Genomic DNA, 144,179 nt, shown 5'->3' with positions numbered 1-144,179 from the left:
AACATTAATTTGAGATGCTTACAATATAAGCCCAAATCAAAACTGATCTTGAGAAATGCTGACAAAAATGTATGCCGAAGTGAGAAAGATCATAGTCGCACAATTAAGTCAAGTCACTTACTTGGCGCATTTACTTGGCGTTTGATACATTTTGTACTATTTGCAAAGCCTTGTTATTTATTTTTTTGTTGGAAGAACATGGGGATAGGTTGATTGGCAAACACTAAGTTGGCCCTAGTGTGTGAATGTGAGTGTGAATGTTGTTGGCCCTGTGATGAGTTTGCGACTTGTCTAGGGTGTACCCCGCCTTCCGCCCGAATGCAGCTGAGATAGGCTTCAGCAGTTGCTTTTAGCTGCGGGCATTACACAGGGATGGGAATTTTCCGCAGAATTTCGCCGATTTTGGCGCAGCAAGGGTCATTTCTGTAAATTGTTTAAATCCGGGGAGAAAATTATTGGGGGGGTTAGGTACTCGTCGTTTTTGTCTCTGCGTTGATGTAGTTATCAGTACAAGGCAGAGAAGTCCCGCGAAAAATATAACGCCAATGTGTAAAGGCACCAGATTGGCTAGCTCTACTATCAGCTGACAACATCAACCAATGACATTACCCGTTATAGGCGTCTGCACGCGTCGTTTGCCGACAATATCTAGTCCCTGATCCTCAATTATTGTGAGCGTTTCTGAACTCGTATTCTGTTTATATTGGTTGTGTTTATCAGCGACTAATCTGGAAAGAAAACACAGTAGCTCTCAATTAACACGTTTCTTTATTGACAAAACAGTTTTAGACATGGTGAAGCTTTTTCAAGATAGGAATGCTTCATTAGCGATAGATATCTAAGGGCGTGAGAAACAAGTGGAACTGGGCATGGCTCGATATATCTATCAAACTGAACTTGAAGATTAACAACAATATCGTAGAAGTAGACGAACCGATCGGCGATTTCATTGCAAAGTGCGATGAACCGGGACGTGCTCAGTGCTTATATTGCAAGGACATTATGAACTATGGATCTCGGGGAAAGGTGGCACTCTTTGACCACGCGGAATCGGCAAGGCATCTAAGTAAAGTGAGTTTACGGAGAATTCTGGTTAATCCATTTGTAGGCCTATTTTTGTCTATAATCCAAAAGTGTGCAACAAATTGATATGTGTAAACTTGTATACATAAATTTCATCACATGATACATTTTTATGAAAATATTTGCTAATAAATGTGAAATTTTGGTCAGGAGAATATTGTTAGATTTTGACTCAAAATAGCAGGAAATGCATCCTAAGCTAACATAGATTTCGTGATTACGTGCACTCTGGTGCGGCCTTTCGCAAAGCGGTGTTTTAGGGTAAAAAAAATTTCAGCTGATTTTGTAAATCTTCATTCCCATCCCTGATTATACTACAGGCATTTCTCACTCCTTCTTGTCTCTCCTTCTCTGATCATAAATGGAGGAAGAACAAATAATTCCCCAAAAAACAGCAAGGGGTCCATCATCTGGGGGTGGTTTGGCTTCAAGCGGGAAGATATTCAGCGGACAACAGCAATATGCAAAGTATGCAGCAGAAGTGTTGCTACAAAAGGTAACAGCACTACTAATTTGTTCTTTCATTTAAAAAGTTACCCGTGAGAGAATGAAGAGTATTTAATAAATACAGTTTTGGTAGATTGACTTAGTTGTGATTTCCCTCTCTGCATGAAAAGTTTTAAAGTAGCATACAGTATTTCCTTGAATAGCCGCCGGGCATATGCGCCTGACTTCAATTACTGCCGGGTCAAACACGCTCCCCAAATTAATAAGCACATTCTTACTTTTACCGCCGAGGCAAATTCGTGACGTCACGAGTGACGTTTACCCTGTCGTCTTTTTCAAAATGGCGGAGTTTTTTTTTTTTGCTTTTACTATGTGTAAACCAGGGGTCTTGTTCCACAGCCATACAGATCACACTAATGGTTGTGATATAAACAACTTTAACACTTACTAATATGCGCCACACTTTGTGAACCCACACCAAACACATTTCTGGAGAACATGGGCTCTGTAACACATTATAAACGCAACATAACACTTACACAGAATGCAATGCATTCATGACTTTTGGCTATATTATACACCCGCTAGCACCAAGGGTTAGGAAGGGGCAGGACTTGATCAATATCCTGAAAAGAGCTGGGACCACTGTTTCCATGGTCACTGTTGGTAATACACTAAGACGTCATGGTTTGAAATCATGAATGGCACGGTAGGTTTCTCTGCTTAAACCAGCACATGTTAAGGCCCGTCTTAAGTTGCCAATGACCATCTGGATGATCCAGAGGAGTCATGGGAGAAAGTCTTGTTGACAGATGAGACCAAAATTGACCTTTTTGGTCAGAATTCCACTATGCGTGTTTGGAGGAAGAATAATGCGTACCATCCCAAGAACACCAATCATACTGTGAAGCTTTGGGGGTGTTTTTCTGCTCACGGGACAGGACGACTGTACTAATTGAGGAGAGGATGACTGCAACCATGTATTGTGAGATTTTGGCCAAAAACCTCCTTCCCTCAGTCAGATCATTGAAGATGAGTCGTGGCTGGATCTTCCAACATGACAGTTACCTAAAGCACACAGCCAGGAAAACCAAGAAGTGGCTTCGTAAGAACCATATCAAGGTTTTGGAGTGGCCTAGCCAGTCTCCAGACCTAAATCCAATTAAAAATCTTTTGATGGAGCTGAAAGTCTGTGTTACTCAGCGACAGCCCAGAAACCTGACTATTCTAGAGAAGATCTCTGTGGAGGAGTGGGCGAAAATCCCTCCTGCAGTCTGTGCAAAAAATTGGTGAAGAACTACAGGAAACGTTTGACCTCTGTAATTGCAAACAAAGGCTACCCAACCAAATATTAATGTTAGTGTTCAAATACTTATTTTCAGCTGTATCACACAAATAAATTGTTAAAAAATTATAGATTGTGATTTCTGGGTTTTTCTTTTTAGGTTATCCCTCATACAGTGGACATGCACCTACCGTGAAAATTTCAGACCCCTCCATGATTTCAAAGGGGGAGACCTTGCAAAATAGCAGGGTGTTCAAATACTTATTTTCTTCACTGTATATTGCGATATTGCATAAAAATACCAACATATTAATAATATGCCCTAATTGGCACATACAAAAGTACCGAGAATTAGTACTGTTGAGTACCGGTCTCGATTCCCAGGTTTCCCGGGAATTGGTACTGTGTTGGTTCAAATGTGAATGGTACCCACCACTAATACCGGTACAGTCGTTTATCGCTGTTAATTGGTTCCGGACATGTCTGCGATAGGTGTATTTCCGCAAAGTAGAAATGATTTGTTATAAAACAATTATATTGTTGGCTAGAATTAAAAAAAAAACAGTTTACTACCTTTTTAGAAATACAATTTTCAACACGAGAATCCTCTCGGCATGAAATAACACCGTTAGGCACCTTTACACTGGGGATGAGCGATATGACGTGAAACATATTTTGCAATGTATACTGCATCCCCCTGCATTACATAGCACAATATATTATTTGGTATACAAACGATAATAGAAGCATTTCAAAATGGGTAACAAAATAATGTTGGTTCATGCGACAGCACTTCCTGAAACATGAAATGTTATCTCAAACGAAAGCACCCCAATAAAAAAAAATTTCTGCACAATCATATGAGACTACTTCAACAGAGTTTTGCAAGTTTTGGCCTACTTCACACAGGTCTCAAAATCTTGAAAGAGCAATATTGGACCAAAAAACAAAATCTTGAACGCCTTACAAAAGTGTTATAATGAAGGCAATACATGATGTAAATGTCTATATTAGCCTATCAAAATGACTGTGTCAAAGGCTGACACAAATCTTCATTAACAGAAAATTTTAAATTTAGTATTTATTCTACACATTTTTACTACATTGGAAAAAATTTAAGTTGAGGCTTCTCAGTAAACTCTTGGAAATGACTGGCTAAGAGTGGCCAAATATGGGTCCAGGTTAAAGGAAACTGCAGGCTGTCTTCTTCTAATGGATAATATTACAATCTTTGCAAGCAGGATAATGTTTGCTGTGGTCTGGAACAACATATATACAATCACACACACACACACACACGTATATGATATAAAAATATTCAAATGTCCAAAAATTGAAATAGACTACCGGATAGTGTATGACCTAACTTGTAGTAAACTTAAGTAAAGTTGTAAATAAACAAATATTTAAAACGCCATTGCAATTCTCATACCATTATTGTTTACATCAGCGACTTATATGTTCGTTTATAAAAAAAGTAAAGAAATTGTTGACAGCCACAAATTTAAATAAACATTCACAATACATCACAAACAACTTTGACAGGTCTAGAACTGCTGAGTTTCGAGGGCAAACGATCGACTAATTTAGCACTCCATGAAATTAACCTACCTAAAGAAGTTGTGTAGCTTGCTACATTTTTCCCCCAACAGCCTGTAATTAATCGTTTTGATTTGTTCCTTACTCAGCATTTTGAGAGCTGCTCGACCTAAATTCACCAAACACCTGACATCCTTCCAGACCCTGATGAACTAATGTGAATCTCTCGGAAAATCTCGGAACAACTTTTCTGTTCTCGTTGTTTGTTAACCTTTGATACACGCTTTCGAAAATGGCTAAGCCCATATTGTTTATAACGATGCTTTCATGTCGGGGAATTTTTTAATAATTTATTGTACAAAGCAATTACGTTACAATTGTCCATTATGCCCCAAGTGGAAGAGTTCAAGTACCTCGGAGTCTTGTTCACGAGTGAGGGAAGAGTGGATCGTGGGATCGACAGGTGGATCGGTGCAGCGTCTTCAGTAATGCGGACGCTGTATCGATATGTTGTGGTGAAGGGGACCAGCACGGTAGCGAATCGATAAGCACAACGGGACAAGAAAAGTCTACTTTTACTGTTGTGCTAGCTTGCTATTCTAATGGACAACGAGACTGACTTTGAAAATGAGGAGGTGCCGTTTTAATGGAGAACTTGCCCAGCTGTTCATTTTGGACAAAGAAGATGAGGACTTTGATGGATTCGTGGATGAGGATTGCTCAAAAAAATAATGTGAGTTAGGGCTGGGCTATATATCGATATAGAGAATATATCACGGGTTTGTCTCTGGGCGAGAAAATGACTATCGTGATATTCGAGTATACGTTCTCACGCAGTTGCTTTTAGCCCCTGGCATTACACTACAGGCTTTTCTCGCTCTTTCCTTTCTCTCCTCACAGACAAGCGCACCTTCTTACGTCACATACTGTCACGTCTTACGTCACATACGCATACGCCCTTGCGGAGCAGAGAGGTAGCAGCTTGGGTAACGTTAGCCGTGATGCTAGCAGAGCCGTGCAAGTGGTGATAAGAGAGAGAGAAGGTGCGAATGAAGGAATAATTAATTCCCAAGAAAAACAGCAGGGGGTCCATCGTCTGGCGGTGGTTTGGTTTCAAGTGGGAATATGTCGAACAGACCACTGTAATTTGTCAAATGTGGGCCAAAAGCATTGCTACAAAAAGTAGCATTACTGCTAATACGTAGCATCAATTGAAAAGTCACCTGCCAAAGAATGAAGAGTGCTTACTCCGCATTTCAACATCTTAGTTCAGTGCCACATGCCCACACCATCAAAATGCCAAGGCAAACATTTCCAGATCAACACCGTATGAAAAAATAGCCAACAACAGAATTTAAAAACGTCCGTAGTAATCTACCACATAGCGAAGGACGAACACTATTTGATTTCCTATTATGCAGCTCCTATTTATTTGACACTTAAAATGTGTGACAATCTTGCACTTTCTGTTTTGGAAATGACGTGAACGTTTGTTCCACTGCTTAATAACTGTTAAATAAATACAGTTTTGGTCAATTGACTTAGTTGTGATTTCCTTCTCTGCATGAAAGTTTAAAATGAGTATATATTAATGCAGTATGAACAAGAATGTTTTAATGTAGACACATAGAATCATCATACTGCTGTGATTATATGTATCAAGTGTTAATTCAAAATATCAAGATATATATCATGTATTGCGAAATGGCCTAAAAAATATCGAGATATTAAAAAAAGGCCATATCGCCCAACCCTAATTGTGAGTACATTGATAAATACTTCGATAAAGTAGACCCGAACCCAGCTTTGCTCCTGCTGCCTTTTTAAAACGGCTTCCTTGCATGCTAGCGTATGTTTTAAGCTAGCGTATGTTTAAACATGCCTGCGCCCAAAAATACGCCGCGCCTTATTTATGCGTTAAATCTTGTTTAATCTTGAATGGGATTGTTCTGAAAATTTTAATTTTCCTGAAGGAACTCTCCTGGCGGAATAAATAAAGTACTATCTAATCTAATCTAAAAATGCAGAAATAGCACCCGTAACTGACCCGGCGCCTTTTAATACAGTGCGCCCTATGGTCGCGAAAATACAGTATAGTGGCTTTGATAGCGGGAACCGGTTCTCAAAAAGGGATTTGAATCCATGGAATCAGTTCTTTTCTTATCAAACAATCAGGAGAACCTGTTTCAAACATCCTCCCTAGCGGTCACAGCATGTTCTTGCCATAGATGCTGGTCATTTTTTTAGGGCATTACAGCAAGTGACAAGATAGGTCGCGGCACTTGTTATGGTTAAATTTGAGCCCTGGGTATGTGAACCCTTTGTGATTACTTAGATTTCTGCATAAATTAGGCATACTATATGTTTTTATTCTTCATCTGAGTCACAACAATAGTATAACAGTTTGTTTTAAGGAGCCAAATGTAAGAATCTGGCCAGAAATAGTACTGCAATCACGGTCAAAATTCGGACTCTCCCGGCAAAATCTGAACCGCGTCCTAAAACAGTCACGTGGTACAGGCGGGCAGTTAGGCTGAACCGCTTCCCAAACTTGAAGTGGTCACGTGGCACAACTTGGCAGCAAAGCTTCACGTGTCATTTTTTTGTTCCTCCCTACATGAAGCAAGCCTCGATACGGGCTTTGCAGAAACGGCCCCTCCATTACTCAACGTGGCATGGCCGGAAACCAACATTGAATGACCGTGACCTTAGATTCCTCAGATGGCACTGTATCAAAAACAGACATCAATCTCTGAAGGATATCACCACATGGGCTCAGGAACACTTCAGAAAACCACTGTCACTAGATGCAGTTTGTCGCTACATCTGTAAGTGCAAGTTAAAGCTCTACTATGCAAAGTGAAAGCCATTTATCAACAACATCCAGAAACGCCGGCGGCTTATCTGGGCCCGAGATCATCTAAGATGGACTGATGCAAAGTGGACAAGCGTTCTGTGGTCTGACGAGTACACATTTCAAATTGTTTTTGGAAATATTCGACATCGTGTCATACGGACCAAAGGGAAAGCAAACCATCCAGACTGTTATCGACGCAAAGTTCAAAAGCCAGCATCTTTGATGGTATGGGGGTGCATTAGTCCCCGAGGCATTGGTTACTTACACATCTGTGAAGGCACCATTAATGCTGAAAGGTACATACAGGTTTTGGAACAACATATGCTGCCATCTAAGCGCCGTCTTTTTCATGGACGCCCCTGCTTATTTCAGCAAGACAATGCCAAGCCACATTCAGCACGTGTTACAAACAGTGTGGCTTTGTAAAAAAAGAGTGAGGGTACTTTCCTGGCCCGCCTGCAGTCCAGACCTGTCTCCCATCGAAAATGTGTTGCGCATTATGAAGCATAAAATACGACAGCGGAGACCCCAGAGTTTTGAACGACTAAAGCTCTACATAAAACAAGAATGGGAAAGAATTCCACTTTCAAAGCTTAAACAATTAGTTTCCTCAGTTCCCAAACTTTTTTTGAGTATTGTTAAAAGAAAAGGTGATGTAATACAGTGGTGAACATGCCCTTTCCCTACTACTTTGGCACGTGTTGCAGCCATGAAATTCTAAGTGAATTATTATTTGCAAAAAAAAATAAGGTTTATGAGTTTGAACATCAAAGATATTGTCTTTGTAGTGCATTCAATTGAATTTGGTTTAAAAAGGATTTGCAAATAATTGTATTCCGTTTATATTTACATCTAACATAATTTCCCAACTCGTATGGAAACAGGGTTTGTAATTGAGGTGGGGTCTGAGTGGTGGTGGCAGCCACAAATTAAATAGTTATAATGGATTCTTCAGCATCAGGTGGTAGATAACATGCTTTTCACTGCTCCCTCTGCAGGCCGTGACAGAGAGCGCTTAACGTCCACCCTCGCTAGACAAGAACCTTTTTGATGCTTCTCACTGGAATCTTCAGCATCAAACACCATGACCTGCAGGAAGACACATTTCTCAAAGTTTGATTATCAATATTTGCAAAAAAACAACAACCGCCTGACGTTTGTATCGAGAGTCAAACCAATGTTATTTTGTCAATTTGGGATATTATATATCCCAATAATCAGATTTCAAACAATTAAATTGAGCTGTTTAGTGCTCGTTTATTATAAATGGGATTTTGGTGTGTACATATTTTTTATTTCCAAGTGCAATTAATCAATTGAGGAGTGAATGCCAGGTGTATCAGTATCTGTAAACAAAAAAGGGTAACGTAACACATTACATCACAAAATATTCCCATTTGGAGGTCTTTAAACATGGGTATTGTATAGGGAAGGAATACAAACTGTTGTGCTCTCAGCTTTAATTCATCATGATTTACATTTAGCTGCTCAGCATCCTAAATTCAAACATGTACATTTAGTTTTCTATCCCATGAATCATTGTCTAGTTCATTGTTTTCTGGTGTTTTAATGCAATGTAGCTTTTGTTGCTTTGGTGTCGTGTTCAGTCAGGGTGCACATTGTGATGAAGCCCTCCTGGCTCCTAATCGTGTATTAAATATATTATATATAAATATATATTTAGACCCCATTTCAGAGCGACTATTTTAGGATTTTGGTAGATGATTAGGTGCGTCATTTGGCTGCCGAAAGACATTCCTGCATGTTTGGTCATGTTAGCGTATAGCTGAGGCGTCTAGTAGACATCAACAGTTAATCGGGTCAACGAGTTCCCCTCTAAATTTCCTCTTGTTACATATATATATATATACCACAATCGTTTTGAAAATTATGCCATTGCTTGGTGCTTGTATGTAATTGTGACCATTTTGACTACATTACGTTCAATGAAAAGAAAACAGTTTTTTGATTGAAAAATCTACAGTGAAGCATCTGTAAAACTTTCGCATGTCCAAATTGCGTAAGTGGAATTCAAGTATTGCTATTTTTTTTGCTGTGCAGTCAGTTTTTTTTTTTTTTTTTGTGGGGAGGTGATGTTTTGCTCTTTGTCTCCTGCATTTAGCAACATGCGCCCACTAATGAAATAAAGAAAGGGAGTGGGGGGGGGGGTCATTTGCATAAATGTGACATTTACACCCATAATGCTGTCGTTTGTCAATAGCCGTTCGCATCTGAAGAAAATGACAGCAACATAATTTGCTCTTGAAATGTTGTTGGGTTTCAGTTTATTTGGTTTGTATCATCTTGATCTGCTCGGCTTAGTTTAATATTGTAGTTGCTTGTCCATTTAATAAAAAAATTTATTACAAAATGTTTTTTCCTTGTTTTAATTCCATGGTTTTCATCTATTCAAAAGTAATACAACTTACCCTAGTCCAGTGGTTCTCAACCTTCTTTCAGTGATGTACCCCCTGTGAAATTGTTTTTAATTCAAGTACCCCCTAATCAGAGCAAAGCATTTTTTGTTGAAAAAAAGGGACAAAGAAGTAAAATACAGCACTATGTCATCAGTTTCTGATATATTCAATTGTATAACAGTGCAAAATATTGCTCATTTGTAGTGGTCTTTCTTGAACCATTAGGGGGAAAAAAATGATATAAAAAATAACTAAAAACTTGTTGGAAAAAAAACATGTGATTCAATTATAAATAAAGATTTCTACACATAGAAGTAATCATCAATTTAGAGTGGTGACAGAGATCCATCTGGATTCATGAACTTAATTCTAAACATTTCTTCACAAAAAAAAGAAATCAATATTCATGGAACATGTCCACAAAAAATCTAGCTGTCGACACTGAATATTGCATTGTTGTGCTTTTTTCACAGTTTATGAACTTACATTCATATTTTGTTGAAATATTCAATAAATATATTTGTAAAGGATTTTTGAATTGTTGCTATTTTTAGAATACATACCTTCAAGCACCCCCAGGGGTACACGTACCCCCATTTGAGAACCACTGCCCTAGTCCATAAAAACAGATTTTCCATTGCATATTTTGCGTTGGAATCTTGTTTACTCTCAAGTCAATCAATTTAAGATATTTTGGGTTTCCCGAAAGTTATTTTTCAATATTTTACTGAAGCTGCTGCACCTCCCTCACACCAACAACCACTGTGTTAAAATTGTATGTTTATCGGGTTTATAATCAATTTCATATTTAACATTTATCATCTTATTAGAATGTGTAAAGTAATTCATTCTCTTTCTGTGCCTCATCAATGTGGAATGCACTCCCAACAGGTGTAAAAGTGCTTCTCTACACAGTAAAATCCCCAGTGTTAAATATGCAGTGTTAACATGCATTATATCTATCAGAGTTATTACAAAAACAGCTGGAGTAAAACGCCCCCCAGTGTTGGTGTTGATTTCCATCGTTGAACGAGACAGTGTTAGAGGTACTCTGATTAGCCACGCCCTCCAGCCCCTCCTCGTGTCCACACCCTGAAGAATGTTCTGGAAGCCATTTTCTGAACGTTTAAGTACTGTGGTAAGTTGCTTCTCCTCTCTTACTAAATCAATTATTTATAATTTGTAGCATCATGTCAGAATTTACTTTATATTGTTGCTCAATATGTAATGAAGCTATTTGTGTACGGTTTTGTATCTAAAAAATATGGTATTCTAAGAGGGCTAGTGTCACCCAGTGAATGCTAGCTAAAATGTTAGCCACCTCAGACTTCGTTTTTGTGAGGGATGTGGGAAAATTTCAAACATTATATGAAATAACATATTTAATATGTAAATTGTACATAGTTATGCTCTGGAGATGTGGCGAAAAAAATAGTGAGTAACCCTGGTCTAGGCAGTATTGAGCGTGGGTGGCCAGAGCACAAAATCATGAGGCGTGTGTAAATATTTTTGCTTTTACATTGTTAATGGCGAGGTTACTAAACAATCACCTGTTAGCTTACCAGCGTGAAAATATGCAGATAAGATTACAGGTATCATAAATCATGTTTAATTTTATGTGTTTTTTTTAATTGAGTGTGCAATTTCACATTTGTTGGCCCTTTTTTTTGGTAGCCCTATTTGAAATTATATATAGGAGTATCAAGTCATTAGGTTTTTCTAATGATCATTTTTCTTATATTTGTGTATACAGTATTTGTTTTGACTGGGCCTTTCAACTTTGGCTGTATGTTTTGCTTCAAAATAACTGATTTGAAACTCCTTTAAAACATATATCAAATGACCTGTCAATTTCTGCTTTTTTTCTATTTCCTAGCATTTGCCAAATTCGGTGTCCCAGCTGTAAATGAAGGTGTCAAAGTTGTTGACAGTTCAGGGACTGAGATATATGATTATGTTTTTAAGGAAATTGTGAAGGATCCAGCCACTGGGGTACTAACCATCAAATACAAAACAGGTTTGTTGCCGCTTTAAATTTGTAAGCTATATTAACATTTTTATTCCAATATTGAGAAGAGGTAAATCTTTATTTATAATCAAGCTAAGTAGCTTTTGTTTTTAAAGTAAACCAATATTCTCCATTAGATTAAATAAATGATAAATGGGTTGTACTTGTATAGCGCTTTGACACTACTTCCACATTTACCCATTCACACACACATTCACACACTGATGGAGGGAGCTGCCATGCAAGGCGCCAACCAGCACCCATCAGGAGCAAGGGTGAAGTGTCTTGCTCAGGACACAACGGACGTGACGAGGTTGGTTCTAGGTGGGATTTGAACCAGTGACCCTCGGGTTGCGCACGGCCACACTCACCACTGCGCCACGCCGATTAGGTGTGGTTTTATGAGCAAATTGTGTCCAACATGTCTTATTTCTCCTTTTTGCAATGGTGGTTAGAATCTGTCTCCATGGTAACCTCTCAAAAGTCACAATCATCCGTTTGTTCATCCGACTCAGACACAATCATCCTTGAAGACACGCCTACCAGAAAGCGTCAGAGGCTGGACTCTGAAACTATGCAAGTAAGACTTCATACAGGCACTAATGCTTTCTATTGAACAAGGATTCAAATGGTTCAAACAATGATCATAAATTGCATTGTATGAGGGCTATGTTTAAGTTCTGTCCAGATTTTAACATTGTATTGTACTAAATATAGATTTCTTAAACTGTTTATATTTTGGTTTGATATTTTTATTTCAGCTGGTGAAATCCATTCTTACCAAGAAATCGGGTGGAGAAATATATAATAAATGAATACAACTGAACTAAGTCCTTGACAGAACAGAGCAGAAGAAAATTGGTGAATATACTGGCAGCTGAGATGACAGAGAAGAATGGGTAAGCTGTTTATTGGTTTTGATTGGCACGTGTTCTTATTTAGGTTTCAGAGTAATCTAAAGTAAATAATAAACATTTCACTTCATCTTATAAAACCTGTGTATGACGAATAAACTTGAATGTGATTTTTTTTAAGTACATCTCCGTCAAGACAGGTGAAGGAAATGTATGCACAAGGAATTGTGAACTTGTTCCCCAACCTCAGAGACCCATTTTCCAAGAAAGGCTATGTGGGTTACACACTCTTAATTGTTGTTATTGTCTTTATTTTGAGTTTTCCCAAAGTATGTTGTGACTAATAGTACCTATTTTTGCAATTCTCTTAAAGGAACATTTTTATGGAGAATTAAAACTATTCAGAGATGCAGTGCTAAAGAAAGGCGATCATCATTTGGAGGTAATCCTATATTATTCTTGAAAAATGTATTGAATAGAATAGTCATAGGAGCACTTATTGGTTTTGTTGCATTTGTTGCAATGCTTTTCAGCCAATAGCCAAATATTTTTTCATAAAAGTTGGGTCACATTCAGCTGACAAAGTGTTTTGAACTGTATGTGATTGTCATGAGTCATATGTCCCTATATTGTTTAGCTTTGGCGGAAGGACCATCTGATGAAGACAAGTCGGGAGGACCAATTGTTTGACGAGTTACCCAATTCCATCCAGAGATTGTCCTGTCTTGGAAGCGATGTCACTGATGAAACATTCGGCTGACGTGGACATGGTCATCAAAAAGATAAAGCTGACATTTGCCCATCGGCATAACATGGTCCTGGACCAACAGCAGTCAAGCAACATTCTATCTTATTTTCCTCGTTTTAAAGACCTCAATGGCTTGGTAATTATCTCAACATTTTCTGTATTAATGTTGTACAACTATTGCACATTTTAACTGTCGTTTACTGTGTAATTTTAAAATTGGTAACTAACTTCCCACCACAGGTTGAACAGGATTTAGTTCTAATGTTTGGAGAGGATTAATCGTGCAAGTTTCTGGAGAAGTGGTCATCCACATTCAAAAAGAAGATCTTCCAACAATACAGAAAGCTTCCCTCCATTTTTGAGCTTGAGGAACTCCTGATGGCAGCTGACCCTCCTGAGGATGGGGCTGAAGTGAACGTTGACTTTGGTAAGATGTTTGTAAGGATACATTCATTTAAATGAGAAAGCATGTTCAAAATGCGGACTTACAACCATGATTAGAACAAAAATCCAAAGTTTTTGGCCTCACCAAGAAGATTTTTGGGGAAAAAAGAGCTTCTTCAGGTGTTTTTAAAGTGCCATATATATATATATATATATATATATTAATGAAAATGCCACTGACCTTGCAGTGTATTAAATTAAATTGTTGGTCCACATTTGAAGTAGGCTATCAAACTTTTTCTGTTTCAGGTTGGGACAGCGACCTCTCATAGATTTTGCTGCTCTTACACTTGATCCCACCGACTGCTCTAGGTCGGAAGAGGCCAGGAAAAGTTTCTGCATCCTGGGCTGAGAAGCAGCTTATGGTCTTCAAAAAGGTTTGCATTGTTCTCTAATAAAGGATATTTAGTTTACAATAATTTATGTAATCATTTCTATTATATTACCACAACCGTGTCGATTTTTTTATTCTTCTCTCCATAGACTGGATAAAGCATCTTAGAACATCTTGACACCATTATTACCACCACTCAACCCTATCTCCTGGCTGTTGGAGTGAGGAAGAATACAATCCACGAGTTTTTCATAATTCTTGACAAGAATGCCGTACCTTGCAGGTCACACTCCTCTCTTGGTGCATTTGATGAACTGTTTAAAGCACACTTTGTGTTTGCGACATCATACCACACCATGCTCCACAACATGTACACATTCATGCCTCACTCCAAACCATTTGATGTTCAAATGGCGTATGGAACATCATGTTCCACAATGTATGTTGTCCCATATTGCCATTTCATGCAGACCTAAGTTCACCCTTTATGTATTTTGTCCCTAAAGTTGATTGTCCTGCCTGACAAATAAAGGTTACTAAACGTATGATATTGTATTACTGTGTTTTGCACTCACTTGCTATTTACAAGACAAGGTTGGTGAGACTTAATTTGACACTGCACAAGAGTAAATCAAGTAGAATGAGCACCATTTTTTTTTCCAGAAATAGTGTGAGGTTTAATAAAAACTGCAATGTTTAGCACATTTTTACTGTTTACTAAATAATTTTTTCTTCACTGCAAGGGAGTGAATAATCATCATACTAGTGTATTATCAAACCTTATCAGAGTTTTATTTCAACACCAAAGCAGTGTTAATGAGCAAATACATTTAACTTGGTGTACAATTATCACCACAGAAGAGTAATTTATCAACACTACTCAAGAGTAATAAGTTGAACAACACTCCACAGTGTTACAATTTTGACTCTATTTTGTGTTCATTTAACTCTATAAATTTAACACTATGGAAAGAGTAAATTTAACACCAGCTCAGGTTAGGACCAAATAGACGATTGAGTAGTGTCAAATTTAACTCTTTAAGTGTTGATTTTACACTATAGAATTTACTGTGTATCCTCCTTCAAAACCGCTCTAAAACAACACCTCCAGGCAACTTCAACCCTTTACTAATACCCTCCTCCATTCACATCCCATCTCCCCGGATTGTAAATAATCAAATGTTTTTCTAATTTATATACTTGTTCTTATGCTATCTGAACTCACTATGTTCTCTGCTCGCTGTACATATCCTACTAAGTAAGACCTACACTGTTTCAATGTCCATTTCTCTGTTGATGACTGAAGTACTGATATCAACCAAAGCTCCTCATCCCACTCCCCAGATTATAAATAATGTAAATAATTCAATGTATATACTATGATGATTAACCTGTGTCATAACTGTATTAGCCTGATAGTATATATTTGTACCATGATTTGATTAACGTGGACCCCTACTTAAACAAGTTGAAGAACTTATTTGGGTGTTACCATTTATTGGTCAATTGTACGGAATATGTACTGCACTGTGCAATCTACTAATAAAAGTTTCAATCAATCAAAAAAAAACTTGAAGGTATGCCAAGGGGTAGGTGAGATTTTTTTTAAATATTCTAAAAATAGCAATTCAAAAATCCTTTTATAAATATATTTATTGAATAATACTTCAACAAAATATGAATGTAAGTTCATAAACTGTGAAAAAAAAATACAACAATGCAATATTCAGTGTTGACAGCTAGATCTTTTGTGGATATGTTCCATAAATATTGATGTCAAAGATTTCTTTTTTTGTGAAGAAATGTTTAGAATTAAGTTCATGAATCCAGATGGATCTCTATTACAATCCCCAAAGAGGGTCTTATAAGTTGATGATTACTTCTATGTGTAGAAATCTTTATCCATCCATCCATTTTCTACTGGTTATTCCTTTTGGGATCGCGAGGGCGCTGGTGCCTATCTCATCTACAACCGGGCGGAAGGCGGAGTACAGCCTCGACAAGTCGCTACCTCATCGCAGTAGAAATTTTTATTTATACTTGAATCACTTGTTTATTTTTCAACAAGTTTTTAGTTATTTTTACATCTTTTTTTCCAAATAGTTCAAGAAAGACCACTACAAATGAGCAATATTTTGCACTTTTATAGAATTTAATAAATCAGAACCTGATGACATTGTGCTGTATTTTACTTCTTTATCTCTTTTTTTCAACCCAAAACGCTTTGCTCTGATTAGGGGGTACTTGAATTAAAAAAAAATGTTCACAGGGGGTACATCACTGAAAAAAGGTTTAGAACCACTGCCTTAAGGGGCTGCGTAGAAAACACATTTAGAAATGTGGGACTTTTTGAAACCCCAATACATTAGTTTTAATTTACAGGGATACTGAAAATGCTAACATTGGTTGAGAAAAGTGTGAAATATAGATTTGTATAAAGTTGCCCGTAAAAGGGTGGAGTGCCATCTCCGGGTTGGGGAGGAGACCCAGCCCCAAGTGGAGGAGTTCAAGTACCTAGGAGTCTTGTTCACGAGTGGGGGAAGAGTGGATTGTGAGATCGACAGGCGGATCGGTGCGGCGTCTTCAGTAATAAGGACGTTGTAGCGATCCGTTGTGGTGAAGAAGGAGCTGAGCCGGAAGGCAAAGCTCTCAATTTACCGGTCGATCTACGTTCCCATCCTCACCTATAGTCATGAGCTTTGGGTCATGACTGAAAGGATAAGATCCCGGGTACAAGCGACCGAAATTAGTTTCATCTGCCGGGTGGCGGGGCTCTCCCTTAGAGATAGGGTGAGAAGCTCTGTCATCCGAGAGGAGCTCAAAGTAAAGTTGCTGCTCCTCCATATCGAGAAGAGCCAGATGAGGTGGCTCCGGCATCTGGTCAGGATGCCACCCGAACGCCTCCTTAGGGAGGTGTTTAGGCCACGGGGAAGACCCAGGACACGTTGGGAAGACTATGTCTCCCGGCTGGCCTGGGAACGCCTCGGGATCCCCCAGAAAGAGCTGGATGAAGTGGCCGGGGAGAGGGAAGTCTGGGCTTCCCTGCTTAGGCTGCTGCCCCCGCGACCCGACCTCGGATAAGCGGAAGAAGATGGATAAATGGATGGATGTCCTATTCATTACGAATGACAAAAATGTTTTGGAAATGTGGGATTTTTTGGAAAAAAAAAAATGGTAGCATACCTGTCATGGATGAGCTAAACATTTTCAAAGTGGAATGATTTGATTAGAAGGAAAGTGTGAGAAAACAAGGCGGGTACAAAAAAGCGCGGACTAATAACCGAACTACTGGGCCTACTTTTTCTACCGCGCATGCGTTGATGAGATGTGACCCGACAGTCCGGTAGGTGGCGCTGTAGGTTACTGGTGTTGGTGACGTTCACCCAGTTACATGTGACATTGAGGGACCACAAGAGGGTAAGGCTAAAATGAACACAACTTTTTTTTTTTTCATGGTTTATTCTAATTACTCATCTTAAATGTATTTACAATCATGTCAAACACGACTGAATTTAAAGGGCAACTATGCTACATGAGTGGCAACGTTTACAAATTAGCAAGCTAACGTTAGCTAACCATTGACCTGGAGGCATATGTTTGGCTAGCAGTAGCATACGTTGAATTATTTTCTCCAACTCGCAGCAACCATGAGACTGACGGCGCTCCTGGCATTAGCAGCCCGGGTCGTCGTACCCAAAGATTACCGCTACGGTACGAACAGACCTTGGACGGCGGCTGCCAAGAGGCTCAATCCCCCGAGCAAGAGGAGGAAGAAGGTGTTCGTGGAGCCTATAGCTAACGAGGACTGGTCTGTGTTCCGTGGCGACACCGTGAGTTATACATTATTTTTTAAATCTTCACGATGGTAGAAGGGTTAGTGCGCCTGCCTCACAATACGAAGGTCATGCAGTCTTGGCTTCAATCCCAGGCTCGGGATCTTTCTGTGTGGAGTTTGCATGTCCATCCATCCATTTTCTACCACTTATTTCCTCTGGAGTAACGGGGGGCGCTGGTGCCTATCTCAGCTACAATCGGGCGGAAGGACGGTGTACACCCTGGACAAGTCGCCACCTCATCGCAGGGCCAACACATATAGACAACATTCACACTCACATTCACACACTAGGTCCAATTTTTTAGTGTTGCCAATCCACCTATCCTCCCCGTGACTGCGTGAGTTCCCTCCGGCTTCCTCCCACTTCTAGGGTGACCATTTCCATGACACAAAAAGGAGAACATCATGCGGCATATCAATAAATTACTATGGTGTACATCGGACTCTGGTATACACTTATTTATTGTACAATTTTGAGTGGTTTAAAGATGATGTTTGTGTGGCTGAACACGAAAAAATATTAAAGTCAAGTGTTTGTTAACAGTATTTGTATTTATTCAATACATTGTGGTGTTCAAAAAGTGACCACTCACTGAAATGAATCTTTTCAATTGCAGAGTGCCACAAAGCAGGTGTGGACTTAAATGTAAACAACAATTAACAGGTGACATATATAATAAAAAAAAATGCTTTTAAAAAAAGCCTGAATAACATTTTATATAAACAACAAAGAAGATTGCAACAAACAAACAAACAAGAAAACATTCAACTGCTCAAAAAGCAAAGCATTTCTAAAGTGCTTCAGTCTTTTGGGGACTTGTCTTCAGTGTCTGTGTGTGTGCGCAGCAGACCTGTCTTTAAGCAAACTCCACATTCACCCTCTGTAGCAGCTCAGGATGTCATCATGAAACTTCACAAAAAAAGTCCTCATTGAAGAGGTACCTGCCGCACGTTTATTACTTTTATGTTTATCCGTACCCGCATGCCGTTCAATTACAGCTTTCCCCTGACTACTTACGTCGACATCACATCGACAAAGTGTGCAGAAGCCATGGAATGAGTCTCGACTGCTTTTCGTTATAAATTCGTGCTCTTTTATCCATTCAAAATTAAACAAGGTCTTGCGTTTTGGCATGATGCTAACTTTCTGTCAATGTCATGCCGCAGCAGCACATGGACCCTTGTTTACTTTTTTAACCATTAATAAGCAGATTTGTATCCGACACCGCTCTTAGCCAATCATTTGATATGTCACTGCGTCGGGGGCATTTTTTCTACGGTCTATGATTGGCTATTGCGGTGAAGCCCAGCAAAGATGAAAAACTCCGCTCTTTAAGCCTAGTGCCTCAAAAAGGAAGACAAATACTTGTCCGGCTTGATGTGCGCCGGACGCCGGACAGGGCATTAAAAATCTGGACTGTCCGGCCTAAATCTGGACACCTGGTCACCCTACCCACTTCCAAAAACATGCACCTGGGAATAGGTTGATTGGCAACACTAAAAATTGGCCCTAGTGTGTGAGTGTGAATGTTGTCTGTACATCTGTGTTGGCCCTGCGATGAAGAAGCGACTTGTCCAGGGTGTACTCCGCCCTCCGCCTGATTGTAGCTGAGATAGGCGCCAGCGCCCCCCGCGAGCCCAAAAGGGAATAAGCGGTAGGAAATGGATGGATGGATGGCAAATCAATCATTATAATCTGCACATAGAATACAATAGACTTTATTGTCATTATATTTGCATATAACGAGATTAAAGACTCCAACTTAAAGGCCTACTGAAATGAGATTTTCTTATTTAAACGGGGGTAGCAGGTCCATTCTATGTGTCATACTTGATCATTTCGCGATATTGCCATATTTTTGCTGAAAGGATTTAGTAGAGAACATCCACGATAAAGTTTGCAACTTTCGGTGCTAAGACAAAAGCCCTGCCTCTACCGGAAGTCGCAGACGATGACGTCGCAAGTGTGAGGGCTCTTCACATCCGCACATTGTTTTTAATGGGAGCCTCCAACAAAAAGGGATATTCGGACCGAGAATACGACAATTTCCCCATTCATTTGAGCGAGGATGAATGATTCGTGTTTGAGGATATTGATAGCGACGGACTAGAAAAAAAAACGCGATTGCATTGAGACGGATTCATATGTTTTAAGAGACATTTAGTAGGATAATTCTGGGAAATCCCTTATCTTTCTATTGTGTTGCTAGTGTTTTAGTGAGTTAAATAGTACTTGATAGTCGGAGGGGTGTGTCCACGGATGTCTTGACGCCAATGTCTCAGGGGAGTAGACGGCAGCTTTAAGGAGGGGGCAAGCTCAGCTTTTCTCCGGTAAGAAGTGACTTTTTAACCACAATTTTCTCACCGGAACCTGCTGGTTGGCATTCCGTCGTGTTTCATGTTCGCTTGACCGCGCTTTGATCCATAGTAAAGTTTCACCTCCAGGAATTTTAAACAAGGAATCACCGTGTGTTTGTGTGGCTAAAGGCTAAAGCTTCCCAACTCCATCTTGCTACCTTGACTTATCCAATATTAATTGAACAAATTGCAAAAGATTCAGCAACACAGTTCTCCAAAATACTGTCTAATTATGCCGTTAAGGCAGACGACTTTTAGTTGTGTGTGTGCATAGCGCTCATACTTCCTAAAAACCTGTGACGTCTTGCGTACACGTCATCATTACACGGCGTTTTCAAGACGAAACTCCCGGGAAATTTAAAATTGCAATTTAGTAAACTGAAAAGTCCGTATTGGCATGTGTTGCAATGTTAATAATTCATCATTGATGTATAAATTATCAGACTGCGTGGTGGGTAGGCCTTTAAGGTGCGGTAGTGGGAACAAATATGGGGTGAGATAAAAAACACAAGAGGTAATAAAGGAAAACAAATAACAATTGAAATAAACAGACTACTATCCAATAAAAATAATAAGCAATCCTGTACAATATACAAAACACTATAGAAATACAAAATACTGTACAATATACAGAACAAGACAAGAGTACCGAAGTAATAAAAAACAATCAGTGTCGGACGTATTGCACTCGAAGGGTAGTATTGCACAGTAGGGTATTAGGGCATGATATTGTACAGGGGTGAATTATTATTATTATAAGTTAGAGTTCAACATGGTGACAGCTTTGGGAAAGAAGCTGTCTCTGAGCCTGTTTGTTCTGGCTCTGATGCACCTGTAGCGCCTGCCTGATGGTAGTAAGTCGAATAGGTGGAAGCCAGGGTGTGTGCTGTCCTTGGTAATGTTTTATGCTCTGTTGAGGCAACGGGAGTTGTGTAAATCCTTCAGGGAGGGCAGGGGACAGCCGATGATTTTTTGTGCAGACTTTATGACCCTCTGAATCGCCTGTTTGTCTGCTTCAGTGCAGCTGGCGTACCACACTGTTATGCAGTACGTCAGCAGGCTCTCGACAGCCGAGCGGTAAAAGGTCACCATCAGCTGTCTCTCCAATCTGCTCTTCCTCAGCACCCTCAGGAAGTGGAGTCTCCACTTGGCCTTCCGGATGACCGCAGTTGATGACACATAATGTGCCTTTGCCTAGTGTCTGTGCCGTGTAGAACTCGACAGGGTAACCACGTAATAATGCTATTTGGTAACAGTGGAAGAGAAAGTCAAACACAAATACAAATAGACGGAATAGAAATTGAAAGAGTAAATTAAACCAAATTTCTAGGTGTAATGATTGATGATAAATTGAACAGGAAATCTCATGTAAAAAATATACAACATAAAGTAGGAAGAAACACGTCAATAATGAATAAAGCAAAACATGTTCATCCATCCATCCATCCATCTTCTTCCGCTTATCCGAGGTCCGGTCGTGGAGGCAGCAGCCGAAGCAGGAAAGCCCAGACTCTCCTCTCCCCAGCCACTTCGTCCAGCTTTTTCCGGGGAATCCCGTTCCCAGGTCAGCGGGGAGACATAGTCTTCCCAACGTTTCCTGGGTCTTCCCCATGGCCTCCTACCGGTCGGATGTGCCCGAAACACCTCCCTAGGGAGGTGTTCGGGTGGCATCCTGACCAGATGCCCGTACCACCTCATCTGGCTCCTCTCGAATTCAGAGGAGCAGCGGCTTTACTTTGAGCTCCTCCCGGAAGGCAGAGCTTCTCACCCTATCTCTAAGGGAGAGCCCCGCCACCTGGTGGAGGAAACTCATTTCGGTCATAACCCATAACTCATGACCATAGGTGAGTATGGGAACGTAGATCGACCGTAAATTGAGAGCTTTGCCCTCCGTCTCAGCTCCTTCTTCACCACAACGGATCGATACAGCGTCCGCATTACTGAAGACGGCACACCGATCCGCCTGTCGATCTCACGATCCACTCTTCCCTCACTCGTGAACAAGACTCCGAGATACTTAAACTCCTCCACTTGGGGCAGGATCTCCTCTCCAATCCGTAGATGGCACTACACCTTTTTCCGGGCGAGAACCATGGACTCAGACTTGGAGTTGCTGATTCGTATTCGCAAAACATGTTCTAGACCAAAAATCATTTTATATTCTTTACTGCTCGCTAGTGTTCCCATATCTTAGTTATTGTGTAGAAATATGAGGAAATAATTAGAAAAGTACACTTCATTCACTAACGGTGTTACAAAAAAGATCAGTTAGAATAATACATAATGTTGGATATAGAGAACATACAAATCCTTTATTTATTGTATCAAATACTGAAATTCCACGACATAGTGAATTGCAAACAGCTAAAATTATACACAAAGCAAACTATAACCTGCTACCCAAGAATGTAAACAATTATTCTCAACAAAAGAGGACAAATATCATCTTAGAGAAAAATGTAATTTAAAACATTTGTATGCACGTACAACAAATAAGACCTTCAGTATATCTGTATGTGGATTTAAATGATGGAATGGATTACACAAAGCAATCAAACATTGTACTAATATGATCCCCTTCAAGAAACTCTTCAAACTTAGTGTTTACAAAGTACAAAGAAGAAGAAGCATGATAAACATTCTAATTTATTTCATCCATCCATCAATTCATTCATTCTCAAAATAATCTTACTCATCTCATCATATGAAATATAACTTACTTCACCAATTATGATTTATTTATTTATTTTTATTGAGATTAATTATGGAGTATATTGTGAATAAATTAAGAACAGGAAGTGAACAAACGTTTTAACAACTGTTATGTAAAAGAGAAGGGGTAGGATTAAATAAGCTCTGCTTCTTCCTACTCCTTTTCGAACATGTTGAAAAGAGAAACTGAAAATTGTGATGTATCATGTTGTAAGCTTGCATGTTCGAAATAAACTCAAACTCAACTCAACGTGAAACTCCATATCAGTAGGTGGTAGCAGGTAGTTAATTGCTTTGTAAAAGTCGGAATGTGTCGGGTGAGACTAGGATGTGATCCCAATATGCAGACCACAGTGGGAGGCAGTGTGTGGGGTAAAAAAGGTATGTAATGCTTAAACCATAAATGAAGAAAAAGGAAAGGAAAAGGCAATGGCTATGCAAAACGAAAGTAAAACTGAACTGACTACAAAGTAAACAGAAACAGAATGCTGGACGACAGCAAAAACCTGCGGCGTCCACAAAGTATATCTGTACATGACATGACAATCAACAATTTACACAAAAAGAAGGATAGCAACAACTTAAATGGTCTTGCTTGCTAACACAAAGCAGGTGCGGGGAATAGTGCTCAAAGGCACGACGACCTGGTTGAGTTTAATTTTTTTAAAATTTTCTGCTGGTGGTGTGCCGCCATAATTTTTAATGAAAATAATGTGCCTTGCCTCCAAAAAGGTTGAAAAACACTGAGTCTAGGTAGTTAAAAGTGTTATCTTGGATGTGGGGTCTGAGCCGAGAATGTCGTTGTGGCTTGTGCAGCCCTTTGAGACACTTGTGATTTAGGACTATATAAATAAACTTTGATTGATTGGTTGGACATAAATGTGTCAATCAACATGACAAAGATTGGTAAAATTGTCCAGAAGAGGTCCTTAAAATGCTGAATGGGGCGTCCTAAAGTGACATTCCCGGCGCCTCCCTATGGGTTGTGGTGAAAATGTTTTGGAAGACAACATTTTTTGATAATAGTCAAATGTATTATGCGTTGTAGAGCAGCATATTTTGCGTGAGAAATTTCAACTTATTACTGATTTATTATTGATGGATGTAGAAACTTTATCTGTCTGAAAAGGGAAAGACGTTCTCATTTGACAATTACATCATCAACAAAAAGTGCAGTACATTAAAGGAGGACTTATATTTGATTTTGTTAAGAATTAATATAGCTGAGGCAATAAAGGATTTTTTGTAGATGTTTTTCCGGGCCCATGGGACTTTGTACTAACATCTGCCTGATGGTGGGAACTTTAAAGACCGGTGGAGAGGGTAATAGGAGTCGTACGTGATCAGGGCGGCTCTCCTGACCACAGAGCGGTCACACAGTTCGGAAAAGTTGGTTTGTGGTAACGACACAGGACAGTTTGGTTTTGTGTTTGGAGGTAAGTGAATTGTACCAGGATGAGATGTTAAAGATGAAAAGGGATTCTATTAGTGATTTGTAAACAGAGTTAAAATATGTTTGCTGACATAAAAATTCCTTAGTTTCTTCATCAGGTTTGGTCTCAGCCTGATGTGAGAAACCGAGACGGTTGTCAGTCTCTGGAGGTTTTGGAATTTTTTTAGAGTGCTTTATAGACAAATCCCATTATCTCCATTGTTAGCTGACTCTTGCAGGTGTTTTTTCATATGTTAGAATGCGTAAAAAAAACAAAAACATACCAGTACATGTTCTTGTCTTACATAAAGATTTTCACAATCCTGGTGCACACATTTTAAAAAGAAAGTGCAGTTCCCCTATCAAATGTCTGTTCTCACTGGGATGCTGACTGATAGAATGGTTGTAGTTTTCAGCACTTGTGCTGTCCTTGAGTTGGTAATTTCAGAATAATCCTCACTCCTCAGATAAAAAAATGCTACATAGCGGTGTTGCCCTGGTGTTATAATATGTTCCATTGTTTAATAGCCATATAGTAGCAAGTTGTTAATTGTGGTGGTGTTTCCACAATCTTCTACTACTCAGGTGGAATTAGAGATGTATAATCTAGAATACCCGTTCTTGACTCAAAGACAATACAACAGAAGCAGCTCAAGAGCCTCCTTATTCTTCTTCTGTATTTTATGGCAGGTCGCAACACAAGCTAGTTAGTAGCTGCCTACTCTCTACTGGTCAGCGGAGTAATGTAAGCAAGGCGATGTGTCGCGATGCCAGAAAAGTAGATCCTCGTTGCCAGGTCTTACAATAACAATTTCGCTAAAGTTTGGGTTATATGCAAGTCGTGGCATGTAAAAGGAGCGTTGTTGGCGTTTTTTGGATGTTGTTTTTTTTTTAAGAGTGCTTTATTGGCGGAAAACATGAATCCAAATTAACCGCAGTACTTGCAGTTTTTCACTATTTAATACTCCCATCAAAGGGATATTCATGTGTGTTCTTGTCTCATATAAGGATTGCTACTGATGGGCAAAAATTACAAAAAAAGTGCAGGTTTCCTTCAAAGAGTGACCTAAAAGATGGTGTTTATTTTGTAATGCGTCTCTCAGGTCGAGATTCTGGCTGGGAAGGACAAAGGCAAACAGGGAAAAGTGATCCAAGTCTTACGAAAAAGAAATTGGGTCATACTGGAGTCTCTGAATACAGTAAGATCACTTTTACATACAGTAAACAGTACTTCTACTGTGCCTTTTATGGTGTAAACTAACTGTCGCTTTGAACGGAAGCATTACAGATACATTGGAAAAACTGGAGATTACCGAGGGTCCTACATCGCCAGTGAGGCTCCTATTCTACTGCGGGATATCGCCCTTGTTGAGCCCTTTGACAGGTAGCTTGCTAAAGGGTATATTTACAACTTCTTGAAGAGTCAAACCCGGAGCCACATTTAGTATGACATAATGAAAGATAATGTTGCTCCCTCCCGAGTTACTTAATAATAAGCTACTTTCTCAATGTTATGTAATTTGAACATACCAATGTTTTCCTACTTCCAGGAAGCCTTCTGATGTGGAATGGCGGTTCACCGAGGAGGGAGAACGAGTCAGAGTCTCACTCCGGACCGGTCGCATCATCCCCAAGCCCATCCCAGAGCGGCGAGACGGCATCGTGCCACAACAGTGGAAAGGTGGCGTTAATCTAGTACGCATTATGGTTTTGTGTGGTCGCCGTTTTTTGTATTTCATTTTCATGTTCTTTTCACCTCAGATGGTCCAAAAGATACCAGCCCAGAAGAAACTCTTGAAAAGACCTACACACCATCACTGAAGACCCTGGAGGAAGAGGTTATGGAGAAGATGGGCATCCAGGAGAACAGAAGGCACCGGCCATCTTACTGGTATTGAGTGCAGAGACTCTTGTTTCCCTTTTTTTTTTTTAGATGTCACTTGAACACACCTCCATGAATCTGATCATTCTAAAGGGTTTCTGTATTTAAACTCTACATTGTCATATTACAAATAAATGTCATACTTCCACTTCTACTCTCGATAGACAAAAAAGTGTTCCTTTATATGTATTCTTTCAGTTTGACAATGAGATCCTCTAGGCAGCTGGTGTCGCTTTTGGCTATAGAAAAAAACCTACCAGCAAGAGGCCTTTACAGGCCAAAGACAGGCATACTGTATAATTTAGGGAGTAAAGAGTCAGGAATTTTTGCGGCCCATAAGCGAAAAGATGTTTGGCACAACAGCCCTGGGAAAGTTTATTGTTTAATTATAACTAAAAGGTCGGTTGATGAGGCAGTTATACATCATTATGTTGTCTCTAAAGCAGTTTCTTGCATTGTTAGCTTCGATTTTGGTACTAATGACTAAGTTCTGTCGTTTTATATGCAATAATGTCTAAAATATTGATAGACAATACCCCACATTTTCCACCGCATAAAACAGAGCTTGGTGTTGTATATACAAATAACCGCTACTTTAGCAACGCGATCACTAAAATGCATACTGAGGTACTTTGGTTTTTATACACAGTATTGTATGATTTGGTTTTTGATGCAAATTTGCCAATTCCATGTGCGGTCATTGTCATTGCGCGTAATACACATTTTTTATACCTGTTAATCATGCCCCAGAATTGCGTGCCCAAAATAAAAAATTACGCGCATTGGTGAATGTATATGCTATGATTTTTTAATTTATATTAGAGGTGTGTATTGCTACCTTATATGGTGAGCCGATATGAATCTCGATACATGGGTAACGATACGATTCGCTAGCAATACTTTTGAAAACATGATTCGAAAATTTGATTCAATGCAATTCCATGCGGATATAAGCTTTGCGTGGTGAAAACAAAATTAAACATGTCGTGTATCATGTCAGAACAATGTCATGTTTATATTTTAAATAGAAACACACAAAACAGGCGGTATTAATTATTAGCAAATAGTAGAACTTTCAACTACAAGGCGTTGCAATCCATAAACCTAAAGGAAAAAAAAGATGTACGACTTGAATGTAAATTTTGATTAGAGCTGTAAATTAATGTCTTAAAGTTAAATATAACTACAAACGGTTTATTATCATTTAAGTGAACAAAACACATGTCTCTTTTGTGACTGTTTTTAAACCACAGTTAGTGAAAGTCTCGGCTCTGAAGCAGCAACAAGAGGACATTGATTAAATAGAGGAAGTGAAAAACAGTTCCTGTATAAAAAACAGCAAAAGGGTCATTACCTTTTTCAAAAGAAGCACTACACTTTCAGGGCAAGGCAGTGCGTCCTGTGCCAAGACCCCAGCAGGTATATACTCGCCTGCCTCCCACGGATAATAGTGGTGGATTTCTTGTCTGACAATTTGTCCTTGATAATCGAATTAGACTCCCCCAAATCTATTCTATTTGAAGGCCCCTTAAGTTGTCACGACAGTGTGACGTGCTGTGCCGTAAAGTGCTGTCTAACACCTGCGTGAGATTGTGTCAGTAGTAAATAATGTCAAGCAATGATAAACTTGGCGTCTGTGTGTTCTTGAATGCAACAGGTAAAAAAGGTATGAAACACTTTGACTTCAAGATTGAACAAAAGTGGCATCCACTTGGCTCTTTCCTTCCTCCTTCCTCGCCGCTTATCTCGGTCTTTGCCAACAAGCCTTTAATCACGGTTTATTCTATTATAATAATTATATGTAATAATCTATAAATGTATTTACTCTTGGTATTATTTATTCATAATAATGAATTCCTGGTTTGTATGTATGAATTCATCGTTTGTATGTATTTTTCATTGTTTTTCCTTTTAAAACTACAATTCTCAAAATATGTTTTTTGTGCATCTTAAATGGATGTATTTAATGGTAAAAATTGTATCGGTTTTCATATGATTTGGATTTTGTCAGACATTTTGGATTACAAAGGAGAAACAAGGTACCACTGTACTTAAAATGAGAGGCGTTTAGAAAGTCTTTTGTTGTTTTTCGTATTTCTTTTCAACGCATCATAGCTAAAATAAATAACGTCAGGTGTTCAGTGGCATCGAAGGGGAGGGTTGAATTGGGTTGTTGTACTGGGCTTTTGTAAAGCGTTTTCCTTGTCATTTACATATGCAAGTTTTAATAAACAACATAAATGTTGATGAGATATATATATATATATATATATATATATATATATATATATATATATATATATATATATAAGCGATGAAAGTTCAATAATAAGGTTGCTTAAATCAAATTAAGAATGTCTAACTACCTACACTCCCAATCATAGGACAAAGTTATGTACAAGTGTCACTTTGACATTTCATTGTGTATAACTGGTGCGTTCAAGGCCCCTAATTAAAGTTACAAACAGAGTCAAAGTTTTTAAAGCCAGAAATGACCATGCAGTTATAGTAAAATAATATAAATGATGTATTGTTATGATTTTGTATTATCCACTGGTGATAATCCTACGTGTATGAGATAATCTCTACTTTACACTCTGGAGTAAAGCTATAATTTTATTAAAGTGAATAATGACAGGTTATACGTCACTTATCAAGATTTGTTAATCACATCTTTGAAATAATCAAACACCTTGTGTTTTTTTAAAAAGCTGTTTTTTCATACAAAAAATAGTTTTTTAGAGAATGTAAACATATCTTGTGTGAATGGCGCTGCGATGTGGGGTTTAGGTTGGGATGGTGAGCCCTTTAGGAAGCTTGTGTTGCGCCCATGCATGGGTTTTATTGTAACTGTTCATTTAACTCAGAAAGCAGTCAAAACGTTGAAATATTGACAATGCAAAAATTGATACCAGTGTAGATATTTTTTCGAATCGATTCGCCCATAGCTAGTCTAAAACTGGGAAAAATCTTAAATTTTTAAATTTCATATATTTAATTTAAAAAAAGGTGCATTTTGGTTAGTGTTACTTTTTACTTCCAGCTGTTGAAACCATTGAATGCGTCATCATTACTAGTAATGACGTTGCAGCTCAGTGCAGCTGCTTGGTTTGGCAAAGTGTCGATGTGGGCAGAATTTTTTTTTTGTCTTTCCCTCAAACACCCCTAGCCCATGCAGTTCGCATCCAAGAGGGAATGAAAGTAGCTCGTCAGCGGAAACTAGAGCTTGAGGTTTTGCCTTTTCTAGGAGGAAAATAATTCAAAGGCTGTCTGGGATTACTGTAAGGTGAGTGGAGCATGATGCTCAATGGTGACGTGGAATATGAATATTGTTTTCCACTGATGCATAACCACTTGATATGTCTGCAGAATGTGAGCAGCAAATTTTCAAAAAGCAACCTTTGAATGGTTTTCAACATCTGAAGACAATTTGGGCTTAAATTGGTGAGTTGAGTCACAACGGTGACTTAATGATCTAAACTAGGCAACATAACATTCTAATCATCGTGTTGTTTGATGGCTGTCCTGGAAAATGTAATTTTAACTGGTATATGACTGGGACATAATTTGCATGGATGTCTAACTACTTCTGGATTTTTGTTCCAGTTTGTGTGTGGATGTGACAAGAAGCTGCATACAGTAAGCGAGTACACCCTTCACATTTCAGCAAGTGTTTTATTACTATAGAAATGCCTGTTTGTTGAGTCATTTTCAGTTGATACAGTTGATACTCTTGAGTATAACACCAAAAGTGTTGGAATAACCAGTTTTATAGGATGTTGATTCAGCTGTATATTTCTTTAGGAAAATAGCAGATAGACATTACACAAAACTACTCATTTCAAAACGGCAACATTATGCCTTTACGAAGACGAAATCAAGACAATAAATTATTGTAGTCAGTGACAATTTCCTTTTTAGATGTAACACAATGAAAACATTTCTAGAATCTCTTCAATTGGAGGAAAAAATTATGAATCATTAAAAACAAAAAAACACTACAACACACTACTAATACTTTGTTCCACCACCTCTAGCTTTTATATGAGATTTCAGTCTCTGAGTCATGGACTTAAATATATGTATATACTGTACATATGTGTGTGTATATATATTTATGTATGTGTCTATGTATATATGTATGTGTATGTATAGATGTTTGTGTGTATGTGCGTGTGTGTGTTTGTCTACATATGTATATATTGTATGTATGTGTATATGTTAAGGTATGTATATAATGTGTATGTATGTGTATATATATATATATATACTGTATATGTACAAAACCAGTTAAGTTGGCACGTTGTGTAAATCGTAAGTAAAAACAGAATATAATGATTTGCAAATCTTTCTCAACCTATATTGAATTGAATAGACTGCAAAGACAAGATACTTAAAGGCCTACTGAAATGATATTTTTTTATTCAAACGGGGATAGCAGGTCCATTCTATTTGTCATACTTGATCATTTTGCGATATTGCCATATTTTTGCTGAAAGGATTTAGTAGAGAACATCCACGATAAAGTTCGCAACTTTGGGTCGCTCATAGAAAAGCCTTGCCTGTACCGGAAGTAGCAGACGATGTGCGCGTGACGGCACGGGTTGTGGAGCGCCTCACATCCTCACATTGTTTACAATCATGGCCACCAGCAGCGAGAGCTATTCGGATCGAGAAAGCGACGATTTCCCCATTAATTTGAGCGAGGATGAAAGATTCGTGGATGAGGATAGTGAGAGGGAAGGACTAGAAAAAGAAAAAAACACGAGGGCAGTGGGAGCAATTCAGATGTTATTAGACACATTTACTAGGATAATTCTGGACAATCCCTTATCTGCTTATTGTGTTTCTAGTATTTTAGTGAGATTATATGGTCATACCTGAAAGTCGGAAGGGTGTGGTGACCGCCAGTGTCTCTGAGGGAAGCCACGTTTATCGACGAGGCAAAGCGAAGGCAGCCGTTGGGGCTGGGCTGAGCTTTTTTCCCCCTCCTACACGGTGGAAGCTTCCCACGTTCGGGTGCGGCCGGTCGGAGGAGGCAAGAGAGACCGCAGCTGCCTCTTTGACAGGTGCACGAGGAACGACGCAAGCTCCGCTCATGTCTACAGTAAGAGCCGACTTATTACCACAACTTTGTCACTGAAACCTGCCGGTTGACAAGTGGTAGGGTACCATGTTCGCTTGACCGCTCTGTTCCGTAGTAAAGCTTCACGTCATCTTTCGGGAATGTAAACAATGAAACACCGGCTGTGTTTGTGTTGCTAAAGGCAGCCGCAATACATCGCTTCCCACCCACATCTTTCTTCTTTGACGTCTCAATTATTAATTGAACAAATTGCAAAAGATTCAGCAACAAAGATGTCCAGAATGCTGTGTAATTATGCAATTAAAGCAGACGACTTATAGCTGGGATCGGGCTTGAACAAAATGTCCGCTACAATCTGTGACGTCACGCGTCGTCATACGCGTCATCATACCGCAACGTTTTCAACAAGATACTTCGCGCGAAATTTAAAATTGCAATTTAGTAACTAAAAAGGCCGTATCGGCATGTGTTGCAATGTTAATATTTCATCATTGATATATAAACTATCAGAATGCGTGGTCGGTAGTAGTGGGTTTCAGTAGGCCTTTAATGTTCGAACTGGGAAACTTTGTTATATTTGTAAATATTAGCTCATTTGGAATTTGATGCCTGCAACATGTTTCAAAAAAGCTGGCACAAGTAGCAAAAACGACTGAGAAAGTTGAAGAATGCTCATCAAACACTTATTTGGAACATCCCACAGGTGAACAGGCTAATTGGGAACAGGTGGGTGCCATGATTGGATATAAAAGCAGCTTCCATGAAATGCTCAGTCATTCACAAACAAGGATGGGGCGAGGGTCACCACTTTGTGAACAAATGCTAGAGCAAAACCTGCTTATTTCAGCAAAACAATGCCAATCCACGTGTTACAACATTGTGGCTTCATGGTAAAAATAGTGCGGGTACTAGACTGGCCTGCCTGTAGTCCAGACCTGTCTCCCGTTGAAAATGTGTGGCGCAATATGAAGCCTAAAATACCACAACGGAGACTTTTGAACAACTTAAGCTGCACATCAAGCAAGAATGGGAAAGGATTTCACCTTAAAAGCTTAAAAAATGGTTTCCTCAGTTCCCAAACGTTTACTGAGTGTTGTTAAAAGGAAAGGCCATGTAACACAGTGGTAAAAATACCCCTGTGCCAACTTTTTTGCAATGTGTTGCTGCCATTAAATTTTAAGTTAATAATAAAAAAAAAAAAAGAAATATGTTTCTCAGTTTAAACATTAAATATCTTGTCTTTGCAACATATTTAATTAAATATAAGTTGAAAATGATTTGCAACTCTTTATATTCTGTTTTTATTTACAAATTACACAACGTGCCAACTTCATTGGTTTTGGGTTTTATACATGTATGTTTGATATTTGTGTGTTTATATATATATATATATATATATTTATATATATTAATATAATATAGTAATAGGCACATTCATAAAATGTAATTACTTATGTTGCTAAATTTTAGGCATACAGCGGCATTTAATTTCAGAGACTAATTACAACATTCACTTTCCCTTCAACAACAATATTACTACTCATAGCAGACTTCCTGAGAGACAACAAACACTACTTTGGGACAAACCTTATATTTTTTAGCCTGAAGATAAGGAGGATGAGCTACAAGTTGTAGAAACTATATTCTAAACAAATCCAATTTAAGTGAATCACAAAGCATCATGTCGCAGTATTGCCAGTCACGAAATGCAAACTACGAACATAAAAAACAAAAAACAATCACCTACTGTACAATGTCTGCTCCCCCCAGGATGCTGACTGATGGAATGTTCTTATCTTCCCATTTAGATGGAGAACTAATCATAATCCTCGCAAGTTAAAAACAAAGGTGGCGTACACGAGCGTCTTTTCATGTCTTTCTCGCCAAGTAAGTTGGATGTCAATGTTGACCAACTTCTCGGTTTATGGCCACATGATTTATAACTTAGAATTTACTCTCAACAACATGGAGGCGATCCAGGAGCTCACCGACCTAATTGCTTGTATTCCGTCACGTATAGGAAGTGAAAAACAGTGGTGGTCAACCAAGCCAAGATGTCTGTTGTACAGCAAGCAGCGGCGCACAAACTCTGAGTATGCAAGGGGCCTAGAACGTCCTGCAATAATCCAATATGAGCAAAAAAATCTAACTATGCTTTTGAATAAAACCCTATACTTAATCAAAAAAAGATTTGTCGACTGATATCAAGGTTTGTCCGTCGGTGGAGATCCCAGACATATCGAACTAGCTTGCGCTCCAGACATCATTCTACACGATAAAACAGAGACTTGGAAAAGCATGGAGGTCTACAGCTTTTTTGTTTTTGGTTGGGTCCAAAAAAGTGGTATAAAGACTCTCCAGCATAAATGTGCATCATTTTTGCTCGGGTAAGGTTACATTTCATGATTAAACTTTGCACTTTTGTTGCCTTATTTGTTGCACGCGCCGTTTACAAGTATGCATGTTTTTCCCCGTCTTTATCAAAATATAACAATAGATCTCATCGTTGTGTATGTGCTGAAAGCTTCATTTATGATTGCTGGCTTCGGTAAAAGCTCAACTACTTTAGGTTATGCTCACGTTTGCGTTCTTTATTTAAACTCGCTGAGCGGGTGCTTCACGAAACACCCGTAGAAAAAGTGTGTTCTGAGAAATACAAATAATATCAAGATAATACTTAAATGTATTTACATACTTAAATATATTATCAAACAAATATATTAAATGTATATCAAACAAATCTTGAACAGCGCTCATAATAAAGTGAAGTGAATTATATTTATATAACACTTTTCTATAGTGACTCAAAGCGCTTTACATTGTAAAACCCAATATCTAAATTACATTTAAACCAGTGTGGGTGGCTCTGGGAGCAGGTGGGTAAAGTGTCTTGCCCAAGGACACAACGGCAGTGACTAAGATGGCGGAAGCGGGGATTGAACCTGGAACCCTCAAGTTGCTGGCACGGCTACTCTACCAACAGAGCTATACTGCCCCAAAATAATTACAATATCTCTCATACTTTGTTAAAATTTAGGTCACAACATTTAGATAGAGCATTGTTGGTAGTTTTTGGATGTTTTATAGTGGGCTTAATGAGCACAATAGAGTACTCCCATTCCCTACATTGTTAGCACCTCATGTTTGCAGTATTAAACAAGAATGCGTAAAAATAAAAATAAAAAAGAGTATGTGTTTTTGTTTTGTGAATGATCGGCAAAATTCCAATAAAAGTGCAGTTCCCCTTTAACGAGTGACAAAGATAGCTCTTTATGAATCTTGCACCAACTTGCTCTGATTGTTGTTGTCACATCAGCCTTGCAGGTTAAAATCTTGTCATGGTCCATTTTCTTCTCTTTCAACCATAGATTTTCAATAGGATTGAGATCTGGGCCTTTTGCAGGCCATGGCATTGACCTTATGTCGTTCCTTTCTTCAAGAAAAGTTGTTCCTGTTTTTAGTTTTATTTTTTTTATGGCAGGATGCATTATCATCTTGAAAAATGACATCATCATCCCTGAACATCCTTTCAATTAATGGAATAAGAAAATGTCACTAGGGCTTCACAGTGGCAGAGGGGTTAGTGCGTCTGCCTCACAATACGAAGGTCCCGCAGTCCTGGGTTCAATCCCAGGCTTGGGATCTTTGCATGTTCTCCCCGTGAATGCGTGGGTTCCCTCCGGGTACTCTGGCTTCCTCCCACCTCCAAAGACATGCACCTGGGGATAGGTTGATTGGCAACACTAAATTGGCCCTAGTGTGTGAATGTGACTGTGAATGTTGTCTGTCTATCTGTGTTGGCCCTGCGATGAGGTGGCGACTTGTCCAGGGTGTACACCGCCTTCCGCTCGATTGAAGCTGAGATAGTCGCCAGCGCCCCCCGCGACCCCAAAAAGGGAATAAGCGGTAGAAAATGGATGGATGGATGGAAAATGTCACTGTAAACTTGCGCATTTGCAGCTGTGTCCCCAGTGCCATTATTTGACATGCAGCCCCATATCATCAATGTGAAATAATGTTTTATGTATGTATACATAGATACATCTGTCATCTCTATCTTTTTTTTTTAAATTTATTTTATATTTATTTATTTATTTTATTTATTTTTTTAAATTTATACTACCATATTGTATATGCACCTTAGGAGGAGCTGCTCCAATTTCGTTGTTCTTTGAACCTGTTCATTGCAATAATAAATAAAATAAATGATAAATGGGTTGTACTTGTATAGCGCTTTTCTACCTTTCAAGGTACTCAAAGCGCTTTGACACTACTTCCACATTTACCCTTTCACACACACATTCACAGACTGATGGAGGGAGCTGCCATGCAAGGTGCCAACCAGCACCCATCAGGAGCAAGGGTGAAGTGTCTTGCTCAGGACACAACGGACGTGACAAGGATGGTACTAGGTGGGATTTGAACCAGGGACCCTCGGGCTGCACACGGCCACTCTCCCACTGCGCCACGCCGTCCGACAATAAAACTCTATTCTATTCTATTCTTCTATTCTACTTTGGAAATGTGCATGTTTTCGTCATGCATTCATCTTCATAAAATTCATTGGGACAACACCAAACAAAAATTCCAGCATCATCACCTTGCCCAATGCAGGTTAGCGATTCAACACTGAATATTGTCCAGTATGTAACGGAGGCCAGCTAGTGTGGCTGGGCCATGTGTGCGTTGGTAAACCTCACTCCCTGACAATCTCAAGAGCAGCGCTGGTTACCGGGTTGATAGCCAGGGCTTTTAGGTAGGTAGCTCGCACACTCGTCTCTCTTGCCGGGCGACACAAATTTGAGTCCCGGGGAGAACAGAAAAGGAGAGAATTAACCAGGCGGGTGACACACAGTCCACGATTGCTTTTTCTTATCCTTATTTTTTATGTTAGGTGTTAATGACAGCTTTAGTTTGTTTTTTTGGGATTTAGATCTTATTTCCTTAATAAACTTTCTTACATTCTGGCCAAAGACCCATTGGTTCATTTGTTTTGCTGTGCATTTTCTGCTTTCAAGACTTTTTATTTATTTAATTTTTTTATTTTTTCCCAAGATGGCGCTGCTGTAGTGGCTGCTGTTGGCAGGAGCTCTGTGCTCTTGTGTCATCCTTTTGTGTTTCCCTCTTGTTTTCATGTGTTATTATATTTTTTTGCCTTTTGGTCCGGGACCCTTTGGGACTGTGTGACAAGGGGTGGCACTTTTGTGACCTCTGCGGTGCTTTTTTGTGGACTTCTGGATCTGCCTCCCGGGAGCCTTTTGGCCATGGAGACCAGCTGCTGGGTCTCTGCCACACGGGAGTTGGTTTGGAGGGACTGGAGGAGATGCGGATGAGGGGACAGGGCTGCGGAGCTAGCACTGAGCGCTGGGACGGAGAGGCTTCGCAGTGTCTTGGCTGGGTGAGCAGGTGTCGGACACCTCAGTCACCTTGGACGTATCCTCGCTCATCCATGCGGACTGGACACTGGCCGAGAGTGGAGTCGGCTGTCTTGGTTGCTTTGTTGGGTCTGCTCCTGTCTCTGGCCATGCTCCCTCCATTCCAGCGGACGATGGCGTGGAACACCGCGGAGGCCACCACAGTGGATATGTTTCTTTTACTTTTTATTCATAGCTGTATGTAGAAGTGTCTGGTTGTATCTGCTGCTTTAATGTCTTTAATGTCCTCTGTGTTCTTTGATGTTTGATGTTTCCCTCTTACACACATGGAAGAGGGCTGTGTACTATGGCTATGAGTTGTTTTTTTCCCCTTGGCCTCAGTCTGCACCCCCTCTCCGGGGCCCAGGCTAAGACCGATTTTTTAATTTTATTTTAATCTTCTATTTTTTTCTCCTTTTCCCCCCACCTTGTTTCCCTGTATCTCATCTTTTTTGTAAGGGGCGCTGGAAGCCGGCAGACCCGTCAGCGATCCTGTTCTGTCTCCCTGTAATGTTTGTCTGATCTTGAATGGGATTGTGCTGAAAACTGTAATTTTCCTGAAGGAACTCTCCTGACGGAATAGATAAAGTACTATCTAATCTAATATTGCTTTAGGTTTTCTGTCTGGTGGCTTTGATGTTTACCTTGATCTACCAGAATGCTTGCCTTTTAAAATTTTACCATGTTGTTTGTACTTGGTCCAGATTTTAGACATGGCTAACTCTGAACAATCAACATCTTTTGCAACATTGCGTGGTAAATGACCTTCTTGAAGAAGTGTTTGATAATCTACTCGCTTGTTTCAAATGACATCTCTCATGCTGAGATAGGCTCCAGCGACTCCCCGCGACCATGAAAGGGACAATCAGTAGAAATTGGATGGATGGATGGATGGATGGATGTTGAATCCATGATTCATGTCAATCCACCTGGTGCAACAGCTCTCCGAGGTGTGAGCAATTATTTTTAATTGAAGAATAATGAACAGAATTAAGCTGATGCCGGTGTTCGCTTTAGAAATTAAAATGTACAGAGTGATTCCATCATTCTTTTTACTGCTTGATCTAAAAATGAAACTTGGTGACCACTATAATTTGTCTTTGATTTTTTTCCCCCACGCCCGCCAGAAACTTGCCACTTGACAAATTGTTTTGTTTCATGTCTGTTATTTGCTTATTTTCTTTTCTATAAACCTAAACAGCTGAATGAACATCCTCCAAGTCAGGTGAATCCAAAATTGCCAAGGTTTGTATATTCAAGTTTACTTTCTATGGTGTTAAGCGGCGAGTATGCACGTCAAGCTTCTTTTCTGCTCCGTCAGCCTTGACATTTCCCTCTCAGACGGCTGTGCTGGTGTGCGGGTGCTAGATTCCTCAGGTGTGCACTGACAGCCTCCACCGTTGCACCACAAAGCACCATTCAGCCCAGTTTACAGGTACACACAATTGATGAAAATTGCACCGATTCTTGCTACATAATCTCATAAGGGCACACATGATGACGTTATAATTTGATATGATTTATGAATTATATTCCATTGACAAATCAGTCTTTTTATGTGCAGGTTTTCTGACAGGAAAAACTGAAAAACTACTACTTACACTTAAAGTACACGACTTTTACTAAAAACTATGTAAACCCAACTATTTTAAATTTTTGGAAGTTTTACCACATTTTGCCAGCTGTTGACTTTGCAACTAGGCTCTGCTAGTCCTACGTCGCAAGAGAAAAAAAGCACAGGAAGATTTGACAGGAACATGACTGAATAAATATTCATGCTACCAAAAAACTCTTAAAATATTCAAATATTTTACAGGTGTACTTCTATATTGGAGGCGGATAAGAGTGGATTGGAGTTGAGACGTCTGTACTGTATATTTAGACTAATAAGAATCTGCTATTGGAAAAGTTCATTTACAATTTGCACTTAAATATTTTGAGCTCGCAGGCGCTTCTATATACTGTAGATTAATCACATATTTTGCATATTTTTCTGTCTAGATCAGCCGCCTCAATCAATCAATATAACTATTTGCTATAGCAAGCTGCAACACAAAGTGCTGTATACCAATAAAAATGTATCTATGAAAAGTTTCATATATATATATACATATTTGTATATTTTCAAATATATAAAAATAAAACTAATTATTAATTAAATAAAAATTCAAAGTAATAACAGTAATAATTGCAATTAATTAAAAAAAAGAACAGAATAAATTGTAAGAACCTTCAGATTAGTTCTGTTGCTCCACATTGCAGAAAAAAGACAGAGAGTCAGCTGGAGTAGAGTCACACCCATATTGATAATATAAAAAACAAATTATAAATATGTCAAAAACATTATCAAAATATTTTTTTTAACTTTGACTAAAAACTATACAAACTTAAAACTATAATATATAATTAAATATAATATTTTACCACATGTTGCCAGCTGTTGACTTTGCAACTAGGCTTTGCTGAGAGTCAACGGCAGCATTAATCAATACATTTTCATGCTACCAAAAAATTATTACTCCCATATTTACACAGATGTACTTTTAAGGCACAGGCATGTAACAATACCTATTTACTAGGCTGTTTCTTGCAAGGCAGAAGTATCTATTTTTATTTAAGTCAGCTGCCTCCTTTGCACACCGCTCCACTGCCCCACTTTACAGAAACAAATCTCAGAGAGTGGATATAAGCATCGACATATGTAGTATATATTTACACTACTATATATAAAAAAATCCAAAATGTAATGGAAAAGTTAATTTGCAATTTGCATGTTAGTAGTTCTAGCTAGCAGGTGCTTCTACATAAATACCCTGAATTAATATATATTTTGCAGGTTGTTTTTTTGTGCAGTTTCCAATAATTTTTACAACTCTTATTTTTTGTATTAGAGTGATTGGAGCACATACTTGTTTGTCACAAAAAAATCATGGAGTTTGGTTCTTTTATGAATTTATTATAGGTCTACTGAAAATGTGATCAAATCTGCTGGGTCAAAAGTATACATACAGCAATGTTAATATTTGGTTACATGTTCCTTTCACTGCAATAAGGAGCTTTTGGTAGCCATCCACAAGCTTCTGGCAAGCTTCTGGTAGAATTTTTGACCACTCCTCTTGACAAAATTTGTGCAGAATCAGAATAGTTTCTATTGCCATTGTAAGAGAACGGCTTCACAAAGTAGGATTTTTTTCTTGGTGCAATCGTGCAACATAAAACACATAATACGGAATAGGTAGCACAACAACAACTAAGCTTTTAGTTTGTTATGAAAATTGACAAAAAAAAACAGTGGATTGGACCAACAATCACAATATTTATTAATAGGACTTAACATGTTGTTAGTTTATTGGCACAACCGGGTCTTCATAGTTATATTTAGGCATAGCAACCACAAAAGAATACAAACTATTTCGATCTCTTGTCCTTTTCTTACGTTGAGTTCTGCTCTCAAACACTACTAATGAAGTAGAGAATAAACATGATTACATCACTTCAAATGTTCAAACAAACCTTTTACAAAGCAATCACCGCAGACACCAGCATGGTCCGATTGTTTTCCACAAGATGATTAAAGTGATATTTTTAAGAGCCGTTTCCTTCGACGCACTTCCATTTTTTTAATTACCTTTATGAACCACTTCTTTTGGGACTACACGAAAGATCTATTTGAACGACTGGAACACCCAAGAACAGAACATCAGTACGACATTTTCTGCTCAAACTCTACACTCATTCACTTGTTTTTAGATAAATAGACGGGTAAATAGATAGATAGTACTTTATTGATTCCTTCAGGAGAGTTCCCTCAGGAAAATTTAAATTCCAGCAGCAGTGTACAGAGTTGAGATATCATTTAAAAAAGAATAAATAATGGGGATATATATTATTGTTTTGCATCCCCAAGTCAATTAGTCCTGCACTTGGGATGAAGCAGTCTAGCACTGAACAGGCTCCTCTGGCTACTGATAACAGTATGCAGAGGGTGACTGGCATCATCCAGGATGCTCACTAGTTTTTCCACTGTCCTCTTCTCCGTCACCGTCACCAGTGAGTCCGGTTTTATTCCGATTGGAGAGCCGGCCCGCCTGATCAGTTTCTCCAGTCTGGAGCTGTCCTTCTTAGATGTACTGACCCCCACCACACTACGATATAGAACAGAACACTGGTAGTACATCCACAAGAGTTTTTTTGCAAATGTTGAAGGAGCGCAGCGTACTCAGGAAGTACAGCCTACTCTGTCCTTTCCCTTTATATGTGGTAATATAATTTAATGCTACAGTCAAGGTGATTGACCATCATGTACAAACCCCGTTTCCGTATGAGTTGGGAAATTGTGTTTAATGTAAATCTAAACGGAATTAAATGATTTGCAAATCATTTTCAACCCATATTCAGTTGAAAATGCTACAAAGACAACATATTTGATGTTCAAACTGATAATTTTTTTTTTTGATGTTGCAAATAATCATTAACTTTAGAATTTGATGCCAGCAACACGTGACAAAGAAGTTGGGAAAGGTGGCAATAAATACTGATAAAGTTGAGGAATGCTCATCAAACACTTCCCACAGGTGTGCAGGCTAATTGGGAACAGGTGGGTACCATGATTGGGTATAAAAGCACCTTCCATGAAATGCTAAGTAATTCACAAACAAGGATGGGGTGAGGGTTCACAACTTTGTAAGCAAATTGTCGAACAGTTTTAGAACATTTCTCAACGAGCTATTCCAAGGAATTTAGTGATTTACCATCTACGGTCCGTAAAATCATCAAAAAGTTCAAAGAATCTGGAGAAATCACTGCAGGTAAGCGATGATATTACGGACTTTTGATCCTTTGGACGGTACTGCATCAAAAACCGACATCAGTGTGTAACGGATATCACCACACAGGCTCAGGAACACTTCATAAAACCACTGTCAGTAACTACAGTTGGTCGCTACATCTGTAAGTGCAAGTTAAAACTCTACTATGCAAAAGCCAAACCCATTTATAAACAATAACCTGAAATGCCGCCGGCTTGGCTGGGCCCGAGCTCACCTAAGATATACTGATGCAAAGTGGAAAGATGTTCTGTGGTCTGACGAGCCCACATTTCAAATTATATTTGGAAACAGAGGACGTGGTGTCCTTCAGAACAAAGACAAAAATAACCATTCGGATTGTTATAGGCGCAAAGTTCAACAGCCAGCATCTGTGATGGTATGGGGGTGTATTAGTGGCCAAGGCATGGGTAACTTACACATCTGTGAAGGCACCATTAAAGCTGAAAGGTCCATACAGGTTTTGGAGCAACATATGTTGTAATCTAAGCAACATTATCATGGACGCCCCCGCTTATTTCAGCAAGACAAGTGTTACAACAGTGTGGCTTTGTAAAAAAAGAGTGCGGGTACTTTCCTGGCCCGCCTGCAGTCCAGACCTGTCTCCCATCGAAAATGTGTGGCACATTATGAAGCGTAAAATACGACAGCGGAGACCTCGGACTGTTGAACGACTGAAGCTCTACATAAAACAAGAATGGGAAAGAATTCCACTTTCAAACTTCAACAATTAATTTCCTCTGTTCCCAAACTTTTATTGAGTGTTGTTAGAAGAAAAGGTGATGTAACACAGTGGTGAACATGCCCTTTCCCAACTATTTTGGCACAGCAGCCATGAAATTCTAAGTTAATTGTTTGCAAAAAAAAAAATAAAGTTTATGAGTTTAACATCAAATATCAATCAATGTTTACTTATATAGCCCTAAATCACTAGTGTCTCAAAGGGCTGCACAAACCACAACACAAACCACTACGACATCCTCGGTAGGCCCACATAAGGGCAAGGAAAACCCACACCCAGTGGGACGTCGGCGACAATGATGACCCAGTGGGACGTCGGTGATAATGATGACTATGAGAACCTTGGAGAGGAGGAAAGCAATGGATGTCGAGCGGGTCCAACATGATACCGCGAAAGTCCAATCCACAATGGATCCACACAGTCGCGAGAGTCCAGTCCAAAGCGGATCCGACCCAACAGCGAGAGTCCCGTTCACAGCGGAGCCAGCAGGAAAACATCCCAAGCGGAGGCGGATCAGCAGCGCAAAGATGTCCCCAGCCGATACACAGGCAAGCAGTACATGGCCACCGGATCGGACCGGTCCCCCTCCACAAGGGAGAGTGGGACATAGGAGAAAAAATATCTTGTCTTTGTAGTGCATTCAACGGAATATGGTTTGAAAAGGATTTGCAAATCATTGTATTCCGTTTCTATTTATATCTAACACAATTTCCCAACTCATATGGAAACGGGGTTTGTAAATTAAGCCGTAAAGACCAAAAGTGGATGTGACGTCATATGCAACCCAGCAATATATATAAATATATATATATATATATATATATATATATATATATATTTATATATATATATATATATATATATATATATATATATATATATATATATGTACTGTATATGTATGTATATATGTGCATATGTATATGTGTGTATATGTAATATATGTGTGTATGTATGTATAAATGTGTGTGTATATATCAATCAATCAATCAATGTTATGTGTGTATATGTGTATGTATGCGTACAGTATTTATAGATATGTACAACATATACATTTTAAATATATGAAAATAAAATATGAATACATTTGAACTTAAAAGTTAATAATAGTAGAAATAATAGCAATAGATAAATTGAAAATAACACAATAAAATGTAAGAACCTTCAGTACAGTTCATGCTGTTCATTTGCTCCACATTGCAGAACAAAGGACAGAGAGAGTTGACAGGAGCAGAGTCACACCCATATTCATAATTGAAAAACCAAACTATAAATATGTCAACAACTTTATCCACATATTTAACATTTTGCAATAAATCTACAAGCTTTTTAAGTGCCATCTGATGTATTTGGGGTGGTACTACTGTATATACTCCACTTTTATATTGCAAAGCTTTTTTGTTGCAAGTATCAGGCAATAAAATCAAAGCTGTTGTAAGTGCATGCTTCAACATGTTGTAGTTTTCCTTGCAGGATAAATGTACGTTATAAAAAATACCCCACTCAGAACAGCTCCAGAACTTCACGCCACACACACACACACACACACACACCCACACACACACAATCCCTCTCCACTCCTCATCTGCACCGTGGCTTGACAAGCATGCGCCATGTCCATCCCTAAGGGGGCAGTTCGGAGTTTTGTTCCTTGACTTTCAACTCCTTTCTTCTCTCCCGGACCCGTCGAGTGGGTTAGACACATCAAGAAGCGGCTCCCTCCAGAAGCTGCAGAGCGCTGCAACCAGAGAATCTTTTTGCCCCAAGAGGATCAGTCTCACTGCAGCAAAGAGACAAGTGAACACTTTTCAACAAGATGCTGCTTCAAAGAGTCAGGTAGGCTTTTTTTGGCTATTTTCATTGTTATAATGATTGTGCAGTCTCTGACACTTACTCTAATCATCCAACTTTGCACATGCCGTATTTGGTGGATTTCTTTTCTTGCTTGTAATATTGAGGAACTTTCTCCACTCTTGTGCTTTGCATATTACTTTTCATTAATTTCTGTATGAAAAAGGAGACATTTTTCTTTTAAATTTGTCATTGTAATTAACAGCAAATTGCTCATGAGAAATTGCATCACTTTATCATTCACAGGATTTTACTGTAAGATATAATGGTACTGTGTTTTTACAGTCATTTGTAATGTTGCGGTGAATTTTGATTACCGCTTCTTACTGTGAAAAAAACTCTTAAATGCTGTGAAATCATGGTCATTGTTTGCAGTATGTCCAAAGCGCAGCCATTGAGTGGGCTCTGTGACCTCTGCTAATGGCCATGCAGGTGCAAATACAGCACGTACGGAAAGTATTAAGACCCCTTTAAATTTTTCACTCTTTGTTTCGATGCAGCCATTTGCTAAAATCAAAAAAGTTCATTTCGTTTATCGTTAAAGTACACTTAGATCCCAATCTTGACAGAAAAAAACAGTAATGTATCATTTTTTGCAAATTAATCCAAAATAAACTAAATAAATCACATATACATGAATAGTCAGACCCTTCGCTCAATACTTTGTTGATGCATCTTTGGCAGCAATTACAGTCTCAAGCTCGGCACACCTATCTTCGGGCAGTTTTGCCCATTCTTCTTTGCAGCACCTTTCAAGTGCCATCAGATTGGATGGAAAGTGTTGGTTTTAGTCCAGGATGTCTCTGTACATTGCTACATTCATCTTTTCCACCATCCTGACTAGTCTCTCAGTTCCTGCCGCCGAAAAACAACCCCGCAGCATGATGCTGCCACCACCATACTTCACTATCGGGATGGTAATGTGCATGGTGATGAGCCATTCTTGGTTTCTCGTGGTCTGAGAGTCAAACATTTTGTTAAACTTTTTACTAAAAGATGGCTTCCGTCTGGCCACTCTACCATACAGGCATGATTGGTGGATTGCTGCCGAGATGGTTTTCCTCTCTCCACAGAGCACTGCTTTATAGCTCTGACAGAGTGACCATCGGGTTCTTGGTCACCTTCCTGAATAGAGTAAGATGAATGCAGCAATGTACAGAGACATCCTGGATGAAAACCAACACTTCCCATCCAATTTGATGGAGCTTGAGAGGTGTTGCTAAGGGCAATGGGCAAAACTGCCCAAAGATAGGTGTGTCAAGCTTGTGGCATCGTATTTAAAATATACTTTGTTGCTGCCAAAGGTGCATCAACAAAGTATTGAGCAAAGGGTCTGAGTATGTATGCTTGTGGGTTCTTCCGAGGATGTCGTAGTCGTAATGGTTTGTACAGTCCTCTGAGACATTTGTGATTTAGGGCTTTATAAATAAACATTGATTGATTGATTGATTGATTCGTACTTATGTACATTTGATTTTGAGTTTTTTATTTTTAATAAAATTGCAAAAAAATATACATTCCGGTTTTTTTTCTGTCAAGAAGGGGTGCTGAGTGTACATTAATGAAAAATAAAAATAACTTTTTTGATTTTAGCAAATGGCTTCAATGATACAAAAAGAGAAAAAATTATGTACCCATTGTAAGAAGATGGTGGAGTGGACCACTTTTAAAGCCCCACTGGTGGCCTCAGGTCCGATGTTACGTCAGTGAAGCAAAACAGAAACTGAAAGCATGAATTATGGTTTGTCATGCTTGAATTAGTTTGGATCTTGTACACTTTATATACCCTTTGAGGAGATTTTATTTTAATTAGCTTCAAGTCCAAAGAGGACATAAAAGTCCTTAAGTTTTTTATGGGGGTAAAAACATTTTTGGATTCTGTTTTGTCTTTTCTATTTTATTTTTTTGCTGTGTAAACTTCAGTCAAAAATAAAAATATCAAACATGTAATGTTTATTAAATGATAATTTTTAGACCTTTTAATCAGATAATGTCACAGGTTTATTACATTTATAAAGTAACTGTAATAATGTTATACAAATGTGCTAATTGACAACTGTGATATCATTTGATAAAAAGTCCTTCAAAGGGTTTAAAAAAAAACATTGAGTCATTTTGTTTGTGGATTGAGAGATTTGAGCAAAAGGATGTAGAAAAATATCCAAAATGTTTAATGCTCTTCGAAAAAAATTATTATTTTTTTTTAGGCTTTGGGGTTTTGTCGTGTAACTGCCAGTGTATAGTACACCTCTAAACGTTAAAATTTAACATTTAAAATCACTCATAGGAAAAATCATTCAGAATATAGTAAAACAACAAAACCATCCATCCATCTTCTGGAAGATGGAGACAACAAAACTGATGGGTAAAAATATAGTAAAAATGTATTAAAAGGAGAAAAAAAGTCAGCCCAAAACAACAAAAAAAAGATAATTTAATATTGCAAAGTGGTTTTATGAAGCATAATTATCTTTTTAAAAAAAAAAAAAAAAAATATATATATATATATATATATATATATATATATATATATATAAAAGGAAATGTTAAACGAAAAGATATTGTATAATTTTGTAAAATCATTGCAATAAATAGTAATAATAAATAATTTCAATAGCTCGAAGACCTCTATGAAAAATACAGTCGAAGGACCCAGATTTCGGACATGGGTCACCAGGGCTCCCCTCTGGAGCCAGGCCCGGTGGTGGGGCACGATGGTGAGCAGCTGGTGGCCCCGGCCGGGCACAGCCCATAGGGACATCGTGGGTCCCCCCTTTAATGGGCTCACCACCCATAGCAGGGGCCATAGAGGTTGAGTGCAATGTGAGCTGGGCGGGAGCCGATCGCAGGGCACTTGGCGGTCCGATCCTCGGTAGTCAGAAAAAATATCGTGAGTGTAGCCTAATGTGTTTTACTGAGACGTGGCTGCACGACGATGTTCCGGATAGTAACGTCTCTATAAACGGGTTCGAAATGGTGCACGCTGACCAGGACCGAACCAACGGCAAGCGGACAGGAGGGGGGCTTGCTTTGTCTATTAATAAGAAATATTGTCATCCCGGTCATATTACAATAAAAGAGCGCCACTGTGACCCGAATATAGAGATGTTAGCTGTAGGACTCAGACCATGTTATTTGCCCAGGGAGATTCCGCATGTTATTATGATGGCAGTATACATCCCCCCTCTGCTAACGCTGCAGCCGCCAGTGACGTCATCCACAGCTTCATAGCCAGACTACAAACCCAGCACCCGAAAGCTCTCATCCTCATCTCGATTATAACCATGTTACCATGGACAATTCACTAGCCAACTTCACTCAGTATGTCAGCTGCCACACCAGAGGAAATAAGATCCTGGACCTGCTGTACGCAAACATCAAGGATGCGTATAGCTCCATAGCACTCCCAGAGCTGGGCCGGTCAGACCACAACCTTGTTTACCTCAACCCCTGTTATGTGCCTCTCGTCAAAAGACTGCCTGTGACCAAAAAAAAAACTGTGAGAAGTTGGTCAGAAGGGGTCCAAGAGACACTACAAGGCTGTTTTGAGGTAACTGACTGGCAGGTGCTCGTGGAGCCTCATGGTGAGGACATTGACGGGCTCACAGAGTGCATCACAGACTATATCAACTTCTGTGTTGACTCAAATGTCCCATCAAAGACGGTCACCTGCTACCCAAACAACAAGCCGGTGGTGACCAAAGACATCAAAGCCATACTGAATGAGAAGAAGAGGGCATTCAATGTTGGTAACAGGGAGGAGGTGAAAAGAGTTCAGGTGCTGCTGTAGACCAAACTCAGGGAGGCCAAGGAGAACTACAGGAGTAAGCTGGAAGGGAAACTGAAGGATAACAACATGAAGGCGGTCTGGACAAGTATACAGACCATCACCGGCCTCAAACCAACGGGGGGTCGTGGAATGGACGGAGACAAAGAGAGGGCCAATGAGGTAAACCAGTTCTTTAACAGGTTTGACATGCCAGCCGGACCCCGACAACTTCAGCAAACTAATCCATCCCTGCCTCACAGCCCCACAACACCAATGACTACCTACCCCCACTTAACACCTCACCCTCAGAATGATCCGCCCTCCCCCAACCACCTGAGACCCCCCCAGTGTGTCTGTCTGCAGAACAGGTAGATGCACAGCTAAATAATTTACACACAGGCAAGGCCGCGGGTCCTGACGGTGTGAGCCCCAGGGTGCTCAAAGCCTGCACCCCAGAGCTGTGTGGTGTGCTCCAGCACATTTTCAACATGAGCCTTAGGCTGCAGAAAGTCCCCACACAGCGGAAAACCTCATGCGTGGTCCCCATCCCCAAGTGCATCCGACCCAAGACGTCAAAGGACTACGGGCCGGTGGCTCTAACCTCCCATGTCATGAAGACCATGGAGAGGTTGGTCCTGGAACAACTACGCGCTACAGTCAAGCCCCACCGGGACCCACTCTAATTCGCCTACCAGCCACGCCTGGGAGTGGAGGACGCAGCCATCTACCTGCTGAACCGAGCCCACACCCACCTGGACAAGCCTGCGAGCAGTGGTGTGAGGGTCATGTTTTTTTACTTCTCCAGTGCTTTCGATACTATACGGGCTACTGGGTGTGAAGTTGGAGAAGATGTAGGTGGAGGCCCCCTTGGTGTCCTGGGTTTTAGATTACCTGACTGACAGACCACAGTACGTTCGACTGCAGGACTGTGTGTCCGACAGGCTGGTCAGCAAAACCAGGGCTCCGCAGGGTACAGTCCTCTCCCCCTTCCTCTTCACCATTTACACCACCGATTTCCACTATCAGTCAGAGTCCTGCCACCTTCAGAAGTTTTCTGATGACTCTGCGATAGTGGGGTGTATTGAGGATGGTGATAATGAGGAATACAGGTGGAGGACTTTGTCACATGGTGTGGAAAGAACCACATCCAGCTCAATGTGACGAAGACCAAGGAGCTGGTTGTGGACCTGGGAAGGAGTAAGAGTACTCCAGTGACCCCTGTTTCCATCAGAGGGGTCGATGTGGACATGGTCGAGGATTATAAATACCTCGGAGTACACATCGACAACAAGCTGAATGGGTCAAAACACGCTGAGGCCCTCTACAAGAAGGGCCAGAGGCTAGGATCCTTCAACGTCTGTACAAAGATGTTGAAAATGTTCTACAAGTCGATGGTGGCGGGGGGCCTTCTTGTACGACGTGGCATGCTAGGGCAGCGGGCTGAGAGTGAGGGACACAAACAGACTGGAAAAGATGGTAGAGAAGGCCAGTAACGTAGTGGGAGTGTAGCTAGACTCTCTGGCGGTGGTGTCAGAGAGGAGAAGTCTAGCAAAACTCCTAGCCATTATGGACAACACCTCCCACCCACTACACTCGGACCTTGCAGAGAGAATGAGCACGTTCAGTGGAAGGCTCAGACTCTCAAAATGCAACACGGAACGATACAGGAGGTCCTTCATGCCGAAAGCCATCAGACTTTATAATGCATATGTTCCTTCTTGACTGCACTTAAATGTAGAATATACGTAGAATATATTTATATTATTCATATATTATATATTGGCTTCACAATACGAAGGTCCTGCAGTCCTGGGTTCAATCCCAGGCTCGGTATCTTTCTGTGTGGAGTTTGCATGTTCTCCCCGTGAATCCGTGTGTTCCCTCCGGGTACTCCGGCTTCCTCCCACCTCCAAAGACATGCACCTGGGCATAGGTTGATTGGCAACACTTAATTGGCCCTAGTGTGTGAATGTGAGTGTGAATGCTGTCTGTCTATCTGTGTTGGCCCTACGATGAGATGGCGACTTGTCCAGGGTGTACCCAGCCTTCTGCCCGATTGCAGCTGAGATAGGCACCAGCGCCCCCCGCGACCCCAAAAGGGAATAAGCGGTAGAAAATGGATGGATGGATATAATATTTTATATATATTATATTATTTATTATCTCCTTTGTGGAGGGGGTCCGGTCCGGTGGCCATGGATGAAGTACTGGTTGTCCAGAGTCAAGACCCAGAATGGACCGCTCGTCTGTGTATCGGCTGGGGACATCTCTGCGCTGCTGATCCGCCTCCGCTTGGGATGGTTTCCTGTTGGCTCCACTATGGACGGGACTCTCGCTACTGTGTTGGATCCACTTAGGACTGGATTCTTCCGGTTGTGTTGGATCCACTATGGATTCAACTTTCACAGTATCATGTTAGACCCGCTCGACATCCATTGCTTTCGGTCCCGTAAGAGGGGGGGTGCCCACATATGCGGTCCTCTCCAAGGTTTCTCATAGTCATCATTGTCACTGTCACCGACGTTGCACTGGGGTGAGTTTTCCTTGCCCTTATGTGGGCTCTACCAAGGATGTTGCTGTGGTTTGTGTTGTGGTTTGTGCAGCTCTTTGAGACACTGGTGATTTAGGGCTATATAAATAAACATTGATTGATTAAATGATTGATTATTATCATTGTTTATTGTGAGCTAACTGTGGTGCTGAATTTCCCCCAGGGATCAATAAAGTACTTTCTATTCTATTCTATTCTACTCTATTCTATACATAAGCTAGCTTTTGGGACGTGGAACGTCATCTCGCTTGGGTAGAAGGAGCTTGAGCTAATGCGCGATGTGGAGAACTTCTGGCTAGATATAGTCAGACTCACTTCAACGCACAGCAAGGGCACTGGAACCAGTTCTCTGGAGAGGGGCTGCACTCTCTTCAACTCTGGCGTTGCCAGCAGTTAGAGGCTGCGGTGGAAATTCTTGTTGCCCCCTGGCTCAAAGCCTGCATGTTGGAGTTCAACCCAGTGGATGAGGGGGTAGCTTCCCTCCGCCTTCCGGTGGGGGATGGATCGTGACTGTTGTGTGCGCTAATGCGCCAGGTGGCAGCTCAGGGTACCCACCCTTTTTGGATTCACTCGAGGGAATATTGGAGAACTTTCCTCCGGGTGATTACCTCGTTCTACTGGTGAAAATCAACGCTAATGTTGGCATCGACAGTGAAACCTGGAGAGGCGTGATTGGGAAGAATGGCCATCCGGATCTCAACCCGAGTGGTGGTTTGTTATTGGACATTTGTGCTCGTCACGGATTGTCCATGACGGACACCATGTTCAAACATAAGGTTGTCCATATGTGCACTTGGCACCAGGACACCCTAGGCCGCAGTTCCATGATCGACTTTGTAGTTGTGTCATCGGATTTGCGGTCTCAGGTTATGGACACTCGGGTGAAGAAAGGGCCGGAGATTTCTACCGATCACCACCTTGTGGTGAGTTGGCTGCGATGATGTGGCAGGATGCCGGACAGACCTGGCAGGCTCAAACGCATTGTGAGGGTCTGCTGGGAACGCCTGGCTGAGTCTCCTCTCAGAGAGAGTTTCAATTCCCGCCTCCGGAAGAACTTTGAACATGTCACGAGGGAGGCGCTGGACATTGAGTCTGAGTTGAGCATGTTCCGCACCTCTATAGTTGAGGCGACCGATTGGAGCTGTGGCCGCAAGGTAGTTGGTGCCTGTCGTGGCAGTAATCCTAGAACCCGCTGGTGGACACCAGCAGTAAGGGATCCTGTCAAGCTGAAGAAAGAGTCCAATCGGGTTCTTTTGGCTCATAATACTCCGGAGGCAGCAGACAGGTACCGACAGGCCAAGCAGTGTGCGGCTTCAGCGGTCGCAGAAGCAAAAACTCGGACATGGGAGGAGTTTGGGGAAGCCATGGAAAACGACTTTCAGATGGCTTTGGAGCAATTCTGGACCACCATCCGCCGCCTCAGGAAGGGGAAGCAGTGCAGTGTCAACACTGTGTATGGTGGCTATTGTTTTCTGCTGACCTCGACTGCGGATGTCGTGGATCGGTGGAGGGAATACGTCGAAGACTTCCTCAATCCTACCAACACGTCTTCCTATGAGGAAGCAGTGCCTGGGGAATCTGTGGTGGGCTCACCTATTTCTGGGGCTGAGGTTGTGGAGGTAGTTAAAAAGCTTCTCAGTGGCAAGACCCCGGGGGTGGATGAGATCCGCCCGGAGTTTCTTAAGGTTCTGGATACTGTGGGGCTGTCTTGGTTTACAAGAATCTGCAACATCGCGTGGACATCGGGGGGCGGTTCCTCTGGATTGGCAGACCAGTATGGTGGTTCCTCTCTTTAAGGAGGGGAACCGGAGTGTGTGTTCCAACTATCATTGGATCACACTCCTCAGCCTTCCCGGTAAGGTTTACTCAGGTGTACTGGAGAGGAGGCTACGGCGGATAGTCGAACCTCGGATTCAGGAGGAACAGTGTGGTTTTCATCCTGGTTTTGTATCTGTGGATATGTTCTATACTCTCGGCAGGGTCCTTGAGGGTGCATGGGAGTTTGCCCGGCCAGTCTACATTTGCTTTGTGAACTTGGAGAAGGCATTCGACCGTGTACTCGGGAAATCCTGTGGGGAGTGCTCAGAGAGTATGGGGTCACGGACTGTCTAATTGTGGCGGTCCGCTCCGTGTATGATCAGTATCAGAGCTTGGTCCGCATTGCCGGCAGTAAGTTGGGCGCGTTTCAAGTGAGGGTTGGACTCTGCCAAGGCTGCCCATTGTCACTAATTCTGTTCATAACTTTTATAAACAGAATTTCTTGGCACAGTCAGGGCGTTGAGAGTATCTGGTTTGGTGGCTGCAGGTTTAGGTCTCTGCTTTTTGCAGATGATGTGGTCCTAATGGCTTCATCTGGCCAAGATTTTCAGCTCTCACTGGATTGCTTCGTAGCCGAGTGTGAAGCGACTCGGATAGGAATCAGCACCTCCAAGTCCAAGTCGATGGTTCTCACCCGGAAAAGGGTGGAGTGCCATCTCCGGGTTGGGGAGGAGATCTTGCCCCAAGTTGAGGAGTTCAAGTACCTCAGAGTCTTGTTCACGAGTGAGGGAAGAGTGGATCGACAGTGTCGGTGTCTTCAGTAATGAGGACGCTGTATCGATTTGTTGTGGTGAAGAAGGAGCTGAGCCAGAAGGCAAAGCTCTCAATTTACCGGTTGATCTATGTTCCCATCCTCACCTATGGTCATGAACTTTGGGTTATGACCGAAAAGACAGGATCACGGGTACAAGCAGCCGAAATGAGTTTCCTCTGCGGGGTGGCGGGGCTCTCCCTTAGAGATAGGGTGAGAAGCTCTTTCATCCGAGAGGAGCCAGATGAGATGGTTCGGGCATCTGGTCAGGATGCCGCCCGAACGCCTCCCTAGGGAGGTGTTTCGGGCACGTCCGAAAACCCGGGTCACTTTAGGAAGACTATCTCTCCTGACTGGCCTGGGAACGCCTTGGGATCCCCCGGGAGGAGCTGGACAAGGTGGCTGAGGAGAGGAAAGTCTGGGCTTCCCTGCTTTGGCTGCTTCCCCCGCGACCCGACCTCAGATAAGCGGAAGAAGATGGATGGATGGATGCATTGCAATAAAGTAGTAAAAAAAGAAGTGAAGCTTAAAAATATTGAGTAAAAATATAATTATTTTCTAATATTATTATTTTATTATTAAATATACGTGTAGGCCTGTATATGGGTCAACTATCGCCTACTGAATGTATGGTATATTTTTTTATATTTGTATTATTCAATTCAAATGTAATTATATATATACATTATACATATTAACCATTATGTAAAATGCATTAATTGTATTTATATTAATATTTGATATGCATATGACAAAAACTAAATGTCATAAGGAGGTAAAAGTAATTTTTAATTGTCTATCTGATTCAGCTCAAGTGCTTTTTAACATTTGCCACACCCTCCACTGTCCATTTATTCGTTTTGGGGCACCTCCTTTCTTTAGAGGTACTCTAAGGACAACCTCGTGTGCTGAGAATTTATACTATTACATAACATTACTGCAGCGTGGGATTGGGTTATTTCAGGTGATAAACAGCTGTATAGTTGACCTTAATATTGGGTCCTGCAGCAGAATTGACTTCTAGCCTTAAAGTCTCAATTTTATTGTCCAAAGCTGTAATCAGTCTCCTCCTTCTGTATTTTGCTCTCTTTGGCAAAATACCACTGACAAGCTTGTGGTGCCCCAAAGCGAAACTGATGCAATGAAGACACCACAAGCCTTTCATAATATCTGTAAGCAGAGAAAGAGAGAGCGACTAAAGCCATTCTCTGTGTGGTTTCAAACCAAAAAAGAGCAAGTGAAAAGAAGAAGAGGGGACCAAAAAAAAGCAAGCAAGTTTGCCAGTGTCCGTCCTTTAATACCCCCCACCCCCCGGAGGCTTTCAAGCTTTTTGTACGGGGCAGCACAGTGCGCAGCTGTCCTCCTGGCCCGCTGCTCGCTTTCTTTCTGCTTTTCTTGTGGAGCATACTAATAGTGATAGCAGCTCACAGCCCACCCAGCTGGCCAGGAAACAAGACAGGAATTATTTGGTTTTCAAAGAAGTTCTTTCAGTCCCACACAAGTTATTTAGAGGAGTTGTGTTTGGGCCGTCTCAGAGAAGTCATCAGTGCTTGTAGCGAAGAGCCCACTGCTTATATATATATATATATATATATATATATATATATATATATATATATATATATATATATATATATATGTACAGTACAGGCCAGAAGTTTGGACACACCTTCTCATTCAATGGGTTTTCTTTATTTTCATGACTATTTACATTGTAGATTGTCACTGAAGGCATCATATTATGAATGAACACATGTGGAGTTATGTACTGAACATAAAAAGGTGAAATAACTGAAAACCAGTTTTATATTCTAGTTTCTTCCAAATAGAGACCCTTTACTATGATTACTGCTTTGCACACTCTTGGCATTCTTTTGATGAGCTTCAAGAGGCGGTCACCTGAAATAGTTTTGATGCCTTCAGTGCCAATAGTCATGAAAATAAAGAAAACGCATCGAAATGAGAAGGTGTGTCCAAAGTTTGACCTGTACTGTATGTGAAGATGATCAGTCTCTTGCAAGTGCAATGATTTATTACATACTTCAATAACGTTATTTTAAGCAAATATTTTAGTTTGGAAGTTATGTTTCTATTGTTGCTATGTTTTTCACAATTCATAGTGAGTCATCCACTGTCTTTGTCTCTCACACGCACACACACATAGAGAAGTTCATTATCCCGATTATCCCCAAAATGGAATCAGTTTGAAGTTGAGGCGACCCACTGTCTTTGTCTCTGTGGGTGGAGGCGGGACCACTAGCATACCTGTACACCCACAGACACACAGATTTTTAGCTTGTAACGTAAACGTAAGGTGACATAGTAAAATAGTTGTTGTTCCTTATCCCTTTTTGGACATTTCCTGAAAGTTTACTGAAAATCCCCCCATACCTTTGATGAATTTCGATGCATTAAAAACATTTATATTAACCCCATAACGCGATAGCCAACATTCACCAGGAGATGGCATCAGACAACATAGAATCACTCTATTACAGACGGCGTCGCCATGGCTGTAACTTCCTCGTTCTTCTGCTTTGTCTCCTTGTATGTGCAGTTTTTTATTCAAATCCGCAGATGTTTTTAACGTGATTGGGCAGGCAAGCTGTTTATATATTGGGAAAGCGGACGTGAAAACAGGCTGTCCCCACTCAGGTCCGTAAGGAGCTGGAGGGGGCGTGACCTTCAGCTCCGGCTGAATTTCGGGAGATTTTCGGGAGAAAAATTTCTTCCGGGAGGTTTTCGGGAGAGGCGCTGAATTTCGGGAGTCTCCTGGAAAATCCGGGAGGGTTGGCAAGTATGAGCTGCAGTTTCCATCTTAATGATCTGAAAAAATTATTTGGGAATATCCGGCGGGCCAGATTGAAAAGCTTAACAGGCCGCATGCGGCCCCGGGCCTTAATTTGCCCAGGTCTAGTGTAGTTCATCAGTGTGTAACATAATGAGGGTCATTGGTGTGCATTGGCAGCGTGCTGAGGGTTGCCTGAGGAGATTGTTAGCTGCCTGCTAGCTTAATAACAGGGCCAGACTGGTGCCATGGTTGGAGCCATGGCCGCCTGCCACTGGCCTGAGACGCTGTGTCATTTCGCTGCCGGAGGACGCGGATGGCTTGCGGTCTGGATTGAGGAGCCTCAGTTTTGAGACTTGCAGTTTGCTCTCAGCGTCTTGCTGAGGCTTGAGAGCAACTTTCTTAGCCCAGCAATTCATCAGGTAACTCAATTCGTTAAATGATGTCACATCGTGGTATCATTTCAAGTTCGATCAGCCAAGTACAGGCTGTGCAATAAATCAACCCTCTTTTCCTGACATGGAAGCATATTTATTTTAGCGCTTTGTGTTTTGGTGCTGGTCCAATCTTCCGGGCGAGTCGTTTCCCTCAGAAAGTTTGTCTTCTCTCTGTCACATTTTTTATTTTAGTATTTTTCAAGAATTGTACAAAACCCGTTTCCATATGAGTTGGGAAATTGTGTTAGATGTAAATATAAACGGAATACAATGATTTGCAAATCCTTTTCAACCCATATTCAGTTGAATATACTACAAAGAAAACATATTATATGTTCAAACTGATAAACGTTTTTTTTTGCAAATAATCATTAACTTTACAATTTGATGCCAGCAACACGTGACAAAGAAGTTGGGAAAGGTGGCAATAAATACTGATAAAGTTGAGTAATGCTCATCAAACACTTATATGGAACATCCCACAGGTGTGCAGGCTAATTGGGAACAGTTGGGTGCCATGATTGGGTATAAAAGCAGCATCCATGAAATGCTAAGAAATTCACAAACAAGGATGGGGCGAGGGTCACCACTTTGTAAGCAAATTGTCGAACAGTTTTAGAACAACATTTCTCAACGAGCTATCGCAAGGAATTTAGGGATTTTACCATATACGGTCCGTAAAATCATCAAATAGTTCAGAAAATCTGGAGAAATCACGTAAGCGATGATATTACGGACTTTTGATCTCTCAGGCGATACTGCATCAAAAACCAACATCAGTGTGTAAATGATATCACCACATGGCTCAGGAAAACTTCATAAAACCACTGTCAGTAACTACAGTTGGTCGCTACATCTGAAGGTGCAAGTTAAAACTCTACTATGCATGGCCAAACCCATTCATCAACAATATCCTGAAATGCCGCCGGCTTGGCTGGGCCCAAGCTCACCTAAGATGGACTGATGCAAAGTGGAAAGGTGTTCTGTGGTCTGACTAGTCCACATTTCAGATTATGTTTGGAGACAGAGGACGTGGTGTCCTCCAGAAAAAAGAGGAAAATAACCATCCGGATTGTTATAGGCGCAAAGTTCAAAAGCCAGCATCTGTGATGGTATGGGGGTGTATTAGTGCCCAAGGCATGGGTGACTTACACATCTGTGAAGGCACCATTAATGCTGAAAGGTCCATACAGGTTTTGGAGCAACATATGTTGTCATGCAAGCAACGTTATCATGGACGCACCTGCTTATTTCAGCAAGAAAAGTGTTACAACAGCGTGGCTTCGTGAAAAAAGAGTGCGGGTACTTTCCTGGCCCGTCTGCAGTCCAGACCTGTCTCCCATCGAAAATGTGTGGCGCATTATGAAGCGTAAAATACGACAGCGGAGACCCCGGACTGTTGAACGACTGAAGCTCTACATAAAACAAGAATGGGAAAGAGTTCCACTTTCACAGCCTCAACAATTAGTTTCCTCAGTTCCCAAACGTTTACTGTGATGTACCACAGTGGTGAACATGCCCTTTCCCAACTACTTTGGCACGTGTTGCAGCCATGAAATCCTAAGTTAATTATTTTTTGCAAAAAAAAATAAAGTTTATGAGTTTGAAAATCAAATATGTTGTCTTTGTAGCATATTCAATTGAATATGGGTTGAAAAGGATTTGCAAATCATTGTATTCTGTTTATATTTACATCTAACACAATTTCCCAACTCATATGGAAACGGGGTTTGTAAATGAGTGTCAGAGGTGGCACCAGAGTGTATTATTGTGTGTTGTTTAAATCTTAGGGTACATTAAACTTATGTTTCTTATTGCCAGTTTGTCATTAAATAAAATAGTGAACATACTAGACAACTTGTTTGAACTGGAAATTGAAGCCTGCAACATGTTGCAAAAAAGCTGGCATAAGTGGCAAAAAAGACTGAGAAAGTAGAGGAATGCTCATCAAACACTTATTTGGAACATCCCACAGGTGAACAGGCTAATTGGGAACTGGTGTGTGCCATGATTGGGTATAAAAGCAGCTTCCATGAAATGCTCAGTCATTCACAAACAAGGATGGGGCGAGGGGTTGCCACTTTGTGAACCAATGCGTGAGTAAATTGTCGAAAAGTTTACAAACAACATTTCTCAATCAGCTATTGCAAGGAATTTAGGGATTTCATCATATATGGTCCCTAATACTATCAAAAGGTTCAGAGAATTTGGAGAAATCACTGCACGTACGCGGCAAGGCCTAAAACCAACGTTGAATGCCCATGACCTCGTATCCCTGAGGCGGAACTTCATCAAAAAAACGATATCAGTGTGTAAAGGATATCGCCACATGGGCTCAGTGAATATTAATAATAATAATTGATTATATTTATATCACGCTTTTCTATTGTTAGATACTCAAAGTGCTCACAGAGAAGTTGGAACCCACCATTAATTCACACATGGTGGTGGTAAGCTACATATGTAGCCACAGCTGCCCTGGGGTAGACTGACGGAAGCGTGGCTGCCAGTTTGCGCCTACGGCCCCTCCGACGAACACCAATCATTCATTCATCATTCATTCACCAGTGTGAGCGGCACCGGGGGCAAGGGTGAAGTGTCCTGCCCAAGGACACATCGGCAGCGATTTGGATGTCAACAGGTGGGAAGCGAACCTGCAACCCTCAGGTTTCTGGGGTGGCCGCTCTACCCACTACGCCATGCCGCCTTAGTGACACTTTAGAACACCACTGTCAGTAACTACAGTTTGTCACTACATCTGTAAGTGCAAGTTAAAACTCTACTATGCAAAGCCAAAGCCATCAGTCCATAAGATGGACTGATGCAAAGTGGAAAAGTGATCTGTGGTCTGACGAGTCCACATTTCAAATTGTTTTTGGAAACTGTAGACGTCGTGTCCTTCAGAACAAAGAGGAAAACAACCATCCGGATTGTTCTAGGTGTAAAGTTCAAAAGCGAGCATCTTTGATGGTATGGGGGTGTGTTAGTTCCCAAGCCATGGGTAACTTACACATCTGTGAAGGCACCATTAATGCTGGAAGGTAAATTCAGGTTTTGGAGCAACCTACAGTATGTTGCCATCCAAGCAACATAATCATGGACGCCCCTGCTTATTTCAGCAAGACAATACCAGGCCACATTATGCACGTGTTACAAGAGCGTGGCTTTGTAGTAAAAGAGTGCAGGTACTAGACTGACCTGCCTGTAGTCCAGACCTGTCTCCCATTGAAAATGTTTGGCGCATTATGAAGCGTCAATTACGACAACTAAGACCCCGTACTGTTAAACATTTAAGCAGTACATCTATCAAGAATGGGGAAGAATTTCACCTTAAAAGCTTCAAAAATTGGTCTCCTCAGTTCTAAAACGTGTTGTTAAAAGGAAATGCCATGTAACACAGTGGTAAAAATGCCCCTGTGCCAACATTTTTGCAATGTTTTGCTGCCATTAAATTCTAAGTTAATGATTATTTGGGAAAAAAAAGGACGTTTCTGAGTTTGAATGTTAAGTATCTTTTCTTTGCAGTTTATTCAATTGAATATAAGTTGAAAAGGATTTGCAAATCATTGTATTCTGTTTTTATTTACGATTTACACAACGTACCAACTTCACTGGTTTTGGGTTTTGTACGTAGGTGCCTAGTACAGTTTAAGAAGTGTAGATGGAACCGCTTTATAGCAGAAAGTAATTAAATATTACAGGAAATTAACAAGTAGGTTAATACGAGTGGAGAGAGAGGGTAATAAAACAACTAATGTGAGCTGTTACTGTTCAGTGGCCACTACCAGGCATACAGGTTAGGGAAAGACTGATTGATCCATAAATCGGTAGTGTTGATACCAATGGTAATATCAATACATGATCGATACTCGTGTGTAAGATATATATTTTTACTTTCCCAAGTCTTTTTTTTGTTTGTGTGTGTTTTTTCTAACATTGTTTCCAAACACAGAAGGACTTTGACGGCAAAAAACAAACCAGGATTGTCCTGTTATATTGTTTAATAATTGTGTACTATTGACTTACAAACAATTGTATGGAATAAAAGAAAATAAAAAATAGTTTAAATATTGTGTTGATATGATATGATATTGATATGAAACTGTCCAAAAGCACTCACCATTAAATTGTTTTTGGAAACTGTACATTAGATTGGTATCTGCTGATTATACTCGTGGATTCAGCAACAGAAAAACCTGTCCAACACATAAACAACACAGTATGTGTACATTTTATGTGAAGCCCTCTGAAAATAGTTTGGTAATAATGCTATATAAATTTGGATCGGGGTTAAATAAACAAAGTGAAACATTGATGAAACTTCATAACATATATATTCAATGTTCAAAAGATTGGTATCTATATACAGCTTGAAAATAGCGCCATAAAAAATGTATAGTACATTTTTCACCCTGCTTTCTTAATAATCGGAATCAGGAATCGTTGATAGCCGGATTTGTCCAAGTTCAAGCGCTACCCCTTGGGGTACTTGAAGGTATGCCAAGGGGTACGTGACATTTTTTGAAAATATTCTAAAAATAGCAACAAATCAAAAATCCTTTATAAATGTATTTATTGAACAATACTTTGACAAAATATGAATGTAAGTTCATAAACTGGGAAACGAAATGCAGCGATGCAATATTCAGTATTGACAGTTAGATTTTTTTGCGGACATGTTCCATAAATATTGATGTTAAAGATTTATTTTTTTGTGAATAAATGTTCATGAATCCAGATGGATCTCTATTACAATCCCCAAAGAGGGCACTTTAAGTTGATGATTACTTCTATGTGTAGAAATCTTTATTTATAATTTAATCACTTGTTTATTTTTCAACAAGTTTTTAGTTATTTTAGTTGTTTTTTTACAAATAGTTCAAGAAAGACCACTACATATAAGCAATATTTTCCACTTTTTTACAATTTAATATATCAGAAACTGATGACATAGTGCTGTATTTTACTTCTTTATCTCTTTTTTTCCAACCAAAAATGCTTCGCACTCACTGAAAAAAACATTCTGTAAAAAAATGGCATGCAGCCATGGCAGCTACGGCTGCCAAACGAAAACCATAAAATTAAAGTAAAACCATCCATTTCCATCCATTTTCTACCGCTTATTCCCTTTCGGGGTCGCGGGGGGCGCTGGCGCCTATCTCAGCTACATTCGGGCGGAAGGCAGGGTACACCCTGGACGAGTCGCCACCTCATCGCAGGGCCAACACAAATAGACAGACAACATTCACACTCACATTCACACACTAGGGCCAATTTAGTGTTGCCAATCAACCTATCCCCAGGTGCATGTCTTTGGAAGTGGGAGGAAGCCGGAGTACCCGGAGGGAACCCACGCATTCACGGGGAGAACATGCAAACTCCACACAGAAAGATCCCGAGCCTGGATTTGAACCCAGGACTGCAGGAACTTCGTAATGTGAGGCAGACGCACTAACCCCTCTGCCAACATTTTACACCAAATAATAATCAAAAACATTATATTTACAGAAATTTTCATGAAACGCTTTGCGGAAAAATATCGTAATTTTACAGATTTTTACTAAATTATTAAGTTCAACCACCTTAAATAAAGTGATGATGCAAACAGTTCTGCAGAAAAATACCTTTATTCTACAGAGTTTTTCCAAATTATTAAGATCAACCATCTTTAATAAAGTGACAATGCTGGCAGTTCCACAGAGAAATACCATTATTTTACAGATTTTTCCTGAATTGTTAAGATCAGGGGTCTCAAACTCAATTTACCTGGGGGCCACTGGATGCAGAAACTCGTTGCTAGGCAATCCTTATTCGAATGGCTATCCCGCCCTAGCAACATACTTGCCAATCCTCCCTATTTTACCAAGAGACATTCAGTGACCCTCCCGAAGGATTGTCCCGATGTTCGCCTGGAGATGTGTATTATGGGCGTTCCACGACAGCACTGCCTTTATCAACCTTTTCAACCCTTCGTCGCGTTCGCTCATTCACCATACAAACAGCGTGCCGACTTAGACTCATGTTGTACAAGGCTTTGGTAGACATACGATGGAGACTGCAAGGAATACTTGATCAACAGCTATACAGGTCACACTGAAGGTGGCTGTACAAACAAATTGAAAGCTGTTACAAATATGCGCCACACTGTGAACCCACATCAAACAAGAATGACAAACACATTTCAGGAGAACATCTTCACCGTGACACAACATAAACACAAAAGAACAAATACCCAGAATCCCATGCAGCCCTGACTCTTACGGGCTACACCCCCGCTACCCGCTGCCCCCTCCTCCCCCACATCACCGCCCCCCTCCGTGCGTCAGTTGAGGTGGGCGGGGTTTGGTGGTAACTGGGGTGTATATTGTAACACGTAAATATTTAGGGCTGCATGGGATTCTGGGTATTTGTTCTTTTGTGTTTATGTTGTGTTACGGTGAAGATGTTCTCCCAAAATGTGTTTGTCATTCTTGTTTGATGTGGGTTCACAGTGTGGCGCATATTTGTAACAGTATTAAAGTTGTTTGTATGGCCACCGTCAGTGTGACCTGTATGGCTGTTGGCTGTTCATCAAGTATGTCTTGCAGTCACCAACATATGTCATGTTACAGAGAAAAATGTTAAATTGTTAGTATGAGCATAAACCTTTATATAACAGGCTACATATATTTTCAACTTGAATGTAAAAATACACATAAATATTTTAAAAATAAGATTTACCTTAAAATTACATATAAAACTGTTAGATTGTTAGTATGGACATAGACTTTTATATAACAAGCTACATGTTTAATGAAAGTTAATTACTGTAATTTTACATGAATTTGAAAGTAATTTGAGAAAACAGAAAATTATATGTATAATTAATTTGGTATTTTTCTGTAAAAAAAAAAGGAAATATACATAGTTTGTCATTACTGGCATATTACTTAAAATAACAGGCGGTTTGTTTATTTACAGTTAATGTCTTCAATTCTACAGTTGTATAACCTATTTAAAAAAATAGAAAAATTACAATAGAAATTTAGAGTAGGGCTTCACGATGGCAGAGGGGTTAGTGCGTCTGCCTCACAATATGAAGGTCCTGAGTAGTCCTGGGTTCAATCCCGGGCTCGGGATCTTTCTGTGTGGAGTTTGCATGTCCTCCCCGTGAATGCATGGGTTCCCTCCGGGTACTCCGGCTTTCTCCCACTTCCAAAGACATGCACCTGGGGATAGGTTGATTGGCAACACTAAATTGGCCCTAGTGTGTGAATGTGAGTGTGAATGTTGTCTATCTGTGTTGGCCCTGCGATGAGGTCGCAACTTGTCCAGGGTGTAGCCCGACTTCCGCCCGGTTGTAGCTGAGATAGGCGCCAGCGCCCCCCGCGACCCCAAAAGGGAATAAGCGGTAGGAAATGGATGGATGGATGGAAATTTAGAGTAAATTAACCATAAAGATAGGATTTTTTTTTACAGTGGTGATTAGGGCGTACTTGAAATAAAAAAATGTTCACAAGGGGTACATCACTGAAAAAAGTTTGAGAACCATAGGGTTAGCCTATTTGCTGAAGAAAAAAATAATAATTTTCAGTTTCCATACATGACAAGTAGCTGGCAAAGCTTTAGAATTTGCTTTAGGATGTGGTGCAAAGCCTTAGGATTGTAAGTGTTTCCCTAATGACGTCATGAAACGCCGTAACCCTAAAGAAGTGTGTTTGAGCTGAGCAAACAACTGAGGGATAGATTACGTTACACGTATTACATCATTAAAACTACATTTTTGTAAATCCTAATGTGAGGCATAAGCTTTGTTTTTGTCGATACAAGTGGTAGGGGGTCAGATATGAGAGTGAAAATGACCTGTCTAGACAAATCCGTTTAGGATTTGTCTAGACTGCCACCTCTTTAAGTTTAAATATCTGTGAAATTGGAACCTGGGAAGGAGAAATAATATGTCTTTATTATCTTTATATCCCTTCACACCATTACTGATGGGATGTTCTGCCTCCTTGTCTCCACAGACTTGTCCTTCTCTTTAGTGTAGTTTGTCACTTGACTCGAGCCTTTCCCACCCAAATGCCATCTGCATATGGTCAGTAGTCCTTCATTATTAACACTACTAGTTTAAAGAATATGATGTTATTGTTGTGGAAAATAGACATTGTCCTTGATGTTCTTTCTGCAGACGACATCCCTTCTCTCCAAGTTAACATTTCCCACCCCGGCGTCCTTTTCGCCCCACTGGGCCGATCCGTCGTCATCCCCTGCTTGGCCTCCTCCACACCTAGAATGCTGCCACGGGTGAAATGGACGCTGTTGTCCGGCGGGCAGGAGACACAAATCTTAGTGGCGCGAGGCGACAGGGTGAAAGTAAACGAGGCGTACCTAGGTCGTGTGGCTTTGCTCAACGACTCGTCCTCTCCCGGGGATGTGTCGCTTCGCATCTCAAATTTACGCTCCAGTGATTCGGGTCACTATCGTTGTGAGGTGCAGCAGGGCCTGGAAGACGCCAGTGATCTTGTACAACTCAAGGTCAAAGGTAAGACGATTAAAGATGCATGTTGCTGCTGATGAATTGTTCTTGAATGACACTGCACGTGCGTGTTTGTGTATAGGTGTTGTGTTCCACTACAGGGATGCCACGGATCGATATTTCCTCTCATTTCATCAGGCCAAGGCCGCTTGCAAGGCCATTGGGGCACAAATTGCAAATGGGAGCCAGCTTTGGGCGGCTTATTTTGATGGTTATGAGCAGTGTGACGCAGGCTGGATAGAAGACCAGACGGTCAGGTACTGCATGTTTAGATTAGTGTTGTCCCATACCAATATTTTGGAACCGGTACCAAAATGTATTTCGGTCCTTTTCTAAATAAAGGGGACCACAAAAAAATGTCATTATTGGCTTTATTTTAAGAAAAACATCTTAGGGTACATTAAACATATGTTTCTTATTGCAAGTTTGTCATTAAATAAAGTAGTGAACATACTAGACACCTTGTCTTTTAGTAATAAGTAAACAAACAAAAGCTTCTAATTAGGTTGCTGACATATGCAGAAACATGTGGTGTCATTTATCATTCTAATTTTTTGTCAAAATTATTAAGGACAAGTGGTGGAATTTTTTTTTATTAATCTACTTGTTCATTGACTGGTAATATCTGGTTATCTACACTTCTGTTAAAATGTAATAATCACTTATTCTTCTGTTGTTAGATGCTTTACATTAGTTTTGGATGATACCACAAATGTGGGTATCAATCCGATACCAAGTAGTTACAGGATCATACAGTGATCATATTCAATGTCCTCATGTGTCCAGGGACATATTTCCTGAGTTTATAAACATAAGATACATTTTAAAAAAATGAACGATTTTGTGATGCTATAAAATATCGACTAGATACGCTCTTGTACTTTGTATCATTGTTTATATTGTAGCATCCCGGAAGAGTTGGTGCTGCAGGGAATTCGGGGAATTTATTCTGTAGTGTTTATGTTCTATTGGTGAAAATATTGGCCCTAGGATGAGGTGCCGACTTGTCCAGGGTGTACCCCGCCTTCCGCCCGATTGTAGCTGAAATAGGTGCCAGCGCCCCCCGCGACCCCAAAAAGGGAATAAGCGGTAGAAAATGGATGGATAAATGGATCGTGAAGTGAATTATATTTATATAGCGCTTTTTCTCCAGTGACTCAAAGTGCTTTACATATTGAAACCCAATATCTAAATTACATTTAAACCAGTGTGGGTGGCACTGGGAGCAGGTGGGTCAAGTGTCTAGCCCAAGGACATAACGGCAGTGACTAGGATGGCGGAAGCGGGGATCGAACCTGCAACCCTCAAGTTGCTGGCACGGACACTCTACCAACCGAACTATACCGCCGGATGGTGAAAATATTCTCGCAAAATGTGTTTGTCATTGTTGTTTAGTATGGTTTCACTCTATGGCACCAGTTTATGACCCTTAGTGTGACATGTATGGCTGTTGAGTAAGTATGCCCTTCATTAACTTGTGTGTAGTGTTTTCAAAGTTAAGTTGGTCATTTTAACGGTTGATGATTGGTCACAGAGTACTCTTTTCTTGACTTTGTCAACTTCAGACCTTTTTAACACGTCAAAAGTCATGGCTTTGGTGTAATGCGGTGAGTAGTGAAGCATACAGTGGGGCAAAAAAGTATTTAGTCAGCCACCGATTGTGCAAGTTCTCCCACTTAAAATGAGGACAGAGGTCTGTAATTTTCATCATGGGTACACTTCAATTGTGAGAGACAGAATTTGAAAAAAAAATCGAGGAATTCACATTGTAGGAATTTTAAATAATTTATTTGTAAATTATGGTGGAAAATAAGTATTTGGTCACTTCAAACAAGGAAAATCTCTGGCTCTCACAGACCTGTAACTTCTTCTTTAAGAAGCTCTTCTGTCCTCCACTTGTTACCTGTATTAATGGAACCTGTTTGAACTTGTTATCTGTATAAAAGACACCTGTCCACAGCCTCAAACAGTCAGACTCCAAACTCCACTATGGCCAAGACCAAAGAGCTGTCGAAGGACACCAGGAAAATAATTTTAGACCTGCACCAGACTAGGGAGAGTGAATCTACAATAGGCAAGCAGCTTGGTGTGATAAAATCAACTGTGGGAGCAATTATCAGAAAATGGAAGACATACAAGACCACTAATAATCTCCCTCGATCTGTGGCTCTACGCAAGATCTCCTCCCGTGGGGTCAAAATGATCATGAAAACGGTGAGCAAAAATCCCAAAACCACACGGGGGGACCTGGTGAATGACCTGCAGAGAGCTGGGACCAAAGTAACAAAGGTTACCATCAGTAACACACTACGCCGACAGGGAATCAAATCCTGGAGTGCCAGACGTGTCCCCCTGCTTAAGCCAGTGCATGTCCAGGCCCGTCTGAAGTTTGCCAGAGAGCATATGGGAGAATGTCATGTGGTCAGATGAAACCAAAATAGAACTTTTTGGTATAAACTCAACTCGTCGTGTTTGGAGGAAGAAGAATACTGAGTTGCATCCCAAGAACACCATACCTACTGTGAAGTATGGGGGTGGAAACATCATGCTTTGGGGCTGTTTTTCTGCTAAGGGGACAGCAGATTGATCCGTGTTAGGGAACGAATGAATGGGGCCATGTATTGTGAGATTTTGAGCCAAAACCTCCTTCCATCAATGAGAGCTTTGAATGGTTGACCAAATACTTATTTTCCACCATAATTTACAAATAAATTCTTTAAAATTCCTACAATGTGAATTCCTGGATTTTTTTTCACATTCTATCTCTCACAGTTGAAGTGTACCTATGATGAAAATTACAGACCTCTGTCATCATTTTAAGTGGGAGAACTTGCACAATCGGTGGCTGACTAAATACTTTTTTGCCCCACTGTATGTAGCTATCACTTGTCCTACAGGGATGATTCTTGAAATAAATGTACTTGACTTGTCTCCATGGAGACAAGGATTAATGATTTAGAAGGAGCTATGACACTGCACACTGCAAGTAGTCATTAGCGTGGGGGACCGGTACATTTTAGAGGCGGTATAGTACCAAATATGATTCATTAGTATCGCGGTATTATACGAATACCTGTATACCGTACAACCCGGGTTTAAATACCTGTACAACCGTAGTTTGGATACCTGCAAACATCAGAGTCACGAAGAGTTTGGTGATATTTGGTTTTCTTTTGCATCAGGTACCCCATCCAAAACCCTCGTGAAGCTTGCTATGGAGACATGGACGGGCAGCCCGGAGTGAGAAGCTATGGACTAATGAATGCAGAGGATCGTTATGATGTGTATTGTTATGTAGAACAAATGGATGGTATGACATACAACCCTGTCCAACTTTTGCAAGATTAAACAATTAAAAAAATAATTTAAAATGCGATTTCAGGGGAGGTGTTTCATGACCCAATGCCACAGCAGCTGTCCTTTGAGGGGGCCCAGTCATACTGCAGAGCCGCAGGGGCACAGATGGCCTCAACGGCGCAGCTTTACATGGCATGGAGTGAAGGTCTGGACCACTGTAGCCCCGGCTGGCTATCTGACGGCAGCGTGCGATACCCTATCAGGACCCCAAGAGAGCGATGCGGAGGGCCTCTGGCAGGCGTAAAGACCATATATCGCTTCAGTAACCAGACTGTCTTCCCAGAACCGTCCAGACTTTTTGACGTATTTTGTTTTAAAGGTGTGTGTAGCTGATGCCTGAACAGTTGTTGGAAAAACCTACAGACTTAAAACTTGAAGAACAAATCAAATGTCTATTCTTATGTATTCTTTTTTTATTACAGGTACAGATGATGCAAAGGATTCCACTGTAGACAGCACCACCGATGAGCCCAGGAGCCTGGAACAAGATGTTGTTATTCTGAAAGCAGAAGAGAGCGTACTACTACTCGGCCAAAACTCAGAGCAAGTAGAACGAGAGGCTCAGAGTGTGCTTGAAACTATCCCCCTCTATCCTCCAGCAAAAGAAAATGACATAAATGAGCACACATTTCTGTCCGATAATTCAGAGAATCCCTTAAGCACCACGGTTACTTCAGATTTCCTAGGACCTCTTGACAGGACTTCATCTTCGACAGAAACCTATGACTATGACTCTCAAAGTACAACAGGACTGATAAAAGGTACTACCCAGAGCACGGATTCCTACCAGAATTTTACTGAAGTAGAAAACACAACATGGCTTCCTAAGTTTAATGGCACTTATCTTCATAACCTGCCAGAACCAGACAGTATGGCCAAAGGGCGCACACCGCCATTAAACAAGGGAAAGGAACAACTGGAAACCAACTTATATTTTAACAGTACCGAGACTCAAGATGAAATCCTGCAAGCTCCCCCTTCCACTCAAACGGTGAAACAAGTGGAGAAAAGAGAACCTGCATCACAAACGACTGAACCCCCTGCAGATCTGACATCTTTTTGGATCCCAATGAGCGGCTCTGGGGATACTTCTCAAGGTACAAACTGCTTTATTTTTTAGTACGTTGATGCTGTGATTCAACCTTGAAAAATGCTGCTTTTCTTTCAGAAAGTCGCCAGGAAGTGACCGTTTTCAAGCTAATCTCAAAGTCAACCACCCACCAGACGCCCCCTGTGTCAACCGGCAGTGCTTCTCCAAAGTCATTCACATCCGTCGCAGTTCCAACTTTCCCATCTAGATCCGGGCATTCTCACACTCTTGGCTCAGATAATCTCTTAAAGTCCATTTATACGCTTACAGAGGGAAGCACAAGCTCAGAAATTGAAGACACCTTAGATAGCGTTGAAAGGCAGCTTCTTCCAACTAAGGCTATCCCTTTTGAAGCAACTTCATCTACCACTCAATATCAAGAGAAGCCTACTGAATCCATCACAGCACTCTACCAGCCATCTGGTCACAGAGCGCTTTTTGACGTATCCACCACCAGTTATGAAGAAACAAGTGGACTTGAACCTGATATGATCACAGCACAAACCAGCGATCATATTACATTTAACTCAACCGTCAAGGAGAAGGTTGTCGAGGATGCTACAGGGGCTACGGCCATTGAAGAAGTTAAGGTTGTTCACATGTTTGCACAGAATTTTAGACCCAACAAAGCTTTTGGTAAGGAAGAAGAGAAACACCGTAACGCCGCTGGAAACTCCAAAGAAGTAACGACAATGTTTGACGAGGAGGCTAATGTTACTCGAAACCCAAGTGGGTCTATCGCATCCATGAAATTGAAAGAAAGTGATGCTACTGTATATCAAAAAGAAGTAGCAGCTACAACAACACCAATATTTGAAGTGGAGACTAAAGCTATGCTAAACCCCAAAGAAGGAACTGAAAGTACACCAAAACTTGAAGAGATTTTTAATGATTCTCTAACCCACAGAGAAGTTAATGTCACACTATTATTTAAAGAGGCTACAGCTACTTTAGACCCAAAAGTCGAACCGACATTAGCACCTACCACTGTGTTGCCAATGCCCAAAGAAAGATTTGACATTACCCCTATATTTGAAGAAGAAGCTAAAGCAATACAAAGTCTTGAAAAAGTAGCTAAAGGAAGCCAAAGACTTGAAGAGGCAGCTAATGTCATTAACTCTGAAGAGGTAGACACAATAACACCAGTATATGAAGAGGAGGCTAAAACTACGCTAAACCTTGACAAAGTAGGTCAAGTAACACTAAGATTGGAAGAAGCAACTAATGCTACCACTAACTTTGAAGAAGGAGGTACCATACCAACATACGAAGAGGAGGCTGAAGCTGTCCTAAACCTTGATAAGGTAGCTGAAGTAACACTAAGGTTTGAAGAAGCTGCTAATGCTAGCGCTAGCTCTGAAGAGGTAGGTACCACGACACCAGTATATGAAGAGGAGGCCAAAGCTATGCTAAATCTTCACAGAGTAACACAAAGATTTGAAGAGGAGGCAAATGTTACCCCTAACACTGAAGAGGTAGGTACCTTAACACCAGCACATGAAGAGAAGGCTACAGCTATGCTAAATCATGATAAAGTAGCTAAAATAACGTTAAGCTTTGAAGAGGCAGCTAATGTTGCCGCTAACTCTGACGCGATAGATACCACGACGCCATTTTATGAAGAGGAGGTCACAACAGTTCCTAAAAAAGAAGCTGAAATGATCCCAGTCTCTGTACATCTTGTCACTCCAACCTTTCAAGAGAAAGTATTCACAAGTTCCGAGGTTGAAGCTAGCGCCACCCCCACATTTAGCGAGGACACTACAGAGGCCACCACCCCAGACGACGACACTTCCACTGGTCTGGCGTTTGACGAGGAGATTACCGTTTTTCCTCTAGATCCCAAATCGTCAAACTGGGCTCTGCTGACCACCACAACCGAACCACAAGAGTCTCAGAAGGATCTGGAGATTAGCACCAAATCCTCATCTCTCTCATCCACAACAGCTCCACGGTCCCTTTCAGCTGCAGAGGCCACCAGGATGGCCGCCGTTAGAACAACAACATGGAGCCCTTGGAGCCCTACCACCGCTACACCCAAAGTCTTCCACTGGACACAGGAGCCCCAGACAGTGACAATGATGAATGTTGACTTTAGCCCCACCCAGGCTTCAACCCGCCATGTTTTGCCCAAAGAGAAGGCAGCTGTGGGCGGTAAAGTGGGAATAGCAGGTAATGCTAAAATAGCTCTCATCAGCCTAACTGTGCTCTTCTTGTCCTTGGTACTGATGCACTAAAAACTCCCCATCTGCTTCTCTCCTACGCTGGCCTGCCTTGTTCTACATGTTTCACCTCTGACTCCGCCTTATTGTCCTCCCAAACACGTTTTCCCTTCCTTGTGACCCAAAAAGGACGTCTTCATTTGACACACTGTCCTGTCTTGTTTTGTGTAATGTCTTCCTCTCTATCCTCTGACTTCTGTGAAGTATTGTAACAGTACAGTGATATGTTTGTCAATTCATGTTCCAATTGCACTGCAACCCCAGTCCGGAAGTAACCTCATAAGGGACTCTGGAAGACACGAGTGTGTGAATGTCTTTTAATGCTACTTTCCCCAAGTTGTAGTGAAAGCACACAGCATAATGTGTAGAAACACAATGTTGTTGTACAGTCAATTTGCTGAGTATTTTTGCTTTTAGGTGCAAAAAAGATAAACGTGCTGCACATGCATCTATGTGTCAAATCTTTTAATTTTTGGAATTTATTTGGGTGTTCTCCAATTAGTGTTCAATTAAACGCAGAATCTCCAATAGTTGCTGCGTGTGTGGTTTACAACACTAATTATTTTTTTTACAAACCATGTTTCCATATGAGTTGGGAAATTGTGTTAGATGTAAATATAAACGGAATACAATGATTTGCAAATCCTTTTCAACCCATATTCAGTTGAATATGCTACAAAGACAACATATTTGATGTTCACACTGATAAACATTTTTTTTTTTTGCAAATAATCATTAACTTTAGAATTTGATGCCAGCAGCACATGACAAAGAAATTGGGAAAGGGGGCAATAAATACTGAAAAAGTTGAGGAATGCTCATCTAACACTTATTTGGAACATCCCACAGGTGTGCGGGCTAATTGGGAACAGGTGGGTGCCATGATTGTGTAAAAAAACAGCTTCCCAAAAAATGCTCAGTCTTTCACAAGAAAGGATGGGGCGAGGTACACCCCTTTGTCCACAACTGCGTGAGCAAATAGTCAAACAGTTGAAGAACAACGTTTCTCAAAGTGCAATTGCAAGAAATTTAGGGATTTCAACATCTACGGTCCATGATATCATCAAAAGGTTCAGAGAATCTGGAAGAATCACTCCACGTAAGCGGCATGGCCGGAAACCAACATTGAATGACCGTGACCTTCGATCCCTCATATGACACTGTATCAAAACCCGACATCAATCTCTAAAGGATATCACCACATGGGCTCAGGAACACTTCAGAAAACCACAGTCACTAAATAAAGTTTGTTGCTACATCTGTAAGTGCAAGTTAAAGCTCTACTATGCAAAGCGAAAGCCACTTATCAACATCATCCAGAAACGCCGCCGGCTTCTCTGGGCCCGAGATCATCTAAGATGGACTGATGCAAAGTGGAAAAATGTTCTGTGGTCTGACGAGTCCACATTTCAAATTGTTTTTGGAAATATTCGACATCGTGTCATCCGGACCAACGCAAAGTTCAAAAGCCAGCATCTGTGATGGTATGGGGGTGCATTAGTGCCCAAGGCATGGGTAACTTACACATCTGTGAAGGCACCATTAATGCTGAAAGGTACATACAGGTTTTGGAACAACATATGCTGCCATCTAAGCTCCGTCTTTTTCATGGACGCCCCTGCTTATTTCAGCAAGACAATGCCAAGCCACATTCAGCACGTGTTACAACAGTGTGGCTTCGTAAAAAAAAGAGTGCGGATACTTTCCTGGCCCGCCTGCAGCCTAGAATTCCACTTTCAAAGCTTCAACAATTAGTTTCCTCAGTTCCCAAACGTTTATTCAGTGTTGTTAAAAGAAAAGGTGATATAACACAGTGGTGAACATGCCCTTTCCCAACTACTTTGGCACGTGTTGCAGCCATGAAATTCTAAGTTAATTATTATTTGCAAAAAAATAAATAAACTTTATGAGTTTGAACATCAAATATATTGTCTTTGTAGTGCATTCAACCGAATATGGGTTGAAAAGGATTTGCAAATCATTGTATTCCGTTTATATTTATATCTAACACAATTTCCCAACTCATATGGAAATGGGGTTTGTAAAAATGGGTGTAAAGCAACCTCGTAATGCAGGTTTTATTATCCTCTTTAAAGGACAGTAGCTGCATTTGAAGTATCATGAGCCGCTTAAATTACCTCTGCATAGGCTTTTACGGTCCACATTATGGAATATGTAATGCTCGAAAAGAGTTATGTTTTCCTGTCCACTTTCTAATGCACTCCTAACCATTAGTTCAAAACGTTAACATACTGTATAAGTTAATCATAGATCAGGGGTGTCAAACTCATTTTCTTTAATGGGCCACGTTGCAATTATGGCTGCCCAGAGAGGGCCGTTTGTACAAAACCCAAAACCAGTGAAGTTTGCACGTTGTGTAAATCGTAAATAAAAACAGGATACAATGATTTGCAAATCTTTCTCAACTTATATTCAATTGAATAGACTGCGAAGACAAGATATTTAATGTTCAAACTGAGAAACTATTTATTTTAGAATTTAATGGCAGCAACACATTTTTAAAAAGTTGGCACAGGGGAATTTTTACCACTGTGTCACATGGCCTTTCCTTTTAACAACACTCAGTAAAAGTTTGGGAACTGGTGAGACCAATTTTTGAAGATTTTCAGGTGGAATTCTTTCCCATTCTTGCTTGATGTACAGCTTAAGTTGTTCAACTGTCCGGAGTCTCCGTAGTGGTATTTTAGGCTTTATATTGCGCCACACATTTGCAAAGGGAGACCGGTCTGGACAACAGGCAGGCCACTCTAGTACCTGCACTCTTTTACAATGAAACCACGCTGTTGTAACACATGGCTTGGCATTGTCTTATTGAAATAAGCAGGGGGGTTCATTATAATGTTGCTTGGATGGAAACATACGTTGCGCCAAAACCTGTATGTACCTCTCAGCATTAATGGTGCCTTCACAGATGTGTAAGTTACCCATGCCTTGGCCACTAATACACCCCCATACCATCATATATGCTAGCTTTTGAACTTTGCGCCTAGAACAATTCGGATAGTTCTTTTCCTCTTTGTTCGGGAGGACACAAAGTCCACAGTTTCCAAAAACATTTTGAAAGGTTGAAAAGGATTTGCAAATCATTGTATTCTGTTTTTATTTACAATTTACACCAGGTGCCAACTTCACTGGTTTTGGGTTATGTAACTCAATATACAGTATGATAACATGAATGTATAGTTACATATTATTATATATTACACAATTGCATATGCATTTATTTATTATGGATAGCTTGCTTTAGAATCCTAAGCCAAGGTGACAAGCAGATATTTAAGTATTTATTTTTGATAAACAATAAAAATTATTGTAATATTTTGTTGCATTTTTAGGTAATATCCAAGTTTAGAACAGTGGTACTCAAACTTTACTAACAACCACCAGTCATGTCTTGTGATCATGTTCTGTTTAGTTATGTTCTGTTTTTGACTCGATTAGTTCCTGTTTTTGCGCACCCTGGTTTAAGTTTCCATGACAACTCATTAGTTTCACCTGCATCATTTATTTGAACTCACGCATCCGTTAATCATGTCACTATTTAAGCCTGCCTTTTTTTGTTTGCCGTTCTGCTGTCATCGCTCTGTTTCATGATTAGTTCACGCTGTTGTTCCATGCTCATTGTTCATGCCGCTCTTGTGTTGCCACGTAAGTTTTCTTTGTTATTCTAGCCAGTTTAGTGCGTTGTTTAGTTCATGTTTTCATGTCTTAAGTTGTTTTTGCCTCCGCCATGTGCGCGCCTTTTATTTTCACTTTTTCTAGCATATCTGAATTATGTCCCGTCACCTTCCCTTGCATGCTGGGAAAACAAACCACACCATAGTCCACGTTATGACCCCACCTCAGAAAACACTTGGCTTTCCAAGTTCCACGGTAATGACAATCATTAAAATACAGTCACGTAGTAGGTCTAAATATTCGTGAAAAACAAGACATTATATTTTTTTTTTTACAAGTGTGTGTAATATTTTTGGTCACTGTAACATTACACACATACATGTAACACTGTGTTTTAATATTTAATTAATTGATTCTTTGGGGTACCTTTACATGGAGCCCACGTGCCACCAGTTTGAAAATCACCGGTTTAGAATACTCTCTGCACTGGGGAGTGCTCAGAGAGTATTCTAAGGGTATCGGACTGTCCGAGTGTGGCAGTCCACTCCCTGTACTATCAGTGTCAGAGCTTGGTCAGCATTGCCGGCAGTAAGTCGGATCTGTTTCCAGTGAGGGTTGGACTCCACCAAGGCTACCCTTTGTCAACAAATCTGTTCATAACTTTTATGGACAGAATTTGTAGGCGCAGTCAGAGCGTTGAGGGGATCTGTTGAGAGGACTAGGTCTCTGCTTTTTGCAGATGATGTGGTCCTGAGGATTTTCAGCTCTCACTGGATTGGTTCGCAGCCGAGTGTGAAGCGACTGGGATGAGAATCAGCACCTCCAAGTCCGATTTCGTGGTTCTTGCCCGGAAAAGGGTGGAGTGCCATCTCTATGTTGGGGAGGAGATCATGCCCCATGTGAAGGAGTTCAAGTACCTCGGAGTCTTGTTCACGAGTGAGGGAATAGTGGATCGTGAGATCGACAGACGGCGTCTTCAGTAATGCAGACGCTGTATCAATCCGTTGTGGTGAAGAAGGAGCTGAGCCGGAAGGCAAAGCTCTCAATTTACCGGTCGATCTACATTCCTATCCTCACCTATGGTCATGACCTTTGGTGTATGACCGAAAGGACAAGATCACGGGTACAAGCGGCCAAAATGGGTTTCCTTTGCCGAGTGGCGGAGCTCTCCCTTAGAGACAGGGTGAGAAGCTCTGTCAACTGGGGGGAGCTCAAAGTGAAGCAGCTGCTCCTCCACATCGAGAGGAGCCAGATGAGGTGGTTCGGGCATCTGGTCAGGATGCCCCCTGAACGCCTCCCTAGGGCACGTCCGACCGGCAGTAGGCCACGGGGAAGACCCAGGACACGTTGGGAAGTCTATGTCTCCTAGCTGTTCTAGGAACGCCTTTGGATCCCCCGGTAGGAGCTGGACGAAATGGCTGGGGAGAGGGAAATCGAGGCTTCTCAGCTTGGGCTGCCGCCCCCACAACCCGACCTCGGATAAGCGGAAAAAATGGATGGATGGATGTGGACGGTTTAGAATATAAACGATTGTGTGAAGTACATTTTTCCATTAAAATGTTAAGAATAAACAAATTTAGCCATACAGATTGAGTGCTTTATTGGCGCACATTTTTTCGTGGGTCACGTAAAATGACCTTGAGTTTGACACCTGTGTTAAAGGTAGTTTTCAAAACTTGGAAATGACCGCCTCTTCAAATGTTGCCCATTTCCTTTTTTTTTTTTTTTTTCATTTTATTGTATTTCTTTATTGTATTAACATTTTTAATTATTTGGATTTTTTTACTTGCAATTAATACTCAGTCTATAGTTGGAGTTTTCCCGGTATTTATTTCTTCTCTTTATTTGTTATTCGGCGTTTTGAGCGTAAACAGGTCACATTTTTAACAATATTATTTGTTTATGAAGCATGTATTTGCCAAAAGATTTCAATATAGTGTTAATATCCTTATGGTAAAGTGATGTGTTGGGACAATGAACTTGAGTGGAAGAGATAGTTCCCAACACTGAGATGGCATGTGACATCTAAAGGCCGAAGGGGATCTCGACCTTCCTTGAAATAAGCGCAAATACCTGAAAAAAGCAGTTTGAGGTCAACTGACCCTATGTTGTGTTCCAGATGCTTGTGTCCATGACCCCTGTCTCAACGGGGGCACCTGCATGGAACGGGACGGACAGATCCAGTGCCTCTGTTTGCCGACTTACGGAGGAGACCTCTGTGACAAAGGTGAGCGCAAGGCCATTCTCCTGCATTCAAAGTCCAATCTAAACAAAATACTTCTCCCGTTGACGCTTTCAGATCTGCAGAGCTGCGAACCAGGCTGGGACAAGTTTCACGGCTTCTGCTACCGACATTTCGGCCAGCGTCTGAGCTGGGAGGTGGCCGAGCAGCACTGCCGCATGCAGGGGGCTCATCTGGTCTCCATTTTGACCCCAGAGGAGCAGGACTACATCAACAGTAGGACCACCCATTACCAAACTTGCCAACCTTGAGACCTCCGAGGGTGGGGCGGAGGCGTGGTTTGGGGTGCGTGATAGGGGCGGGGGCGTGGTTAAGGAGAGAGTATATTTACAGCCAATTCACCAACTCAAGTATTTCATATATATATATATATATATATACAGTATATATGTATGAAATACCTAACTTTCAGTGAATTCTAGCTATATATATTTATTTTGTTATATATATATGAATAAAATAAATAGTTGAATTTCAGACGGCACCTATCAAATACACAATAATAAAAACACAGTTGTTCTACTAACTGTACTGTGCTTGCTGGTTACAAAAAAAAAAAAAAACTTGCACTATTTCAGTAACGGCACTTCCGAGTTTCCAGAAGATGGCGCCAGTATGTGCTTTGCCTCGCCGTCTCTCGCTGTCGGCTCTGTTCGTTTTTGTGTTGTTTGCGTCTATTTTCGTCTCTTGTCAGCTCACTGCTTGAGTATGACCGCCAAACACTGTTGGATCTTTGCCCCTTTCCCACTGATATGATCAACTTCGACGTTGGTTTTTCGACGTCCCAGTCAGCTTCTTCACCTGGCCAGATTCCTGCCTTCCTTTCCCGCCTCGTGGCTCCTCTCCCCCGCCACCTGCGGGCTGTGTGTCTGGCCCCACCTGGATTAGCTGCACCCTTGGACGTGCTGCCCCCCGCCTGGTTCGGTCTTGTGAACGCAAGATCTTTGACAAACAAAACGTTTATCCTGAAGGATTTCTTCACTTCCCGCGGACTTGACTTCCTCTGTGTGACGGAAACATGGCTGAGAGCCGGTAAGTCCGCCCCTCTTAATGAACTTCTGCCTCCGGAGTGTTCCTACTTAAATTCTCCGTGGTCGTCCAGTCGAAAAGGAGGAGGATTAGCAGTCGTTTTTAAAAAAGGACTTTAAATACCGTCAGATCCGCCTGCAATCCTCCCTTTCAAGCTTAGAACTGTGCATGTTTGAGCTGGAGGGGGCGTGGCCTCCAGCTCCAGCTGAATTTTGGGAGATTTTCGGGGGGAAATTTCTTCCGGGAGGTTTTCAGGAGGGGCGCTGAATTTCATGAGTCTCCCGGAAAATCCGGGAGTGTTGGCAAGTATGCCCATTACTTCTGACTGACCTTCGTTGTCATTGTGTGTTCACTGTGTTGCTTTTGTCATCCACAGACAACTATAAAGAATACCAATGGACTGGCTTGAATGATAAGACGATTGAGAATGATTTCCAGTGGTCTGATGGCAACCCTTTGGTGAGTTGTTTATTCACTGTTTATGAAGAATTAGCATGTTCGCTGGAGACATCGCTGAACATAGTGGTGTTAAACTCGTTTTCATTGAGCGCCACATTGCAGTTATGGCTGCAATATAAATATATACAGTACAGGCCAAACGTTTTGACACAACTATTTACATTGCAGATTGTCACTGAAAGCACCAAAACTGTGAAAGTGAAAACCATGTCAGGTGAGGCTACCGCTTGAAGCTCATCGAGAGAATGCCAAGAGTGTGCAACGCAGTAATCAGAGCACAAAGGGTGGCTATTTTGAAGAAACTAAAATATTTCACCTTTTTTTGTTAAGTACATAACTCCACATGTGTTCATTCATAGTTTTGATGCCTTCAGTGACAATCTACAATGTAAATAGTCACGGAAATAAAGAAAACGCTTTGAATGAGAAGGTGTGTCCAAGCGTTTGGCCTGTACTGCATATAGTGTGATTTTTAACATACAAGATAAAACATTTTTTGTAGAATTAACTGTAAAAAACAGCCAAAATTTCTCTGTAAAATGTATATATTGTTTTTTACAGCATGTTAATGTAAATGCTAAAACAGTACCACAGATTTTTATGTTAAAAATTCAGGTGACTGATCCGACAGTTTCTCATCTGCTGACATTTTTACCAGGTGCACTTTTGTTTTGAAGTTATAAGTCAAGTAGATATTTAATTACGGTATTTTAATTTCAATCGAAACATTTTGATAGTATATTTGTTGCATTATTAGATGATGTTAAAGTTTAGAAGATCCCAGACTTAACATTAGGTAACATTTACATATTCGGAACAAATAAAGTATTTGATTAAAAACCCCCATTTCCATGTGAGTTGGGAAATTTTGTTGGATATAAATATAAAATGATTTGCAAATCATTTTATACCCATATTCAGTTGAATATGCTACAAAGACAACATATTTGATGTTCAAACTGATAAAAAAATATTGGTTTTTGCAAATAATCATTAACTTTAGAATTTGATGCCAGCAACACGTGACAAAGAAGTTGGGAAAGATGGCAATAAATACTAATTAAGTTGAGGAATGCTCATCAAACACTTATTTGGAACATCCCACAGGTGTGCAGGCTAATTGGGAACAGGTGGCTGCCATGATTGGGTATAAAAGCCCCTTCCATGAAATGCTGAGAAATTCACAAACAAGGATGAGGCGAGGGTCACCAATTTGTAAGCAAATTGTCGGACAGTTTTAGAACAACATTTCTCAACGAGCTATTGCAAGGAATTTAGGGATTTTACCATCTACGGGCCGTAAAATCATCAAAAGGTTCAGAGAATCTGAAGAAATCACTGCACTTAAGCGTTGATATTACGGACCTTTGATCCCTCATTTCACTGCATCAAAAACCGACATCAGTGTGTAAAGGATATCACCACATGGGCTCAGGAACACTTCAGAAAACCACTGTCACTAAATACAGTTTGTCGCTACATCTGTAAGTGCAAGTTAAAACTCTACTATGCAAAGCAAAAGCCATTTATCAACAACATTCAGTAACGCCGCCGGCTTCGCTGGGCCCGAGATCATCTAAGATGGACAGATGCAAAGTGGAAAAGTGTTCTGTGGTCTGACGAGTCCACATTTCAAATTATATTTGGAAATTGTGGAAGTGGTGTCCTCTGGAAAAAAGAGGAAAATAACCATCCAGATTTTTATAGGCGCAAAGTTCAAAAGCCAGCATCTGCGATGGTATGGGGGTGTATTAGTGGCCAAGGCATGGGTAACTTACACATCTGTGAAGGCACCATTAAGGGTGAATGGTCCATACAGGTTTTGGAGCAACATATGTTGTCATCCAAGCCACGTTATCATGGACGCCCCTGCTTATTTCAGAAAAAAATACTAAGCCACGTGTTACAACAGCGTGGCTTCGTAGTAAAAGAGTGCGGGTACTTTCCTGGCCCGCCTGCAGTCCAGCCATGTCTCCCATCGAAAATGTGTGGCCCATTATGAAGCGTAAAGTACGACAACAAGACCCCGGACTGTTGAACAACTTAAGCTGTACATCAAGCAAGAATGGTAAAGAATTACACTTTCAAAGCTTCAGCAATTAGTTTCCTCAGTTCCCAATCGTTTATTGAGTGTTGTTAAAAGAAAAGGTGATGTACCACCGTGGTGAACATGCCCTTTCCCAACTACTTTGGCACGTGTTGCAGCTATGAAATTCTAAGTTAATTATTATTTGCAAAAAAAAAAAAAGTTTATGACTTTGAACATCAAATATCTTGTCTTTGTAGTGCATTCAACTGAATATGGGTTGAAAAGGATTTGCAAATCATTGTATTCCGTTTATATTTAAATCTAACACAATTTCCCAACTCATATGGAAACGGGGTTTGTATGATCCATGTTTTTCTTTTAATATTCAGAGTTCTTCTTTTTCTATGCAGTTGTATGAAAACTGGTACCGAGGGCAGCCTGACAGCTACTTCCTGTCCGGGGAGGATTGCGTAGTGATGGTGTGGCACGACGATGGCCGCTGGAGCGACGTGCCCTGCAACTACCACCTTGCCTACACTTGCAAGAAAGGCACCTGTGCGTAATACAACAGTGGTCAGCAATGTAATGCACATATCCTGCATTTAACACTATACTTACTATTATGATTGTGTGGTCAGCTGCACCGTACTACAAAATAGGCCCTTTGGCTCTCACTTGTGGTGATCGTAGGCTATTACAACATGCATTCACAGCAACTGCTACTTTAACTTTTTTCATATTTTTCGCAGCCTCATGTGGCCCGCCGCCTAGGGTCCGGAATGCATCCATGTTCGGAAAGCCCCGCCAGCGCTACGAGACCGATGCTGTGGTGCGTTATCACTGCAATCAGGCTTTCCAGCAGAGACTGAACCCTCTGATCAGGTGTCTCCCAGGCGGTAGGTGGGAGAGGCCCCAAATTCAGTGCTTCCCAGGTGAGATAAGAGATTGGTTTTACGAGAAAATCCTTCACATAAGTAACAACCCAAATCTCCTTTCAGAGCATGGTGGCCTGGACTCTGAAATGACAACGTCGACTGATGGCAATTTAGCTGCCTTTCAAGATGGAATTGAAACCACCACAGAGTCACCACTTTACTGGGACATCAAGTTTTAAAACTCCCATACAATCTGCTGTTTTAACTTGACAAGCGGAAAAATAGGCTTTTACCAATTCATGTTATCTACTGTTTTCATGTGCGCTACGTCAAAAAGTATGTTTTCTTTGCAGAATGGTGCTAATATCTTCAATATCACATATCCCACCTGCTCAAGTTTTAGGCCTATACATGTAAGAGTGTATAGAGTAACATTTCTGCTCTCAACTCCCCCAAAAAAGGAACCCTGAAGATGTTCAGGAAATTCAGAGAGACATTTTGCATTTGATTATTTCGCAGCAGACACAGTTTTGTTCGTCAGCTTTATGTTGTAATAAAGTTATGTAGAACAGAGCAAAGAATAAATTCTTCTCTTATTCAAGTGCTGTGCCTTGTATTGATTATATATGGACTTTGAATTATTTTTACCACCCTTTCTTTTGACATATATTACCTTTGGTTGTGAAATATATCTACCTTTCTTGCTCTATATAAATATTATTTCTAAATATTTAAATAGACAAAAGTGCACCTAAATAAATTGATTTATCGTCCAAAAATTATTTGATTACAAGAGTTCAATTCAAACTAAGATGTTGACGTTTATAATTTTTTTAATAAACTACATTACTGAATTTACATTTTATCGTTAAGCTATAACCTAGATGAATGAGACAATATTTTGAAATGTATGTATATATGAATATATGTATGAATAAATATGTGTACATATAAATGTATGTGTGCATATGTGTATATGTATGTGTATATATATATATATATATATATATATATATATATATATATATATATATATATATATATATATATATATATATATCCTGTATGTAGTGGGCTTCACGGTGGACGAGTGGTTAGTGCGTCTGCCTCACAATACGATGGTCCTGAGTAGTCCTGGGTTCAATCTCGGGCTCGGGGTCTTTCTGTGTGGAGTTTGCATGTTCTCCCCGTGAATGCGTGTGTTCCCTCCGTGTACTCCGGCTTCCTCCCACCTCCAAAGACATGCACCTGGGGATAGGTTGATTGACAACACTAAATTTGCCCTAGTGTGTGAATGTTGTCTGTCTATCTATGTTGGCCCTGCGATGAAGTGGCGACTTGTCCAGGGTGTACGCCGCCTTCCGCCCGATTGTAGCTGAGATAAGCACCAGCGCCCCCCGCGACCGCAAAGGGAGTAAGCGGCAGAAAATGGATGGATGGATATATATATATATTTTATGTATATGTATGTGTGTATATATATAATATATGTATATGTATATATACATACATATATATGTGTATATATATATATATATATATATATATATATATATATATATATATGGTATGTGTGTATATATATATATAGTATGTGTATATGTATGTACATATAAACATGTATGTATGTACATATATATATATAAATATGTATATATATATATGTATATATATATATATATATATAAATATGTATATATGTATATATATTTTTTTAAATTGTATTTATTTAAAAATTGAATAAAAAATCTCCTTCTCACCTCGGTGGGATGGTATCTGTGTCATCCTCAAGTTCGGGTCCTTTACCTGAGGCCGGTAAGTTTGAGGGTTCTGTGCAGTATCTTGACTGTTCCTATGACTGCGCTCTTCTAGACTGAGGCTTCAGGTGTTGTTCCTGGGATCTGTTGGAACCACTTTCCCAGTTTGGGGGTTATTGTCCCAAGCGCCCTCACTACCACGGGGACCACGCTTGCCAAACTTTCAATATTTCATCCTGGACTGTTGCCTTGACACTCACTAGCCCTCGCCCTCCATCTTTTCGCTTAGTGTATAGCCCTCAGTATGGAACTTTCCGCGCATATATATATATATATATATATATATATATATATATATATATATATATATATATATATATATATATGTATATATATATATGTATATATATACATATATATATGTATATGTATGTATATATATACATATATATATATGTATATATATATATATATATATATATATATATATACACAGTGGGGCAAAAAAGTATTTAGTCAGCCACCGATTGTGCAAGTTCTCCCACTTAAAATGATGACAGAGGTCTGTAATTTTCATCATAGGTGCACTTCAACTGTGAGAGACAGAATGTGAAGAAAAAATCCAGGAATTCACATTGTAGGAATTTTAAATAATTTATTTGTAAATTATGGTGGAAAATAAGTATTTGGTCAACCATTCAAAGCTCTCACTGATGGAAGGAGGTTTTGTCTCAAAATCTCACGATACATGGCCCCATTCATTCTTTCCTTAACACGGATCAATCGTCCTGTCCCCTTAGCAGAAAAACAGCCCCAAATCATGATGTTTCCACCCCCATGCTTCACAGTAGGTATGGTGTTCTTGGGATGCAACTCAGTATTCTTCTTCCTCCAAACACGAGGAGTTGAGTTTGTACCAAAAAGTTGTATTTTGGTGTCATCTGACCACATGACATTCTCCCAATCCTCTGCTGTATCATCCATGTGCTCTCTGACAAACTTCACACGGGCCTGGACATGCATTGGCTTAAGCAGGGGGCACGTCTGGCACTGCAGGATTTGATTCCCAGTGGGCGTAGTGTGTTACTGATGGTAACCTTTGTTACTTTGGTCCCAGCTCTCTGCAGGTCATTCACCAGGTCCCCCCGTGTGGTCCAGGGATTTTTGCTCACCGTTCTCATGATCATTTTGACCCCACGGGATGAGATCTTGCGTGGAGCCCCAGATCGAGGGAGATTATCAGTGGATAATTGCTCCCACAGTTGATTTTTTCACACCAAGCTGCTTGCCTATTGTAGATTCACTCTTCCCAGTCTGGTGCAGGTCTACAATTCTTTTCCTGGTGTCCTTCGACAGCTCTTTTGTCTTGGCCATAGTGGAGTTTGGAATCTGACTGTTTGAGGCTGTGGACAGGTGTCTTTTATACATAAAACGAGTTCAAACATCCATCCATCCATCCATTTTCTACCGCTTATTCCCTTTCGGGGTCGCGGGGGGCGCTGGCGCCTATCTCAGCTACAATCGGGCGGAAGGCGGTGTACACCCTGGACAAGTCCCCACCTCATCGCAGGGCCAACACAGATAGACAGACAACATTCACACTCACATTCACACACTAGGGCCAATTTAGTGTTGCCAATCAACCTATCCCCAGGTGCATGTCTTTGGAAGTGGGAGGAAGCCGGAGTACCCGGAGGGAACCCACGCATTCACGGGGAGAACATGCAAACTCCACACAGAAAGAGCCCGTGCCTGGATTTGAACCCAGGACTGCAGGACCTTCGTATTGTGAGGCAGACGCACTAACCCCTCTGCCACCGTGAAGCCCCGAGTTCAAACAAGTGCCATTAATACAGGTAACGAGTGGAGGACAGAAGAGCTTCTTAAAGAAGAAGTTACAGGTCTGTGAGAGCCAGAGATCTTCCTTGTTTGAAGTGACCAAATACTTGTTTTCCACCATAATTTACAAATAAATTCTTTAAAATTCCTACAATGTGAATTCCTGGATTTATTTTTCACATTCTGTCTCTCACAGTTGAAGTGTACCTATGATGAAAATTACAGACCTCTGTCATCATTTTAAGTGGGAGAACTTGCACAATAGGTGGCTGACTAAATACTTTTTGCCCCACTGTAAATATACAGTTCAACCAACCCTAAAAACAACAACGATGCTCAATAAATGAAATACCAACATAGTGATTTTTCTAATATATTTACAGTTACATGTTTAAAATTTTAAATTATAACATTTCTGCAAAGGAGTAGGAAGAAGAAGAGTTGATTTAATCTTACCACTCTCCTTTTCTTGAAATAATTTCTAACATTTATATTCACTTCCATTTTCGATCTTAAACACAACGAGGGGCAGGTATATGGCGCTGTGGGTAGAGCGGCCGTGCCAGAAACCTGAGGGTTCCAGGTTCCCTCACCGCCTCTTGACATCCAAATCTCTGCCGTTGTGTCCTTGGGCAGGACACTTCACCCTTGCCCCCCGTGCTGCTCACACTGGTGAATGAATGATGAATGAATGATATGTGGTGGTCGGAGGGGCCGTAGGCGCAAACTGGCAGCCTCGCTTCCGTCAGTCTACCCCAGGGCAGCTGTGGCTACAAATGTAGCCACAGCTGCCCTGGGGTAGACTGACGTGGGTGGGTTCCCACTTCTCTGTGAGCGCTTTGAGTATCTAATAATAGAAAAGCGTGATATAAAATCTAATCCATTATTATTATTATTATTAACAATAGAGTTCACTTTGATCGGTAGTTCATTTACTGAATGGTTCAGATAATTTACTGAATATGTGATGGATGAAGTGTCATTCATCAATCGGGTTCAATATTTTTTTATCAATAGACGAAAATGGACTGCTGTTGTTGTGTGTGCTCAAAGAGTACTTTGTACTCTTTGAGTTTGAACAGTTTCCCAAACTGGAATACATCAGTACATGGTTGACTTATTTGCTTCATCCATTCCATAATTTAATAGCACATACTGATATACAAAAGGTCTTAAAGGTTGTACATGCAAACAAATGTTTTAAGTTTTCTCTGAGATTATATTTCTCCTCTTTTGTTGAGAAGTATTGTTGTACATTCTTGAGTAGCAGGTAATATTTTGCTTTATGCATGATTTTAGCTGTTTGCAAAAGCACCACATTTTTGAGTTTCAAAATTTTTGATTTGATACATAAGGGGTTTTAATGTTCTCTCTATCCAACATTATGTATTATTCTAATTGTATTGTATTTTTTCAATCTCTATTTGTGTAGAGTACACACCACAAAAGTCAGAAATTATAGAACTTTTTACCTTCTAAAAAGTAAATTTGAAGTCACTACGAACAACATATCAGATATTTATTGACTGACAGCATGTTTAGAGTAGTGTAGAGTGCTTACAAAAACTACAAAAATCAAAATACATCAACCGGGCATTGTATTACTGATTATACCCACATGAGACCATCCTTGGAATTTATGGCCTTCCAAAAAAACACAAAGATGGGGCTCGCCTCAGACCCATTGTCAGCAGCATTAAAGGCCTACTGAAACCCACTACTACCGACCACGCAGTCTGATAGTTTTTATATCAGTGATGAAATATTAACATTGCAACACATGCCAATACGGCACGTTTAGTTTACTGAATTGCAATTTTAAATTTCCCGCGGAGTTTCTTGTTGAAAACGTCGCGTAATGATGACGCGTGCGCGTGACGTCACGGACTGTCAGGAAATATTAGCGCAGCACTACTTACGGCTAAAAGTCGTTTCTTTTCATCGCGCAATTACACAGTATTCACAGACATCTGTGTTGCTGAATCTTTTGCATTTTGTTCAATTAATAATGGAAAAGTCAAAGTATATATATATATATGTGTGTGTGTGTGTGTGTCTATATATACGTCTATATTTGTCTATATATACGTATATATGTATATATACGTATATATGTATATATACGTATATATATGTATATATACGTCTATATATGTATATATATGTCTATGTATATATGTCTATATATGTACATATATATGTATATATGTGTGTATATATGTATATATATATGAATATATGTATATATACACATATATGTGTATGTACATATATGTATATATGCATGCATATATATATATATGCATATATGTATATATATGTATACATAAATACCTTCAAATATTAAGTACAAACCGTTTTTGAATATATATAATTATGAAGATGAAACCAATTAAAGCATAAATACTAAATGCAGCCATGCAGGGGACCAACTCGTTATTTATGTACACTGTCAAATTAGGGGTAATTTCTGGATGGCCACGTTGCTCACCTGTGTCGAGTGCGCATGTGCCACCGGCTGTTCTTTTAACCTCTGCGGAAGGCACGTCACGAGTTCGTCACGCAGCCAAAAGAACGTTTGAAAATCCGCGCGCCACAACATTAAAGTGCTCAAAATGGGTAAGTAATCTTATCTTCAAAGTTTTGTATTTCACCACAAATACGAGTTTTAGTAAGATAAAAGACAAAGTATTTTATACAATAATAGTTCTAAAAAATCATTCAAAATGGCAGCCATGTCTTGTCAAAAATGTCGTTTTTCGTGCGTTTTATTGTTTCATTTGTCCGTTTTGTTTTGTTTTTTTAATGTAAACGTGAAAGTATGTCTACTTTTAAAAAACGAAAATAATTTAAAAGAGTCTCTGTGGAAGTGTGAAACTGTGACAATAGTCTCGTCTGGTCACCACAAGATGGCAGCACTGCGACATGATCTGCGGAAGTGGGTGTAAAGCAAAATAAAATGGTGTGCAGTTTATGGAACATGGTTCTCTTCTTACTACTAAAACCCTCAACGTCTTCAGGAAAGTTAAATAGTTCAAGTGTTTATTGACTCTCGTTATTCAATTTTTTTAATGGTATTTGTTTATATTAAGAAGCATCGTCTTTGTTGGCGTCTGTGGAATGGGTTGGTAAACACAAGACGCCATTTAAATTGCATTTAGTGAAAAGAAAACTTTTAAACCCTTTTAACTAAAATTATGCTCCCTTTTGACACTGCCCAAAATGTATTCCTAATAATAGTATAGTATAGGGGTCGGGAACCTTTTTGGCCGAGAGAGCTAGGAAAGCCAAATATGTTAAAATGTATTTCCGTGAGAGCCATACAATAATTTTTAAAGGCCTACTGATACCCACTACTATCGACCACGCAGTCTGATAGTTTATGATGAAATATTAACATTGCAACACATGCCAATAAGCCGGTTTAGTTTACTAAATTGCAATTTTAAATTTCCCGCGGAGTTTCTTGTTGAAAACGTCGCGGAATGATGACGCGTGCACGTGACGTCACGGACTGTCAGGAAATAGTAGCGCAGCACCATTTGCGGCTAAAAGTCCTCTCTTTTCATCGCGCAATTAAACAGTATTCTGGACATCTGTGTTGCTGAATCTTTTGCAATTTGTTAAATTAATAATGGAGAAGTCAAAGTAGAAAGATGGAGTTGTGAAGCTTTAGCTTTTAGCCACACAAACACACGGTGATTCCTTGTTTAAAATTCCCAGAGGTGAAGCTTTACTATGGATCAGAGCGGTCAAGCGAAAATGGTTCCCAACCACTTGTCAACCGGCAGGTTTCGGTGAGAAAATTGTGTTAAAAAGTCGCCTCTTACCTGAGATCTGTGGAGTTTGCGCCTTCCTTGTGACTGCCGTCGACTTCCCTCAGACACTGGCCTCAAGACACCCATGGACAGACCCCTCCGACTCTTAGGTACTATTTAATCTCACTAAAACACTAGCAACCCAATAGAAAGGTAAGGGATTTCCCAGAATTATCTTAGTAAATGTGTCTAAAAACATCTGAATCCGTCCCAATGAAATCGCCTTTTTTTCCTTTTTAACTTAATTATTATTATTTTTTTTTTCTAGTCCTTCGCTATCAATATCATCATCCACAAATCTTGCATCCTCGCTCAAATTAATGGGGAAATTGTCGTTTTCTCAGTTCGAATAGCTTTTGCTGCTGGAGGCTCCAATTAAAAACAATGTGAGGACGTGAGGAGCCCTCACCCTTGTGACCTCATCGTCTGCGACTTCCGGTAAAGACAAGGCTTTTCTATCAGCACCAAAAGTTGCGAACTTTATCGTGGATGTTCTCTACTAAATCCTTTCAGCAAAAATATGCCAATATCGCAAAATGATCTAGTATGACACATAGAATGGACCTGCTATCCCCGTTTGAATAAGAAAATCTCATTTCAGTAGGCCTTTAAATGCATTTAGTGAAAAGACAACTTTTAAACCCTTTTAACTAAAACTATGCTCCCTTTTGACACTGCCCAAAATGTATTCCTAATAATAGTATAGTATAGGGGTTGGGGACCTTCTTGGCCGAGAGAGCCAGGAAAGCCAAATATCTTAAAATGTATTTCCTTGAGAGCCATATAATAATTTTTTAGACTGAATACAACTAAATGGGTGCATTTTTCAAGTATAACCAACATTTTTGGAGTATGATAAGTCTCGTATTATTTTTAATAACATTGCTATTTTGAAGCTAAACAATAATAAATAAAATACTTCTTACAATTTATGCGACCCTCCTGTACCCCGAAGGACAGCTGGGATTGGCTGAGTCACCCGCAACCTTGAACACGCGCGGTAGAAAATGGATGGATGGATTAAAATGCATGAGAATGTTTTATATTTTGAACGTTATTTTTAACGCTGTTATTTCCAGCGGAATTATTCATTACTTATCAAGTTAAAGGGGAAGATTATCACAATTTCAGAAGGGTTAAAACCAATAAAAATCAGTTCCCAGTGGGTTATTTTATTTTTCGAAGATTTTCTTAAAATTTTACCCATCATGGAATATCCCGAAAAAAGGCTTTAAAGTGCCTGATTTTCGCTGTCGTTAAATCCAGCCGTCCATTTTCCTGTGACGTCACTGCGTGACGCCAATAAAAACCAACATGGCAGATAGAACTGAAAGATATACCGACATTAGCTCGGATTCAGACTCGGATTTCAGCGGTTTAAGCGATTCAACAGATTACGCATGTATTGAAACGGATTGTTGGAGTGTGGAGGCAGATAGCAAAAACGACATTGAAGAAGAAACTGAAGCTATTGAGCCATATCATGAACGGCAACGTGGACGAATTCGGCGATCGCCTTCTAACCAACGATTGCATCATTTGACCACTGGAGCAATTTAAATCTGTTGATTGGTAAGTGTTTGTTTGGCATTAAATGTGGGTGGAGGGAAAGGCTGGGTGCAAATATAGCTACTAATGTACATACAGCTAGCCTAAATAGCATGTTAGCATCGATTAGCTGGCAGTCATGCCGTGACCAAATATGTCTGATTAGCACATAAGTCAATAACATCAACAAAACTCACCTTTGTGATTTCGTTGACTTTATCGTTGGAAATGCATCTGCTTTGAGTGTCGCAGGATATCCACACATCTCAGTCGTAGCATCGCTATCGTCGGTAAAATGTGCAGAACAAACGAGGGACTTTCGCATTTTTTGACATTGGTGCAACTTGAATCTGTCGATTGGTATGTGTTTGTTTGGCATTAAATGTGGGTGGAGGGAAAGGATGGATGCAAATATAGCTACAAATGAGGCATATTAATGCAATATGTACATACAGCTAGCCTGAATAGCATGTTAGCATCGATTAGCATGCTGTGATAATCGATGCACACTCTACGTAAGTCAACTTGAATCCGTCCCTGATCGTGTTGTTACACCCTCCGACAACACACCGGCGAGGCATGATGTCTCCAAGGTACGGAAAACAGTCGAAAAAACGGAAAATAACAGAGCTGATTTGACTTGGGGTGTGTAACGTGTTTGAGAAAATGGCGGATTGCTTCCAGTTGTTACGTCACGGGTGAAAGGTCATCGCTCCGACAGCGAACAATTGAAAGGCGTTTAAATCGCCAAATTCGCCCTTTTAGAGTTCGGAAATCGGTTAAAAAAACATATGGGCTTTTTTCTGCAACATCAAGGTATATATTGACGCTTACATAGGTCTGGTGATAATGTTCCCCTTTAAGCAATGTCAGCTAAGATTTATCTGAGAGCCAGATGCAGTCATTAAAATAGCCACATCTGGCTTGCGAGCCATAGGTTCCCTATCCCTGGTAAGTATGATGATAATGTTTTATTCCAACTGCAACTGTGTTTTTTTTAATCTTATGAAACATTGCTCTTAATCTCAAAACCCCTGAGTAAATATAAATAAGCCCAGTAAGAACCTCTGAGCAAGGCAGCCTGCACCTTTTGGAGCACACTATCATTAGTGCTTCTGCCAGTCCCAAAAACACAGCAATGCTGCCCAGCTGGGAGCGTGTGCGTGCCTTGCTTCAAATAACAAATAACACGTTCTAATTACCGGTAGGGCTGATTCATAAAAAATGGGCGGATCTGCAACAAGGTGTTCTCAGGGCTTCAATAGCACTCACTTACTCGGCCTGAATTTGGATGTCAGTACCCTCTTTGGCCTGAATAACACAGCTCCAGATGGGTGGGTATTGTGGCCCGCGACCTTAAGGTCAAGAGGTCAGGTTGGCGTGAACAGAAACTTGTTTTTAAGGACTCCTTGTAGAGTTCCTCTTTTGACCGAAGGACGCGTGGCTCGCTAATTGAAGACCCACATCCCTAGTCCTGAAAGGCAAGTCTTTTGACACCCGAAAATTACCCTGGGCTGGTGTGAACTGCAAGCCAATCAATCCAACCTTACTTTTTAAAAAAAATATAGTTATTAAGAAAGATGAATTTTACCAGAGGAATAATTTTCTATTTCACACCACTTATAAATCCATCAACAAATGGACGGAAAGAGAGCCAAAAAGACTGAAGAGTGAGAGGTAACTGAAAAAGCACGCTTGCTGGGAACCTCGCCAAAGGTCTTTGCCCACCACCCTTCTCCACCCCCACAAAACATGTCTGTCTTCCCTTCCTGTGCAACCCACAAAACAATACAATATGTGTGCTGAACGTTGCGCCGTTCTTGATTATCAAACCAACATTTGTAATGAGTATATCAAAAACCACGAAAATAAATACTTACATTTTGAGGAAGTTTTTATATAGATCTATATATCTAATTATTTATACTCTAAGATGTATGGAAGTAATGGGCCAGGAGAAAAATATATAAAATGTGAACATATGTTTATTTTTATTTCAGCGGATATAATCCCCTCACCTGTCAAGACAGAAAGGACGGGAAAGGAAATGTCAACACAACCATGGAAACAAATTCAATCAATCAATGTAAGCAACATTCTGAAATCACAGTAAACACTTAACAATAATCTCTTTAAATAAAGGTGCAAAAATAAGAAATATAAGAAACGGTTATATAAGTGTAAAAAAAAATAGTGCAAAGTGTGCAAATGTAAACAGAGAAACCTAAGAAGAAAATAATTTTACGTGATCTGTTTAATATTTAATCTGTTCTTTTAATTTTAAGTATGGAAAATGATTTATGTTATGCAGTAATTGTTATCCAAATATTATTGGACCAAATTATTATTTTGAAAGTAGCACATTTGTTATATTTTGTTACTTATTTTATTTATACAGTCCTTCACTTTAGTTCCTACCTTCCGAAAAGGGAACGGACAAGGGTTTAAAAAAGAAAATATTAGCCTGGTGAAAGAATACAATCCATATACAAATACAAATACAAATACAAAAAACTGCCATATTTTCCTGTTTTAGCCACAGTTTCTTTGGTTTTTGCAGCACTCATTTTTAGTTCATCTTCTCACTTCATGCAGATATTCAACAACGAGACAGCAGAATGGCACAATCAAACTTGATAGTTGATGCAGTTACCAGACCTGGTGGCAGAAAACAATTTCAGGGGGGCATTCCATTTGCCAAAAATGGCCAAAAATGTATTCCTACGACGTGCTGAAGCTTCACTGCTGGTACTTTGTCTGCCTACAACTGATTACTACATGTAAGACAAACACTTGATATTTTTGGTTATTGTAACGATACATGTTTGAAATTATTTAAGCCTTTATCCATCCATCCATCCATTTTCTACCGCTTGTCGTGTCCAAAAAATGACAGAATTGGCCATTTCTATGATATTAATGAGATGGTAAAGGACAGTTATTGATTTGATACTTATGTGTTTAGAACCTCTTTCTTGTTTAAAAGCTATACAATATTAACTGTTCTTTATTCAAGCACATAATAAATAATGATAAAGTGTTCAGATGTATTCATTAAATTGTTGCCTGCCAAAAAGGGATTCAAAGTAATATTTTGATCTTGACACATCACATCTGTGCATAAATTGCTAGACTACCCTTAGGAGATGAGATGTGCAATTCTCAAAATATTACTTTGAATCACTTTGGCAAACATAAGTTGTCGTTTGGGGATATTTCAGCTTTTTCAAGGGTACTTAAACATGTAGACAGTAAAGTATGTTCTTTATTATCCTATATCTAACTCTCTTGGGGTAATCTAATAACTAATGCACAGATGAGATTTGTCACTTTCTATTGAATCACTTTTTGGCACTCAAGAATACATTGATCTAATGAATACATCCAAACACTTGATTAATAGTTATTATGTGCATGAACCTAAAAGCAGTTACAGTGGGGCAAAAAAGTATTTAGTCAGCCACTGATTGTGCAAGTTCTCCCACTTAAAATGATGACAGAGGTCTGTAATTTTCATCATAGGTACACTTCTACTGTGAGAGACAGAATGTGAAAAAAAAAATCCAGGAATTCACATTGTAGGGATTTTAAAGAATTTATTTGTAAATTATGGTGGAAAATAAGTATTAGGTCAACCATTCAAAGCTCTCACTGATGGAAGGAGGTTTTGGCTCAAAATCTCACGATACATGGCCCCATTCATTCTTTCCTTAACACGGATCAATCGTCCTGTCCCCTTAGCAGAAAAACAGCCCCAAAGCATGATGTTTCCACCCCCATGCTTCACAGTAGGTATGGTGTTCTTAGGCTGCAACTCAGTATTCTTCTTCCTCCAAACACGACGAGTTGAGTTTATACCAAAATGGATACATGGATGATACAGCAGAGGATTGGGAGAATGTCATGTGGTCAGATGAAACCAAAATAGAACTTTTTGTTATAAACTCAACTCGTCGTGTTTGGAGGAAGAAGTGTACCTCTGATGAAAATTATAGACCTCTGTCATCATTTTAAGTGGGAGAACTTGCACAATCGGTGGCTGACTAAATACTTTTTTGCCCCACTGTATTATTGTGTGTAGCCTATATTCATCCATTTTCTACCACTTGTCTCTTTTGGGGTTGCGTGGGGTCGCTGGAGCCTATCTCAGCTGCATTCGGGCGGTAGGCGGGGTACACATTGGACAAGTTGCCACCCCATCGCAGGGCCAACACAGAGAGAAAGACAACATTCACACTCACATTCACACACTAAGGTAAATTTTGTGTTGCCAATCAACCTATCCCCAGGTGCATGTCTTTGGAGGTGGGAGAAAGCCGGAGTACCCGGAGGGAACCCACGCAATCACGAGGGGAACATGCAAACTCCACACAGAAAGATCCCGAGCCCGGGATTGAACTCAGGACCACTCAGGACTTTCGTATAGTGAGGCAGATGCACTAACCCCTGTTACACCGTACTGCCCTGTGTGTAACTTATAAACAAGAAAAAGGTTTTAACACATCACCATCGGATAAAACAACAGTTCTTTGCAATCTCATCAACACCATGAGAATGGCCAACTCTTTCATAAAAAAAAAAAATAATAATAATTAATTTTCAAGGCTTAAATAGTTTCAAGCACATATCATAACAATAACCAAAAATATAAGTGTTCGTCTTACACGTATTAATAACTCGTGGACAGACAAAGCCACAGCAGTGAAGGTATCGCAATCTACACGCGCTCACCCGGCAAGAATAATAGATTTAACTTAGTTGTGATGTCAAGATCGATGACTGCAGCTGATGGCATAATAGGAGTACAAATCAAGTTGAGCACCTAATACCAGTGGAACATGTTAAAGCCACACATTTTGGTTTCGTTTTAGGCGAGGACTACTGACTTCCTCTTCTGAAAAGAAAAATCATTTGATTGGCTGTCATTCGTAACCAACCCACACCCCTTCTTTAAAGTATGCCGTTATAGAGCTGTGATTGGATATACTCCGAACTTGTTCTACATATAGACATGACAAAATTAAATATGATTGGACTTCGTTTCTGTCGACATTTTTGGCACTTTTTTATACTTAAAGGCCTACTGAAATGAGATTTTCTTATTTAAACGGGGATAGCAGGTCCATTCTATGTGTCATACTTGATCATTACGCTATATTGCCATATTTTTGCTGAAAGGATTTAGTAGAGAACAGTGACGATAAAGTTCGCAACTTTTGGTGCACCAAAAGTTGCCTTTACCGGAAGTAGAAGATGATGACGTAACAAGGGTGAGCGCTCCTCACGTCTTCACATTGTTTATAATGGGAGCCTCCAGCAGCAAGAGCTTTTCGAACCGAGAAAACGACAATTTCCCCATTAATTTGAGCGAGGATGAAAGATTCGTGGATGATGATATTAATAGCGAAGGACTAGAAAATACAATAAAAAATTAAATAAAGTAAAAAAAAAAAAGGCGATTGCATAGGGACTGATTCAGATATTTTTAGACGCATTTACTAGGATAATTCTGGGAAATCCCTTATCTTTCTATTGTGTTGCTAGTGTTTTAGTGAGATTAAATAGTACCTGATAGTCGGAGGGGTGTGTCCACGGGTGTCTTGAGGCCAGTCTCTGAGGGAATTTGACGGCAGCTGGACGCGCAAGCTACGCTGATCTCCAGTAAGAGGCGACTTTTTACCACAATTTTCTCACCGAAACCTGCCAGTTGACAAGTGGTCGGGAACCATGTTCGCTTAACCGCTCTGATCCATAGTAAAGCTTCACCTACGGGAATTTTAAACAAGGAATCACCATGTGTTTGTGTGGCTAAAGGCTAAAGCTTCACAACTCCATCTTTCTATTTTGACTTCTCCATTATTAATTTAACAAATTGCAAAAGATTCAGCAACACAGATGTCCAGAATACTGTTTAATTGCGCGATGAAAAGGGATGTTGGTTTTTAGCCGCAAATGGTGCTGCGCTAATATGTCCTCTACAGTCTGTGACGTCACGCGCCCGCGACATCATTCCGCGACGTTTTCAACAAGAAACTCCGCGGGAAATTTAAAATTGTAATTTAGTAAACTAAACCGGCCGTATTGGCATGTGTTGCAATGTTAATATTTCATCAATGATATATAAACTATCAGACTGCGTGGTCGGTAGTAGTGGGTTTCAGTAGGCCTTTAACTACATTTTCAGTTAACTGTGTTATCATCTTAGTCAACGTATCTTAGTATTTAATTTAATATCATCCTATTTATACCTGTTCTGATGTTAAAAAATAAAATAAAATGAATAAAAAACAGCTTCCAACTCTGTTATCGGGCATCATCATGCCCATGATGCCAAGACTTACTCTTATGGGCTGTTTAGAGTGCCCCTCCTCTTGCATAGTGACCACTTCCTGGTTTGCAAGCTTACCAGACCACAAGTGCCTTGTTCATGCGACTAACCATGCTTCATTTTTTCCGGTTACTTCCACCCCCCAAAAGAAAAAAATAAATGTATGTGTGTTCATACATGCGTGTGTGTGTGTGTGTGTGTGTGTGTGTGTGTGTGTGTGTGTGTGTGTGTGTGTGTGTGTGTGTGTGTGTGTGTGTGTGTGTGTGTGTGTGTGTGTGTGTTTATACAAATCCCGTTTCCATATGAGTTTGGAAAATGTGTTAGATGTAGATATAAACGGAATATAATGATTTGCAAATCATTTTCAACCCATATTCAGTTGAATATGCTACAAAGACAACATATTTGATGTTCAAACTGATAAACATTTTTTTTGTGTGCAAATAATCATTAACTTTAGAATTTGATGCCAGCAACACGTGACAAAGAAGTTGAGAAAGGTGGCAATAAATACTGATAAACTTGAGGAATGCTCATCAAACACTTATTTGGAAAATCCCTCAGGTGTGCAGGCTAATCGGGAACAGGTGGGTTCCATGATTGGGTATAAAAACAGCTTCCCAAAAAATGCTCAGTCTTTCACAAAGAAGGATGGAGCGAGGTACACCCCTTTGTCCACAACAGCGTGAGCAAATAGTCAAACAGGTTCTCAAAGTGCAATTGCAAGAAATTTAGGGATTTCAACATCTACTGTCCATAATATCATCAAAAGGTTCAGAGAATCTGGAGAAATCACGCAACGTAAGCGGTATGGCCGAAAACCAACATTGAATGACCGTGACCTTCGATCCCTGTGAAGGCACCATTAATGCTGAAAGGTACATACACTGTATCAAAAAGCGACATCAATCTCTAAAGGATATTACCACATGGGCTCAGGAACACTTCAGAAAACCACTGTCACTATATACAGTTTGTCGCGACATCTGTAAGTGCAAGTTAAAGCTCTACTATGCAAAGCAAAAGCCATTTATCAACAACATCCAGAAACGCCGCCGGCTTCTCTGGGCCCGAGATCATCTAAGATGGACTGATGCAAAGTGGAAAAGTGTTCTGTGGTCTGACAGTGCACATTTCAAATTGTTTTTGGAAATATTCGACATCGTGTCATCCAGACCAAAGGGGAAGCGAACCATCCAGACTCTTATCGATGCAAAGTTCCAAAGCCAGCATCTGTGATGGTATGGGGGTGCATTAGTGCCCAAGGCATGGGTAACTTACACATCTGTGAAAGCACCATTAATGCTGAAAGGTACATACAAGTTTTGGAACAACCTATGCTGCCATCCAAGCGCTGTCTTTTTCATGGAAGCCCCTGCTTATTTCAGCAAGACAATGCAAAGCCACATTCAGCACGTGTTACAACAGCGTGGCTTCGTAAAAAAAGAGTGCGGGTACTTTCCTGGCCTGCCTGCAGTCCAAAGCTGTCTCCCATCGAAAATGTGTGGCGAATAATGAAGCGTAAAATACGACAGCGGAGACCCAGGACTTTTGAAGGACTGAAGCTCTATATAAAACAAGAATGGGAAAGAATTCCACTTTCAAAGCTTCAACCATTAGTGTCCTCAGTTCCCAAACATTTATTGAGTGTTGTTAAAAGAAAAAGTGATGTAACATAGTGGTGAACATGCCCTTTCCCAACTACTTTGGAAATTCTAAGTTAATTATTATTTGCAAAAAAAACCAAAGTTTATGAGTTCAAACATCCAATATCTTGTCTTTGTAGTGCATTCAATTGAATATGGGTTGAAAAGGATTCAAAAATCATTGTATTCCGTTTATATTTACATGTAACACAATTTCCCAACTCATATGGAAACAGGGTTTGTGTATATATATATACACAAACCCTGTTTCCATATGAGTTGGGAAATTGTGGTACATATATATATATATATATATATATATATATATATATATATATATATATATATATATATATATATATATATATATATATATATATATATATATATATATATATATATATATATATATATAGGGACGGCGTGGCGCAGTGGGATAGTGGCCGTGCGCAACCCGAGGGTCACTGGTTCAAATCCCACCTAGAACCAACCTCGTCACGTCCGTTGTGTCCTGAGCAAGACACTTCACCCTTGCTCCTGATGGGTGCTGGTTGGCGCCTTGCATGGCAGCTCCCTCCATCAGTGTGTGAATGGGTAAATGTGGAAGTAGTGTCAAAGCGCTTTGAGTACCTTGAAGGTAGAAAAGCGCTATACAAGTACAACCCATTTATCATTTATATATATATTAGTGTGTATATATGTATGTGTATATAACACATTTTATATTGATATCGATTACATGTTAATTGATATTGTTTAACTGGCCCAAACTGAGTTTGGTATCATTTCATCTTCTGGTGCCTTTATTTTGGTGCCACTTTCATTTCTTTCAGTCAATCAATCAATCAATCAATCAATCAATCAATGTTTATTTATATAGCCCTAAATCACAAGTGCTTCATTTGGATTACTTGTTTTACTGCACCTTCACCTTCACCATTCTTTAATCTATTTACTTCCACCTGTTGCTCCTTGCCATTCTGGATTATATAGTTGTGTTATGTGTGCCTGCTAGTTTGTATGCTCCCAATTTAAAGCTTTATTCATCTCTCCCGCTGTCTCTCGTTCCGTATACAATTGTGAGAAGCTTTCTGTTTCCCTAAAAAAGGACCTTCTACCTGGACATCGCCAGCCGTCTCTGCATCTTTGAGTCACGCCATAAACAACACCATGCCGTGTCGTAACACTTTCTGTTGTTGCTTTTTAATATCACCTGTGTGAATTTTAGGACCTTTGGTTCATTTCAGCTGCTGTAACACTCCCTATCTATCTTGGCTTAATAATGAAGGAAGCTAACAAGCTAAATTGGCAACGAGAATTGTTGGTTGCTCACTGGATGCAGAGTAAATAATCGATTCTCCAATGCACCTTGATTAGAATGTGGAAGATTCATTAATCCATGGACAAATGTTTAAACATTGATTATATACATGTACGTTAAATATATATACTTGTCTAAATGGAATTTTTCCTCAATGTAATGTCCAAAGTACTATTACCACGAATGCATATTATTAATTGCTTCTAGTAATGAGTAAAGTATTTCTGATTCTGATTTTGATGGGTTGTATCCCAGTAGCCTTTATTTTATGCAGATTTCTAAGGGAGGTAAAACTAGAAGAATAAAAAATGTGTGGATGCAAGATGTACATAAATGACTTTTGCAGCATGCTGCAAGGAAGTCATCTCTCTGATATAACAGCGCCTCTAATCCTAGCCAATTAGGCCCACTGCGCCGAGGAGTGGCTGTTTTCACACTGCACCAATTTGGCCTTGGTAGTGACAGGTTGAGTGCTGCTTTGGGGATAGAATGGCAGGCAATAGTGTGAAAACACAAACAGGTTATAATTTGAACCCACGCCGAGCACGCAGCATGTGGGGGTAGCCGTTTGTTGGAGATTGTTAACTCACTTGAAATGTTCGTTGTATTTTTTTCTTGCAGCCCGTTAATACAGGTGTGAATATCGAGAACATCTCTGACACATGATTGTTCTTACCCGTAGTCCTCACAAAGACACACATTTTTAGAAATCTAGCCACAGGTCATCGGTTTTCCAAGTCAATTGTGAATAAACATGAAACTGTCATGTGAACTGCAAATATAAGTCATTATTTACTTTATTTTGATGGGCCTTGATGTATTTTTTTACATCCCTCAGGGAACAATAAAGTACTTTCTATTCTATTCTATTCCATTCTATTATATTTCTTTCACCACTAAAATTTGCAATAATTTCAACTCAAACTAGCAATTGCACAAGTCTGCGGATTAAAATATTAGTAATGTCACTCCTATAGTTTAAAACTGCTTTAGTTTCGTTTCGGGTGATAACAAGAGAGCTTTGGTTTGTTGCTCCCTTCACCTGCAGTACTTATCATATCCCGCAGGGGGCCAGTGTGATCTGAAATGCCTCAATTGTGACACCATTCCTTTTTAAGACATGTCGGATTCATTTTAAAAAATATGATAGAAAATTCGTAACTTAACATCCAATATGTTTAAATGAACTGAACATTTTTGTAAAAATTAACACTAGCATGAGGTTAGAAGTCTTGACCCTGGGAATAAAAATGCCATGCACTAAAGCATGTGCTCTTAACCTTTTTGACTTAGGAGCCCACTCAAATATTAATCTTACCCCTGATTTTATTAGTATTCAACCATTGTAGCTAACCTACTTACAGTTTAGAAGGATAAACCTTGTCAAATTATATGAACGCATGTGTTAACCACAAATATCAAGGCTTAGGTCAGGTTTCAAAAATAGTAATCAAATGTACAGCAAAGGAAGGGACTGATGAAAAATAAATATACCTACAACTATGCAGTGCTACAATAAATACATTTTAATAAATTAATCCATCCATCCATCCATCATCTTCCGCTTATCCGAGGTCGGGTCGCGGGGGCAGCAGCCTAAGCAGGGAAGCCCAGACTTCCCTATCTCCAGCCACTTCGTCTAGCTCTTCCCGGGGGATCCCGAGGCGTTCCCAGGCCAGCCGGGAGACATAGTCTTTCCAACGTGTCCTGGGTCTTCCCCGTGGCCTCCTACCAGCTGGACGTGCCCTAAACACATCCCTAGGGAGGCGTTCGGGTGGCATCCTGACCAGATGCCCGAACCACCTCATCTGGCTCCTCTCGATGTGGAGGAGCAGCGGCTTTACGTTGAGCTCCTCCCGGATGGCAGAGCTTCTCACCCTATCTCTAAGGGAGAGCCCCGCCACCCGGCGGAGGAAACTCATTTCGGCCGCTTGTACCCGTGATCTTATCCTTTCGGTCATAAATTAATAATTATTAATAATAATGAATATGTTTAAATTATAAGTGTAAATGAAAATACAGCTTAATATTGTTTGCACTAAAGAAACTTATCTCACTTTACCACCAGTCTTCTTCTGTTTGTATGATATTGTCATTACTGCCACAAACGGTGGAAAAGTGTATTACAACTGAATACGGACCACAGCTGAGAAACAGATATTTTCTGGCGGCACTCTAGTGATGGGTTCGCTGCCCAACAGCTTTAATGTTCATAAATTGGATAGTTTATTTCAATGCTGATGAATGGCCACATAGAGTATATGATTTATTCATATTAAAGCTCATGTAATATCAGTGTCAGTCTGTATTTATGCCATTGGGAAACATTTGTATGTTTTCAATAATTTGATGGATGAATGTGTCGATTATTGTACCGCAAAATTAGAATTCCTCACAATTACAGTAGTTGCAAGTTCTAAAAACACTACCAAAACCCAAAAATGATACAAAAAAACATAAAACGAATGCAAAAAATCTGCCAAGTAGCAAGACAAGACTGGGCTTTAAACTTCAATTTTGTGCCATGAATTTGCAGCTTTTGGGGTTGAGTGTGCTGCAGCTGCAGCATTTATTTTTTGCATTTGCAACTTTGAAGCGTTTATGTAATTGCAGTATTTTTCCACAATATTTTTTAGAACTGAACCGCTCAAGACATTCCTCTCCACCTGCTAAACCCACGCGTCTATCAAACATTTGACCAAACACTCTGCTGTCAATGTTATAGTCACCGCCGTGTCTTTCTAGTGTTCCTCTTAGACATTAACATGTGAAAGGCCCCCCCTTTACTGTGAACTTTTTTGACCTCTGACCTCTTCTCTGTGTCTCCTGCAGACAAAAAAAAACTTGCAGCTGGTCTGGCGAGATGGATGGAGGTCTCCCAGTCCCAGTTCTCACCAGTAGACTCCTGTTGACTTATTGGGTGTGCTAACAGGGTATGAAGAGTGAGTACAAAGAAGTGATTATTTCAAGTGTTGTGACTTGTTAATTATGCGCCACAATCTCCACCTTCTCTCTCAACATATTTAAAACGTATTATAAGAGCGGACCCATATGCAGTATCCATTAAAAAACGCGTATATGTTCATGTACGCGTCAATAATGGCATCGGGCTGTCAGGGTTATTGATTGTTGCTTTTTATTTCCACTCAGCGGATAACCTTTAACTTAAAATTAATGAATGATTAATAAGAACAGTGGGACCTAAACGTCATACAACTATGATAGTATCAAGCAAAAATTAATAAGATCATATTGGACTGTGGCGTTTCAACTCACTGTTAAAAGATAAAAGCACATTTTGTAAGCTACAGGTTCTATCTTCCATTTCAACTGGCCTATGCTAATGAGAAAACAGTGGGGCAGAAACTATTATTTAGTTTAATTAAGAAAGGGTTGGTGTTTTATATTACATTTTCTGCTTACTTTTTAAATATGTGAGCACATTTATTATTATGTTAATATTTCATTGTTGCAGGAGTACTTGCATATGCCTCTAAGCCACCTTCACTTTAAGCGTGTCAGTGCCAATGAAGGCACACCCACATACATCCAGACATATAGTGCACACTTTCTCACAGCGCCACCCAGACACACACACACACACACAGTGCGATGCAGACAGTTTGAAGGGCCTCATCCCGCCTGCCTTTTCTTTGGCTGTCTGCTCTGTCTGACCCAGGCTTTTTGTACATCTAATTAAGTAGTCAGACCCTCCAGCATGCCGTGACATACTCATGGCTGATTCCTGCACCCACGTTTTGTGCCTGTGTCCTCATCTGGATGAATCCGTGCGATATTGTTGCGCCATCCCTCTGTGAGCGTTCTGAGAAAATATAAGACAAAAGTGTTCAATAGCGCTCACCAGACTCTTTTTGTGGAGTGGAGCGACTTTGAGACATTAAGTGGGGAATAGAGCACTCCCAAAATTCACACGCTCTTTTTCATGCATTCAGCACAGTTAAGGTCTGAACAGTATGTATTAGCCAAAGTGTGGAGATGAATTTCTGGTTTCTGTGCTTGTGCGTGGGGAATACGACGGGCGACACGCTTCCTTCTCATGTCCAACTTCCTATTGACCTTTTCGTCAATGAACCGTGACCCCTGAACTTTCTTAAAAAGGAGGTCAAGAGGTTAAACTCAGAAAAACCAGCAGGTCAACGAGGCTTTTTTAACCCTGCTAGTCAATGGTAAAGGAATGAAGTGTGGAGCGTCTGACTTGCAAAGGTGCAAAAATACAGCAAATTACCTTGGATGTACTTTGGAGTAGTCAACGTGCGGCTTGTATAGCAGTGTAAATTTACTATCCACTGAAAATGACTTGACACACATCCATTATTGTCAAAATAGATGTGTCAAAAATGTGTCATAAGTAGAGCTGCGCTGTAAACTCCATCACGACATAAGCATTTTATATCGGTCGATGTTGATATTTATGGATATTTTTTATGACCTATCGAAAAAAAGAACCAGGAGAAAAACATATTAAATGGTAACATTTTTATTTAAATTTTACCTTCTTTTCATTATAATCTCCTCAGTTATCAAGGTAGAAAAGAAAGGAAGTGACAACACAACCATGGAAAACACTAAGTGTAAACAAAATTCTAAAATCACAAACACTTAATAACAACCTCTTAAAATCAAGGTGCAATAATAAGGAATATGTAAGAAATGCTCAATAAAGTGTAACACAACAGTGCAAAGTGTGAACATGCAAACATCGACAAACCTGAGAAGAACTTTTTTCTGCAGGTTTACAGCCAGGAAGTTTCGCCATGTGCGAAAGGGTGAGCCCTGCCAAGGTAGTCTATATTGGTTTGACTACGGTTCGTTTTTAAAAGATACAAAAAACTGCCACTCTGTCGAGGTGACTTGTGCTGTTTTATCGACAATTTCTTAGCTCTCTGCAGCATTAATTTTTAGTTTCTCTTCTCACTCCATGTAGAGAATCCGCCGTAAGACAACAAGATGGTTCAACCAAAGTTTATAGTTAAAGGGGAACATTATCACCAGACCCATGTAAGCGTCAATATATACCTTGATCTTGCAGAAAAAAGACCATATGTTTTTTTAACCGATTTCCGAACTCTAAAAGGGTGAATTTGGCGATTGAAACGCCTTTCAATTGTTCGCTGTCGGAGCAATGACCTTTCACCCGTGACGTCACAACAGGAAGCAATCCGTCATTTTCTCAAACACATTACACACACCAAGTCAAATCAGCTGTTATTTTCAGTTTTTTCGACTGTTTTCCGTACCTTGGAGACATTATGCCTCGTCGGCGTGTTGTCGGAGGGTGTAACAACACGAACAGGGACGGATTCAAGTTGACTTACGTGGAGTGTGCTAATCAGACATATCAATGGTCACGGCATGCTAATCGATGCTAACATGGTATTTAGGCTAGCTGTATGTACATATTGCATCAATATGCCTCATTTGTAGCTATATTTGCATCCAGCCATTCCCTCCACCCACATTTAATGCCAAACAAACCATACCAATTGACGGATTCAAGTTGCACCGGTGGTCAAAAGATGCGAAAGTCCCTCGTTTGTTCTGTTCTGTCATAGCATCGCTACCGACGATAGCGATACTACGACAGAAATGTGTGGATATCCTGCGACTTTCAAAGCAGATGAATTTCCAACGATAAAGTCAACGAAATCACAAAGGTGAGTTTTGTTGATGTTTTTGACTTTTATGTGCTAATTACTTCACTTCCTGTTCATGAGAAAGGACGTAAAAGAAAAAGGCTCCGCTTTTGCTACCGGAGTTTTTGTTTATTCTGAAGATTTTGACCACTGATTTGCGATCACAGCCATAGGGGAGTCACCTGGCATCCTTGACCTCATTTTGGTCAGTTGTGAGGCATTGATACGCTGAAATAAGGCAAGTTGGATGAGACGTTTGCCTCAAGCCATTGGCGCCTTACCGCAACTCAAAGCGGTTGCCTAGCAACCAAAAACAACGGCGAGTTTACAGCTGTTTTAAAGTGCTTCCAACGTCGCAGAGTGTTATAAGTTGACAGACTAACACCTCAAATTGATCTCTGAACAACACAAGGTACGCATTGTCGGAACAACCAAGTTAAACGTGTTGCAAGTTGCTAAAGTAACTGCCGTTTAAGACACAAGAGGCACTGACGTCATCGATCTGCCGCTATGCCAAAAGCTAAAGGGAAGACGGAAAGCCCGAAATCTTCGGTGTCAGCCGACACAGAACACAACTGGGACCAAGATTTGAGACTGGACACAGGACATGATGGGGAACAAGGAGCACTACTAAAAATACTCCATGAATTAAAAGAAGGTTGGATAGAAATGAAAGAAGAAATTAAAGAAATAAAAAAAGAGCTGAAAAAAGCAATGGAAGAACACAAACAAGATGTGAAAAGTCTGCAGCAAAATATTGAAAGTCTGCAAACTCAAATCATCACCAGAAAAAATGAAGTCTCTGATATGTGCCAACAATTGAAGACCTTTCAAGAAGATATGCGCCAACAAATGAAGACCCTTCAAGAAGACAACTACATGCTGTGGAATATCATAGATGAAATGGAGCAGGATAAACGAATGAATGATATGATCGTGACAGGGCATCGAATTAAACCAGGATCCTATGCGAAGGCTGTGAATAATGTAGGTGAACCAGATGAAATGGATCTTGTCTCGGCAGAACAGCAACTGGTCAACTTTCTGCAATCAAAGGAAATTGAAATCGACATTAATACCATCGAAACATGCATCCCACTGAACAGAAGAGACAAAAACGCCACTCCAGTTGTGCTCGTGAAATTCGTAAACAGAAAATCTAAAATGGCATTGCTGAGACAGGGAAAGAAGTTGAAGGGAACAAATGTGTACATGAATGAGCCTCTCACTAAACGTAATGCTGGAATCGTCAAGAAAGCACGCGACTTGAGAAAGCAGGGAAAAATCCAGGGAACTTGGAGCGCCAACTCTAAAATCTACATTAAGCTGAATGGAGGTCCAGAAGCAAGAGTAATTGTTGTCAATGACATCAAAGACCTGGACAAATTTTAAGTTTACACAGCTTCCACAACAACGATGATAATGGACTCTGACAGAAAAGAAGCACCTAAACTCAACATCAACACTACTACGCTGCAAGGGACGACTAAAAAAGAAGACCTAGATTCAGGACTGCATCCATCTACACTTATAGAGATTATTGAAACGACATCAAAGATTGTTGAGCAAGGAAATATGGAACTACAAAACGTCTGCAACAAAGAGCACAAAAACCAGGATTTGGAAAACGATATAGATCCAGATACTATTTTTTTTTCCCACATTAGTAATAATTGTTTTTATTACACAGATGAACAATACAATAGCATCATTAAAAGTGACAACAAATTGTCAATTATTCATTTTAATAGCAGAAGCTTGTATGCAAACTACCACAATATTAAGAACTTTTTGGAACACATCAACGAACCCTTCAAAGTGATTGCCGTCACAGAAACATGGATTGATGATAAAAAAGGAATAGATTTTGATATGGAAGGATATGAACTAAACTATATTAACAGAACCAACAAAAATGGAGGAGGAGTAGCTGTGTATGTGATGAAGAACCTGAACTACAAAGTGGTAAAAAAACATGTCATTTGCTATAGATAATATCTTAGAATGTATTACCATTGAAATATGTCAGGAAAATAGCAAAAACATACTCATCAGTTGTATATACCGATCACCTAAGTCAAGTATAGAAACATTTGAAGAATGGATCAAGGCAACTTACATGGACAATGGTAAAAAAATAATTTTCTTATGCGGTGACTTTAATATTGACTTATTGAACCCTAACAAGCAAAAGTTTATTGTCTTACAGAAAAATGTAATTTAAAACATTTGTATGCACGTACAACACTTAAGACCTTCAGTATATCAGTATGTGGAATTAAATTATGGAATGGATTAAGCAAAGCAAACAAACAATGTACTAATATGATCCACTTCAAGAAACTCTTCAAACTGGGAGTGTTTACAAAGTACAAAAAAGAAGAACTATGATAAACATTCTGATTTTACTCACCCATTCATTCTCAAAATAATCTTACTTATCTCATCGTATGGAATAAAACTTGCTTCACCAATTATTTATTTGTTTATTTATTTTTATCGTGATTACTTATTACTTAAGGAGTATACATTGTGAATACATTGAGAACAGGAAGTGAACAAAAGTTTTATCAAGTGTTATGTAAAGAAAAGGGGTAGGATTAAATAAGCTCTGCTTCTTCCTACTCCTTTTCGAACATGTTGAAAAGAGAAACTGGAAATTGTGATGTATCTTGTTGTATGCTTGCATGTTCGAAATAAACTCAAACTCAAACTCAATTAGACATTTTTGCGCACGGCATGACTGCAAGCTAATCGATGCTAACATGCTATTTAGGCTAGCTGTATGTAACTATTGCATCATTATGCCTCATTTGTAGCTATATTTGCATCCAGCCTTTCCCTCCACCCACATTTAATGCCAAACAAACACATACCAATCGACTGATTCAAGTTGCACCAGCTGTCAAAAGATGCAATCGTTGGTTAGAAGGCAATCGCCGAATTCGTCCTCGTTGCCGCTGTCTGTTGCGATAGGGCTAAATAGCTTCAGTTTGTTCTTCAATTTCGTTTTCGCTATCTGCCTCCACACTCCAACCATCCGTTTCAATACATACGTAATCTGTTGAATCGCTTAAGCCGCTGAAATCCGAGTCTGAATCCAAGCTAATGTCGCTATATCTTTCTGTTCTATCCGCCATGTTTGTTTGTATTGGCATCACGCAGTGACGTCACAGGAAAATGGACGGGTGGATATAACGATGGTTAAAATCAGGCACTTTGAAGCAGTTTTTCGGGATATTGCGTGATGGGTAAAATTTTGAAAAAAACTTCGAAAAATAAAATAAGCCACTGGGAACTGCTTTTTATTGGTTTTAACCCTTCTGAAGTTGTGATAATGTTCCCCTTTAATACTGTTACCTGATTGGTCTGTTAGCTTGTCACGCCCCAGATCAGTGATCACTTCCTGCGTTGCACAGTTACCACAGAGCAAGCGCCTTTGTTCATGCAACCAACCTTGCTTCGCAACTTCTGCTTTTTCCAGCATAGAAGAAAATAAATTATCAAATTTTATTGAACACATTTTTTTATTCATATTGATTTCATACAATACAATCAATAATAAGTACAGTAGAAAAATCCACAACAAATTGTTGGAATATTGCAGAAATACAAAACGGCAAGCGTACAAAAAACAGGTTTTGTTATGTTGATGGTTTTAATTCCAGGGGTTCGTGAATACATCCTTGCTCGGCATTACCATCATTGCTATAAGAAATTGCTGTGTTGTTGTGGCAATTAGCTAGCCTAGCACTGCCATGCTAAAGGTCTTATGAGGGCAGCTGTTGATGTGTTAAGGGCAGTAATAAGTTTTAAAAGAGCGTCAGACTCTGTGTGCTTCGGTCGGGATGCTACATTTTTTACCAAATGTTACTTGTAAAATGACAAGCGCTTGATGCAGGTTACTGAGTCTGTATTCATTTAGCACTGATAGCTTCTGTTTTGGTCTGTCTATGTACTACCGCTGACACTGGTGTTGTTATGGAACCAGGTTTCGGTGCCCATCCCTACTTCTGAGTCTCATACGCACAAGTATTAATTCGTTTCAGTTTGTCCTTGGTGTGTTGCCTTAGTCTGGAAGTAATCTTCACTCATAATGTGCCAGTCTTTGCTTTTGTTGAGCCCTACAAAGTGTTCATACTGCAAGTATTGTACTTATCACGCACAAGCTGTTTGATTATAATATATATCTTAGTTGTAGTTTTCATTATCAAATTTGGAGGTGATGAAATTGCCACGTAAAATTGCTTATACTAATCAGTAGCATTAATTAGGCATATCCAATGTAAATTAGCATTGAACTAGTGCATTTTGAAAAGTGGAGTCTTACTTTTGAGTGCTTTCTGTCCAGCACGCTTGCTGTGTTGGAATGGATGATTTGCAGCATCACCTAAAAATATGACAATTTCCTTGCCAAGTGTTTAAACCAGTGAGGAGTCTACAACCGGACGTGACATCACCTTTAACAAAGGTATTGAACTGTTGTACCATTTGATTTCATGTGAATCGATAACCGGTAAAACTGACAGAATTGTTCTTGAACACCTTTAACATCAGGGGCAGCACGGTGTTACAGGTGTTAGTGCATGTGCCTCACATTACGAAGGTCCTGAGTTCAATCCCGGGCTCGGGATCTTTCTGTGTGGAGTTTGCATGTTCTCCCCGTGACTGCGTGGGTTCCCTCCGGGTACTCCGGCTTCCTCCCACCTCCAAAAACATTGCACCTGGGGATAGGTTGATTGGCAACACTAAATTGGCCCTAGTGTGTGAATGTGAGTGTGAATGTTGTCTGTCTATTTGTGTTTGTGTTTTGTAATAATATTGATAATTAATTAATATGCATTAAACTGTTATATTTAAAACAGGATATATTATTTCATGCAATCACACCACCTTTTGAAGTTTTGGCAGATGCATATACATTTATGAGATAAAAATGCCCCAAGGCAGTGAGAGCGGATGTCTCTCAATCAGCAGGGCGTTGCAGGTGTCTTCACCACTTGACCAGGAAATGACTTTCACTGGGCTCAAAGGTCAATAAACTTCTGCCTTTATAAGGCCGTGGAAGAGTGTCACACAGGGCAACCGCTCTCTTCTGATCACACCGCCACCTCACACACTAACACAAAAATGGTTCAATTATGTGTGATGAATTAGGGAGGAAGTGACCTTTGTCCATATGCCCCCAAAGGTCGCATGTTGAATTTCTGTCCCCAAACAAGACCTCGATGGGTTCTGTTAGTATTTCCTTTTTATCCTAAAGAAAATATTAAGTTAATAGTGTCTGCTGTAGCATTTAGCAATATTTACCAATACTGTATGTTGAGATTTTAGTAACATATAATATTAATTTTGACCATATTTTTTCACAATAACAGCTATAGACACAACTTTTTTCATTACCTCATCACTGAGACGCAGGCTTTGCTCTTGAACTTGAACCCGTTTCCCTCATTCCACCAAATTTTACAGCACCCAGGAACCCCGCCATCTCCTCCCCCTGTCCTCACTCCTAGTGCCATGTCTTTCTTTGTAGAGCTGTCTTCCTTGACTTTCTGCATCTCCAGTCTGGTCCTTCGCGCCCTGGTCGCCCACCCTCCTCCCGCCGCGCAGCCATTCTTCACTGATGTGGGTTGTTGAGATGGTTGTTGGGCTGGGGGGCCCCTAGGGGCTCGCATTGCAGAATGCTAAACAGGACCTTCCCACGATTTTCCCTCTTAGACGTCCGCTTTTGTTGTTTTGATTCCATTACAATCAGACAGTTCCCGAGACTTTTTTTCTCCGCACGTCTGGAAGCTAGTCTGCAACTCTTAACTGGCCCCTCCCCAGCCAACCTACCTGTCATATGGTCCCACCCACATTCATCAGGACTCATGATCTCATTCATAGGTCAAAAATGCTATAAGATACAAGAGGTTGCCGGTTGAAATGGCAATAACAATGTCTTCATTTAGTTATATTTCCATGGCAACCAAACCCTTTGGTAATGTGAACTACATATTAGTCAGTTTTTATTTTACATTTCTATACATAACTTTTCTTAAAACAGCAAATAATTAATGTTGTGTTTCATTATGGTCAAGTCCCATTTTCGTTGTGCAGCCACTTAGGCAAAGTTGACAGGGCTTAAGCATAACTGCACCATTGTCAAATCTGATATTGGAAGGAAACCAAATTGACTAAAACAAAAGCTGAATGCTGAATTTGAGTACTCCCCTCAATTTATCACTTTTAAAATTATTATCTAAGCTAAAAGTGCGTTATAAAAATACTTTTCAAACATAGTTCCTTTTTGGAACATTGTATTTTTTAAGTGTTTTTACTGTGAAGTATTTGTTTCTATTCATGAAATTGACTGTAATGTTATTAAAATTATTTACTTTTGTTTTTTTGCGTTTTTTTAACATAAACTGTTACAACTACAGCTTATCCTCACATGTTTCTTAAGTTTATGATCACCAGAAATTCTTTCATCTCAAGAAGAGGCACTCAAACATTTGATTTTAAATCTTTAAGTTATCATGACATCATGAAGGTAAATTTTCATTACTCCTGGACATGAAGTCACCTCTGACCCGCCCCTAGCTGGACGAGCTGCTCCTTTGTCGCTGTTAACTGTTTCCAGACTAAACCGCGATAAGAAAACTTCCGTGAAATAGGAATTCTTATTCATGGATAATTTTCCTTGTTGGAGTTAGGGATGTAAAAATATGAAAATTTCGCAGGGCGGTTATTGTTATCAAAATAACCACGGTTGTCTTTTTTTTGCGGTATTGTTGAATGTGCTCAAAAATTACTTATACACTCACTGAAATCTTTTAAAAAGCCCATTATTTTGCATGTTTCGTGTTTCTTATGCTTCCCAAATTTCCCCTTGGGGAATAATAAAGTATTTCTGATTCTGATTCTTGTATGAGTGTTCTGGTGTCCAACTCTGTTCAAAGGTTCTTCAACGCACCATAAAAAACACCTCTGTATCAAATGGTGCGTTCCATTTTTCCTCGCTTGCCTTGTCTAAATTTTAAACAACTTAATAATTAATATGCACTCTTTTTGCAACATTTGAAGAGATAACCCAAACACTATTGCTAGCAGTGTGGAACGTGCGGTATATACTACCATATTTTTCGGATGATAAGCCGCTCCGGATTATATGTCGCACCGACCGAAAATGCATGATAAAGAAGGAAAAAAACATATACGTCGCACTGGAGTATTAGTTGCATTTTTGGGGGAAATGTATTTGATAAAATCCAACACCAAGAATAGACATTTGAAAGGCAATTTAAAATAAATAAAGAATAATGAACAACAGGCTGAATAAGTGTACGTTATATGACGCATAAATAACCAACTGAGAACGTGCCTGGTATGTTAACATAACATATTATGGTAAGAGTCATTCAAATAACTATAACATATAGAACATAATACGATAGAGCTAGTGCTTGTCAGGGGTATCACCGTTTCCAAAGTTATGATACTCCCGTATACTAAAGTAATGTCCGATCATTACCTTATAAAATTCGAGGTTCAGACTCATGTTCGGCAAGCTAATAATAATAATAATAACTGCTATAGCAGCCGCAACATTAATGCTGCCACAACGACAACCCTTGCTGGCCTACTGCCCTCACTAACAACTTTAACAACGTCCTGCGCGAAACCATTGATAGTATAGCACTTCTGAAGTTAAAAAAGGCTCCAAAAAGGCGTACCCCATGGTTCACAGAAGAAACTCGAGCTCAGAAATTATCATGTAGAAAGCAGGAACGCAAATGGCGCACGACTAAACTTGAGGTGCACCATCAAGAATGGAGTGATAGTTTAATAACTTATAAAGGCATGCTTACCTTAGCTAAAGCTAAATATTACTCAAATCTCATCCACCTTAATAAAAACAATCCTAAATTTTTGTTTAGTACGACAGCATCGCTAACCCAACAAGGGACCCCTTCCAGTAGCTCCACCCACTCAGCAGATGACTTTATGACATTTTTTAATAAGAAAATTGAAGTCATTAGAAAGGAGATTAAAGACAATGCGTCCCAGCTACAACTGGGTTCTATTAACACAGATACGACTGTATATACAGCGGATACTGCCTTCCAAAATAGTTTCTCTCATTTTGATGAAATAACATTAGAAGAATTGTTACAGTGTGTAAATGGAATAAAACAAACAACATGTTTACTTGACCCACTTCCTGGGAAACTTATCAAGGAGCTCTTTGTATTTTTAAGTCCATCCATCCATCCATTTCCTACCGCTTATTCCCTTTTGGGGTCGCGGGGGGCGCTGGCGCCTATCTCAGCTACAATCGGGCAGGAGGCGGGGTACACCCTGGACAAGTCGCCACCTCATCGCAAGGCCAACACAGATAGACAGACAACATTAGGTCCATAAGTGCTAAATATAATGAACTTATCACTTTCCTCTGGCACTGTTCCCCTAGCATTCAAAAAAGTGGTTATTCATCTTCTCCTTAAAAGACCTAACCTCGATCCTGACCTCATGGTAAACTACAAACTGGTGTCTCACCTTCCCTTTATTTGAAAAATCCTCGAAAAAATTGTTGCAGAGCAGCTAAATGAACACTTGGCATCTAACAATCTATGTGAAACCTTTCAATCCGGTTTCAGGTCAAATCACTCTACGGAGACAGCCCTCGCAATAATGACTAATGATCTATTCTGATGCGTCATCTATATTGCTGCTCCTCGATCTTAGCGCTGCTTTCGATACCGTCGATCATAATATTTTATTAGAGCGTATCAAAACACGAATTGGTATGTCAGACTTAGCCCTGTCTTGGTTTAACTCTTATCTTACTGACAGGATGCAGTGCGTTTCCCATAACAATGTGACCTCGGACTATGTTAAGGTAATGTGTGGAGTTCCCCAGGGTTCGGTCCTTGGCCCTGCATTCTTCAGCATATACATGATGCCGCTAAGTGACATCATACACAAATACGGTATTAGCTTTCACTGTTATGCTGATGACACCCAACTCTACATGCCCTTAAAGCTGACCAACACGCCGAATTTTAGTCAGCTGGAGTCGTGTCTTAATGAAATTAAACAATGGATGTCCGCTAACTTTTTGCAACTCAACGCCAAAAAAATGGAAATGCTGATTATCGGTCCTGCTAGACACCGACCTTTATTTAATAATACAACTTTAACATTTGACAACCAAACAATTAAACAAGGCGACTCGGTAAAGAATCTGGGTATTATCTTCGACCCAACTCTCTCCTTTGAGTAACACATTAAAAGCGTTACTAAATTGGCCTTTTATCATGTCCGTAATATCGCTAAAATTCGCTCCATTTTGTCTACTAACGACGCTGAGATCATTATCCATGCGTTTGTCATGTCTCGCCTCGATTACTGTAACGTATTATTTTAGGGTCTCCCCAAGTCTAGCATTAAAAGATTACAGTTGGTACAAAATGCGGCTACTAGACTTTTGACAAGAACAAGAAAGTTTGATCATTTTACGCCTATACTGGCTCACCTGCACTGGCTTCCTGTGCACTTAAGATGTGACTTTAAGGTTTTACTACTTACGTACAAAATACTACACGGTCTAGCTCCAGCCTATCTTGCCGATTGCATTGTACCATATGTCCCGGCAAGAAATCTGCGTTCAAAGGACTCCGGCTTATTAGTGATTCCCAGAGTCCCAAAAAAAGTCTGCGGGCTATAGAGTGTTTTCCGTTCGGGCTCCAGTACTCTGGAATGCCCTCCCGGTAACAGTTTGAGATGCTACCTCAGTAGAAGCATTTAAGTCTCACCTTAAAACTAATTTGTATACTCTGGCCTTTAAATAGACTCCCTTTTTAGACCAGTTGATCTGCTGTTTCTTTTCTTTTTCTCCTCTGTCCCACTCTCCCTTGTGGAGGGGGTCCGGTCCGGTGGCCATGGATGAAGTACTGGCTGTCCAGAGTCGGGACCCAGGATGGACCGCTCGTCCAGAGTCGGGACCCAGGATGGACCGCTCGCCTGTGTATCGGCTGGGGACATCTCTGTGCTGCTGATCCGCCTCCGCTTGGGATGGTTTCCTGTTGGCTCCACTATGGACGGGACTCTCGGTACTGTGTTGGATCCACTTTGGACTGGACTTTCACGGTTGTGTTGGATCCAATATGGATTGAACTTTCACAGTATCATGTTAGACCCGCTCGACATCCATTACTTTCGGTCCCCTAGAGGTGGGGGGTTGCCCACATACGTGGTCCTCTCCAAGGTTTCTTATAGTCATCATTGTCACCGACGTCCCACTGGGTGTGAGTATTCCTTGCCCTTTGTGGACTCTACCGAGGATGTCGTTGTGGTTTGTGCAGCCCTTTGAGACACTAGTGATTTAGGGCTATATAATAATCAGTGATTGATTGATTGAGAACATGCTATACGTTTACCAAACAATCTGTCACTCCTAATCGATAAATCCGATGAAATCTTCTTCCTCAATGTCGCTTCTAAACAACTCTGCCAACTCCAAAGGTATGCACCTTTTCCTTTTGTCGTTTTTTGCTACATATTTCACTACGTCCAGCTTGTAATCTGCAGTACATAATTTCCTTTTCAGTGCCATTTTTGTTCAGCCCTTCTCAGTTTTTTTAAAATACCGCCAATGATGAAATGATCCATTTTAATAGCTACGAAAGTAGCATATAGCATATAGCAGTTAGCATTCCATGACCCACAATGCACTTCTGCCATTATCCCTCCTCCGCCGAATTCTTATTGGTTGACGTGTGTGTGACGATTGCTGACATTTTCTTCATCTCTTCCGTGAAGCAGATAAATAATATTATTTGATATTTTACGGTAGTGTGTTAATAATTTCACACATAAGTCGCTCCGAAGTATATGTCGCACCCCCGGCCAAACTATGAAAAAAACTGCGACTTATAGTCTGAAAAATACGGTACATTAAATGATGTAGTTTACACTACAGACAAACGTCTCCCTACACTACTATTCTTATTTTGTATATTCCGGAGAAAAGCCATCTCTACAGTAGACATTTAATGTTGGTCTTTTTTATTTTGTCAGAGTTAGAGGAGCGCTTGTCAAAGATCATCTCTGTGACAATCTGTTGCAAAAATGTGAGTTCCTCACAAGTTTTTAAAACTAAATTTGCAGGCCATCCGTTGAATAGCCCACATGATGAAAAAGAGAGGACCTAAGATGGAACCTTAAGGAACACTAACAGTATAACTAAAGAAGTTGAGAAAAATAACTACTGACTGCATCTGGGGATAGGCCCCTCCCACCTCCAAAAACATGCACCTGGGGATAGGCCCTTCCCACCTCCAAAGACATGCACCTGGGGATAGGCCCCTCCCAACTCCAAAGACATGCACCTGGGGATAGGCCCTTCCCACCTCCAAAGACATGCACCTGGGGATAGGCCCCTCCCACCTCCAAAGACATGCACCTGGGGATAGGCCCCTCCCACCTCCAAAGACATGCACCTTGGGATAGGTTGATTGGCAACACTAAATGGGTCCTAGTGTGTGATTTTGAGTGTGAATGTTGTCTGTCTATCTGTGTTGGCCCTGTGATGAGGTGGCGACTTGTCCAGGGTGTACACCGCCTTCCGCCCGATTGTAGCTGAAATAGGCACCAGCGCCCCCCGCGACCCCAAAGGGAATAAGCGGTAGAAAATGGATGGATGGATGGATGCATCTGAAGAAAACAAGCTACAGCAATACCTTGCTTGTATTAGTCACATTACGAAAAATAACTGCCAAAAAGGAGGACTTAAAGGGATGCCTTGAGGAACGCCTCAGGTATGTCAATCAAAGTTTAGACTCTAGTGTCCTATGTCTGTTAGCAATTTTAAAATGTTTGTTTACCAAGTTTTGAACTGAGCTCGGGGGTCGTTAAGGTGTCATTTTCGGGACGGATTTTGCCCCCGGGCATCTAGGTAGATAGCCTTGCCCTATAGTCCCCCATACACTCTTTTTACTCAAAATAATGGACATTAAAAAATGCAATCTACTGTACATATACTGTACTGTATACATTTAAGACATAAATAAGACATACTGTACAGTAATATAGATTCACACACGCACACAGTTTTTAAACACACCAATTCACCTGTGAACTTATTGCAACTTGTTACAGTGATGATCAGTGTTATGCTTGCAAACACTTAATTCAGACCAAAAAAATGTCAAATGTGCATATTTTTGAATAATAGGCTTGCTATAGGAAAACGTGAAACAGCGTGGAACCGTGATATGATTTTCTAATATATTGGGAAACACTGCAAAAGAGTGCAGCCACTGAATTCTGAGCACAAAGTGGCAAGGGACAACTGAATACAATCTTCATGGAGGAAAACTTTGTAACCCCCTCCCCACTCCAACAGGCTGCACTACCCATTCCAAAATACATATCTGACAACTATCCATCTGCCTATTACAGACATGTGAGCTGTATATTTGATAATTTTGTTCTTCTTGATTTAAGACACTAACCTAACATGATGTTGCTGTTCAAATGTAAGTGTATGTTAGCATTGTAGCTCACATAGCTATGCTAGTGTTGCTAATGTTTGTGTCCTTCTGCGCCCCGTCTGAATGGGACGTTGTTTGTTATATATAAGATATATTGCGTTGGTGCAGAGTTACAGTTTACATCCTCCTGAGCAACATTCCCTCTAAGGTACGCGGCTGTGCAATTGCACACTGTTCACGTGTCCTCTGCGCACGGCAAATATAGGCTGTGCACAAAATCGAATAAAAAGATAAGCGCATAAGAGTGTGCACGTCTGCCGTCGCTCACATGGGCGCCACTGAATGCTCAAGGAGTTTTGGCATTTGCTCATAGATATGAAAAATTGGTGGGAAAATTGCTCCTGAGAACCATTTTTTGTGTCTTTTGGAGATACACTACCGCTGTCAGAGATGTGAACAAACAACTAATTAGCATTAAGGCTGCAAATACAAAAAATTGTCTTCTTAAACCACTTCAAACTAAATTTCAGCATCAGAGCTTTATTTTGGACAACGCACTTCCTGTACAAAGTTCTATAGACCGTAATGATTAATCATTCATCAACGCACGTTTTGAGGCTTCACATCCGTCACATATAGCCTGGCCTCTCTTCCTTGATTAAACGGGCACATATGTAAAACAATTATATCACAGCAGCAACTGGAACTAATGGCCTGTACGCCTACTTAAGGAACAGCTGTAGCATTGTCTTTACCCCATGCAGACGCATCCAGATGTGACTATGGGTCACCTCTGGAATTGTGCAGAGCGTGTAGACATTGATCAGCCAATGTGGACACAAAGATGGGAGACGCTCCCTGCAGACGGCTGTTCCCGTCGGAGCACAACATTCAATTCATAAAAAGCAACATAACGCGAGCCAAACGGGAAACGAGCCAAAATGGCTTAGACATATGCGGCAGTACAGTATTTAACGTGACATTGCTTTAGATATACCTTTTCTGTGATGAAAATAATTTCAGGCACATTATTGTCTCGCTGTAAACAGGTTTTTATTGATCATATCAACAATCTAATTTGCATAGAACAAAGAGAGCATGAAAAATGGACTTGAGTGCAATCAGCTATAGATGTACATGTCAATATAAGTCAGGAATGTCCAAACTCTTCCCATATTTTGTACTAAAATAACCTCTTAGCTTAAATTAGACAAATCAGTGTAATATATATACACTACACAAACTTGTGTCATTTTTAAAATAATCAAAGACCAATAAAAGAACTTACCAAAATTTGTCACACTGGGGACATCCCTAGTGAATTGTCAAATAAATATTTCAAACATGAAAATGATATAAAGTACATGCTTGCCAACAGTTACAATGCATAAAACCATTGCAGAAGTGTTCCTGTACTGCTGCGTCACTTTCCTCACACCGGCAGCAAGCCATTTAGTGTGCAAACTCAACAATATTTTTTATGTGCAAAAGCCCATTTGCATAGATTTTAAAACAATAGTGTGCATATGTAAGACAACAATAAACATCATCATTTGACATTACAAAGCAGTGCATCCTGCATGCAGTTTGTCAAATACAAGAACAAATACACTGCATATAAATCGGTAAGTTATGATGCATTGAGAAAAAGCATCAGATGCATTCTAGTCACACAGATTGTCATTGACATTTGATTGTGCACATAAAACATTTTTACACAAATGTATATTTGTATAAAATTAAATGCATATAAATATTATTATTACACAATTAAAATGTATATACAAATGTAAATGTTAGGCTTTCACTCCAACCTAAAATAGAACATAATAGTAAAAAAAAATTGTATTTTTTTCTCATCTATGAAAAAACATTTGACACATTCCATAAAACTGAGAAGCATCACAGTTATTGTTATCAACTTGTCAGGTAATGAAGACGTGACGAATCCTTTTAACCTTCACTCGAAATCCACTTGTCGTTTATCATCTGCTATGCGGATCAGCCATCCCAACCACGGATCAGTCCACTGTGCTGTGAGAGTTCAGGAGAACGTCCCGTCACGCGCATGCGCGTAATGTGGCCAAACGCTTTCTAAGGAGGAAACAAATGTGGGGGGTAAAAAACGTGCAAAAACATGTACACTACATTCTGAAAGTATTCACAGCACTTGTTGTGTTACAGTCTTATTCCAAAATAAATCCATTAATTTTTGTTCTCAAAATTCTACAGACAATTCCCCTAGTGACAATGTTTTCTTTTTATTTTACAAATGTATTAAAAAAGACAAATCAAGTATTCACAGCTTTTTTATTCTCGATACTTTGTTAAAGTTAAAAGTTTAAGTGCCATTGATTGTCTCACACACACACTAGGTGTGGTGAAATTATCCTCTCTATTTGACCCATCCCCACAGTGGAGCAGTGAGCAGCAGCCGTGGCCGCAACCAGAAATCATTTGGTAATTTAACCCCCAATTCAAACCCTTGATGCTGAGTGCCAAGCAGGTAGGTTGATGGTTGTTGATGCACCTTTTAGAAATAATTACAGCCTCAAGTCTTTTTGAATACGATGCCACAAGCTGGGCACACCTATCTTTGGGCAGTTTCGCCCACTCCTTTTTGCAGCACCTCTTAAGCCATCAGCTTGGATGGTAAGTGATGGTTTTCATCCAGGATGTTTCTGTACATTGCTGCTGCATTCATCTGAATCTAGACAGGGAGGTGACGAATAATTACTCAGATCTACAGCATTCCTCTGTGAAGAGAGTAAAACATTCTAGAAGGACAACCATCTCTACAGCAATCCACAAAGCAAGCCTGTATGTACAGTGGCCAGATAGAGGCCATTTTTTTGTTAAAAGTTTGCCAAAATGGACCTGAAAGACTCTCAATCCATGTGAAACACAATTCTCTTGTTTGAGCCGTCATGTTTAAAGGAAATCAAGCACAGCTCATCACCAAGCCAATACCATCCCTACATTGAAGCATAGTGGTGGCAGCATCATGCTTTGGGAATGTTTTTCAGCGGCTGGAACTGGGAGAATAGTCAGGATAGAGGGAAAGATGAATGCAGCAATGCACAGAGACGTCCTGGATGAAAACCAATGCTTCTCATCCAATCTAATGGAGCTTGAAAGGTGCTGCAAAAATGAATGAGCAAAGTAGAAACTGCCTAAAGATATGTGTGCCAAGTTGTGGCATCGTATTTAAAAATACTGTAGGCTGTAATTGCTGCCAAAGGTGTAAAAAAAACAAAAACATTTGCAAATCATCACAAGTTATTGCTGTAGAATTTTGAAGACAAAAATGTAATTATTTCATTTTGGAATACGACTGTAAAATAACAAGGAAAAGGTGAAGCGCTGTGAATACTTTCCAAATGCACTGTATATACAGACTTCAGCCTAAAACAGAAACAGAAAATGTGTACTTAATAATAGTGAGTATTGAGGATGGGCGAATCAATCCAAATATCAATATCAATACCAAGGGTAGTATCAGTATTAGATCGATAATAGGATGATGCTAGCTATCAAGTATTTTTATTAACCAAGTAATCTTTTGATTGGTTTGTTGGATTAATCAAGTAATCGGATAAAACACACTTTATAGTTCAATGCGTATTTTAGGGAAAATATTTGAAATAGACAACAATTTTCCTGCTTGGTATAAAGTTAGGGAAAATATTTGAAATAGACAACAATTTTCCTGCTTGGTATAAAGTTTTTTCCCAATTAATTCACATCATCAACATTAAAATTGCTCCTTTAAAATGTATGCGTTCATAAAAAAAATATAAATGGAAAAAAACAGATCCCACCCCTGCGCCACTGCTCTCATGTGCGGAAACTGTCATTTTATTTTTAAAGTCATAAAGTTTTTTTGTACTTTAAACTTAATTTTGCTGAAATATTTGTGTGTAATAAAAAGAAATACTTGTATTCATTTGGACATATTGTTAGTGTATTCTCTTATTGTATTTAGATATTAAAATATTTTGCTGTATCTGAATGTAATCATGATCAACAATTTAAAGGCAAAATTATCTTAAACGAAAGGTATATCTTTTTCATTAATGTATTTATCTGGTACCAGATCAATATCATCGTTTGCAGTATCATCCACCTCTAGTGAGTATGTTAAAGTATAGTATAGTGTTTGCAAGCCTCACAGTGTATGTGTGTTACCCACAGATGGCATGCATAGGATCTGAGGCAACCAACCTCCCCCAAGCACAAAATACGACTGCCTCATCCTCATCCCTCCATCATTGTCTTCACGACCAAAGCGTGTTTTCTCCCACGCTTTTATTTCCTCCCCATCCCGTCTGCAACCGCAGAGGCAAGAAGAGGGAAGGGCTATAAGCCCTGATTGGGTCGCCGTGGCAACCGCGCATTGGCATCGTCCTGATTGGAGTATGCAGGGGCTAATTATGCAGAAGAGAGAAAACAAAGTGGGCCATATTGAAATGCAGAGCGTTGCATGGCTTGGGAGGGATTACCATAAGAGGAAAGACCCCTCAGCACTATACGTTTATAAGTCCTCTGTGACTTATCATACTACATTCAGAATATTACTTTTGCTGATGGAATTTTCATTGTACAAAAACAAGGAAGAAATGCTTACTGCTAATGCTAATGTTCACTGAGTGCTAATTGTGTGTGCGCATGCGTGTGTGTTTATTAGGCGGGATGCTTGGACTGTGAGAACGGACTCAGTGTGGTAGGGGTTTGTGTATGTATGCCTTGGATGGGGGACAGAAGGGGGGGTTATGTTGACAATGGCCGCCATTGTTTACCAATCTCCCTCGTCCATTAATCAGGACCATCCAGCTCTAATTGGCGTTTTGGTTAAGCCGGTCTCCAGACCCCTGCTCCCTCCACTGGCCTAAATAATGGCGTTACGCCACAAGTGCCGCCGCTCATCGGGGAGGACAATGTGTCGCTTGTCTGTGAACCCCCCCCAATCCCCCCACCCCAAAATAAACCTCACACAGAAGCACAAAGAAGGCCTCTCACTATTGAGATCTCACTGTAGCATGCCGCCTCGTCTTGTCTATCTAAGCCCCCCGCAAAGCCTTCCTCCTCCTCTTCTTTACTTGGAAGGTTCCTTTCCTGAACGTTCCCGTGTGCTCGCTAGTTCATTTGAGGATGGTCGGCGATACGCTAAACCACCAAACTTATTGTATTCTTTTAAAAACTAGATGACACGACCGCAGTTGAACACATCTTAAGTCATCTCCATGGCAACACATCATCTCCTGTGAGTCGCCACAAAGTCGCTAATTACGGGGCTTAGCAGTAATCAGGTAGCTTGTAGGTATGTTTTCAAATATTGGAAGTAATAGCCGTCACCAATGAACTTGATGTAGAAAATCGTGCACTTGGCTTGAGCGCTGCCAAAAAAACAGACAGTCCGCCGCAGTGCAGGCGTCGCGCCAAAACCACAGCTGCCCTCCGAAATGGCAGACGCCCAAAAGCCGTCGGCGCTCGCTATATAAATATATATATATATATATATATATCATCCCCGCCGCCTCGTCTCTCGCGGGTTTGTGGGCTGCAATTAACACAGCGGCGGTAATTAAAACCTGTTTTAAAGGCATTCAGTGTAACGATTGCGGGGCCGGGGTGCAAAGGTGGCCATGATTCTCTCCTGCTGCCATTTTGTGCCAGTCTTGCTAAGATGGTGGCAGCGCTGTGACTTCCATGCGTGGGAGAGGACAAACTGAGGAGGGAGGGGCGGAGGAAGAGGAGGATTATGGGATTGAGGAGGGGGAGTCGACTCGGCGCATTGCTGAGGCATTCGCGAGATACAACAAAAGTTATTTTTGTTTGCACATTGTCGACCCGCGCCTAATCATTTTGTGTATTAAAAATAGCATGCATGATTTACATGCGCGTGCTATACCGCGCACACATTAACAAACACCATGCATGAGCGCGCGCGCACACACACAGACAACACAGACGGTTCTCATGGTATGGTGTGCCCCCCTCAGCATGCAAATGACATTCATTATGCAAATGCATACAAATGAGGCCCAACCATCTGAGAATGAAAGCTGGTAAATAAATGAGAAGAATGACAATATAGGTGAATAAAGGCAAAACCCCAAAAGAAGTATGTGTAGTTACAGATGGGAAAAGTATGACGTCACTTTAAGGAAGGCGCCACACTCGTATGATTCCCCCTTATAATGTTTGGAAATTAACTTTTTTCAGGCCACTTTTAAAATATGACTAATAGAAACTTTAAAAAATTGTTTCATGTGACAAAAAATAGTATGGTTAAAATGCCATATTGGAACTACTTTGTGAACATTTTCTCTGACCCCCTTTTATATATTTTTCTTGAAGGAACTATCCTGAAGGAATCAATAAAATACTATCTATCTATCTATCTATCTATCTATCTATCTATCTATCTATCTATCTATCTATCTATCTATCTATCTATCTATCTATCTATCTATCTATCTATCTATCTATCTATCTATCTATCTATCTATCTATCTATCTATCTATCTATCTATCTATCTATCTATCTATCTATCTATCTATCTATCTATCTATCTATCTGTCCATCCATCTATCTATCTATCGACAATAACCACATCCACCAACAATAGCTCTGAACTGGACTTTGCATTTCTGCACTTTTCCATCTCCATGTATGTTACAATGTTACAAGGTTGTTAATTGTTCATCTGTTGAATGTTTATGCTGGGTTATCTATGGAGATTTTGGGGTTCAGGAAAATGTGGCACTTTACATCAAACTACCCAGTGTTTAACATATTTTTGTTCTGTGTAACAACAATTAATTGAATTTAATTGAAATCTGTACTACTGGCCTTCAGTTTTTCATTTCTTTCCACCAGATGGCAATACATTTTCCTATTCAAAGCATGCAAAGCATGCAGTATAATTTAATACCGGTTTACTGTTTTCTGCAAGGCTGCCTTCCCACTTAACAAAAAGTGAGGGTCTCTATTGATGTTTAAAATGGTGTGTAGGCCTAGCTATATACAAAAATGTGCAGCAGGTTTTATGAAGCTGACAGTTTTGTCTCGAGGCCCTTGAGCATGAGTTTTCAAAATAATAATGCCTGAAATAATGTAGTTTTAAAAAAATGATTAAATTGTTAAAAGTGGATCATTTTATAGCAGTTTTTGGGAATCTGACATTTTGGTCTTGTGGTCCTCGAGTGCAAGTTTTGAAAATAATATTATCCAAATCCGTTAAGTTTAGGATCAATTAAATTGTTCGAAAATTGATTAATTTTACAACAGTTTTTTGGAAGCAAACGTTTTTTTTGTCTCGAGGCACTTGAGTATGAGTTTCAAAAATAATAATACCTAAATCAATTGAGTAGTTTTTAAAAGATTGATTCAAAAGTGGATTATTTTTACAGTTGTTTTTGGGAAGTGGAAATTTTGTCTGGTGATTCTCAAGTGTGAGTTTTAAGAATACAAATGCCTAAATCAGTTAAGTATAAGATCAATTAAATTGTTTAAAAATAAATTATTTCTACAGCAGTTTTTGGGAAGCAGACTTTTTTTGTCTCAAGGCCCTTGAGTATGAGTTTTAACAATAATAATACCTAAATCAATTAAGTAGTTTTTAAAAGTTTGATTCAAAAATTGATTATTTTTACAATTGTTTTTGGCAAGCGAACATTTTGTCTGGTGAAAGTCAAGTGTGAGTTTTAAACATATTAATACTTAAATCAATTATGAGATTAATTGAATTATTTAGAAGTAGATTATTTATGCAGCAGTTTTTGGGAAGCGGACATTTTTTGTCTGGTGATCCTCGAGTGTGAATATTTATACCTGAATGAGTTAAGTATAAGATCAATTAAATGGTTTAAAAGTGGTTAATTTTTACAGCAGTGGACATATTTTGTCCTGAGATCCTTGAGTGTGAGTTTTAACAATAATAATACCTGAATCAATCAAGTAGTTTTTAAAAGCTCGATTATATTGTTGAAAGTGGATTATTATCGGCAGTTTTGGGGAAATTGAAATTTCTTTTCTTCAGGTCCTCGAATGAATGTTTTAAAAATAGTAATACCTGAATCAATCAAGTAGTTCTTGAAAGATTGAACAAACTGTCAAATGTGGATTATTTTTACAGTATGCGGTGTTTTTTGCAACATTATTTGTCTTGAAGTCTTTGACTTTGAGTTCTACAAATATTAATTACATAATTGTTAAAATATGTATTTAGATTGTTGAAAGTACATTGTTTTTACAGCAGTTTTTGGGAAGTGGACTGAGGTCAAATGTGTGAGTAAATTTCATAGACCTTATAAAGGTTGGAATCTTATGAACCGAGTTAGCTTATTTAGTGTTACACACATTACACAAACAGTTTATAAACACTGAGTAAGGGTTACCCAAGTGGTACAAAGATTGCATTTTGAAGAGCATTTTGCTAGACACACACTTCTTACAAGTGAACACTTGACACCAATGAGTCCCTAAGTGTGTGAACAAGTACAGAGGACCACCGTAGAATTAGTAGGGGAGATGTGAATCCAAACAATGGTAACATGCTGTTATTTTCCATTTAACTTCACCAGTTTTAAACTATTTTTTTATTCAAAATCGCTTATTTTTCACATTTGCTGTTCAAATACTGAGAATAACTTGGGGTGAGTCACAGCCAGCTGAGCCTCCCGTGGATTGCGCAATAACTCGGCTAACTGCTGTGTGCTGTGCAGTGCGACCGTATTGCTATATGAATTATATTATACATTTCCACAGTTTAGTTAGCTGAGGTATATAATGTACAGTGTATTTTTTCAACAAATGTATGTGTGTAATGTATTTCTTGTACTGGGCAATCATAAAACTGTTGCGAAACACGTACAATGTGAGGCTCCTGTTCTCCGGCCTCCTGGTGGTAGAGGGCGTTAGTGATCCCAGAGATCATTCTTGCACGACTCGGCTAGGCCAAAGCCGGTATGTTTTAAAGTTGTCGTTTACCTGCATATCGTAATAACAACCGTCCAACATTTTACAATTAATTGTAAACTTATAGGTGCCGACCATCAGGGCCCAGTTGCGACGAAAGAGTGTGTCGATGTTGAGATATTACGCCGAGTTGGTAAGTGAATTTGTTTGCTAATAGTAGCTACTAGTCCTACCCATGTATTTTATATGGGCGGTTAGCATCAAGTTTTAATCCCGTTTCCTCCAATGTTTCTGATCCGATTGAATTTATATTTATGTCAAGTCTTTATTTTGCGTACTTAAATATGGTGACTGAGTATTGTGGCGTTTTAAGGCCATCTGCATTTTTTTATGCTACAGTAAAGACAATGAATGAACACTAACGCTGGAGCGCAGTTACACCTGTCATAGTGACAACACTGTGTACTGTCGTGTTTGTTATTTTCTACATACATGTGATTATTTAATATTGTTAATGTTAGCAGTATTATCGCTAATAATGATAATAAGTGTAATTTATTTATACTATACTATACTAGCTAAAGTACCTGCTACATTAAGTTAAAGTACCAATGATTGTCACACACACACTAGGTGTGGTGAAATTTGTCCTCTGCATTTGACCCATCCCCTTTTTCACCCCCTAGGAGGTGAAGGGAGCAGTGAGCAGCAGCGGCCGAGAATCATTTTTGGGGATTTAACCCCAATTCCAACCTTTGATGCTGAGTGCCAAGCAGGGAAGAATGCTGGTATGAGCTTTTAAACATAACCCGTTAACTGCTGCCAATCAAGTGGTGAATAATATACTCTATAGGGCTCATATGTTTATAAATCTTACTGTGATGAAGTCAGTGCCTCACCAGCCATGAACCTCACTGCTCATCACTGGTGTGTATATATATATATGTATATATGTATATATATATATGTATATGTGTGTATATACATGTGTATGTGTATGTATGTGTGTATGTATATATATATATATATATATATATATATATATATATATATATATATATATATATATATATATATATATATATATATATATATATATATATATATATCCTATCCCAGCTGCATTTTAGATATAAAATATCATTGAAGTTTTTAATAAACCCTTATGGCCAATATTTTTCCACTGAGGACCATATACAGAAGTTTTTTTTAAAATATAAATATTATTTTCCATTTTGTAAAGAGTAAAACAGTTTTACAAACACAGTATGTAAAGGCATGTACATTTCGGCCTTTTTTTAAATTGTGCCATGCTGATCTTTTTTTTCCACCTTTTTTGCTATTTTCAATATGCAGTGGGCCAATTTAAAAAAAAAAAAAAAAAAAGGCAGAGGGGCAACAAATGGCCCCCGTGCCGAACATTGGACTTTTTTTTCTTTGAGCCAATATAATTTTGCAGTTGCAACAAGTCTCTATAAAATAAGAATAAAAGCGAGCCTCTTTCTACATAAAATATATACAATGTGCAGCAATTCCCAGGAGATTGTCAATATTAAAATGATAATATTATAATTTTTTTCTATTTTACTCTTTATATGTAGGACTAGCTTGCAGCATTCTGAATGCCAAAAGTGTGTTTTTCTGTGCATGTGTGCATGCAGGATTACGTCTTAGTGTTTTACTTTTTGGAAGGTGTTTTTATATTGTTAAAAACATATAAGATGTATAGCAGCAGTTAACATATCACCCTTAAGGTGCACCCCCCTCTTTGTCCAAACACGTACATATTACCTTTTTTTCCTCATGCAGCATCCTCTTTAAAGAATTTCCTTCAGTGGTGCAGTCACGTAATGGGATTCTTGTTACTTTCGGTTATCTAGCTTTATGAAGAATGTATGCCACTCATACAGCTAGATAACCAAAGATAACAGACAACCCCTTAGGCCTGAACACACACAAATGTGCACAGTGACACACACACACCTGTGAGGAGAAAGTGCTTTGATTAGAGAACATCGAACTGATATGGCTCATAAATGAAGCAAATAGTGCACCTACAATACATTTTCCAAGCTATTAAATGTGTTTAATATGGAAGCTGAAAACGAAAACAAAGCTTTAGCGGCTAGGAGAAAAGAGTCAGGATTTTTTATGAGGGATTTCATTGCTTAAAAGGGAAAAAGAAGGAAGCAACTGTACTGTAAGAGGAGTGTGTTTTATTTTATGTACATTATTTTACTGGATGCTTTATAAAAAGTGTAATGCAACCCTTTGGTCGCAAGCCAGCATCACATTTATCCTGATGTAAAATATTTATACGTTAAAATATTGTATCCACATCTAGAGCTTTAAGAGTTGTTAACTCAACCAAGAACAATTATGATAAACATCTTGGAGTAAATAATGATCATTTATGTATTTAATATGTGTTTACTTACTCGTGGTATATTTATGTATCTATTATTTATTTATTCACAGTTCTGTTGAAGACAGAGAACAAAGAAATTTGATAAAACTGATATGATGTAAGAAGAGGTTGGAATAAATAAGCTCTGCTTCTCCCTACTCCTTTTTGGACGTGCTGTAATGAAACAACTGGAAATATGTGATGCATTATATTGTAATTGTATTGTATATGCATGTTCGAAAAAAAAACTGGAACCTGAACTGAACATTTGGAGCATTTTAGTGCACTTTCTTTTTCTTTTTTTTTTCTTTTTTCTAATTTCAACACCCCCTAAATTGGTAAGCTTGAGAAAAATGTTATTAAAAAAAACTAATGTCACGTTTTCTATAAATTCACGATTTTATAATTAGAAAGGGGAAAATACTAGATAAGATGGAGGTGTGACGTCACTACCTGCGTGTGGGAAAGAAGGTGTGATTACTAATTAACACTCACACAGGCGCGCGCAAACACGTGGCCACATACTTTAAACAATATAAAACAAAAAGCTATAGTGTTATTTGATTTTGGATGCTTTTTTTTTTTTTTACTTAACACACATTATGCAGACATTTGAACATAAAATAGTTTTAAGTAATGGCACTGCAATTTAAATATAGATGTGTTTCATATTTGGAGTGTTTGAATTGCATTTTCTCATAAACGACCATTTAATCTGATTATAGTGTCTTACTCTGAGAGCTCATTTTCACAGCTCTTTGGTGAATTAATTAGACCACCGAATATGACTAAAATATTAATTAATTACCAGAGCGTTTTTATGGGGGGGATTTGTGGTCGACTCTTATTAAAATCGTAATGAGCCTGCATGCACGTGATGCATTTATATTACCAAAGCCATATTGAATCAATGCATGCAGTAGTAAAAAAATAAAAATAAAAGTTTATCAGGGGAATAGAAAAGTGTACCAACAAAATGGGGATTTTCAAGAACAATCAATTAATTAATTGCATTTATACTGACTTCATTGCCTTGATTGTTATTACTATGATGAAATTATCTTACCTGCAGGTTGAGTTCTTGCATGTTGCTACACTTGAAGTGAACCTATATCACATAGACGTAAAACATTATTAGATGGAGAACACTCAGAGAACCCTCACATCCGGGAATGTTCATATTGAGAGGCATCAATTCGGCACCTTCAATGGATAAATTAATTAAAGTCGGTATTGGCATGCATAAAACGTACTTTTTACACCTTTTTAATATATTTCTGCTTAATCAAAAAAAAACTTCCCCCAGTTGTGCAGTATAAATGTATCATATTACAAAACAAGAGGGCTTCAGTTTCTGCTGCATGCAGGCCTTATGTAATGTAATGTAATATAATGCAGCATCACCTCGACTTGATCCACATAAAATGCTGCGTGTTTAATAATCTATCCTTTTTGTATGCTTTTTTTTTACTGTTTTTGTTCTCAATTAAAAGTGTCATTTAGTGCTAATAAACTATTCTAAAAGACAGCCATGTTAGTGTGCATGTGATACGTGCACGGTGCAAATCACCTGCAAAATTGAGTACGTTATTGTTTTTACACTTACACCTTTTATCTTTCGTTATTTGCTGCATTTTAATGTTAGATAAGCATTCATCTTATTTCTGCACTTTAAATTATATAAAAGTGTTAATTATAGTTGCACCTTTTCAGTTTGGGCAACACACACACACACACACACAAGTAACTTTTAATACTCAGAGTACATTTTACAGCAGTGACTTAGACGTCGTGTACTTGAACATTTGAGCAAAGTACTTTCACTGCAGTGCAATAATATCAGAAAAGTGAATGTGTGCTTCCCGTTTATTTTTCATGTCATAAACAGGCATTATGCAGGCATGAATTGAGGTTAGAATGTGGATTTATTAGAGGGCAAGTCGGCCTTCCATGCGTAAAAATACGCTTCTTTGAGCCTCCTTAAAACACAGAAAAGAAGGAAATATCTTACTGTCTTGTCGTGCATGATGGAGCACCCCGGTGCATGCAGGCATCCCCCAGATGTGCGCGTCTATGAGTGGCGCACTGAGCTTTTTTTTTTATGCCGCGCATGTGGCGACGTCCGCGCACCGGATCTTGTCCATTTTTATTGTCTCCAAATCACATCCATCAGGACCGCGTACGCGCTCGTCCGGTCTCCCCTCCTCTCAAGGGAGGCCAGGAGCGTCCTGCACCCCCGCACAGCGACTACATGTCCCCCAATCTTGTCTGCCTCCGAGTGCATGAGCACCTCGTTTGTCCAAAATCATATATGCTGTCTGAGGCCACGCCCACTACTCCCATCCTCCTCCTCCTCTGTAATCTTTCATATTATGCAGGAAAATATCCCATTCCTTCAAGTGCACTTATAACCTCCTGTAGAGGCACATGTTGCATTTTTGTTTGCATGAAATCAAAATGCCATGCATTTTAAACCAGAAAATGTGTTTTTTTATTCAACAGTAATGTGTGCCTAACTATTTTTCTTAATGCATCATCTTCTATACTATAAAAGATGATGCATTAAGAAAATGTTTTTAATTCAAGTACCCCATAATCAGGGCAAAGCATTTTTGGTTGAAAAAAAAAAGAGATAAAGAAGTAAAATACAGCACTATGTCATCAGTTTCTGATTCATGAAAATTGTATAACAGCGCAAAATATTGGTAATTTGTAGTGGTCTTTCTTGAACTATTTGGAAAAAAATATATAATAATAACTAAAAACTTGTTGAAAAATAAAAACAAGTCATTCAATTATAAATACAGATTTCTACACATAGAATTAATCATCAAATTAATGTGCCCTCTTTGGGGATTGCAATACAGATCCATCTGGATTCATGAACTTAATTATAAAGATTTCTTCACAAAAAAAAGAAATCTTTAACATCAATATTGATGGAACATGTCCACAAAAAATGCCATACATTTTAAACCAGAAAATGTGTTGTTTTTTTTATTCAACAGTAATGTGTGCCTAACTATTTTTGTTCATGGATCATCTTCTATAGCAGTGGTTCTCAGCCTTTTTTCAGTGATGTACCCCCTGTGAACATTTTTTTAATTCAAGTACCCCCTAATCAGGGCAAAGCATTTTTGGTTGAAAAAAAGATATAAAGAAGTAAAATACAGCACTATGTCATCAGTTTCTGATTTATGAAAATTGCTAGTGCAAAATATTGTTACTTTGTAGTGGTCTTTCTTGAACTATTTGGAAAAAAAGATGTAAAAATAATTAAAAACTTGTTGAAAAATAACAAGTCATTCAATTATAAATAAAGATTTCTACACATAGAATTAATCATCAACTTAAAGTGTCCTCTTTGGGGATTGCAATACAGATCCATCTGGATTCATGAACTTAATTATAAAGATTTCTTCACACAAAAAAAGAAATCTTTAACATCAATATTGATGGAACATGTCCACAAAAAATGCCATACATCTTAAACCAGAAAATGTGTTGTTTTTTTATTCAACAATAATGTGTGCCTAACTATTTTTGTTCATGGATCATCTTCTATAGCAGTGGTTCTCAGTCTTTTTTCAGTGATGTACCCCCTGTGAACATTTTTTTAATTCAAGTACCCCCTAATCAGAGAAAAGCATTTTTGGTTGAAAAAAAGATATAAATAAGTAAAATACAGCACTATGTCATCAGTTTCTGATTTATGAAAATTGCTAGTGCAAAATATTGTTAATTTGTAGTGGTCTTTCTTGAACTATTTGGAAAAAAATATATAAAAATAACTAAAAACTTGTTGAAAAATAAAAAGTTATTCAATTATAAACAAAGATTTGTACACATAGAAGTAATCATCAACTTAAAGTGCCCTCTTTGGGGATTGTAATAGAGATCCATCTGGATTCATGAACTTAATTCTAAACATTTCTTCACAAAAAAAAAAATATTTAGCATCACTATTGATTGAACATGTCCACAAAAATGCCATACATTTTAAACCAGAAAATGTGTTGTTTTTATTCAACAGTAATGTGTGCCTAACTATTTTTCTTCATGCATCATCTTCTACAACAGTGGTTCTCAACCTTTTTTCAGTGATGTACCCCCTGTGAACATTTTTTTAATTCAAGTACCCCCTAATCAGAGCAAAGCATTTTTGGTTGAAAAAAAGAGATAAAGAAGTAAAATACAGCACTATGTCATCAGTTTCTGATTTATGAAAATTGTATAACAGTGCAAAATATTGCTAATTTGTAGTGGTCTTTTTTGGAACTATTTGGAAAAAATTATATAAAAATAACTAAAAACTTGTTGAAAAATAAAAAGTTATTCAATTATAAATAAAGATTTCTACACATAGAAGTAATCATCAACTTAAAGTGCCCTCTTTGGGGATTGTAATAGAGATCCATCTGGATTCATGAACTTAATTCTAAACATTTCTTCACAAAAAAAAAAAATCTTTAACATCAATATTGATGGAACATGTCCACAAAAAATCTAGCTGTCAACACTGAATATTGTATTGTAATATTGTGTGAATGTGAGTGTGAATGTTGTCTGTCTATCTGTGTTGGCCCTGCGATGAGGTGGCGACTTGTCCAGGGTGTACCCCGCCTTCCGCCCGATTGTAGCTGAGATAAGCACCAGCGCCCCCCATTACCCCAAAAGGGAATAAGCGGTAGAAAATAGATGGATGGATGGATGTATTTCGTTTCACAGTTTATGAACTTACATTCATATTTTGTTGAAGTATTATTCAATAAATATATTTATAAAGGATTTTTGAATTGTTGCTATTCTTTAGAATATTTTTAAAAAATCTCACGTACCCCTTGGCATACCTTCAAGTACCCCCAGGGGTACGCTTACCCCCATTTGAGAACCACTGTTCTATAGGAGCAAAACTTGTTTCAACAGTTTATAGCTCTATAACATTACTAATAATTAATTTTATTTATTTTAAAAGGTATTCAAAACACTTACACATAATCAAAAGAAAACATGACCGTGATTATCATTATGATAATAATCCAACTGTATAAACGTAAATCAACATAAAATAGACATTATAAAACATAATTACTTTACATTTGGGTATTTATTTTTCACAGGTATAGGCTATATTAAAAATAATAAACATTAAAAACTGACACTTGAACTTCAAAATGTCTTGGCTTTTTTGCTCCATTTTTTCAGTCCTGTCATGAATGCATCTCGATACGTTTATTGCAAGCATCATAATCTTGGATACAAAAAGTATTAACTCCAGCTCTTGTCGACCACAGAGGAAATTGGAGGATATGTTGTTCTTTGAAAATAACTGTATGCAGCCAAAACCACCTCAATCTGTTGATCAAATACATATGCTTCAAAAACTGTAAACACAAAAAGCTTATTATAATTTTGTAAATAAAACACATTCTTTGTTAAGGCAGCCTTTGGAAAGACAAAACCCATCCATCCATTTTCTACCGCTTATTCCCTTTGGGGTCGCTGGTGCCTATCTCAGCTACAATCGGGCGGAAGGCGGTGTACACCCTGGACAAGTCGCCACTTCATCGCAGACCGCAGCCCAACATGCATCTTCTGCACATTTCAACTTGTGTATAGTTTTGCGTTTGAAAGAAGTGTCCCTTACAAAGGACAAAAATGGTTGCTGGGTCTCATGCAGGAGGCTATGTCCCTATCATCTCAAATGTGCAATAAGTGTCCCTTACTAAGTGTCATCATAGTCGAATGATTATTGCTGCATAGCACTTTACTTTATATCACAAACCAAAATGAAAGAAAGGTACCAGCAGAAAGGTCAAATGTGATTTTCAGCTCATTGCAAAGTCATTTATCACTTTTAAATATGTGGGTAGTGGACATATAAGGCTCCGTATTGCCTTAATTATCATGATAATCCCAAATGTTGTGAGTCAATGAATGAAAAGCCCATTGAGGGCCTCAACTCTGCGTGCGTGGATGTGTGTTTGTGTGTGTGCAGACATGCTGCTGCGACATTTGTATGCAGGAAATTTTGACCCATGTCATGTCTGTCTAGACCACATCAATGAGCAGGGAAATACCTCCAGGCTAAAATATGCAGCATGCAAATCACCTCAAACTCCAATACATTATTATCGATTTGTTATGTTGACTGTTTTAACAAACTTTTTACGTGACAATGAGACAATCAAACGTTTTTTTTTCTGTGGTTTACTTCTCTCAGATATACACATCAATGCACCCCTAGTGCAAGTTGAAGATGCTGCATGCAGCCGTAATGGAGGTAAGATGAATGTTTTCCTCGACGTGCACATGCATCTTGTAAAATATTTGCAATCAAATATTTTGGAAACGTTGTGTTTCTTTTATACAACACAGAACACTTGCAGAGGAGCTATTATTTGTGCATTGTGCTGAATTTATAGGCATAACTCACAAACGTAGACTTGGCATATGCATTTATTGAAAAAGCAGCTCACATATTTCAAATTCTAACAAAGATATAAGACGTTTTGCTGACTCTAGTGGGGTTTATTGTCGATAAATTGACCGACGACAATGCAAATAAGATAAGTGCACTGCACTTGACTTCAAAACACCACCAAGTCGATATAAGATAAAATAAATAATCTATGTACAAATGAATTAAATATAAAACTTATTACTTGTGATAAAATACATGCAGAATATATTTTATTTATTGTTTCATGATGAATATAATTATAAAAACCAATAATTATTTGCAAAGTAATTTACAGACAAAAGCTGGTTATTTTCATTGAGCTACTTATGACTTATGACACGTTAGGAAATATTTGGCCCTAATTACTGCGATAAGTGAATATACTTAATTCTCTCCAAATTGATTTTATTTAGAAAAAAATGTGTCAGTTTATTTGGAATTTTCTAAAATTGCACTGCAGTGCTTTACAGTTTTACTCACAATGTAAGTTTATTTTTTACACTAGATAGACTCATATTTTAACCACCTTTTTACTGTGTTTGTATGAGAAATACTATTGGAGATAAAGGTTTTGTGGTCTGGGGAAACTTTCCTTAATTGCCTATAATGAACGTTACCCTCCTGTCTGCTCCTTTTGAGGATTATGGAACTAAGTAAAATAAATTCTGCAACTAAGTATTAGTATGATTTTTCATTTTTAAGTTTTGCTACACCATAATATTCCCTTATCAGTAAAAATGTGTGCATGATTTCAAAAAAGTTCATGATTATGAACTTTTATTAGTATAAATGTGTGCATGGTTTTAAAAAAGTTCATGACTATCATTCATACTGATACCATTCCGATTGGTAATCAAACCATAAAATTATATATAAATATATATATATATATATTATTCTACAAAGCCTTCAAATATATATATATATATATATATATATATAATTCTACAAAGCCTTCAAGTAGATATATATGTACATATATATATATATATATATATATGTACATATATATATATATATATATATATATATATATATATATATATATATATACATATATATATATATATATATTTCTACTTTAAGGCTTTGTATAATTTATTTCAGACTAAAATACAATAATGATGATAATTATAATAATACTTTATTTCTCTTCGACGTATACATGAATAAACGAGTATTGGTGAAATCCAGCACAATACTCCCACTTTGTGGACATTTTATGCATTACATGTTTTGGAATACGGATGTTTGCCTGCACACCGCCCTCACCTGGCCAAAGCGTGTAAAGCAAGGACTTTTTTAGTATCTGTGAATGCAAATGTAAAACTGTAAGTTTATTATGAGGTAAAATATCCATCCATCCATTTTTTTACCCCTTGTCCCTCTCGAGGTCACGGGAGGTGCTGGAGCCTATCTCAGCTGCATTCAGGGGCCAACACAGATATCAATCAATCAATCAATCAATGATTATTTATATAGCCCTAAATCACTAGTGTCTCAAAGGGCTGAACAAACCACAACACAAACCACAACGACATCCTCGGTAGAGCCCACATAAGAGCAAGGAAAACTCACACCCAGTGGGACGTCGGTGACTATGAGAACCCTTGGAGAGGACCGCATATGTGGGCAACCCCCCCTCTAGGGGAACCGAAAGCAATGGATGTCGAGCGGGTCTAACATGATACTGTGAAAGTTCAATCCATAGTGGATCCAACATAGATCCAACAAGATAGACCATATTCACACTCTAGGGCCAATTTAGTGTTGCCAATCAACTTGTTTACAATTAAAAATATATATAATGCGGTTGTGGTATATTCATACAAGTTTCAAGCATGGTTTGCTCATATATTATTCATGTGATCAAATATAATGGCTATTAGAGAAGTTGCTTGGGGTTCTCCAGGCCATGCAAAAAAGGTCAATGTTTCTGTCTAAACAGCCCACATATGATGACACTGAGACAAGTATGCTTAAAACAGATTATAATCACTAACAAAATGACAAAAACTGTATGCAAAGTGGCAGTAGACTGCATTTTATTTTGCTGTGAGGGTTCAGGCTTTAAAATAAATAACAGCAGGAGGGTTTGAGCTATAGTTATTCAAGTGATTGACACAAATTGCATTATTAAATTGCATTATGCTTTAAAATAAGTGGACATTGGTGTTTCCTTGGTGACAATCACCAGTGAGTACTGCATTGGAAGCTGTTTACGCTAACTTTAAAAAGGTTGTAAGGTTGATGAACAATTGCATTGTCAGCTTTTGATCAGATCACAACCTTAAAGCAATACACACACAATGTGTGTGGAATATATACAAACCCCGTTTCCATATGAGTTGAGAAATTGTGTTGGATGTAAATATAAACGGAAAAAAAATATTTGCAAATCCTTTTCAACCCATATTCAATTGAATGCACTACAAAGACAAGATATTTGATGTCCAAACTCATAAACTTTTTTTTTTGCAAATAATAATTAATTTAGAATTTCATGGCTGCAACACCTACCAAAGTAGTTGAGAAAGGGCATGTTCACCACTGTGTTACATCACATTTTCTTTTAACAACACTCAATAAACGTTTGGGAACTGAGGAAACTAATTGCTGAAGCTTTGACAGTGGAATTCTTTACCATTCTTGCTTGATGTACAGCTTAAGTTGTTCAACAATCCGGGGTCTTGTTGTTGTATTTTACGCTTCATAATGCGCCACACATTTTCGATGGGAGACATGTCTGGACTGCAGGCGGGCCAGGAAAGTACCCGCACTCTTTTACTACGAAGCCACGCTGTTGTAACACGTGGCTTGGCATTGTTTTGCTGAAATAAGCAGGGACGTCCATGATAACGTTGCTTGGATGACAACATATGTTGCTCCAAAACCTGTATGGACCATTCAGCATTAATGGTGCCTTCACAGGTGTGTGTGTTACCCATGCCTTTGGCACTAATACACCCCCATACCATCACAGATGCTGGCTTTTGAACTTTGCGCCTATAACAATCCGGATGGTTATTTTCCTCTTTGTTCCGGAGGACACCACGTCCACAGTTTCCAAATATAATTGGAAATGTGGACTCGTCAGACCACAGAACACTTTTCCACTTTGCATCAGTCCATCTTAGATGAGCTCGGGCCCAACGAAGCCGGCGGCGTTCTTCGGTGTTGTTGATAAATGGCCTTCGCTTCGCATAGTCAAGTTTTAACTTGCATTTACAGATGTAGCGACCAACTGCAGTTACTGAGAGTGGTTTTCTGAAGTGTTCCTGAGCCCATGTGGTGATATCCTTTACACACTGATGTCGGTTTTTGATGCAGTACAGTCTAAGGGATCAAAGGTCTGTTATATCATCGCTTACGTGCAGTGATTTCTCCAGATTCTCTGAACCTTTTGATAATTTTACGGACCATAGATGGTAAAATCCCTACATTCTTTGCAATAGATCGTTGAGAAATGTTGTTCTTAAAACTGTTCGACAATTTGCTTACAAATTGGTGACCCTTGCCCCATCCTTGTTTGTAAATTACTTAGCATTTCATGGAAGCTGCTTTTATACCCAATCATGGCACCCACCTGTTCCCAATTAGCCTGCACACCTGTGGGATGTTCCAAATAAGTGTTTGATGAGAATTTCTCAACTTTATCAGTATTTATCGCCAACTTTCCCAACTTCTTTGTCACGTGTTGCTGGCATCAAATTCTAAAGTAAATGATTATTTGAAAAAAAAATGTTTATCAGTTTTAACATCAAATATGTTGTCTTCGTAGGATATTGAACTGAATATGGGTTGAAAATGATTTGCAAATCATTGTATTCTGTTTATATTTACATCTAACACAATTTCCCAACTCATATGGAAACGGGGGTTGTAGATGATACGCAATTATTCATAATACATCTTCAATATTATTATAATTAAAAAAAAAAATTGTACAATAAAGCATGTAGATGTGGTTGCTGTAGCGAAGTTCCAGCAAAAGATCAATAAACTATCTAAAATTGTCCACTTAGTGCATGGACATTACAGTGACCAGTGGTATGATGCGTCTGGTTCGTCTAGTGACGTTGTTCCAATAACTACAGGAGGACGAATTTGGCGTAAAACACCCGCTGGAAAACACCATTTACCAGGTTTTAGTAGAGTACAAACAAGTCGTGTGTGCCATGCACGGCAAACAAATGAGGTAGCGGCATGTAGCACAGGCGATATACACTACTGACATTTTGCCCACATGCAAAAATCATGCAAAAGGTAAATACAGTGTGGCGGAGGGATACGAACACTATGGCACACAACATGGCCGTCACCTCCGTCATGTCCTCTCCTTGTAGACTGGCCCACTGTAGCGTGATGCAAATCGATTGGTCGAGTGGACTTGCTTCTCGGCTTTCTATTGGCTGGTGGACGTGTCACTCACAGTGTGATGTCAATGACGTCGCTTATACGCTGCTTTCACTGTATCGCCTTGGTGGACAGTATAGTGACTTAAAAAAATGAAATGGAATAAAATGTTGCAGATTCTTTCAGACTGAGACGCCATTTTAGCGTAAAATACTCAATGGTTCTTCACTGAGAAGTAACCTATACGGAACTGGCGTCGGCAGACGTGTCTTTTGGGTTTTTATCGGTTATATTTCAGGGTAAGTAGAGTGATACATTTCCTTCCTGCGTCTTCCTCCTCTCCCTTTTCTTCACACCGGAGCTTGCGTGATGATTTAAATGTATTTAAATGTAAATGGTTAACAGTATTAACATTTGAACATGTCATTTACACCGACAGACGGCTGTAATGTCGAAGGAAAGTGGCTGTGACTTGAATTAAAGTAGTGCGTGCTAATGCTCAACCAGCCGAGTTGTAAGGAAGGTAATTGCTATCCTTACCAAGAGTAATGTCTTATGGTCAGTGGACGCTGGCCATTTTTACTAACATTCATTTTAACATCATTTTGTAATGTTTTAGACCAATTTATTCGGTTAACAAGCGACCAAGCTGTCCAAAATGTGATACCTGTCTGGTGCCAGCGGGCCTGCTTGTCTCACATCTGTCAAAGGACACAACGAACCGTCCCACTTAGTCCCCCAATAAATAACGTTTTGGAGCTGATGTCCAAACAAGACTTTTGCCATGAAATCAAATCTAACATCAAGCTTGGTCACCAAGAGACATTTTGTTCAAAGCTCTTCCAGCTGCATTGGTGTCCTTGAATATGCACCGTGGGGGTAGAAATTAGTCATATTTACTGTGTTGCTTTGATTTAATATGTAGTAATACTCTATCTTTGGAGTTGTTATTGTGATCTGGATTGTGCTTTGAGGCTAGAAGCACTTTAGGCTAGCAAACATGTACATTGTGCATATTTTACTTGTTTTGATTCTTAAAGGGGAACATTATCACAATTTCAGAAGGATTAAAACCAATAAAAATCAGTTCCCAGTGGCTTATTTTATTTTTCAAAGTTTCTTCCAAAATTTTACCCATCATGGAATATCCCGAAAAAAGGCTTTTAAGTGCCTGATTTTCGCTATCTGTAAATCCACCCGTCCATTTTCCTGTGACGTCACATAGTGATGCCAATACACACAAACATGGCGGATAGAACAGCAAGATATACCGACATTAGCTCGAATTCACACTCGGATTTCAGCGGCTTAAGCGATTCAACAGATTACGCATGTATTGAAACGGATGGTTGGAGTGTGGAGGCAGATAGCGAAAACGAAATTGAAGAAGAAACTGAAGCTATTGAGTGAATAGCTATTGAAGCTATTCGGCGATCGCCTTCTAACCAACGGTTGCATCTTTTGACCACTGGAGCAACTTAGATCCGCCGATTGGTAAGTGTTTGTTTGGCATTAAATGTGGGTGGAGGGAAAGGCTGGCTGCAAATATAGCTACAAATGTACATACAGCTAGATAAATAGCATGATTAGCACATAAGTCAATAACATCAACAAAACTCACCTTTGTGATTTCATTGACTTTGTCGTTGGAAATGCATCTGCTTTGAGTGTCGCAGGATATCCACACATCTCTGTCGTAGCATCGCTATCGTCGGTAAAATGTGCAGAACAAACGAGGGACTTTCGCATCTTTTGACACGGGTGCAACTTGAATCCGTCGATTGGTATGTGTTTGTTTGGCATTAAATGTGGGTGGAGGGAAAGGCTGGATGCAAATATATCTACAAATGAGGCATAACGATGCAATATGTACATACAGCTAGCCTAAATAGCATGTTAGCATCGATTAGCATGCCGTGCTAATCGATGCACACTCCACGTAAGTCAACTTGAATCCGTCCCTGTTCGTGTTGTTACACCCTCCGACAACACACCGACGAGGCATGATGTCTCCAAGGTACGGAAAACAGTCGAAAAAACGGAAAATAACAGAGCTGATTTGACTTGTTGTGTGTAATGTGTTTGAGAAAATGACGGATTACTTCCCATTGTAACGTTACGGGTGAAAGGTCATCGCTCCGACAGCGAACAATTGAAAGGCGTTTAAATTCACCCTTTTAGAGTTCGGAAATCGGATAAAAAAACGTGGGGTTTTTTCTGCAACATCAAGGTATATATTGACGCTTACATATAGGTCTGGTGATAATGTTCCCCTTTTAATACATGGGTCATTTTGAATGTTAATTGTATAAAACGTTGCGAGAATTTATGTTAACTTTTGCTTTAATGCCATGATCCAGAATATATGAGGTTTGTAATCATTCATACACTCTCCCCTTGAGAACTATTTAGTCCTGTTGACCCTCATTATAATCATCCATCCATTTACTACCGCTTGTCCCTGTCTGGGTCGCGTTGGAGCCTGTTCAAGCTGCATTCGGGCACAAGGCGGAGTTACCAAATATTTATTTTATAATATACTGTAATGCAGTGTTTCTTAAACTTTTTTCACTGAGCACCTCGTCAGAAAACACTTGGTTCTCCAAGTACCACCATAATGACCAATATTAAAGGCCTACTGAAATGGGATTTTCTTATTTAAACGGGGATAGCAGGTCCATTCTATGTGTCATACTTGATAATTTCGCGATATTGCCATATTTTTGGTGAAAGGATTTAGTAGAGAACATCGACGATCAAGTTCGCAACTTCAGGTCGCTAATAAAAAAGCCTTGCCTTTACCGGAAGTAGCAGACGATGTGCGCTTGACGTCACTGGTTGTAGGGCTCCTCAAATCCTCACATTGTTTATAATGTGAGCCTCCAGCAACAAGAGCTATTCGGACCGAGAAAGCGAAAATTTCCCCATTAATTTGAGCGAGGATGAAAGATTCGTGGATGAGGATATTGAGAGTAAAAGACTAGGAAAAAAAAAAAAAGGCGATTGCAGATGTTATTACACACATTTACTATGATAATTCTGGAAAATCCCTTATCTGCCCATTGTGTTAGTGTTTTAGTGAGATTAAATAGTACCTAAAGTCGGAGGGGTATGTGTGTTGACCCAGTGTCTCTGAGGCAAGTCACGCTGCTGGAAGCTCCGCTGATCTCGCCGGTAAGAGCAAACGTATTACCACAATTTTCTCACCGAAAACTGCTGGTTGACATTTGGTCGGGATCCATGTTTAATTGACCGCTCTGATCCATAATAAAGCTTCGCCTTTGGGAATTTTAACCGACTGTGTGTGTGGCTAAAGGCTGAAAGCTCCCACCTCCATCTTTCTACTTTGACTTCTCCGTTATTAATTGAATAAATTGCAAAAGATTCAGCAACACAGATGTCCAGAATACTATTTAATTATGTAATTAAAGCAGACTACTTATATCTTGGATCGGGCTGGAAAATAATGTCCGCTACAACCCGAGATGTCAAACGCACGCGTCATCATACGAGTCATACCGCGATGTTTTCAACACGACACTTCGTGGGAAATTTAAAATTGCTATGTAGTAAACTAAAAAGGCCGTATTGGCATGTGTTGCAATGTTAATATTTCATCATTGATTTATAAACTATCAGACTGCGTAGTAGTGGGTTTTAGTAGGCCTTTAAAATAATTCATCATAAACAAGGCAGAGGTTTTATTTAAAGTTAAAGTTCCAATGATTGTCACACTAGGTGTGGCAAAATTATTCTCTGCATTAGACCCATCACACTTGATCACCCCCTGGGAGGTGTGGGGAGCAGTGGGCAGCAGTGGTGGCCTTGCCCAGCAATCATTTTTGGTGATTTAACCCCCAATTCCAACCCTTGATGCTGAGTGCCAAGCAGGGAGGTAATGGGTACCATTTTTAT

The 144,179-nt window shown here is 39.6% G+C and overlaps 4 protein-coding genes and 3 long non-coding RNA genes across 29 annotated transcripts in view; 6 read left to right on the top strand and 1 right to left on the bottom strand.

Annotated features, from left to right (window-relative positions):
• The window catches only part of hdgfl3 (HDGF like 3), a 23,490-nt gene extending 13,908 nt beyond the window's left edge, over positions 1-9,582 (top strand). For both annotated transcript variants that reach the window (XM_061897527.1, XM_061897526.1), the window contains one exon: positions 8,210-9,582. In XM_061897527.1, coding sequence (XP_061753511.1) covers positions 8,210-8,230 — 21 coding nt within the window. In that variant the 3' untranslated portion in view covers positions 8,231-9,582. The remainder of the gene's footprint in view (positions 1-8,209) is intronic.
• A 1,095-nt stretch (positions 9,583-10,677) lies between these two features.
• On the top strand, positions 10,678-14,561 carry LOC133551139 (uncharacterized). 9 transcript variants are annotated; one of them, XR_009806431.1, is made up of 10 exons: positions 10,678-10,766; positions 11,505-11,645; positions 12,152-12,216; positions 12,398-12,535; positions 12,672-12,765; positions 12,864-12,932; positions 13,128-13,374; positions 13,479-13,665; positions 13,932-14,059; positions 14,166-14,561. It is a non-coding gene; the product is annotated as an uncharacterized LOC133551139 (long non-coding RNA). The 9 variants fall into 9 exon arrangements; XR_009806435.1 differs by having other exon boundaries at positions 12,092-12,216; XR_009806433.1 differs by having other exon boundaries at positions 11,505-11,949; positions 12,092-12,216.
• A 2,734-nt stretch (positions 14,562-17,295) lies between these two features.
• mrpl24 (mitochondrial ribosomal protein L24) lies at positions 17,296-26,383 on the top strand. The gene is made up of 6 exons (XM_061897525.1): positions 17,296-17,433; positions 17,659-17,846; positions 25,457-25,552; positions 25,634-25,737; positions 25,904-26,034; positions 26,115-26,383. Exons 2-6 carry the CDS (start codon positions 17,664-17,666, stop codon positions 26,249-26,251), a joined length of 651 nt encoding a protein of 216 aa, XP_061753509.1. The 5' UTR covers positions 17,296-17,433; positions 17,659-17,663; the 3' UTR covers positions 26,252-26,383.
• A 17,445-nt stretch (positions 26,384-43,828) lies between these two features.
• On the top strand, positions 43,829-82,326 carry LOC133551136 (brevican core protein-like). 3 transcript variants are annotated; one of them, XM_061897521.1, is made up of 14 exons: positions 43,829-44,139; positions 64,272-64,342; positions 64,436-64,789; positions 64,866-65,040; positions 67,966-68,093; positions 68,166-68,459; positions 68,563-69,237; positions 69,309-71,402; positions 77,211-77,318; positions 77,391-77,549; positions 78,739-78,821; positions 81,261-81,405; positions 81,600-81,782; positions 81,849-82,326. In XM_061897521.1, the coding sequence occupies exons 1-14, from the start codon at positions 44,120-44,122 to the stop codon at positions 81,962-81,964; spliced, it is 4,605 nt and encodes a 1,534-aa protein (XP_061753505.1). In that variant the 5' UTR covers positions 43,829-44,119; the 3' UTR covers positions 81,965-82,326. The 3 variants fall into 3 exon arrangements, with proteins under 3 accessions (XP_061753505.1, XP_061753506.1, XP_061753508.1); XM_061897522.1 differs by lacking the exon at positions 81,849-82,326 and having other exon boundaries at positions 81,261-81,432; positions 81,600-81,733; XM_061897524.1 differs by lacking the exons at positions 81,600-81,782; positions 81,849-82,326 and adding an exon at positions 78,990-79,035 and having other exon boundaries at positions 81,261-81,396.
• A 5,478-nt stretch (positions 82,327-87,804) lies between these two features.
• On the top strand, positions 87,805-102,925 carry LOC133551137 (uncharacterized). The gene is made up of 3 exons (XR_009806429.1): positions 87,805-87,940; positions 92,688-92,773; positions 102,815-102,925. It is a non-coding gene; the product is annotated as an uncharacterized LOC133551137 (long non-coding RNA).
• A 16,231-nt stretch (positions 102,926-119,156) lies between these two features.
• On the bottom strand, positions 119,157-131,710 carry LOC133551134 (uncharacterized). Its single transcript, XR_009806428.1, has 4 exons — positions 131,457-131,710; positions 130,512-130,553; positions 128,830-129,021; positions 119,157-120,209 (listed from the first exon to the last, which is right to left on the bottom strand). It is a non-coding gene; the product is annotated as an uncharacterized LOC133551134 (long non-coding RNA).
• Positions 131,711-140,353: 8,643 nt separating this feature from the next.
• Positions 140,354-144,179, top strand: part of LOC133551130 (myocyte-specific enhancer factor 2D homolog) — a 42,956-nt gene continuing 39,130 nt past the window's right edge. For all 12 annotated transcript variants that reach the window (XM_061897504.1, XM_061897508.1, XM_061897512.1 and 9 more), the window contains exon 1: positions 140,354-140,563. The gene's annotated coding sequence lies outside the window, so the exon portion shown is untranslated. The remainder of the gene's footprint in view (positions 140,564-144,179) is intronic.

This window comes from Nerophis ophidion, linkage group LG04, assembly GCF_033978795.1.
Source record: "Nerophis ophidion isolate RoL-2023_Sa linkage group LG04, RoL_Noph_v1.0, whole genome shotgun sequence".
In the NCBI taxonomy this organism is placed as follows: Eukaryota; Metazoa; Chordata; class Actinopteri; order Syngnathiformes; family Syngnathidae; genus Nerophis; species Nerophis ophidion.
The sequence above is the reverse complement of the archived record's forward strand: the minus strand, read 5'-3'. Positions and strand labels throughout refer to the sequence as shown.

What these genes read in the sequence shown, in the direction of transcription:
- mrpl24 (XM_061897525.1), top strand. Translation starts at nt 17,664, where the DNA reads ATGAGACTGACGGCGCTCCTGGCATTAGCAGCCCGGGTCGTCGTACCC. An exon ending in TACTGGAGTCTCTGAATACA is followed by an intron (nt 25,553 to 25,633) that starts GTAAGATCACTT and finishes TTTGAACGGAAG; the next exon opens with CATTACAGATACATTGGAAA. An exon ending in CTTGTTGAGCCCTTTGACAG is followed by an intron (nt 25,738 to 25,903) that starts GTAGCTTGCTAA and finishes TCCTACTTCCAG; the next exon opens with GAAGCCTTCTGATGTGGAAT.
- LOC133551136 (XM_061897521.1), top strand. Translation starts at nt 44,120, where the DNA reads ATGCTGCTTCAAAGAGTCAG. An exon ending in TTATGTAGAACAAATGGATG is followed by an intron (nt 68,094 to 68,165) that starts GTATGACATACA and finishes ATGCGATTTCAG; the next exon opens with GGGAGGTGTTTCATGACCCA. An exon ending in GGAGCAGGACTACATCAACA is followed by an intron (nt 77,550 to 78,738) that starts GTAGGACCACCC and finishes TGTCATCCACAG; the next exon opens with ACAACTATAAAGAATACCAA.